The sequence below is a fragment of the Pipistrellus hanaki genome, assembly GCF_964339955.1.
Source record: "Pipistrellus hanaki genome assembly, chromosome: X".
NCBI lineage: Eukaryota > Metazoa > Chordata > Mammalia > Chiroptera > Vespertilionidae > Pipistrellus > Pipistrellus hanaki.
In genome coordinates, this window is record NC_140524.1 from 35,000,118 (window position 1) to 35,103,943 (window position 103,826).

The 103,826-nt window shown below is 43.1% G+C and overlaps 2 protein-coding genes across 2 annotated transcripts; one reads left to right on the forward strand and one right to left on the reverse strand.

The window, feature by feature from the left end:
- Positions 1 to 31,607: 31,607 nt before the first annotated feature.
- NKAP (NFKB activating protein) lies at positions 31,608 to 66,055 on the forward strand. The gene is made up of 9 exons (XM_084870398.1): positions 31,608 to 32,153; positions 35,852 to 35,932; positions 54,861 to 54,931; positions 55,114 to 55,254; positions 57,425 to 57,488; positions 58,290 to 58,399; positions 58,494 to 58,569; positions 59,486 to 59,635; positions 64,740 to 66,055. Exons 1-9 carry the CDS (start codon positions 31,768 to 31,770, stop codon positions 64,912 to 64,914), a joined length of 1,254 nt encoding a protein of 417 aa, XP_084726524.1. The 5' UTR covers positions 31,608 to 31,767; the 3' UTR covers positions 64,915 to 66,055.
- Positions 66,056 to 66,373: 318 nt separating this feature from the next.
- AKAP14 (A-kinase anchoring protein 14) lies at positions 66,374 to 79,625 on the reverse strand. The gene is made up of 6 exons (XM_084870409.1): positions 79,018 to 79,625; positions 78,829 to 78,923; positions 73,563 to 73,742; positions 69,061 to 69,113; positions 67,862 to 68,523; positions 66,374 to 67,655 (listed from the first exon to the last, which is right to left on the reverse strand). The coding sequence occupies exons 1-5, from the start codon at positions 79,619 to 79,621 to the stop codon at positions 68,439 to 68,441; spliced, it is 1,017 nt and encodes a 338-aa protein (XP_084726535.1). The 5' UTR covers positions 79,622 to 79,625; the 3' UTR covers positions 66,374 to 67,655; positions 67,862 to 68,438.
- Positions 79,626 to 103,826: the final 24,201 nt, after the last annotated feature.

Consider the following 103,826-nt stretch of genomic DNA (forward strand, 5'->3'; position numbering starts at 1 on the left):
CATTTTTCCCCCTCCATTGCTCCCCTCCACCAGGTTCCCACCCCATCCTCTGTCCTTTCCCCACCCCCCATTGTCCTCATCCATAGATGCACAGTTTATATATCATGTGTCCAATGCAATTTTAATGGAGATCCGCCCCCCATCTATTTTGCAAATAGAGTATAACTTTTTTTATGAAACCAGCATTGGAAATAAGGAAGTAGTATTAGCCTGATTTGTGTTTTAGTTATGTTTATGCAGATTTTACCATGGGTACACTTTGATCCCCCCAAAATGACCTTGAATTTAGTGTCTTATAGATGACATGTTCTTACAAAAGAAGGACCTAAATTCTAAGATTGAAGAGGGGAAATCTCATCTCAAGCAGCAAGAGAAGGCTCTTTGTGTCTCTTAAAATTTTCAGTTAGGAAACTTCCAAAAGAATTTAAAAACAATGTAAACCCCAATAACTAAGATAGTGAGAATATAGTGGAGCCTAACTGACATGTTTGTTTGTCTACAAGAGTGGTTGGCAAATATTTAGGAAGGAGTAATTTTATCTACTTTTCTAAAATACCTGTTCAGCCGAAACCGGTTTGGTTCAATGGATAGAGCGTCAGCTTGGGGACTGAAGGGTCCCGGGTTCGATTCCGGTCAAGGGCATGTGCCTTGGTTGTGGGCATGTCCCCAGTGGGGGGTGTACAAGAGGCAGCTGATCGATGACTCTCTCTCATCGATGTTTCTAACTCTCTATCTCTCTCCCTTCCTCTCTGTACAAAATCAATAAAAAAATATATTTAAAATAATAATAAAAATAAAAATAAAATAAAATACCTGTTCAACTTTCTTGTCTTAGGATAGGGGAATCACCTCTTTGAGCAGCAGGGCTTTGGGCCCCACCATGTTGTACAGCAGCAGCTCTGGTGCAGAGTCCGGGAACTGTAGCCAGAGCAGAGTATGCTGACCTGGTCGTAAGCCCAGGAGGGTGTGTAGGGTGGAGCAGGGTGGAGTGAGCAAAATTGACAACTATGATAGTGGTTTGACTCCTTCTCTCCAGAATCATGGCTGGACAAAGATTTTTAGAATTTTAAAAAATTTAGCTGAGTCTGTCTAAATATGTATTACTTCAAAATTCTAAAATATGAAGGCAGCTTCCAGGGCTTCAGCTTTTCTCATGTCCCAGCAAGACAAGCCACAAATTCCCTAGGGCCCCCATGACCCAGCCTCCCTCACAATACCACCTGTGTTTCCCGGGCCTGGAAACCAGCTTTCTACTTTCTGTTTCCATTTGATTACTTCAGGTGCCTCCTAGAACTGGAGTCGTACAGTGGTTGTATTTTTGTGATTGGAATATGTCAGTTAGTATAATGTCCTCATGTTTCTTTCGTGCTGTAGCATGTGATAGGTATCCTTTTTCATGGCTGAGTAATATTCCATTGTATGGAAATTCTATATTTTGTTTATCTAATCATTTAATAATGGGCACTCGGGTTGCTTTTGTCCTTTGGTGATTGTGAATCATACTGCCATAGTTATTAAGGGGTTTTAGATGATGAATGACCCTTTAGGCATCCTTGAAGCTTTTGTCTAAAAAACCAGTATGCCCCTATAAACTATTTACTGTGTAAAGAAGATAAATGGGCCTTTTCAAAACAGGGACTGTTCTCAGCAGGATTGTAAAAAGCATCCACTTTTTACTGTGCTCTGCTTCCCCGCAGAACACAGACATACAAGGCATAGCGATAACAGTAGGCACAGAGAACAATTCCTCAGTTCAACCTGCATGTAAGAGTGGGGACAACAAAATTAAATGTGGGAGGAGAGAAAAGGCAGCAAGCTTCACCATAGCCTAGCATATGGCTAGTGCTCACTGTGAGTGAGCCAAAAGTTCCCTTGGTGGGCACTCTACTAAGATGCTTGAGCAAGAAGGAAATATCTTCCTCTGGTACAGTTTAAAATCTTAAGGACATATATCATTCTTACTGTGTGTTGTGGGTTTTTTATTTTCAGATATGACATCAAATGCTCAGTGTACTAAACTAAACCCCTTTTCTCTCTGTTTGAAGATTTGGTTTAAGAATAGACGGAGACGACAGAGGGCATTTATGTGGAGAAACGTGCACCACATGATCCAGGGCAACGCCATCCACATTAATGTGGGTGTGCCGCACAATATCATCCTCCCTCCGCAGCCTGCAATGATGTTTCTGCCACATGCTTGGATGTGGTACCCGCAACCAGCTTGGATAAGGTACCCTCAGCCACAGGCGCTAGGGCTGCTGCTGCCACCAGTGGCACCTTATCCTCCTCTGTTCATGCCTGCTCCTCCGCAGCCCTTGTTTTTTCCACCTTTGCCTCATGTGCCTCATGGTGGCCCACACCCACATGTCTGGGCCTGGTTTGTGTCTGTGTTTTATCCATGAATGGTACTTTAATGGCTCCCATTTTCTAAAGAATAGAGAAATGCTTATTCAAGTCATTTGCCTGTGTTTTTTCTTTTCTTTTCTTTTTTTCTTTTTCTTTTCTTTTTTTTTTTTTTTCCCCTGTTTAATCCATGAATGGTGCTTTAATGGCTTCCATTTTCTAAAGAATGGAGAAATGCTTATTCAAGTCTTTTGCCTGTTTTTTTTTTTCCTGTGTTTTATCTGTGAATTGTGCTTCAATAGCTCCCATTTCCTGAGGAATGGTTCCTAAGGAATATTTGAGTCACATTCAAATTCTGCATACCTCACCATCAATAACAGTTCGCCAAATATCTGCTTTGTGTAGTAAATAAAAGTACAAAGTCACTGGCCTATTGTTTCAGGGCACATTCTTTTTTCTTTTCTTTTCTTTTTTTTTTTTTTTTTGCTTTTTTATTTATTTTTTCTATATATATTTTTTTCTTTATTGTTCATATTATTACAGATGTTCCTCTTTTTCCCCCCCTTCCGTTGCTCCACTCCACCAGGTTCCCACCCCACCCTCTGCCCTTTCCCCACCCATCATTGTCCTCATCCATAGGTGCACAGTTTATGTTCAGTCTCTTCCCGCACCCCCCTCTCCCCTTTTCCCCTTGTCATTCTTTGTAGTTTGAATAAAGTTGTGAATTCTCTATATATTTGTTTTGTGTGTCACATGGGGTTGGTGAATGTGATGGAAATTGCTGAAAAACTGCCATTCAAATGGACCAGACCTACCCTGTCCCCCAATACCTTAGTACCTCCAACCCTCTACCCCCACTCTTAGCCCCACACCCTGTCCACTGGGAACACATAGATTCACAAAACACGGTGGGGAAAGTCCCTAAGGGAAGAACAGTAAGTTTCAAAGCAGGCCTGAGCCCTTTTCAGGGTAACAGCTCAGGCACAACACAGGACTCTAAGGGAAACTTTCTAAGAGACTACTCACAGAGCTTTACGGAGAAGTGGGAGCCAGGCATTCATCTGGCACTTTAAAAGTCCCCTGCACTTCTTCCCTTTTGTGGAGAGGACGGGGGATAGAAACCATTCTAGAGGGAGGATCTTTCTTCTTCAAAGGTAACGTAAGAGATTCTGTCTAGGCCAGCACAAAGCCCTGCTCCCTTCCTCTTCCCCACCCCCAGATCTGGACTGTTATTGATGCTTCCGAAGCTAGAGCTGACAACCATGCCTTCAAGTGCATTTTGTCACCTTTAACATCCTTGAGAAACCCCACTTCAAACTAAGTCAACACTAAAAGGAAACTCATGATTTGGTGCTGTCTGAAGAAAGGAGCAGGTCACTGAGCAATGATTCAGAATAATCACCGCATTAAAACAAAGGACTTATGTGCACACATATGAGCCTAACCAGTGGTCAAGGACAATAGGGGGGTGGGGGCACGAGTGGATGGGGGAATTGAAATGGGGGGTTGAGGACAAATATGTGATACCTTAATCAATAAAGAAATTAATTTTAAAAATTTTTAATTAAAAAAAAGCAAGCAGGTAGACCTTCGTTTTGCTCATGTTACCTTTTTAACATGGACATGCCAGGATAGAACACACATGCACACACAAACACACACACACATATATATAATATACATGGTATGCCAGAGCCCCTGAAGTAAAAGTGCTCTTGGACGCACTAAGCAGTGGGCTGGGTCTAGGCTTGCACTCAGCAAGGACTGGTGACTGGGTGCCCCCACCTCCACCCCCTCACACGGTTCAGGGGGCATTGGACCTGGGCGGCGTTCCAGCCCCGGAGCCCACCCTCGGTCCCTATTGTGACGGGGCCGGTGCAGCCGAGGCGCAGTTGTGGGGGAGGGGACAGAGGCCTGGACCTGGCGGTGAGGGGCCAGAGCCCAGGGAAAGGCCGCGCTGATGGCGGGGAGCCCGCCTCCTGGACCGCACCGACCGACCGGGAAGCCCAGGGACCCCCGAGGGCGGCTGAGCCACCAGGGCGGCGGGAGCCACCGGGGCGGCCGCGGTGACCAGCGGCCGGGCACAGGCGGTCCGGAGGCCCCGGCCATGGCAGTGGCTGCCTCGCAGCGCCTGCACTCTGCCCCAAATGGAAGCAGTGCGTCCCTGCCGGCCCTGCGGCAGCCAGAGAGCAGGAGGGGCGACTGGAGACCCGGCCGCCACAGGCGAGCGGCTGCTCACAGCTGCCCATTCTCCAGCTCCAGCTTCTCTGCAGGCGTCTGCTCTGCCTGCGCCTTCTGCTCCCTTTCCAGCCAGCAGCTGCCTGAGCTCCGGGATGTCTGTCCGAGCGCAATGCCGCCCGAGCATCAGCGGAATGTGTTCACACAGTCCTCACAGGGATCAGTCTCTTTGCTGGTCAATGGCCACTTTTAAAACTGTAGTAACGGTTACCTCATGATGAGCTTTGCTCTCTTGACCATTTCTCAGTGCATAGTTCGGTCGTGCTAAGCACATTCATGCTGTGCAAACAATCTCCAGATCACAGTTCCTCTTGTTATGCTAAGACCGTGCACAGTAAACAACTTTGTGTTTTTTGGGCCTGACAACCAGCTTTCCACTTTCGGTTTCCATTTGATTACTTCAGGTGCCTCCTAGAACCGGAGTCGTACAGTGGTTTTATTTTTGTGATTGGAATATGTCAATTAGTATACTGTTTCTTCCGTGCTGTAGCATGTGATAGGCATCCTTTTTCATGGCTGAGTAATATTCCATTGTATGGAAATTCCATGTTTCGTTTATCTAATCATTTAATAATGGACACTCGGGTTGCTTTTGTGTTTCGGTGATTGTGAATAATACTGCCATGAACACGGCTGTGCAAAATCACTAGGGAGTCACTGTTTTCAAATATTTTGTGTAGACCCAGAAAAGGAATTTGCTGGAACATATGGTAATCTGGCTTTTAAATTTTTGAGAACTGCTCTACTGTTTTCCACAGTAGCTGCACCATTTTACGTTTCCTCTAGCAGTCACAAGGAGGACAATTTCTCCACATTCTTCCCAACACTACTTATTTTCTGCCTTTTGATATTAGCCATCTCAGTGGATGTGAAGTGGCATGTAACAGTTTTGATTTGCATTTTTCTATTGATATATGATGCTCAGCATCTTTTTTTTTTTTTTTTTCACAGAGAGGAAGACAGAGGGATAGAGAGTTAGAAATATGGATGAGAGAGAATCATCGATCAGCTGCCTTTTGCACACCCTGCACTGGGGATGTGCCTGCAACCCAGGTACATGCCCTTGACCGGAATCGAACCTGGGACCTTTCAGTCTGCAGGCCGACACTCTATCCACTGAGCCAAACCGGTTTCGGCTGTTCAGCATCTTTTAATGTGCTTCCTCAAGTCCTTTTCCATTTCAAATTTCTATGAGAGCAATTTATTGTTATTAGTTTTTATTATGGTAAAATATGGATAACGTAAAATGTATATATAACCGTTTTTAAGTGTACAGTCAGTGGTATTAAGCACACTCTTCTTACTGTGCAACCATCACCACCCTCCATCGGCATGGCTCTTCCTCCTACAAAACTGACTCTATTGTGTTAGACCCACAGGAGTACCTCATGCAAGTGGATCAGGCAGTACCACCTTGCATTCCCGGTAGCAGAGCACAAAGGTCCAGTTTTGCCATGTCCTCCACACATTTGTTATTCTCAGATTTAATTTTTTATAGCAGCCATGCTAATGGGATGAGGTGGTATCAGCGTGGTTTCAATTGCATTTATTTTTATGATTAGTTAGTGACGTGGGGCACCTTTCCATGTGCTTAGTAACCATTTGTACATCATCTTTGGAGAAATGTGTACTCAAGCCCTGGCCTGTTTTTTTATCTGGGTGTTTTCTTAGAGTTGTGATGTGGAGTTCTTGATATATCCTATATAATAAAGAGCTAATATGTTAATTAGGCATAACAGAATGACTTTCATGATGAAGCTGGGGCTGTGAGGGCCAGCCAAGGCAACCAGGACTGTGAGGGCCTAGCCCCTTGCAGGAATTTTGTGCATCAGGCCTTTAGTTCTACGTATAAACTCCTTATCAGATATATGACTTGCAAATATTTTCTTCCGCCCCAAGAATTGCCTTTTCATTCCACTGGTTGTGTCCTATTGATGCACAGAATTTTTAAATTTTGATGTGATCCAATTTATATATATTTTTTCTTTTATTACCTATGCTTGTGGCTTGTTTTTATAAATAGAATTTTTGGAATCAGGGTAAGGAGAATGATGTTCTCTCAAACAACTGCAATGCCAGTTCCTATTATTTCAATTTTTTATAATTGGTTCATCATAGATTTGTCTGTTACATTTTATAGTTTTCTCTTTTTTTAATATATTTTATTGATTTTGTACAGAGAGGAAGGGAGAGAGATAGAGAGTTAGAAACATCCATGAGAGAGAGTCATCGATCAGCTGCCTCTTGCACACCCCCTACTGGGGATATGCCCGCAACCAAGGTACATGCCCTTGACTGGAATCGAACCCGGGACCTTTCAGTCCCCAAGCTGACGCTCTATCCATTGAGCCAAACCAGTTTCAGCTATAGTTTTCTAATGTTCACTAAAATTTTTATTCTGACTACAGATTTGTTAATGCAACCTTAAATTTTGAGGGGTAACCATCTACAAAGGAAACCTAGTGGGGGGGATGACAAAAGTTTACTTGTAGAGGTTCTTGAGAGGAGAATACAAATTTAAAACAAGCATAAAATTTATATACATGCATTTTATTTTAGTCACAACTCCAAATACTAAACATTTGTGGTTTTCTCCCTTCAGCAAGGTCATAGAGATGCATTGGTGAGACTTAAGCTGGACTGCATGTCAGTAAACCTGAAAAAGCCTTTGGGGGGGCACCCTAAAACCTGTTTCAGGACCTGAACACCTTTGTGGCAGATAATCTCATGTTGGCGTGTTATTTTGTGTGTTTTATGTTGGCAAATAAGTTTTGTTCTAAGGAATCTTGGTGGAGGCGAGTTAGGTAAACTCCAGCTTACAGTTACTTCCCATTACCAGAGAGAACACAATTTCTTAAAGGAAAACAAAACAAAACAAAAAATGAACTGTTTCACCCACTCTGGGTACAAATTTGAATATATATATATATATGGTATATATGTGTTGTTTACAAACATGAATATTTATATCTATAACCATATACATATAATGTGTATATATCATACCTATAAGTGTATGGTTGGGTAGTGGGAAAATTTATCTCCTTCCATTCTTAATTTTTCTGGTTGGTCTAGCAAGTGCAGTGACACAGACAGATTAACTAACAGGAGAAAATAAAGAATTTATTTTATATATACAGTGGTGTCACAGAAATCGGACTTAAGGAAATGTCCCAAGCAGGCAGCTTTTATAGTTTTTAAAGAAATAAATAATATATCTGTAAGGGATGGATAAGACAAAGGACTTAGGCTTCAGTGCTTAATCAGCGAAGAATCGAAGCAGAGTATGGTTTAGGGAGTAAATTAGTAAATAATTATTAAAGACTTGTTTGTATAGGCCTCTGGGTCCAAAATTCCCTCTCTGGCGGTGAGGCTATCTCTTTAACTCCTGGTGCAGGGAGGGTACCTGGCATATGGGGATATTTACCTTCTGATTTTAGGGGGACAGAGAGAGGAGAGTCAGAGAATTGTCCTTACTCCAGGTCTTTCTCAAGAAACTTTCATTAAAAACAATCAGTATGCCTCCAAAACCGGTTTGGCTCAGTGGATAGAGTGTCGGCCTGCAGATTGAAAGGTCCCAGGTTCGATTCCGGTCAAGGGCATGTACCTTGGTTGCGGGCACATCCAGTAGGGGATGTGCAAGAGGCAGCTGATTGATGATTCTCTCTCATCGATGTTTCTAACTCTCTATCACTCTCTCTTCATCTCTGTAAAAAATCAATAAAATATATATTTTTTTATAAACAATCAGTATGCCATATGCACATATTTTGGGGGTAGTCTGCCTTGAGCCCCATCAGTACATTCAATAAAGTGCAACTTTTAGCGCTGGTATCATACGATAAGGTGCACTTCTTTGAGGAGTCATGTTGGGGCTCTGTCTGATTTTAGAATAATTCAGATTAATGTACAGAGGAGCAGCTTATAGGAGGGCCCAATTGCACTAAATTATTTAAAGCTAAGCTTAAGCTCTTAGCTAAATCAGTACATTTATAAAAATTGGGGTGATGGAATATCTTATCCAGAGAAAGTTCTATATCGGTGATGTTCAATGACTTTTAAAACATGCAATACCTGACTGTCCAGTCAGGGACAGTGACCTCTTTTCACTTACATTGTCATATGCAAAACTGATAACAGCACAACAATAGCCGTCCAGTGTAAATGAATAAAAATTATACCTTTTTGTTTTTTTTGCAGATGGGCAAAACATGCAATATATATATTTTTGGTGTGCCATAGAATGTTAGTAATTAGTTTGCATGCTATGAGTTGAAAAAGGTTGTAAATCACTTCTCTATATGAACCACTTATGTTTAATTAAGCTGAGACTGATGAGGGAAGATCGCTTACATGTTTCATCACCTGGTTCTCCTTTTGTTTTTCACTGTTTGGTAAGGCTCTATAAAGAGTGGAGCCCCAAATTTTACTTTTCACAAACACTTTGCTGTATCAACCTGAAAATATTGCTAGGTACTCTCATGGTGAGAATGGAGGAAATTGACTAGCTTTGGAATGCTGTGTGTAGAATGAAACAAATGAGCTAAAAGTAATATGATTTGAGCTAAGAAGGGTGAAAAAGGTTAGAGAGAAGGTACCTAGAGTCAAAACAGGCCTTTCAGCTCCTACACAAATTCAACTTTATGAATCTATGTAATGCATAAGTGAATATTCTCATGAGGAATTTCTAACATCTAAGGATATTTCTCTCCATTTTGATGTTACTGTTTTGAAGAGGCAAGTTTTTTGGAAGTTGTTTGGTGGTGAGGGGTGTGGTGGGGTGGCCCCATTTCAAATACTTTTTTCAGTCTTGCCGGCTGTGAGGACCAACTGGGATAAAAAGTTGTATCAAAGTGATGTTTGCACAAAGCAAAGGGAAGAAAATCAGGATGGGTTCATGAGCTTTGCTACAGGTGCATGTGGGAGTGCAGTGATGGCAATGGGCTGCAGCCCAACCAAGCAGACCACTGAGATCTGGCCTCCTGACGCCACAGACTGGGCTCACAGACCTGGCTCAGGTGGGTGAGTTCGGTAGGAGGCTGGGAGCACTTTCTCAGGCTGGCAGGGCATATGCGGAAGAGAAAGAACTTCAGGTTCTGTGTCCTGCTTTCCCCCTTCCCTGGGCTAACATCGTGCTCTCTCCATGGCATTGAGAAGGGAATAGGAGCCTCAAGGAACAAACCAGGGGAAAACGTAAGTGTTCTCATCCATTTCAAACCCTACAGATGAATTTCCAGGAGAACTTACTACAGGGTTTTCCTCCTTTCTTTGGCGAATGGAACGGCTTTGTGAAACAAGTACTGGGATACAGACCCACTATGAGCCCATGGCACAGCTGGCTGTGGGCTTTGTTTACGCTTATGGAGAAGTGACCACTGGTGTATCTGGATGCCCCCAGAGATTGTTTACACTATGTATTCCTGCAGCACCAGGCCACTAATTGTAAAGGGGAGTGGAAAAAAAACAAGGTCTCAGGCAGGAGAGATATCCCTTTGTGTCACTTAACATGTGCACTCTGGAAACTTAAAAGGTTTTAAATACTATGTCAACCCCATTAACTAGGACACTGAGAAGATAGTCTAGTCTAACCAAAAGTTTTGTTTGTTTGAGGAAAAAGTTGGCAGATATTTAGGGAGGAAACTGTTTAGGATCCCTCACCCTGGTCGTTGATTATATTACTGAAATGCCTGTTCTACCTGTGCCTTATGACTAAGGGATGGGCTTGGCTTCCTGGAGGAAGAGCAGCACCTGTGACAACCAACCATAGTGGAGAGCATCAGCTCTGGTGCAGGATCCTGGAACTGTAGCCAGAGCAGAGAGCCGACCTCGTACTTAGCCTAGGAGGGTTTGGAGGGTGGACCAGGGTGGGGTGAATAATTAATAATGTTTATGCACTGGCCATATTGCTCAGTTGGTGGGAGCATGTTACATGCACAAAAAGGACTGAGGCTTTGAATCCAGGTCAGGGCTCCATTCCAGGTTCTAATTTGTATAGGAAGCTATGGACTGATGTTTTTCTCACTCATTGATAATCTTTCTCTCCCCCTCTTTTTCTGAAAATCAACAGAAATATAGTCTTGTGTGAGGATTTAACTAAAAAAATAATTGACAACAGTTAAAATGGTATGTCTCTTTCCCATAAACTTTTGGTTGGCCAAGTATATTTTGGGGTATGTTTAGTAACTTGGCAGTTTGGTTGAGGTGAGCTCAACAGTGATAAAATCTCAAGGCAGTGACCAGGGATTTCAGCAACTCTCATGCCCCAGTAGACAAGCCACAAACTTCTTGAGATGCCATGACTGGCCTTCCTTGCTGGAGCACCTTTTTAACTCTCAAAAGTTTTCAGAAGACTAATGACCCCTTAGGTATCCATGAAGAAAACCTTCAGTCTAGAAAGCCAATGTGTTCCTTCCTAATAATTTACTTTAGCTGTCAGATAGGATTTTAAAATAGGGAGCCTTTAGCCTCATTATGACTTTAAATAGGGCTCGGTATTTACCTTGACCAAATTCTCACACACAAGGTCACACTATCCCTAGTGAGGAGGGGGCAGAAGCCAGTTGAACAACTGAGAGTCAGCTATCAGGATACACATCTTTCTTTATCCTGTTACTAAGCAATTGTGTAACTCAGGCTAGACCTGCATCCAACACCTGGAAAAATATTAAAATTGGAGCAATAAACCTATTGCAGCCCTTAGTTCATAACCATTGCACGCTAAGGGTGCATTGAAGGTGGTGTTTACTTTGCTGAGGTATTTTAGAAATAAATAAATAGCTTCTGATGCAGTTGAAGTCTCAATGGTAAATCATGTTGCATGTGGTGATTTTTCTATGATGACACTGGCTGTTCAATAGACATCCAATCCCTTTTCCCTTGTAACTGTAGGTTTGGTTTAAGAATAGGAGGGCCAAGGATTCGAGGAATGAGAGATATCGGTGCTGAGGAATGCACCAGCTACTACCCTGGACCATCTATATTTACAGTGCTGCAGAAGCCCTAGAATGCCGTCGTTGTCCAGGATCCTGAGTGGAGATCAGTTTGTCTGGTGCCACTGACCCTATGGCACCCATGCCTCCCTCACCTCCTCTGCAGTTGTGTTATTAATAAAGAGGCAAATTCTCAGCATCTGTTTGTTTGGGTGCCATATGGGACTAGTAGGGTATGTACGGAACTTGTGAGGAAGAGTCATTTTAACTCAGTGACAGGGAGGCCTCCTTTCACAAGGTGACCTCCTGAATCATTTTCAGGAGGCCCTGCACAGCACAGAAATGCCCCATGTGCCCAGGGTGAGTTTGCACTGGCCCATGCCTTCTCCTCAGTTCCCACCACCTTCCCATCCTCATCACCCCCCTGCCCCTTTGGGACCACAGATGTGTGTGTGCAAGATCGGATCCAGGGTGTTCCCAGTGAGGGAGAAGTGTGTTTCCAGACAGGGTGAGCTCCATCATGCTGACAAAATCAGGCTGAACACTGCACTCAGAGGGAATCAGCCTAGAATGCTACTCCCAGGGCCTTATGGGAACGTGACCATCAAACCTCCATCCAGTGTGCTCCACAGCCCGTTCACCTCCTTCCCTTTTGTGCAGGACACTGGGAAACATTCTGGCCCACGGGTCCTGCTGGCTCAAAGAAAAGTGAGCAGATTCCACCGGGGCCACAGAGAGACTCCTCTCCCTTTTCTCCCCTCCCCCCTCCAGCCCAGGAAAGCCCATTATCTCTCCTTCCTTCCTCAGCTCAGAAGCTGCCAATCACGCCTTCGAAGGTACCTTGGCCCTGCACATCCAGGAGAGAATTCCAGATTCTGCTGCTGAGCACTAAGGGGACCTTTGGGTTTGGTGCTGCTCACACCAGGTGTAAGGAGATGTCTCCTGGGCGGTGTTGCAGAGACTCTCTCATTGGAAGGAAGCAGTTGTACCTTTGCTTTCTCCCGCTGGCCTCCTTGTGTGGAACTGCCAAGGGAGGGGAATGGGGCTGGGGAGTGAAGAGGCCAGGCCCACTTTTTAGGAGGCATTAAGTTCTTGGTAGATGAACTTTTAATTTGGACTAATAGTTAGCAAATAAGGATCTTTTTTTCTTTTTTAAAATATATTTTATTGATTTTGTACAGATAGGAAGGGAGAGAGATAGAGAGTTAGAAACATCGATGAGAGTCATCCATTAGCTGCCTCTTGCACACCCCCCACTGGGGATTTGCCCGCAACCAAGGTACATGCCCTTGACCGGAATCGAACCCGGAACCCTTCAGTCCCCACGCCGACGCTCTATCCATTAAGCCAAACCGGTTTTGGCGAGAATCTTTTTTCTATTACAAGACACTAATTATGTCCCAGCTGCTGTTGCTCAGTGGTTTGAGAGTCCTATGGAAGAAGAGGCTACTGACTGAGGAGCCTGGCAGTAAAAGGTGAAAATGGTGGAGAACAAGTATCACCACTTTATGGGGCTCTTTCATGCGAAGTACCTTTTTTCTTCTGGGGGATGCAGGCCTAAAAGAAAAAAAAGAAAAACTCCATTGTCGGTCTGCACTCTGGGGACTTTTGCCTGTATCCCGTCCTTTCCCATTATAGATGAGCAACACAAGCCCAGGGCAGTGGGCAGGTCTGCAAGAAAGAGCGTACAGGCTTCCTTCCAGAGCAGTCCAGCCTCTAGTTGGCCGCACCCTCCCCTGGCCCAGAGTCTGGGAATGTGCAGTGCAAACCCAGGTTCAGTCATTCAACACTTACTATCCCATCCTACACAGAACTCATTCCTTCGAAGGGCTGAACACTCAAGTTTTCTCCTCAAGCCTCAGTACTGAGCTTCTCCCCACCACCACACCCCGGGCACTCAGTGTCCCGGTGTTCCCTCTTGCACAGCAAACCGCAGAGCCTTGGAGAGTGGGGCAGTTTGTACTCTTCCCACAAAAGGCTGCGTGTGACTCCACTACCACAGCCCTCATTCCTCCCATCTCCCTGCACAGCTAGGCCTGCCACCTGGCAGCCCGCTCTGCACACAGGATGGAATCACTTTCCCGGGGAAGCAGGCTGATGGCTGGCAGCCTTCGTTATGCCAATAGGAATGCAAAGACTGTCTGCACGCACCTTCCTTTGTGTTTCACAAGCAAGGGAACACAGTGATTTAATGCTGGTATTCCACCCTGGGCAGCCTATTGGCACCTGGCTCTCTCCAAAGCTCAGCCCCCACACAAAACTGGGGCCTATATGAGAACTGAAGAGTTGGAACATAATTTTCTATTTCTAGCGCTAGAACTTAGGTTTTCAGTGGATGAGGGTATAGGCAAGCAGAGACCAAGAACGAGTCCCTGTTCCACTCTTTGGAACATTGTAGAAAGAGGAGAGTAGCAAAGGATATTTTTAAATCTGAAGTGGAAAGAGGCAGTGGAGACATAGGGGAGGAACAAAATCCATGTGGATGGCTGTGCACAGATTTGTTGGCTGAAGGGGGCCAGGGGGCATGTGCAGGGACATGGGTGCTAACTGGAGGCAGACAATGGAAAACCTCAGGTTCATACTTAAGTAAGTCCTTCACATCTTTCATAGATACCATCACAAGGTTAAGCCACAGAGCTGTTTTTTTCTGTTAGATTGGGAAAAAATACCTAATTATTACCTAAAACGCTTGCTTTAAGGGTTTTCACCAGGATTGAAATACGCACAAGGAAGGAAGGAAAATTAAGGCAGGCAGTCGGCCTCAAAATGAGACTGTTTCTGGGCTAGTCCCCAGTCCCAACACCCCACATAATGTCCAGGTTCTATTTCGACCTTCCAACCAGGAGAAATTTACAAGGATGTCATATGAGTTCCATAGACCCACCCAGTGACACCAAAACCTCAACTTCGACAGGTATGCAGACAGAGTATTGTAGCATACTAAATGAGTTCTTATACATTCTGTTTAATTAAGGACTCACTTGAGCCAAATGCGATATTTTGGGATAGAATCAAACAGGTTAAGCTATAGGATACTGATCAGGGAAGGTTTATGCTTTCTTCTACCTGCACCATTAGAGTGGATTCCCTTTCCTCTGCATTCTGTCCTTTTCTGTTTGGTTCATTTATGCATCATTTATTCAGTCTTAGAATCTGAGGCCATACATAGCATGGCACGTACAGGCACTGTAATAATAAGAAGAAAAAAAACAAGTTAACTGTGGATTAAACTGTCCCTTTTTCAAAGAGAAAGTGGTCTTTTCCCTGGGTGAATGTTAAGCATTCTTTAAACACAATCTCATAAGAATCGGGTAATCTTCAGTTTAAAAAGCAAGAGACGTGTACAGCGTTAATATGGTCAGAATATCTGTGGGTTTCAATCCGAAGACTGCCCATCTCTGGTGAGGTTTTGTGTGTGTGTGTGTGTGTGTGTGTGTGTGTGTGTGTTTTCAGTATATTGGTATGGTTTATTTATGCTAAATGCATTTTTAGAGAAAGGTCTTTGTGGAGTGTTTCTTGCAATTTCACAGGCCTGCCTTCTGAGGAAGTTCAGTTATTTCCTATTTAAAGAAAACAAACACGAAAGAAGACCCGAGTGCTTCTAACGTAAGAGTTCCACAATTAAAATGTTAATATAGCCCTAACCGGATTGGCTCAGTGGATAGAGTGTCGGCCTGCAGACTCAAGGGTCCCAGGTTCGATTCAGGTCAAGGGCAGGCACCTTGGTTGCGGGCACATACCCAGTAGGGAGTGTGCAGGAGGCAGCTGATTAATGTTTCTCTTTCATCTATGTTTTTAACTCTCTATTCCTCTCCATTCCTTTCTAAAAAATAAATGTCATTATACCATCAAAGAAATAGTAAATGGAAAAGTTAAAAAGAAAGGAAAAAAAGAAAGGAAAAAATAGTAAATGTGACACATTTGTCTTTGAATATCATTTGTACCTTAAATGCTGCAAAAAATGGAATTCCAGTGAAATGCAGTTAAGCAATGCAAGACCAGGGAGCTATATCTTTCTTAGCTCTGTAATCTACTCCTTTTTCCCCTTTTCACACATACATGACAACTCATAGTTGTTTGATTTTTTTTGAGTCTGTGAAACTAGGAGCCATTGGCTATGCTTTTGGATCTGGTTTGTTGGCCAAATTTTCCTCACTGTCAGTCGCTCTCACAATCTGAGGATGAAGGTCCCAGGACTCAGCATAGTCAGCCACATCCTTAGGGCGGAGTGGGCAGCAGAGCATTCCAGTTCTCCATCAAATCATGACCTGGTCTCTGCGTTATTGCCTGTTCCCTCTCTCTTACACACACACACACACACACACACACACACGCTCTGTGGATGTGTCAATCACCACGCCCAGCTGCTTTCCTAGCCATCCCCCACAATACAGGCAGGGGCACTTATTCCTTAGGAAGGTCTGTGAGGTCTCCAAGCCCCATACCTTTGAGGATGCATAAAATGGTTTAATTCCTTTCATAAAATGATGCTGAGGACAGTGATGATAGTGATGGTAACAAGAGGGTAAATCATGTGTGATACTAGACACAGGGCCCATTATTAGAAAGTACAATGCTTTCCATATCTGAGATGTTAACACCTTGTGGAGCATATTCACAGCACATCTTGAAGGGAGAACCATAAAACACTCAGTCTGGCCTCAATATGCTTTTCTTGACAATAAATATAATTTATCTTTTCCTCAGCAAGCAGTCACGATATATTTCTAGATAAAGTGAGGAAAGTGGTAAGAACGAGGCAGCAGGGGGAACAGTTGGAAACACTTGTGGCTTCACAGCCAGAGCCCAGCCCAGGGAGCCCTGAACTGGCTTGGGGGACCTGCAACCAGAGACTTTGGAGCGACAGGAAGAAGAGGGCTCCCACTCCACTGTGCTGTCCAGAGCCCCTGAACTGAAAGTGCTCTTGGACGCACTAAGCAATGGGCTGGGGGCTAGGCTTGCACTCGGCAAGGACTGGTGACTACAACCCTGGAGTCCTTAGACTTCCTCAAGCGGGGCATCGGGTGTCCTGCAGAGGCCATCCGGCCCGGAATACTGTGCACACCCAGCCCCAGATCCACCTCCTGGCGTCCCAGCGACATAGCCTGCTCTGCCTTCAGGGTCCTAGCAGAAACCCAGGGCAGTAAGCCCCCTTGTTTGAACATTTCAGCTTAATTACTGGCCCGAGGTCTGCAGGGGCCCAATGTCGGTTCCTGAGACATTCTCCCATCTTTTCTGTAAGGGGCCCAGTGGCTCTGTGAGGCCACACCTGGCATTATCCATCTCTCGGTGCCCCACACCCCACATCAGCTTGCACAACAAAGCACACCCCTTCCTCAGGACACTGCTGAAGCTGGGAGATGTAAGTGGAGGTTAAAATTCCAACCCCGATTCCACACCCCCATACCCACTACCAGCATCTTCTTTGCCATAGTGCCCCTGTGTTTGGCCATGGCCCTGAAGCCTCCCAGCCTGAGCAAATCCCACCCACTGAGACTGGCTTGGGAAGCAGACAGGGGAGGCAGGGGGAGGAAGATAGGAATAATCTAAAGCGAATGGCAAGAGATTGAACTTGCTACAAACTGGTTTTAACCAGTACCAGGCGCCAAAAGAGAAACATTCTCAGCCTCTGCAGAAAGTTGGTTCTCTGGAAGAGCACAGTTCCAGGGGGAGATCTACCTCGGCTGCATTGAAGCCATGGAGGCTCCTCCATGCACTGACTTCCATGACTTGGGATTGTGGAACCTAGGCGAATCTCAGCTTGAGACACAATTAAGACCTGATTCTGAGCTAAAAGCCCCCGGAGAAGCCCAGGCTGAGGAAGCAGAGCTGTGCCTCTTGAATAACGTCCACCAAGAAGGCGACATCAGCTACAAGGTCGACCAGGAAAATGACAATGGCCAGGAAGGTGCCATAGGCCACGAAGGTGCCATAGGCCACAAAACTGCCGTCGGCCACGAAGCTGCCATCGGCCAGGAAGCTGCCATCAGCCAGGAAGGCGGCGGAGGCGAGCAGGAGCCCGGGCAGCAGCTCGCGGCTGTGGCCCAGCGGGCGCCTGCTGCGCCTCTTCAGCACCAAAACCCCAAGCCACGAATGTCTCCCTGCAAGTTCTCGCGGGTCCAAGTGGAGCAGCTGGAAAACATGTACAAGCAGACTCCATACCCGGACAGGATCGCACGGTAAGTGGCGCCATTTTCTCGGCACATTGGCCTCTGCCCCGCGCCCTCTCCTCCCTTTCTGAGCGCAAACAGCCACCTGTGCGCCAGGGCTGGGGGCGGGGGCTGGGTGCCTTTCCGCATCAGGGAATATTTTCACTCAGGCCTCACGTGCACCGAGTCTGGTTTCTGGTCAGGGGGCGGTTTTAAAAATTGTGGTAATGTAAAAATTGTGGTATGGGTTAACGATAAGTTCCCTATCCAGACCGTTTCTCGGTGTCCAGTTCAGTCGCGTTAAGCACATTCGTGCCGTGCCATCAAGCCCCAGAACACCTTTCCTTTTGTTAAACTAAAACTGCACACAGTGAACAACTCTGCTACCCAGAGGCCTCCTACAAGTGGCATCATACAGTCGTTTTATTTTTGTGACTGGACTGGTTCACTTAGTGGAATGCCCTCAATTTTCTTCCTAGATGTCGCATGTGATAGGATGTCCTTCCTCTTCAAGGCTGAATAATATTCCACTGTGTGGAAATACATATTTTGCTTATCTATCTATTTTTTCATGGGCACTTGTGTTCTCCTACCTTTTGGTGGATAATGCTATGAACACAGATGTGCAAAATCACTAGGGAGTCACTGTTTTCAAATGTTTTGTGTATACCCTCAAGTGGAATTGCTGGATCATATGGTGATCTGTTTTAATTTTTTTGAGAAGTGCTTTACTGTTTTCCACAGAAGCTGCACCGTTTTACGTTTGCTCTAGCAGTCACAAGGAGGGCAATTTCTCCACATTCTTCCCGACACTAGTTATTTTGATATTAGCCATCTCAGTGGATGGGAAGTGGCATCTTAGTTTTGATCTGCATTTCTCTACAGATATGTGATGTTTAACATCTTTCAATGTACTTTCTTAAGCCCTTTGCCCATTTTATTTTTTATAAGAATAATTTATATTTCATAATATTTATTATGGTAAAAGACTGATAATGTAAAATGTACCATCTTAACCATTTTAAGTGAGTAGTTCAGTGTTATATAGTACATTATTCTTACTGCGCAACAATCACTGCCATACATCTCCAGAACTCTTCCTCCTGTAAAACTGAAACTCTATTATGTTATATCCATAGGAGTACCTTATGCAAGTGAAATCATGCATTCCCAGTCGCAGTGGACAAATGTCAAATATCACCACGTCCTCCACAACATTTGTTATTTTCAGATTTAATTTTTTAATATATTTTATTGATTTTTTACAGAGAGGAAGGGAGAGAGATAGAGAGTTAGAAACATCGATGAGAGAGAAACATCGACCAGCTGCCTCTTGCACACCCTCTACCGGGGATGTGCCCGCAACCAATGTACATGCCCTTGCCCGGAATCGAACCTGAGACCTTTCAGTCCGCAGACCGACGCTCTACCACTGAGCCAAACCGGCTTCGGCAGATTTAATTTTTAAAGCAGCCATGCTAATGAGATGAGGTGGTATCAGTGTGGTTTCAACTGCATTTATTTTTATGATTAGTTAGCAATATGGAGCACCTTTCCATGTGCTTAGTAATCATTTTTATATTATCTTTGGAGAAATATGTATTCAAGTCCATGCCCCCCTTTTTTTCATCTGGGTGTTTTCTTAGAGTTGTGTTATAGGGGTCTTGACATGTTCTGCATATACACTCCTTATCAGATATATGACTTGCAAATATTTTCTCCCATCCCATGCGTTGTCATTTCACTCCACTGGTTGTGCCCTTTGGGTGCGCAGAAGTTTTTATTTTATTTTTTATTTTTTAAAAAATATATTTCATTGATGTTTTACAGAGAGGAAGAAAGAGGGATAGAGAGTTAGAAACATACATGAGAGAGAATCATCTATCAGCTGCCTCTTGCACATCCCCTACTGGGGATGTGCCCGCAACCAAGGTACATGCCCTTGACTGGAATCGAACCCGGGACCTTTCAGTCCGCAGGCTGATGCTCTATCCACTGAGCCAAACCGGTTTTGGCTGCACAGAAGTTTTTAATTTTGATGTGGTTCAATTTATGTTTTCTTTTCTTTTATTGCCTGGCCTGGGTTTGTAAATAGGATTTTTTGAGTCAGCGTAAGGAGAATGAGGTTCTCTCAAACAACTGCAATGCTGGATCCTTCTTTGATTTCAAATTTTTATACTTGGTTCATCATAGATTTTTGCCTAAATTAAAAGAAATGTTTATATATTTTTAATATATTTTATTGATTTTTTACAGAGAAGAAGGGAGAGTGATAGAGAGTTAGAAACATAGATGAGAGGGAGACACCGTCCACCTGCCTCTTGCACATCCCCTACTGGGGATGTGCCCGCAACCAAGGTACATGCCCTTGACCAGAATCAAACCTGGGACCTTTCAGTCCGCAGGCTGACACTCTATCCACTGAGCCAAATCGGTTTCAGCTAAATGTTTATATTTTTTAATAGGCCATTAAAATTGTTTATTATGACTGCTGAGTAGTTTATGCCACCTTAAATTTGGCAGGGCAACCATCTATAAAGCAAACCTGATGCTGGGAATGACAGAAAAATTTACTTGTGGAGTTCTTGAGAAATGTTAAACAAGCATGAAATGTATATGCATGCATTTTATTTTATTTACAATGCCAAGTACTGAGCTCCTCTTATTTTCTCCCCTTAGAAGGGACCTTGCGAATCGCATCGGTGATACTGAAGCCAGAGTGAAGGTCAGTAAACCTGAAAATGCCATTTGGCAGAGAGCCATCCTAAAACCAATTTCAGAACTTGGACACCTTTTTTTCTAGATATTCTCATGTTGGTGTGTTTTTCTGTTGACAAATAAGTTTTACTCCCAGGAATCTTTATGGAGAGAAATGGAATATGTAAACTCCCACTTACGGTTATTTCCCATTACCAGACAGAACACAATCTCTTTTATTAAATATTATCTTTATTGTTGAAAGACTTATAGATGTCCCCTTTGTTTTTAGAACACAATTTCTTAAAGGGGGGAAAACATTTCACCAAGTCTGGGAACAAAATTAAACATATGTTGTTTATAAAAGTAAGATATTGCCAAAACTGGTTTGGTTCAATGGATAGAGCATCAGCCTGTGGACTGAAGGGTCCCGGGTTCGATTCCAGTGAAGGGCATGTGCCTTGATTGCGGGCACATCCCCAATGCGGGGGGTGCAGGAGGCAGCTGATCAATGTTTCTCTCTCATTGATGTTTCTAGCTCTCTCTCACTCTCTCTTTCTCTCTGTAAAAAAATCAATAAAATATATATTTTTTAAAGTATAGATATTTATGTCTATAAACATATACATATATGCATGTATAAGTGCATTGTTGGAGAGGGGGGAAATTTCCCCCTTCCCTTCTTAGTTCTTCTGGTTGGTCTAACAAGTGCAGTGACACAAGACAGATTAACAGGAGAAAAAAGGAAGTTAATATGTACATAGGGTGATTTCACGAAAAGTGGACAATAAAATGTCCCAAGCAGTCAGCTTTTGTACTGCTCGGAGAAACAATATATTTGTGAGGAATGGACAAGACAAAGGGGCCTGGGTGCTTAATCAGCGAAGAATCTAAGTAGATTATGGTTTAGGGGGAAGTAAATTAGTAAATAATTATTAAGGACTTGTTTGTATAGGCCTCTGGGTCCTGAATTCCCTATCTCTGGCGATGAGGATGTCTCTTTAGCTCCTGGTGCAGGGACGGTACCTTTCATATGGGAGATTTATTTCTGCTTTTAGGGGGACAGAGAGAGGAGTCAGTGTGTTCTTCTTGCACCAGCAGCTCTTTCTCGGGTATCTTTCATAAAAAACAATCTGTATGGCATATCCACATATTTTGCAGTGGCCTGCCTTGATCTCTGTCAGTCCATTCAATAAACTTCAATTCTTATCACTGGTGTCCTTTAAGGAGCACTTCTGTGTGTGTGGAGTCATGTTGGCCCTCAGCCTGACTTTGGAAATAGTCAGATTAATGCACAGAGGAGCAGCTTATAAGAATGTCAGATTGTACTGAGTTATTTAGAGCCAAGCTTAAGCCCTTAGCTAAATCCATGCATTTATAAATATTGGGGTGATGGAGTAACTTATCCACAGAACACTCTATATCGGTGATGTTCAACCTGTTGCCACAATGATTTTTAAAACATGCAGCGCGTCAATATTTAGTCAGGGTCTCTGACTTCTTTTCCCTCACATTGTCATGTACAAAACTGACAGCAGCCAGCACAACAGTAGATGTCTGGTGTAAATGAATCAAAATTATACCTATTTTTCTTTGACAGATTGGCAAAATATAAAAAAAAAAATTTGGTGTGCCACAGTAATTAGTTTATGTGTGCCATGAGATGAAAAAGGTTGAAAATTGCCGCTCAATACCAACAACTTATGTTTAATTAAGCTGATAGGGTAAGATAGCTTATATGTTTCATCACCTGGCTCTCCTTTCGTTTTTAAGTGTTTGCTAAGGCACTGTAAAAAGTCACAACCCCATATTTTAAGTTTCTGAAACCCATTGATAGATCAACCTGAAAACATTGCTAGAATAATGGGGGTAAGAATGAGGGAAACTGGCTAGCTATGGAAGTCTGTCTACAGCTTTGTGAAACGCATACAGGGAATACAGACTCACTATGAGCCCATGCCACAGCTAGCTGTGGGCTTTGTTTACATTTATGGAGATGTGACCATTGTACATCTGGATGCCCCCAAAGCTTGTTTACACTATGTATTTCTGCATCACATGACCACTAATCCTAATAGGGGAGGGCACAAATGAGGTCTCAGGCAGGAGAGATGCCCCTTTATTTCTCTTGACATGTGCAGTTGAGGAACTTAAAAGGATTTAAATACAACATAAACTCTGTTAACTAGAACAGTGAGAGACAGTCTAATTCTAACAATTTTGTTTGTTTTCTAGGAGTTGGTAGATATTCAACTCTGGTAATTGATTCTCTTTTTGAAAAGCCTGTTCCCTCTCCTGCCTTTTGAATAAGGGGTGGGGTTCCGACTCCTGGTTGAGCAGCAGTGCCTAAGATAGCTACCATAGCGGACAGCAGCAGCTCTGCTGGAGGTCCGGGAACTGTAGCCAGAGCAGAGAGCTGACCTGGTTCTGACCCCAGGAGGGTTTGCAGGATGGGACAGAGTGGGGTGTAAAGAATTAAGCATGGTTTTCCCCGGCCAGTGGCTCGGCTGGTTGGAGGGTCATCCCCTGCACCAAAAGCGTTGTGGGTTTGACTCACCCTGAGGACACATTCCTAGGTTGTGGGTTTCATCATGGCTGGTGCACATACGCTATTTCTCTCTCTCCCTTCCTCTCTCTCTGCAAATCAATAGACATGTATCCTTGGGTGGGGATTTAAGAAGAAAAAAAGAAGGAAGGAAATTGCAATGGTTACAATGATATGCCTCTTACCTCTAAACTTTTGGTTGGCCAAAGATGTTTTTGAGAGTTTTACTCAATTGGCATCTGGTTGAGCTGGACTCAACAGTGCTTATCACTAAAGGCTAAAATGTGCAGGCTGTGTCCGGGGGTTTCAGTAACTCCCATGGCCCAGTAGACCAGCCACAGACTCCATGACTAGCCTTCCGTGCTGGAGCACCCTTCTAACTCTCAAGAGGTTTCAGAGGACTAATGACCCCTTAGACATCCCTGAAGGAAGCCTTCCATCTAAAAAGCCCATAGGCTCCTTTCAATTAATTATGTACTTCACAAAGAAGATGGGCATTTCAAATAGGGAGCCTTTAAACGAATTATGATTTTAAATAGGGCCCTCTGTTTACCATGACTAAATTCTCACACCCACAAAGTGACACTATTCCTAGTGAGGAGGGTGCAGAAGCCTGCTGAACCGCTGACAACTCTCAGGATACACACCTTTCTTTATCCTGCCACCAAGCAATGGTGCAACTCAGGCTTGACCTGCATCCAACACCTGGCAAAATCCATTCGAAAATTAAAAGTGGGAGTAATGAGCCTATTGCAGTACCTGGCACATACTAGTAAGGGGTGTGCACCAAGTGTCAGCTGACCGGGGTGGTGGTGGTGTTAACTTTGCTGAGGTGTTTTAGGAATACGCAAATAGCTTCTGATGCAGTTGAAGTCTAAATGACATATAATATTGCTTGTGGTGATTTTTTTTCTGTGATGACACTGACTGTTCATTATACTAAACTCATCCCTTTTCCCTCTCTTTGTAGGTTTGGTTTAAGAATAGGAGGGCCAAGGATTCGAGGAATCAGAAATTAGAGATGCTGAGGAATGCACCACCTGTTACCCTGAACCACCTCTGCTTTATGTTGTTGCAGAAGCCCTAGAATGCCGTCGTTGTCCAGGATCCTGAGTGGAGATCAGTTTGTCTGGTGCCACTGACCCTATGGCACCCATGCCTCCCTCACCTCCTCTGCAGTTGTGTTATTAATAAAGAGGCAAATTCTCAGCATGTGTTTGTTTGGGTGCCATATGGGACTAGTAGGGTATGTACGGAACTTGTGAGGAAGAGTCATTTTAACTCAGTGACAAGGAGGCCTCCTTTCACAAGGTGACCTCCTGAATCATTTTCAGGGGGCCCTGCACATCACAGAAATGCCCCATGTGCCCAGGGTGAGTTTGCACTGGCTCATGCCTTCTCCTCAGTTCCCACCACCTTCCCATCCTCATCACCCCCCTGCCCCTTTGGGACCACAGATGTGTGTGTGCAAGATCGGATCCAGGGTGTTCCCAGTGAGGGAGCAGTGTGTTTCCAGACAGGGTGAGCTCCATCATGCTGACAAGATCAGGCTGAACACTGCACTCAGAGGGAATCAGCCTAGAAGGCTGCTCCCAGGGCCTTATGGGAACGTGACCATCGAACTCCATCCAGTGTGCTCCACAGCCCGTTCACCTCCTTCCCTTTTGTGAAATATTCTGGCCCACGGGTCCTGCTGGCTCAAAGAAAAGTGAGCAGATTCCACCGGGGCCACAGAGAGACTCCTCTCCCTTTTCTCCCCTCCCCCCTCCAGCCCAGGAAAGCCCATTATCTCTCCTTCCTTCCTCAGCTCAGAAGCTGCCAATCACGCCTTCGAAGGTACCTTGGCCCTGCACATCCAGGAGAGAATTCCAGATTCTGCTACTGAGCACTCAGGGGACCTTTGGGTTTGGTGCTGCTCACACCAGGTGTAAGGAGATGTCTCCTGGGCGGTGTTGCAGAGACTCTCTCATTGGAAGGAAGCAGTTGTACCTTTGCTTTCTCCCGCTGGCCTCCTTGTGTGGAACTGCCAAGGGAGGGGAATGGGGCTGGGGAGTGAAGAGGCCAGGCCCACTTTTTAAGAGGCATTAAGTTCTTCCCAGATGAGCCTTGGTTTTGCAGTAATCTTTAGTGATGTGAGGCTCATTTAGTGGGGTTTCACGTTAAAAGTGACCAATTGTGGACACCACAGTCACCCGGAAATGACTGCAATGACTGAAGAGAAGGTACAGTGGTGTCATTAGACTTTCCTCTCTGCTGGGAGCTAACCAAAGTCAGTGTCTCGGTGCTTCTGCGTTTCCAGTGTGATGGGAAGGCATCCACTCTTTGCCATGGTGCTCACTAATTTTTACTCCTTTCTTCTTCCAACCTTCTCGATTTTGGGTGTCCGATGTCACTCAAGTGGTGTGAGTGTGTGTGTGTGTGTGTGTGTGTGTGTGTGTGTGTGTGTGTTTGGGCTTCAGCAGACAGATGATATCACTAGTGAGAGGGCTCAGGCCTTGTGGGAGTGTGGTAAATTGGAGAACACCCCATGTATGCTCATTTCCATTCGATGGTTTTTAAGTCAAACCTTCTTACTTCCTAGAGCTGCCAACTTTCCTTCTCTTTTAAACATGAGGTTTCTGGATGCTTTAAGTCCCCACTGAACTGCAGGGCCGGTACAAATGTAAACTCTAGGACACGTCAGACCCAGTCCTGATTTCTTCTCTCTGGCCACAGCTGAAAGGACCACATTCAGCCTTCCCAACCTGAGACTGGAAGGTGGGAATAGTCAGCACAAATCCCTCCGTGAACCCTCACACCCAGTCTGACACACACTCACAAAGAACGCTGGTCATACTCAGGCTGCCTTAAAGAGAAGAAAACGTGAATCTATAATATTTCCTGTAAGTGGATGGTGTCTGACACATACATACTTTTTAAACAAGACTCTACTTTTTTCCGGTGCCAGACGTATGAAGGTGGTATGGCAGCATGAGACATAAACAATATGCAAAGCATTGCTACATATAATAATTTACCCCTTGCCCTGACTGGTTTGGCTCAGTGGATAGAGCGTCAGCCTGCAGACTGAAGAATCCCGGGTTCGATTCCGGTCAAGGACATGCACCTTGGTTGCAGGCACATCCCCAGGGGTGGGTATGCAGGAGGCAGCTGATAGATGTTTCTCTCCCATCGATGTTTCTAACTCTCTATGCCTCTCCCTTCTTCTCTGTAAAAAATCAATAAAATATATATTTTTTAAAAATAAATTACCCTTGCCTAGTTTTGCAAAGAGAGTTGTCTTCTCAAATTAATTCCCAAAATTAACTAATTCCCCAAAGATAATTTATCTCAAAGTAAACTCCAAATATGGCAAAAGTGTATATTAGAAATTCACTATGCTAATAGGAGGAAGTAACTTTGACTTTAGAATCTGGCTTCCTAAAAGTACGTTGACCCTAGCCCCGTGTTCGGCAAACTGTGGCTCTTTGGCCCCTTGAGTGTGGCTCTTCCACAAAATACCACGGCCTGGGCGAGTCTATTTTGAAGAAGTGGTATTAGAAGAAGTTTAAGTTTTAAAAATTTGGCTCTCCAAAGAAATTCTAATTGTTGTACTGTTGATATTTGGCTCTGTAGACTAATGAGTTTACCGAGGAATGCACCATCTTGGACATGCTTATTGTGGCTGAGGAGTTATAAGCAGGATCTTGTAAGGAGTTCAGTAGGTTCAGCATGGAATAGTGTAATAGCCCTGGAGGCACTCTTGCTTTCACAACGAAGAACACCCGCCAGCGAACTTTCTAAATATTAAGGTGGGAGTTCAAATGCAGTGGGAAGAGGCTGTGAGCTATATGGGGCAAATTTTGTTTTGAAAACTACATTTATGTAAGCTGGATCCAAATTCAGACAAGTGTAATGTAATCAGAACCTTGGAGATCTGCCTTGGGAATGCCTGTCAATCAAAAGTCTAAGCAACCCTTTTATGTACAAGTCCATAGAGCAAAGGGCAGGGGAAAGAAAGGGCCAGAAACAGTTCTTTATGGGTGACACAGGAGTGTGGTCCTCCAAAGAGATGTGAAAAGGGACTTTTAAAGGCAGAGAAGAGGCCTGTGAATGTATGCCCAGCAGGGGAGTGAAGGCCTGAGTTGTTTCAAACAGGACAGATATACATTTGCCTGAATTCTCATCACGGGCTGTTGCGATGGCCACAGGGCTTGCTCTGAGCACACATGGAACTGCCACACTGTGTTACCATGCAGTCGTTTGGTGCTCATGGGGCACCTCTAGGACATGCTGGGGTTCTGGGAGAGAAATAATGGAGACAACACAGAGCACTTCCCTGGACTTGCTTAGTGAGAAGTGCATCTGGGTCTCATTTGACTTCCCGTAGCCCGGGGCCCGGACTGGGGTTCTCCAAGCCTTGAGTGCACACCTCTGGGGTCAGTTGCTGTGATAACATAACCTTCATCCTAAGAACGCTGAATGCCATAGCTTTCACTTTTCACGGAAGACCTGCCTTATGCCACTCCTCCCCTTAAGCCAAGGCAGCAGGGTGTTCCCTCAGAAGGAGTCCTGGCCTCAGCCACCTCCTCATACAGACCATGCTTATTTTCTCTTGTGGAGCTCTCACACAACATCACCTTCAGTTGGCACATGAGACAAATGGTGAGGGGCCTGGCAGTGAAAGGGTGAATATGGTGGAGCAGTAGTGCCATCACTTTATGGGGCTCTCCCAAGCTAAGTACCTCTTTTTCTTCTGGGGGACGCCCTGGCTAAAGGAAGAACCCACAATAGTTTGTCTGCACTGTGGGGACATTTTTGGGTATGCAGTCCATTCTCTTCACAGGTCCACGTGAGGGTTCACAAGCCCAGGCAGTGGGATGGCCTGCAAGACAGAGCATGCAGGCTTCCTTCAGAGAAGATCAACCACTAGGTCAGTGGTAGAGAACCCTTTATCTGCCAAGGGCCATTTGGATATTTATAAAATCATTCGTAGGCCATACAAAATTATCAACTTAAAAATTAGCCAGCTATAATCCGACTGGCATCCGGTGTGGCTCACTGGTTGTATGTCGACCTATGAACCAGGAGGTCAGGGTTTGATGCCCTGTCAGGGCACATGCCTGGATTGCAGGCTTGATCCCCAGTGTGGGACATGTAGGTAGCTGATCAGTGATCCTCTCTCATCATTGATGTTTCTATCTCTCTCTCCCTTTCCCTTCCTCTTTGAAATCAATAAAAAATATTTATAAATATATAGCCTGCTATTTTGGGTCAAGCATTTAATTAACTCACCCCTAATTCCTAGGAAGGGGCAGATCAAATGATTTCATGGGCCTTATGTAGCCCACGGTCTGGACATTCCCCACCCCTGAATTTTAAAATCCCACTTGGATTATCTAAATTTTTTTCAGTATAAAAACTTGAGTCCAAACATAGCATATGATTATAAATCCTGGTTGGTGTGCTTAATATCTTGAAATCTGGAAATGAGATGCAAAAAATATTTTTTCCACAGTGGCAAAATGTCACATGTCACACACAAGCCAAAACCATTTTTTTCCAGAATGAAAAAAAATAAAAAAGATTTATTTACCTCATTTTAATTTTAATTATTTTATTCCTGAAAGTTTTTATTGCCAGGATTCGTTCTATTATTAGATCTAACTGGACAAAAATAAGTCCCAAAACTAATTTTCACTGGAATTAGAGAAATTGAGGTGTGAGGGGTTGTTCTCTCATCCCAGAAAAGGTTCAGAAAGTTGATTTTAATGCAAGTTCCAAAATAAACATCGCGTGGTCAGCAAACTGCGGTTCATGATCCACATTGGCTCTTTGGCCCCTTGAGTGTGGCTCTTCCACAAAATACCACGGCCTGGGTGAGTCTATTTTGAAGAAGTGGTGTTAAAAGAAGTTTAAGTTTTGCCGAAACCAGTTTGGCTCAGTGGTAGAGCGTCGGTCTGCGGACTGAAGGATCCCGGGTTCGATTCCGGTCAAGGGCATGTACGTTGGCTGCGGGCACATCCCCGGTAGGGGATGTGCAGGAGGCGGCTGGTCGATGTTTCTCTCTCATCGACGTTTCTGGCTCTCTATCTCTCTCCCTTCCTCTCTGTAAAAAATCAATAAAATATTTTTTTTTAAAAAGAAGTTTAAGTTTAAAAAATTTGGCTCTCAAAAGAAATTCCAATCGTTGTACTGTTGATATTTGGCTCTGTTGACTAATGATTTTGCCGACCACTGACTTAGACTATTGCCTGGAACACAGTAAGAACCATCTAAGTGTGGTCTACTGTTATTATCTCAATTAATCTTCACAACCCCATGAGGTAGATACTATTATGACAGTAAGTTCACAGATGAGGGAACTGAGGCATAACAGGATGGTAAAGCAACTCACCAGGTTAGCCAGCTAGCAAAAGCAAAGCAAAGCTAGGATGCAGGCACCCGCAGTGAGACTCCAAGTAGTCTCCTAATTTATCTTTTCATCTGAATTACTAGTCCAATTCATGGATTTTGGGGTAGATCCTATCAGAACCCGAGAGTCCCATCCATTAATTACTGACTCCCGGGAGAGGAGAGTGGTGCTTAGAGCCCACGGATCAAGGTAGACTGCTATCGCTCCAGCGTGCTGGAGTTGCTAAGGTCTCAGCGTTTTTTGGGTTTTTTTTTTTTTTTTTTTTTTAGCCCTGTCTCTGACCTAAGGGCAACAAGCCCAGCGCCCACTGGTGGGCATCGAGTGTCAGGCGGAGAGGCTTCTCCCAACACTTCTCCAGGGCTCCAGGCTCGGTGTGCCTGTGTGGGTCTGTGCTCTCCGCCCCTCGCCCTACCCCAGGTCAGCTTGCACTATCCACCGAAATTCCTTCCTCAGGATAGCTAGCGCCCTCACCCAAATCTAAGTAGTCAGCTAAACTGCAAGTTAGAGCCCTCACATGCACACCCCTACTCACACCCTTCTAGCAAGCACCCATCCCTGTTACAGCCATGCCCTGGTTGCGTTCGCGTCCCAGCAGGTCCCACTACCAGCAGCACCACTTGGACCAGGCGCCAGAAAGAGTTCCCGAGCCAGGGATCGCCACAGGCTGGAGTACATGAAAACCCCGGTTACGGCAGTCTGGGAGTCTATGAGCTCCTGGAAGAGCTGCATGGACAGTGCCTAGACTGGAACAGTTGCCTTAGTGAACTTCAAAAAACGAACTTTTCCTAGGAAACAAGTAGTCTGGCCGCTCTCTTATTTCATTTCTTGGTCCTCACCCACGACCAATTGTTTTTACATAGAAGATATCCAACATAGTTATACAACAAAAATTAATCCCTAAATATTGAAAGTAAAACTAAACAAATGAATCCATGTATTAAATTAGTGGCATAATCACACAGAGAAACACTTTTATGTCAGTTTAAGATACAGTAATTTCATCATGCATCCCTAGTAGGGTTATACCCTAAGGATAAAAAATCTTCAGCACTTTGTAGTAATTATTTCATTACAGCTTCAGTGTATGTTTACACTGACGCTACTATATGCGAATTGTGGGATAAAACAAATGAGTAATTGTACTGGGGACATTGAGAGATGGAATATTTGTGAGGAATAAAGGAAATACAAATATAATATTATTGAGGTTAAATAAAATCTCTGTAGTCCTGAGTGGAAATACAAATGTGAATAACTCATAGTGTATTTTATCTCCAAATAAAATTCTACCTTTCTTCACCAATGTGTGTGTTGGGGGCGGGGGGGAGATATCCAATAGTGTGGTCCACTTTTTCCATTTAACATTATGTCCTACATCTTATCTTTAAATTCCAAAAAAAAAAAAAAAAGTTTCCCAATAATTAATGGCATTAGCTTTCACGGTCTGGTAAGTTATGTCTTAGGAGAAAAGGCACCAAGGTCATCTAGCTACTATCTGTGTTTCCCAAAAAATAAGACATCCTCCGAAAATAAGACCTAGCGTGTGGAAAGATAACACATCCCCTGAAAATAAGACCTAGCGCAGCTTTGGGAGAAAAAATTAATATAAGACACTGTCTTATTTTCGGGGAAACAGGGTAGTAAAATTCACTGTATCTTCAAAAATTAAAGTCTGTAGAATTAGTGTTCCATTTTAAAAACTGTAAAATGAATAGAAATAATGATAATTGACCATGTGTTGCCTACTTAGTATATGATGGGACTAGTTTAAGGGGCCGGGCAAGGAGGGGAGGATTACAAATTCATTTTGCTGGAGTAAATTGGTGGAGGTCGTTGTCTGGAAGAAAAATGTGCAATTTTTCTCTAGGCTGCAAATTTAACTGGACTGTATGATCAAGTCATTAACATAGTCTGTGTGCCCTCTAATCTAATTGGGCAGTATGAAGTTTAGGAATTACCAATTAAGATAAACCTTACCTATTTTGCTTGGAATTGGAAACGGAAAATTGCGGGGGGGGGGGGGGGTTCGCGCGCGCGCGCGCTCGCCTACGTACACATATACAGAAACATGTAAAATTACATGGCTTTGGTGTTCATACGGCCGCTGAGTGAAAAGTGTGCTGTGGCCTGTCGTCTCGTCCTTCTCTTCAGGTATTTCCATTTGAGGATGAAGAAAAGATATGGTCTCCAGCCAGTTTAGAATCCAGCAACCTCGCTCGGAACCGGAAGAACGTACGGATCCGGTTGCCCCACCGGCTTATTTATGCCGTTACACACATCGCCTTCCGTAGGCAGCGCTAGCTAGTAAGTCCGGGGAAGATATTTGCCGAAGTACCCGGAACTGTTTCCAAGGTTTCTTCAGATTCTGGTAGTAGTGTGGTGACAGGTTTTGCGACCCAAGCAGCCGCTACCTTCCCAGGTTAGAGAGATAGCCCCCTCCCCCTCCCCCGCCTCGGGAACGCCGCGGCAGCGATGGCTCCGGTATCTGGTTCGCGCAGCCCCGAGAGGGAGGCCGCGGGCTCCAGGGTGAAGCGCCGCAGTTCGTCGAGGAGCCCTAAGCCCAGCAAATCCGCCCGCTCCCCGCGGGGCCGCCGCTCTCGCTCGCATTCTTGCTCTCGTTCTGGGGATCGGAATGGCCTCAGCCATCAGTCAAGTGGCCTCAGCCAAGGCTCCCGAAACCAGCCCTACCGCTCCCGCTCGCGGTCACGCTCTCGAGAGCGGCCCTCTGCGACACGGGGGACCCCCTTCGCTTCTGGTTCCTCGTCCGCCTATTATGGCGGCTACTCACGCCCCTACGGGAGCGACAAGCCTTGGCCTAGCCTCCTGGACAAGGAGAGGGAGGAAAGCCTGCGCCAGAAGTGAGTGAGACGGACGCATCCTCTCTTGCGCCCACCTCCCTTCCTAGTCGATTTATAGTTCATCCCTCCTGACTATTTGCATTTCTCTCTTTCCACCTGCCTTGCGCCCATTTTCATCCCTTCTTTCAGTCCACCCATGACAACACCTTATTCGCTCTTTTCTTCCCTTAGGTTTTCATTCATCCTCAGGTCCCTTTAGACAGTGCCCTGGTCTCCCACCCCTCCCTTCTGCTCCTGACATGTAGCGGCCATGGACAGGAGCCTCAGACCTACCGGAATTATATAGCATTATTATATAGCATTTACTTGGTTGCGTGGTTATCATTCATGAGCATGCTTTTATTTCCCACTAGACTGACATCTTGGAAAGGAGAAGCCCTATTTTATTGATTACAAAATTTGCAGTACTTTGTAGAAACACAACCATTGCTTGTTGAATGAATGATCAGCCAGGTTTAAGATGATAACAGGATATGTAAGTGGAAATGTTTTATAATGAGCTGGGAAGCATTGAGATTAAGGGTTTAAATTGGAGAGGTGAAAAACTGAGATAAGATGATTAAATGAATGTAGAAAATGTGACCTGCTACTCCATTAAAAAAATTTTAATTTTTTTAATGGAGTAGCAGGTCCATAAAAAAATTTTTATGCTACTCCATAAAAAAAGATTTTGGAACTTATTGTATGAAATTTGCCTTTGTACATTTAGCAGACACATAATTTACCTTAGAACAGGTGGCAGCCCTGACCGGTTTGGCTCAGTGGATAGAGCATCAGGTTCGATTCTGATCAAGGGCATGTACCTCTGTACATTAGGCTACATTGAGAAAGGTCTTGTTAAATGTTCTCAGTCTTGACCATGAAAAATAAGGTCATGATGAGATCAGGTCTCTAACGAGAGTGAGTATTAGAGTGTGGAAAATGGTAGTTTAAAAAGTAGAAAGGAGCCACAACCGGTTTGGCTCAGTGGATAGAGGGTCGGTCTGCGGACTGAAAGGTCCCAGCTTCGATTCTGGTCAAGGGCCTGTACATTGGTTGCGGGCACATCCCCAATAGGGGGTGTGCAGGAGGCAGCTGGTCGATGTTTCTCTCTCATCGATGTTTCTAGCTCTCTATCCCTCTCCCTTCCTCTCTGTTAAAAATCAATAAAATATATAATTTTTTTAAAAAAGTAGAAAGGAGCCGAGACCGGTTTGGCTCAATGGATAGAGCGTCGGCTTGGGGACTGAAGGGTCCCGGGTTCGATTCCGGTCAAGGGCATGTACCTTGGCTGCGGGCATATCCCCGGTAGGGGGTGTGCAAGAGGCAGCTGATCGATGACTCTCTCTCATCGATGTTTCTAACTCTCTATCTCTCTCCCTTCCTATCTGTACAAAATCAATAAAATATATATTTTAAAAAATAAAAAAGTAGAAAGGAAAGGAGTTATAATTATTACTGAGCCTTAATATCAAATGCTTATTGAGTGTTAAACTTATTGAGTGTCGGGCACTTTTAAAGTATTAGTCATTGAGGTTAAGGGTATAACAGCTGGGAGATGTCCCCATGAATTGTTTTCTTCCAGGAGAGGAAAGTCCATAAAGCACAGTCCATGAAGAGGACAGGCTCCAGAATCAGACTGCCTAAATTTGAAGCACTTCTTTGCTACTTAATAGTTGTGTGACCTTGGACAATTTACTTTACCTCTATGAGCTTCATTTCTTCACTATATTTAAAAGGGATAAAATTAGCACAATTGCTTTTAGAGTTGTAATGATTTAGTGCTCCAGATATAATAATATTTAAGTGTTAGATATTAGGTTTTCCTGCATGGGAACAGAAAGAATAAAAATGGTCCTGAGTTAGGTTGAAGACCTCCTATGCAAATTGTTTTTCAGAGGTTATCCTGAGGTTGCATCAATCAAAACAACCAGCTTCTTACTAGATAATTCTCACACAAAGATTTTGGAACTTATTGTATGAAATTTGCCTTTGTACATTTAGAAGACAAATAATTTATCTTAAGAAAACATGTGGCAGTCCTGACTTGTTTGGCTCAGTGGATAGAGCATCAGCCTGTGGACTGAAAGGTCCCAGGTTCGATTCTGGTCAAGGGCATGTACCTTGTTTGTGGGCACATCCCCAGTAGGAGGTGTGCAAGAGGCAGCTGATTGATGTTTCTAACTCTCTATTCCTCTCCCTTCCTCTCTGTAAAAAAACAATAAAAGATATATTTTAAAAAAGAGAGAGAGAGAGAGAACAGGTGGCGGCAGGGGTGAGAATTTAACTGCTTCGCCGAAACCGGTTTGGCTCAGTGGATAGAGTGTCGGCCTGCGGACTGGGGGGTCCCGGGTTCGATTCTGGTCAGGGGCATGTACCTTGGTTGCCAGCATATCCCCGGTCGGGGGTGTGCAGGAGGCAGCTGGTCGATGACTCTCTCTCATCGATGTTTCTGGCTCTCTGTCTCTCTCCCTTCCCCTCTGTACAAAATCAATAAAAATATTTAAAAAAAAAAAAAAAGAATTTAACTGCTTGATCTTTCAAGCATTCTTCTTTCACCCCCCTATGCATTATATCCCAAGTTCAGTTATAAGTATGTCCCTTTTTAGACTGTTTCTTCAAGTAGGAAGCCTGATTCTGACTGTATGGTTATAATGTCCCTTTCCCTGAATAAAGAAGTAAAAAATCATTTATTCAAACAGTCAAACGAATTATATTTATATTGTGAATTTTTTAATGGAGTAACAAGCAGCTAAACTTTGAGGCACAGCCTTATATTTTTTTGTTTTATTTTTAAATATATTTTTATTGATTTCAGAAAGAAAAGGAAAGAGAGAGAGAGAGAGCGAGAAACATCAGTGATGAGATGGAATCATTGATTGGCTGCCTCCTGCATGCTCCCTACTGAGATCCAGCCTACAACCCAGGCATGTGCCCTGACCAGGAATGGAATCATGACCTCCTGGTTCATAGGTTGGCACTCAACCACTGAACCACACCAGCTGGGAGAGCATTAGTTGTTTTAGGTGTGGTTTTTTTTGTTTGTTTTGTTTTGTTTTTGTATTTCGTTTGCTTGTTTATGAGTTATAACAAAAATTAAGAGAAGACATCACAAACATAAAACAAAAAAATTTTATGGTCTCCACGAGTAGATACATACTTCTTTTCAAAAAAAAAAATGCCTAAAAGGAAAACAGAAAACAAACCCTGTATCTCATTGAGTACAGTTTTTCTCCAATAAAACTTGTTTTCAGAGCTTCCTTTATTTTCTACTTCTAGTGCTTCATTTTTATTTTCTTCATTAATTCTTGAGTTCCAGCAAATGGAAGGTTTGACCAAACAAAAATAATGACTTTTCTTTATTTTCATAAATGTGTAAACAAAGTAAGTGTTTCCAAATGTAAAACTGTTTGTCATATGTTGCAGAAGATGAAATGAGCAGTTGTGAGCAATGTCATATATGCAGCAGAAAGGATGCACTTGATAGGCTGCATTTCTGGCCCAGCCTCTCACGCTGTTTGTAATCTGTACCATTTGAAAGTACTATCAAAACATCAGATCGTAATTGTTGAGTTTATATTTAAACCAAGTTTTTATTAATTTAAAGATTAAAATGTAAAGGGGAAATAGGATTCAACTGAAATCTTTGGAATTTGATTATATATTTAGGAAGCATCATTTATTTATGGAGTTGTAATTTACATGCCTGTATCTTCTAGGAGATTAAGTGAGAGAGAGAGGATTGGAGAATTGGGAGCTCCTGAAGTATGGGGACTTTCTCCAAAGAATCCAGAACCGGAGTAAGTGATTTAAAAATATTTTTTTTAAATTTATCATTTGTTTAAATATAGTCTGTTGTCAAATTTTTTGTTGAGTGAAGAACTTGAAGTACAGCTCACCTTTTTCTCCTTTCATGTGATTTATGCTCTTCTACCCCTTAAGTTTTAAAGCATTGGACATACCTAAAGATTAAAACATGTTGAGAGTGGATTGGCATACTGATAAGTTTTCTTAAATTGTTATTCACGGGTTGCTAATTTCCTAATCATAGAAAGGTTCAGTCTTTAAACAAATACATTTATATTATTTCTTTTTTTAATTTAAATTTTTTATTGTTGAGAGTATTATATATGTCTCCTTTTTCCTCCACTGACTTCTCCCGTTTGCTCCCACCCCCCAGCACATGTCCCCACCTCCCTACTGTCTGTGTCCTTTGGTTATGCTTATATGTATACATACAAGTCCTTGGTTGATCTCTTACCCAAAACCTCTCTCGCCCACCCCTGCCTTCTCTCTGAGGCTCGACAGTCTGTCCAATGCTTCTGTGTCTCTGGATTTATTTTAGTTCATCAGTTTATGTTGTTCATTATATTCCACAAATGAGTGAGACCATTTTATCTTTCTCCAACTGGGTTATTTCGCTTAGCATAATGCTCTCCAGTTCCATCCATGTTGTTGTAAATGGTAAGATTTTTTTTATAGCAGCATAGTATTCCATTGCATAGATGTACCACAGTTTTGTTTTGGGTATTTTCTTTATTGATTAAGGTATTACATATGTGTCCTTATCCCTCTATTGCCCCCCACACCTCCCACACTCATTCCCTCACCCCCTGGTGTCTGTGCCCATTGGTTAGGCTTATATTCATGCATACAAGTCCTTTGGTTGATCTCTCCCCCTTACCCCCACCTTAATTTCATTTTTCGAATGTATCTGTCCAATTTTCCCAACATCACTTGTTGAAGAGACTGTCTTGACTCCATTGTATGTTCGTGCCTCCTTTGTTAAATATTTATTGAGTATAATGGCTTGGGTTATTATAAAGGTGATTTCTGGGTTCTCTGTTCTGTTCCATTGATCTATATGTCTGTTCTTGAGCCAGTACCAGGCTGTTTTGAGAACAGTGGCTTTATAATACAGCTTGAAATCTGGTATTGAGATCCCTCCTACTTTGTTCTTCTTTCTCAGGATTGCTGTGACTATTGGAGGTCCTTTTTTACTCCAGATGAATTTTTGGAGGGTTCTTTCTAGGTCTGTGAAATATGCAGTTGATATTTTAATGGAGAGTGCATTGAACCTATAGATTGCTTTGGGTAGTATGGACATTTTAATGATGTTGATTCTACCAATCCATGAACACAGTATGTTCTTCCATTTGGTTATGTTTTCCTCTATCTCTTTTTTCAATATCCTATAGTTTTCCAAGTACAGGTCTTTTACATCCTTAGTTAACTGTATTCCTAGATATCTTAATTTTTTTGGTGGAATGATAAATGGGATTTTTTTATTTTTTTTTTTAGTTTCTCTTTCTGTGAGTTCATTATTGGTGTATATAAAAATGCATCGATGCCGGGACCGGTTTGGCTCAATGGATAGAGTGTCGGCTTGGGGACTGAAGGGTCCCGGGTTCGATTCCGGTCAAGGGCATGTACCTTGGTTGCGGGCATATCCCCAGTAGGGGGTGTGCAAGAGGCAGCTGATCGATGACTCTCTCTCATCGATGTTTCTGGCTCTCTATCTCTCGCCCTTCCTCTCTGTACAAAATTAATAAAATATATTTTTTTTAAATGCATCGATTTCTGGGCATTAATTTTGTATCCTGCTACATTGCCAAATTAAGTCTGGAAGTTTTTTGATTGAGCCTTTCAGGTTTTCTATCTACAACATTATGTCATCTGCAAATACTGATACTGTACCATCCTTGCATCCCTGGTATAAATCCCACTTGGTTGTGGGGTTTCTAATGTAATGCTGGATCTGATTTGCCAGAATTTTGTTGAGGATTTTAGCATGCACTAGTATGTTCATCAGGGATATTGGCCTGTAGTTTTCTTTCTTTATTGTGTCTTTATCTGGTTCTGGAGTTACGATAATGCTGGCTTCATAGAAAGAGCTTGGAAATGTGCCTTCCTCCTGAATTTTTTTAATAGTCTGAGGAGGATAGGTTTTAGTTCTTCTTTGAGTGTTTGCTAGAACTCCCCTGTAAAACCATTTGGACCAGGGATTTTGTTGGCTGGAAGTTTTTTGATTACTGCTTGAATTTCATCAGTAGTTATTAGCCTATTCAGGTTTTTTTATTCCTCCTGGTTGAATTTTGGAAGGTCCTATTTTTCTAGGAATATGTCCATTTCTCTTAGGTTGGCCAGTTTGTTTGAATAGAGCTACTCATGGTATTTTTTTTTTTTAATGCTTCTTCTTATCTCTGTGGGTCTGTTGTTATTTTGCCTCTTTCATTTCTGATTTTGTTTATTTGGGTCCTCTCTATTTCCTGGTGAGCCTGGCTAGAGGTTCATCGATCTTGTTTATCCTTTCAAAAAACCAGCTCTTGGTTTTATTGATCTTTTGTATTTTTTTGTGTGTGTTTTTTGTTTTTGTTTTTTTGTCTCCATGTTGTTTATTTCCACTCTCTGGATCCATTCTGTTCATCAGTTTGTTTTTTGTTGCTTAGATTCTACAGATGAGTAAGGTCATGTGATACCTGTCTTTCTCTGACTGACTTATTTCACTTAGCATGATATTCTCCAGGTCCTTCAATGCTGTCTCGAAGGGTAAGAGGTCCTTCTTTTTTACTGCTGCATAGCATTCCATGGTATAAATGTACCACAGTTTTTTGTCTACTCATCTACTAATGGGCACTTGGGCTGTTTCCAGATCTTAGCTACTATAAATTGTGCTGCTATGAACGTAGGGGTGCGTATATTCTTTCTGCTTGGTGTTTCAGGTTTCTTAGAATATTTTTCTAGAAGTAGGATCACTGGGTCAAATTGCGGTTCCATATTTAATTTTTTGAGGAAATTCCATACTATTTTCCATAATGGCTGCACCAGTCTGCATTCCCACTAGCAGTGTACTAAAGTTCCCTTTTCTCCACATCCTCGCCAGCACTTGTCATTTGTTGATTTGTTTTTTGTTTTTAATATATTTTTTTATTGATTTCAGAGAGGAAGGAAGAGGGAGAGAGGGATAGAAACATTAATGATGAGACAGAATCATTGATCAGCTGCCTCCTGTATGCCCCCTCCTGGGGATCAAACATGCAATCCAGACATGTGCCCTTGGCCAGAATCAAACCTGGAACCCTTCATTTTGGAGGCCGATGCTCTATTCACTGGCCCAAACTGGCTAGAGCTGTTGATTTGTTGATGGTAGCCGTTCTTACAGGTGTGAGGTGATACTTCTTTTCATTTCAATTTGCATCTCTCTAATGATCAGTGACTTAGAGCATTTTTTATATGTCTCTTGGCCATCTGTATGTCCTCTTTGGAGAAGTGTCTATTTCGGTCCTTTGCCCTTCCTTTTTATTGGATAAATTGTCTTCCTTTTGTTAAGTTGCATGAGTTACTTACATATTTTGGATATTTAAACCCTTTATCAGATGTATCATTGCCAAATACATTCTCTCTGCAGTGGGCTTCCTTTTCATTTTGTTGATGATTTCTTTTGATGTGCAGAAGCTTTTTATTTTGATGTAGTCCCATTTATTTATTTTCTACTTAGTTTCCTGTGCCTTAGGAAATATATCTGTAAACATATTGCTACAAGGGATGTCTGAGATTTTGCTGCCTATGGTTTCTTCTAGGATTTTTATGGGTTCACGACTTACACTTTAGTCCTTTATCCATTCTGAGTTTATTTTTGTGTATGGTGTAAGTTGGTGGTCTAGTTTCTTTTCTTCTTTCTTTTCTTTTTTTTTTTTTTTGCTTGCATGTATCTGTTCAATTTTCCCAACACCATTTATTGAAGAGACTCTCTTGACTCCATTGTATGCTCTTGCCTTCTTGTCAAATATAAATTGAGCATAATGGCTTGGGTCGATTTCTGGGCTTTCCATTCTGTTCCATCTATCTATATACCTGTTCTTGTGCCAGTACCAGGCTGTTTTGATTATGCTGGCTTTGTAGTATAACTTGAAATCTGGTATTGTGATTCCTCCAACTTTGTTTTTCTTTCTCAAGATTGCTACAGCTATTTGAGGTCTTTTTTTAATTCCATATAAATTTTTGGAGAGTTTGGTCTACGTCTGTAAAATATGCCTTTAGTATTTTAACTAGTGGCCCGGTGCATGAAATTTGTGCACAGGGGCGGGGCGGGGGGATAGTGTCCCTCAGCCCGGCCTGCATACTCTCCAATCTGGGACCCCTTGAAGGATATCCTACTGCCTAAACCAGCAGTTGGACATCCCTCTCACAATCCAGAACTACTGGCTCTAACTACTCACCTGTCTGCCTGCCTGTCTGATTGCCCCTAACCACTCTCCCTGCCAGTCTGCTCGCCCCCAACTGCCCCCCACTGCCGGCCTGCTCACCTCCAAATGCCCCCCACCAGCCTGATCACCCCCAACTGCCCCCCCATGCCAGTGTGCTCGCCCCCAACTGCCCTCCTGCCGGCCTGCTCACCCCCAACTGCCCCCCCCCCACTGGCCTGCTTGCCCCACCTCCCCTCCCCATTGGCCTGCTCTCTCCCAATTGCCCCCTGCTGGCCTGCTCACTCCAAACTGCCCTCCACTGTCCTGATCACCTCTAGTTGACCCCCATGATGGTCTGCTTGTCCCCAACTACCCCCTCCTGCTGGCCTGCTCACCCCCACCTGCCCTCCCCACTGGCCTACTCACCCCCAACTACTCCCCTGCTGGCCTGCTCAACCCAAACTTCCCCCCGCTATCCTGATCAACCCCACTGACAGCCTGCTTGCCCCCAACTGGCCCCCTTGCTGCTCTGCTCACCCCCAGCTGCCCCCCGCCAACCTGATAACTCCCAATAGCCCCCCCTACCAAAATGATCACCCACAACTGCTATCCCATCCTGGCCTGACCACCCACAACTGCCCTCCCCTCTTGGCCTCTAATTGCCTCTACCTCAGCCCCGCCACCATGGCTTTGTCCAGAAGAACATCCAGAAGGTCTCCTGGAAGGTCTCCCAGTCTAATTAGCATGTTACCCTTTTATTAGATAGAGGCCTGTTGCACAGGTGGGGGCAGGCTGGTTTGCCCTGAAGGGTGTCCTGGATCAGGGTGGGGGTTCCCTTGGGGCAAGGGGCAGCCTGGGCGAGGGGCCTGTGGTGGATTGCAGCCCTGCTATGCCCCCATGGGGTGAGGGTCTCTGCTGGGAGGTCGCTGCCAGCCTGGGTGAGGGGCTGAGGGCTGTTTACAAACTGGCCACACCCCCTTCAGGGTGAGAGTTCCTGCTAGGGTGCCTGGTAAGCCAGGGTGAGGGGCTAATGGCTGTTTACAGGCTTTCCATGCCTCCCAGCAGGGACCGTCACCCCATGGGGGCGTGGCCAGCCTGTGTAGAGGCTGAGGGCCGTTTTCAGGCTTGCCACATCCCCTTCAGGTTCGGGGTTCCCACTGAGGTGCCTGGCCAGTCTGGCTGAGGGGTTGATGGCTGTTTGCAGGCTGGCCAAGCCCCCCAACGGGGCCCCTCACCCCATGGGGGGTGTGGCCAGACTAGGTAAGGGGCTGAGGACTGTTTACAGATTGGCCACACACCCCCAGTGACCCAGGCTCCCAGCCACTACTTCAGCAGCAGCCAGAGTGGGGGAGAAGCTTGGCTTCCTCCATTGCTGGGAACAATCCAAGCCTCCTGCTCACTCCAGCTCCATGGCCACTGCCATCTTTGTTGGGTTAATTTGCATACTCACTCCTGATTGTCTGCTGGGCGTAGCAGAGTGACGGTCAATTTGCATGTTTCTCTTTTATTAGTGTAGATAGGGGTTGCATTGAATTTGTAGATTTCCTTGGGTAATATGAACATTTTAATGATGTTGCTTCTACCAATCTATGAATATGGTATATTCTTTCACTTGTTTATATCCTCTTCTCTCTCGTTTTTCAACACCCTGTAGTTGTCTGAGTATTGTCGTTTGCCTCCTTGGTTAAGTTTATTCCTGAGTATCTTAATTTTTTTGTTGCAATGGTAAATGGGATTGTTTGTTTAGTTTCTCTGAGAATTCATTATTGCTAATAAAAAAAGCCCTGGATTTTTGGGTGTTGATTTTGTATCCTGCTACATTGCCAAATTCATTTATTAAATCTAGTAGTTTTTTGGTGGAGACTTTAGGGTTTTCTTTTTCTTTCTTTTTTAACATAGATTTCTTTCTTTTTTTTGTATTTTCACTGAATTTTTACAGAGAGGAAGAGAGAGTGATAGTCAGAAACATCAATGAGAGAGAAACGTGGATGAGCTGCTTCATGCACGCCCCCTACTGGGGATCAAGCCCGCAACCAAGAGACATGCCCTCCACTGGAATCGAACCCGGGACCTTTCAGTCTGTGGCCCGATGCTCTATCCACTGAGCCAAACCAGTTAGGGCTTTAGGGTTTTCTGTGTACAATATCATGTCATCTGCGAATAATGAGAGTTTTATTTCCTACTCTCCAATTTGGATGCCTTTTATTTCTTCTTGTCTGATCAATGTGACTAGGACCTCCAGTACTATGTTGAATAGGAGTGGTGAAAGCGAATATCCCTGTTTTGTTCCTGTTCTTAGAGGAAATGCTTTCAATTTTTGCCCATTTGAGTATGATGTTCATGTAGGTTTGTCATATATGGCCTTTATCATGTTGAGATATGTTCCCTCTATTCCCACTTTGCTGAGAGTTTTTATCAAAAATGAGTGTTGGATTTTATCAAATGCTTTTTCTGTGTCTGTTGATGTGATCATGTGATTTTTGTCTTTCATTTTCTTTATATGATGTATCACATTTATTGGTTTGTGAATGTTGCACCAGCCTTGCATCCTGGCAGAAATCCCACTTGATCATGGTGTATGATCTTTTATTTTATTTTTATTTTTTTAAATATATTTTATTGATTTTTTTTGCCCCCCTCCCTCCCTCCCATACATACCCTCCCTCCCCAGAGTTTTATGTCCATTGGTTGTACTTATATGCATGTACACAAGTCCTTCGGTTGATCTATTATCTCCCGCAGATCTCCCTCCCCTCCCTGCTGTAATTTGACAGTCTGCCTGTTGCTTTACTGTCTCTATATCTGTCTCTTGGTTCATCAGTTTATAATGTTCTTTATCATCCACAAATGAGTGAGGTCATGTGGTGTTTCTCTTTCATTGATTGGCTTATTTCACTCAGCATGATGTTCTCCAATTCCATCCAGGTTGCTGCAAATGATGAGAATTCCTTCTTTTTTATGGCAGCATAGTATTTCATTGTGTAGATGTACCACAGTTTTTGGATCCAATCATCTGCTGACGGGCACCTAGGCTGTTTCCAAATTCTGGCTATTGTAGCTTGTGCTGCTATGAACATAGGGGTGCATATATCCTTTCTGATTGGTGTTTCTAGTTTCTTGGGATATATTCCTAGAAGTGGGATTACTGGGTCAAATGGGAGTTCCATTTTCAGTTTTTTGAGGAAACTCCACACTGTTCTCCACAGTGGTTGCACCAGTCTGCATTCCCACCAGCAGTGTACGAGGGTTCCTTTTTCTCCGCAACCTCGCCAACACTTGTCGTTTGTTTATTTGTTGATGTTGGCCATTCTGACAGGTGTGAGATGGTACCGCATTGTTGTTTTGATTTGCACCTCTCGGACAATTAGTAACTTTGAGCATGTTTTCATGTGCCTTTTGGCTTTCCTTCTGTCTTCTTTTGAAAAGATTCTATTTAGGTCCATTGCCCATTTTTTAATTGAATCATTCATCTTCCTTTTATTTAGTTGTATAAGCTGTCTGTAAATGTTGGAGATTAAACCTTTATCAGTGGTATTATTTGCAAATATGTTCTCCCACACCGTGGGCTTTTTTGTTGTTTTGTTGATGGTTTCTTTTGCTGTAAAAAAGCTTTTTATTTTGATGTAGTCCCATTTGTTTATTTTCTCTTTAGCTTCCATTGCCCTAGGGGCAGTATCAGTGAAGAAGTTCTTTTGGCATATGTCTGAGATTTTGCTGCCTGTGGATGCCTCTAGTATTTTTATGGTTTCCCGTCTGATGTTTAAGTCCTGTATCCATTTTGAGTTTATTTTTGTGAATGGTATAAGTTGGTGATCTAGTTTCATTCTTTTGCATGTGTCTGTCCAATTTTCCCAACACCATTTATTGAAGAAACTGTCTTGACTCCATTGTATATTCGTGCCTCCTTTGTCAAATATTAATTGAGCATAGTGATTTGGGTTGATATCTGGGTTCTTGATTCTATTCCATTGATCTATATGTCTGTTCTTGTGCCAGTACCAGGCTGTTTTGAGAACAGTGGCTTTGTAATATAGTTTGAAGTCTGGTATTGAGATCCCTCCTACTTTACTCTTCTTTCTCAGGATTGCTGTGGCTATTCGGGGTCTTTTATTGTTCCAAATGAACTTTTGGAGAGTTCTTTCTAGGTTAGTGATATATGTCGTTGGTATTTTAATGGGGAGTGCATTGAACCTATAGATTGCTTTAGAAAGTATGGACATTTTGATGATGTTGATTCTACCAATCCATGAACATGGTATGTTCTTCCATCTCCTTACATCACATGTGTCAAACACAAGGCCCGCGGGCCAATCCAGCCCTCCAGGCCTTGCAATGTGGCCCGCACCGCGCTGTCATCACTGCACTCCGCTGTCAGTTTATGACATTGGCAGTTTATGACTGTTCAGTAAACCATTCGGCCCGCGATTTAGGCTGGATTTTAGATTTTGGCCCCTTCTCTGATTGAGTTCGACACCCCTACCTTACATCTTCCTCTATCTCTTTTTTCAGTGTCGTGTAGTTTTCCGCAAATAGGTCTTTTACTTCCTTAGTTAAATTTATTCCTAGGTATCTTAATTTTTTTGGTGTGATGATAAATGGAATTGCTTTTTTAGTCTCTGTTTCTGTAGTTTCACTGTTGGTGTATAGAAATGCCATGGATTTCTTGGCGTTAAGTTTGTATCCTGCTACATTGCCAAATTCATTTATTTAAGTCAATTAGTTTTTTAATGGAGTCTATTGGGTTTTTTATGTACAATATCATGTCATCTGCAAATAAGGATAACTTTACTTCTTTTCCAATTTGGATGCCTTTTATTTCCTCCTCTTGTCTAATTGCAATGGCTAGTACTTCCAGTACTATGTCAAACAGGAGTGGCGAGAGTGGGCATCCCTGTCTTGTTCCTGTTCTTAGAGGGAATGGTTTTAGTTTTTGCCCATTGAGTATAATGTTGGCTATGGGTTTACCATATATAGCTTTTATTATGTTGAGGTATGATCCTTGTACTCCCACCTTGTTAAGAGTTTTTATCAGGAAAGGGTGTTGGATTTTATCAAATGCTTTTTCTGCATCAATTGATATGACTATATGATTTTTATCTTTCAATTTGTTTATGTGATGTATCACGTTTATTGATTTGCGGATATTGTACCATCCTTGCATTCCTGGAATAAATCCTACTTGGTCATGGTGTATGATCTTTGTGATGTTCTTCTGGAGTTGATTTGCTAGAATTTTGTTGAGAATTTTGGCATCTATGTTCATGAGGGATATTGGCCTGTAATTCTCTTTCATTGAGTTGTCTTTATCTGGTTTTGGTATTAGGGTGATGCTGGCTTCATAGAAGGAGTTTGGAAGTGTTCCTTCCTCTTGGATTTTCTGGAATAGTCTGAGGAGGATAGGTTTTAGTTCTTCCTTGAATGTTTGGTAAAACTCTCCTGTGAAGCCATCTGGCCCTGGGCTTTTGTTTGCTGGAAGCTTTTTGATGACTGTTTCAATCTCTTCCCAAGTCACTGGTCTATTGAGATTTTTAGATTCTTCCTGATTGAGTTTTGGAAGTTTGTATTTTTCTTTTCTTTCTTTTAAATATATTTTATTGCAGCGTTTTTCAACCGCTGTTCCGCTGCACACTAGTGTGCCGCGAGATGTTGCCTGGTGTGCCGTAGGTGCAGACAAGACAAGAATTTTATAATTTTTCACTATTTTGTTTACTTAATATTTCATAATAAAGTAATTATAAAATACTTTCTTTGTCTTTATTTGATTCCTATTCAAGAGAATTACTTTATATATAGTCAATGTAGGCACAGAGTTAAATTTTTTAACATTTTCTAATGGTGGTGTGCCTCGTGATTTTTTTCATGAAACAAGTGTGCCTTCGCCCAAAAAAGGTTGAAAAACACTGTTTTATTGATTTTTTATACAGAGAGGAAGAGAGAGAGAAACATCGATGAGAGAGAGTCATCGATCAGCTGCCTCCTGCACACCCCCTACTGGGGATATGCCTGCAACCAAGGCACATGCCCTTGACCAGAATCAAACCCGGGACCCTTCAGTCCCCAAGCCGATGCTCTATCCATTGAGCCAAACCGGTCCCAGCTGGAAGTTTGTATTTTTCTAGGAATATGTCCATTTCCTCCAGGTTGTTCCGTTTGTTGGAATAGAGTTGTTCGCAGTATTTTGTAACAATCCATTGTATTTCAGTGGGGTTTGTTGTTATTTCACCTCTTCCATTTCTGATTTTGTTTATTTGGGTCCTCTCTCTTTGTTTCTTGGTTAGCCTGGCTAGAGGTCCATCTATCTTGTTTATCCTTTCAAAGAACCAGCTCTTGGTTTTGTTGAGGTGTATGATCTTTTAAATGTATTACTGGATCCAATTTGCTAATATTTTGTTGAGGACTTTAACATATGTGTTCATCAGGAATATTGGCCTGTAATTCTCTTTCTTTGTATTATAGTATCTTTATAACCATGATTTTGAATTCTATATCCAGTCGTTTGTTTTCCTCCATTTCTTTGTGATCTATTTCTTTGCTCCACATTTTCCCTGCTTCCCTGAGTTGGTAGGGTAGCTTTGTGTACTAGGTGTTCTATATGGCCCAGTGGTTCAGCCTCCCCAGTTACCTGAGGTGGACACTCTTGGTGCACCCCTTTGTGGGCTGTGTGCACAGTCTTGTTGTAGTTAAGCCTTGATTGTTGTTGGTATCACTGGGAGGAATTGACCTCCAGGCCAATTGGCTGTGAGAATCAGTTGTGTCTACAATGGGAGAACTTCTGTGCTGGAGACACCCTTATGGGGCAAGACTTGCTTCAGTGGGGCTTTGGTGCTCACTGAGTCTGCCCCCTGAGTGTGTCCCTTATGGATCTGAGGAGTTGTAATATGGATGGTCCCACTGTGACCCATGGGTACACTGGCTCTTGTATCTCTACAGAGGTGTTAATTTAGCCTCTGCCTGAGGCCACTCAGCAGGAGCTATGGAGAAATATGCATATTTTTCTTCTTTGGGGTTTGGAGGTGTCCAGATGATGCCCAGCTGTGAAGCAGTGTAAGCTGCTATGGAGTCTTGTGCCTTCTTTTGAATGTTCTGGGTCTCTCTGACCCAGCTACAGTTTGTTAGGTAATTTTAGATTGCAAAGGGCCAGGCCATTCATATGCAAAGGCCTCTGCACATAGGTGGGGCAGGGTCTCAGGGGATCAACAGGGCAGAACAAACAGTTATGGCTGATCCTCAGCCCAGCCCTAAAAAGCCAGGGTCTCATTTTCCTGGGATAATCAGTGCAAGCACCTCTGAGAGATAGTCGCCCTCTAGTTCCGCCCAATGCCAGCCAGTCCAGTTTTCTCTATATGAGTCTGGGTCCCCAGAGTCTCGCCCGGAGCTAGAGTTCATAGCAGTCAAAAAAAAAAGACAACCGCATACTCAGTTGTCAGTCCTTTCCGCTCGTTTACTCCTGCACCTCTTCTGAATCTCAGTGTGATTTTCTCTTTCCTTTTAGTTGTAGAATTTCCACTCAGCCAGCCTTCCTGTGGTTTTGAATGATGTCCATTTTGTCTTTTAGTTGTACTTTTGAAGTGGTTGTTTGAGGCAGCAATTTCAGGTGTTTACCTATACTGCCATCTTGGTTTCTCTCTCTCTTTTTTTTCTTTTTAAATTGCAGTTGACATACAATATTATCATTAGTTTCAGGTGTACAACCTCATGATTAGACATTTATATAACTTATGAAGTGATTACCCTGATAAATATAGTACCAATATGATACCATATATAATTATTAACTATATTTCCTATGCTATACTTTACATCCTTTGACTATTCTTTTTTTTTTAAACATATCTTTATTTTTTATTTTTATTTTTTTTAATAAGTTTTTATTTTTCATATTATTACAAATGTTCCTTCCCCCCCCCCCACCATTGCTCTCCTCCACCAGGTTCCCACCCCACCCTCTGCCCTTTCCCCTCTCCCCATTGTCCTCATCCATAGGTGCACAGTTTATGTTCAGTCTCTTCCCACGCCCCCCTCTCCCCTTTTCCCCAAGAATCGTCAGTTCACTCCCCTTCCATACCTCTGATTCTATTATACTCAACAGTTAATATTGTTCATCAGATTTTTTTAATTTCCTTGGTTTTTAGATTCACTTGTTGATAATTACGTATTTGTTGTTCATAATTTTTATCTTTGTTTACTTTCTCTTCTGAAAGAACCCCCTTCAGCAATTCATATAATTCTGGTTTGGTGGTGATGAACTCCTTTAGCTTTTTTTTATTGGTGAAGCTCTTTATCTGGCCTTCGATTCTGATTGATAGCTTTGCTGGGTAGCTTATTTTTGGCTGTAGGTTCTTGCTATTCATCACCTTGAATATTTCTTGCCATTCCCTTCTGGCCTGCATGGTTTCTGTTGAGAAGTCAGCTGACAATCGTATAGGTGCTCCTTTATAAGTTACTACCTTCTTTGCTCTTGCTTCTTTTAATATTCTCTCTTTATCTTTTGCTCTTGGAATTTTAATAATGATGTGTCTCGGTGTGGTCCTCTTTGGATTCCTTTTGTTTGGAGTTCTGTGCGCTTCCTGGACTTGTAAGTCAAATTCTTTCACCAGGTGGGGGAAGTTTTCTGTCACTATTTCTTTCAGTATGTTTTCGATATCTTGCTCTCTCTCATCTTCTGGAACCCCCATAATTCTGATGTTGGTTCACTTGAAGTTGTCCCAGAGGTTTCTTACATTAACTTCAATTTTCTGGATTCTCTTGCCTTCTAGCTTCTGTGGAGGAGTATCTTCTGGCTCTTTATGTTCCAAATCTTTGACTTGATTCTTGCGATCTTCCCTTCTGTTTTTAGGACTCTGTAGAATATTTTTTATTTCAGACAATGTATTCTTTATTTCTTGTTGATCCCTTATCATTTCTTGTTGACTCCTTATTAATTCTAGTTGATCTCTTTTCATATCCTCATAGGCCTTATCCATCTTTTCTAGGAAATTCTTGAAAAACCTTATAAGCGTAGATTTGAACTCTATATCCAGACGCTTTTTGTCCTCCATTTCTTTCGTTTGTGATCTATTTTGTTGTCGCATTTCGCAGTTACAGATGGGACGGGATTTCAGGGTGGAGCCTGCAGCTTTGGCTTCCATCAGCCCCGCCCTATGCGGGTCCTTCAGTGCTCGCTGCCGGCGCCTCTGAGAGAAAGGTGCCCTCGATTTTCGCCTGCTGCCAAACAGTCTATGCTCTCCCCCAATGAGCCCGGTATTGGGGTTCAGTTCAGTTGGAAGTGGAGTTGGAGGTGGCGTTCACAGCAGTCTGGAGCCCCAGTCTCCTTCCCGTCAGGGCAATCCCGCGGCACAGCCGACCGTCCCTTCTCTGGGGGCAGTGTGCGCGCCTCCGGGACCTCCTTTCTCCACTACCCCGGGGTTCCGACTTACAGCCCAGCTCCCTATGGCTGAGCCTGAGTCCCCGGGGTCTGGCCCAGAACTGGGGTTCAGAGCAGTCAGGGGCCCAGCACAGTCGGAGTTTTATCTCCTTTCCGCTAGGGAACGCCCGCCAGGCACTCGGCCTCCCTCCTCTCCGGCTCCGTCCTCTCCGCGTGCCGCGTGTCTCCGTACCTTAGGCTTTTACAGCTCCTCCGCGCTTCCTTCTGGTTTTCTCCTTGCTTCTTGTTGTAGGATTTCCAGTCAGTCGACTTTCCTGTAGTTCTGGGTAATGTCCATTTTATATTTTAGTTGTATTTTATTAAAATTGTTGTGTGCGGCTGCGGCTAGTTGCCTACCCGAGCAGCCATCTTGGATTCTGCCTTTGACTATTCTGTAACTACCCATTTGTACTTCTAAATCCCTTCACCTTCTTCACTCATCCCCACAACCCTTCTCCCATCTGGTAACCATCAAAATGTTCTCTGTATCTGTGTGTCTGTTCTGTTCTGAATGTTTGTTTTTTAGATTCCACATATAAGTGAAATCATCTGGCTTTTTAAATTCTGTCTGACTTACCGGTATTTAACTTAGCGTAATACCCTCTAGGTCCATCCATTTCATCCTTTTAAATATATATTTTTTTTATTCATTTCAGAGAGAAAGAGAGAGGGAGAGAGACAGAAACATCAATGATGAGAGAAAATCATTGATCAGCTGCCTCCTACCAGGGATTGAGCCCACAACTCAGGCATGTGCCCTGACTGGGACTTGAACTGTGACCTCCTATTTCATAGGTCAGCGCTCAACCACTGATCCACACAGGATAGGCCATGTCATCTATTGATGGACACTTAGGTTGCTTCCATATTTTGGCTATTATAAGTAATGCTGCAATAAACATGGATTATATATCTTTTATTTTTAGTTTTTAGTTTTGATTTATAGAGACATTGACTTGTTTCACTTATTTATGCATTCATTAGTTAGTTCTTATATGTGCCCTAATTGAGGATTGAACCCACCAAGGGCATATTGGGAAGATGCTTTAACCAACTGAGCTATCCCACCAGGGCTCTATGTCTTTTCAATTTAGTGTTTTGGGTTTCTTTGGAGAAATACCCAGAAGTGGAGTTGCTGGATTCTTCTTTGTCTCTTATTATAGCATTTTCTTTAAAGTCTATTTTGTCTGATATTAAGTATTGCTATCTCAGCTTTTTGTTTTGTTTTCATTTTCAGAAAATATATTTTCCATCCCTTTACTTTCAGTCTGTGTATGTCTTTCAATCTGAAGTGAGTCTCTTGTAGACAGCATATGTAAAAGTCTTATTTTATTATCCATTTAGTCACTGTATATCTTTTTTTTTAATACTCACCTGAGGATATGTTTTTATTTATTTTAGAAAGGGGGGTAGAGAAACATCAATGTGAGAGAGAACTATTGATTAGTTGTTTCCCATACGTACCCAGACAAGGGATTGAACTTGCAACTTTTTGGTGTACATGATTACACTCCAACAAACTGAGCAACCCAGTCAAGGCTCACCATATATCTTTTGATTGGAGCATTTAATCTACTTGTGTATAAAGTAATTATTGATATATAATGTATTTATTGCCATTTTGTTATTCATATTTTTTTGTCTTTTCTTCTTCTTCTTGAAGATACCTTAATGTTTATTGTAATACTGATTTGTTGATGATGAACACCTTTAGTTTTTTCTTGTCTGGGAACTTCTTTATATGTCCTTTGATTTTAAATAGTAGCTTTGCTGTATAGAGTAATCTTGGTTGTAAATCCTTGCTTTTCATCACTTTGAATATATTGTGCCAATCCCTCTGGCTTGCAAAGTTTCTGTTGAGAAATCAGCTGATAGTATTATGGGAGCTCCCTTATTGTTTACTAACTGCTTTTCTCTTGCTGCTTTTTAGATTCTCTCTTTGGCACTGGCCAGGTATCTCAGTTGATTAGAACAGTGTCCTAATATGCCCAGGTTGTGTGTTTGATCTCACTCAGGGCACATACAAGAATCAACTAATGAATGCATAAATAAGTGGAACAACAAATTAATCTCTGTCTCTCTTCCTCTCTCTCTCTCTCTCTCTCTCTCTCTCTTATCAATAAAACATTTTATATGCAGGGGGGACAGGGGAGGCTAGGGGAAGGTCAAGGGGGGAAAAGGGAGACATATGTACTACTATGTGTAATGCTTCAACAATAAAAAATATATAAAAAATAAGTAAATTTTTTTAATATTCTTTCTTTGTCTTTAACTTTTGACATTTTAATTATGATGTATCTTGGTATAGGCCTCTTTGGTTTAATTTACTTTTGTGACTTTCTGTGCTTCCTGGACTTCTATGTCTACTTTCTTTACAAGGTTAGGGAAATTTTCTATCATTTTTTCAAATAGGTTTTCAATTCCTTGCTGTCTCTCTTCTCTTGGCAGCACTTCCATGGTACGAATGTTGGTATGCTTGAAGTTGTCGCAAAGGCTCCATACACTATCCTCATTTTTTAAAATTATTTTTGTTGTTCTGATCTGATGTTTTCTGCTTCCTTATTTTCCAAATCACTGATTTGATTCTTTGCTTCATCTACTTTACTGTTGATTCCCTGTAATTTATTCTTCATTTCAGTTATTGTATCCATTTCTGACTGGTCCTTTTTTATAGTTTCCATATCCTTATTTTATTTTCTTTAATCCTTACCTGAGGATATTTTTTTCTTGATTTTAAGAGAGAGAGGAAGGGAGAGGGAGAGAGGGGGAAACATCAGTGTGAAAGGAACAGCAATCAGCTGCCTCCCACATGTGCCCTGACCAGGAATAGAACTCGTGTATGGGTCGGTGCTGAAACCAACTGAGCCACACTGGCCAGGCTCCATGTCCTTTTTTATTATTAATCCTCATCTGAGGATATTCTCTACATGGGTTTTTGAGAGAGAGAGAGGAGGGAAAATAGAGAGAGACAGAGACATAGGCATCCATGTGAGAGAGACACATCGATTGGTTGCCTCCTACATATGCCCTGATCGGGGTGGGGATCGAGCCTATATATGAGGTAGGTGCCCTTGACTGAGAATCAAACCTGCAACCATTCAGTCTATAGGATGACACTCTAACCACTGATCAGCCAGCCAGGGCTCCATATCTTTTTTTTATGCTGTTGAAATTCTAAGTTCCTTGAACATCCTTATAACCAGTGTTTTGAATTTTGTATCTTGTAGATTGCTTGTCTCCATTTTCCTTAGTTCTTTTTCTGTAGTTTTGTTCTGTTCTTCATTTGGGACCTGTTTCTTTGTCTCCTCATTTTGGCAGCCTCCCTGTGTTTGTTTCTATGTATCATGTAGAGCTGCTATGTCTACCAGTCTTGGTAGAGTGGCCTTATGTAGTAGGTATCTCGTAGGGCACAGTGACACAGTGTTCCTGGTCACCTGAGCTGGGCATTCCAGGTGCACCTCCTGTGTGAGCTGTGTGCACTATTCTGTTGTAATTGAGCTTTGATTGCTGTTGGCACAGCATTGGGAGGGATTGATCACCCCCCACTCCCAGGCCATTCGGCTGCAAGGACCAGCTATAAGTACAGCAGAGGAGCTGCTGTGTAATGGCCAACCCCACAAAACAGGACTCACTTCAATGGGGCTTTGGTGTCTGCTGAACCTGCCCTTTGAGTGTATCACTCATGAAGGTAGTTGGGATATAATCCAGCATGGTATGAAGCTGACCACCAGGTATGCTGTCTCCGGAGCCTCCTGGAAGGTGCATGGTCAGCCACAGCCTTGGTCCACTGACATGAGTTACTGCAGATGGCTGCTACTTGTCTTGGAGGTACCTGAGAGAGACCAAACTGCAAACGAAGTCTGGTTTTGCTAGTGCTGGGCCTGGGACCACTTAGTAAGAGACGCAGGATACAAAGAAGCCAGATGCTGCTTGTTTGAGAGATTTTAGGAAAGTCCAAAGCAAGAGGCAAGAGATCAAAGCCACTGGAAAGGGCTTTGGTGGGCCTGAAAGTTGGGAGGTATGGGGTCTCAGGAAATCACTAGAGCAGAGCAAACATTCTTAGTCAGCTTGATGGCGACTCAGATATGGCCCCACTTGCCGGCTTTGTGTGGCAAGAGTTCAGCAAGGGAACAGTGGCCTCTGCCACCACTCTGTCTGGGAGAAAGCTGTGGTTGTAGGAAATTCCAGCCCTTGCCCTGAGAATTTAGTTTCTCCCCATATTCCCCTGATGCCTTTTGAGCTGCTGCCCCAGTGCTAAAACTCAGAGTGAGTCTGAGTAGTCCATTTGTAGGCCCTTTAAGAGGAATCCCTAGGTCACCAGCACCCTTTCTCTCACTCAGGCACCCTTTCTCTCACTCAGGCACCCTTTCTCTCACTCAGCACCCTTTCTCTCTCTCATTTGGTTCAGTGCCACAGGCCTTGTACAACTACACACAACAATCTAGAGTCACACTGCTTAGGTTTGAATCCAAAATGTGTAACCTTGAGGGTGGCACTTTAAGCTGCTCTGAGTTCAGCAAGGGAACAGTGGCCTCTGCCACCACTCTGTCTGGGAGAAAGCTGTGGTTGTAGGAAATTCCAGCCCTTGCCCTGAGAATTTAGTTTCTCCCCATATTCCCCTGAGAGAAAGGTGCCTTTCTCTCACTCAGGCACCCAATTCTCTCACCAAATTGGGATTGGGCTGCAAGGCGTGTGGTGCCAAACCAAGCCATACAGGGCTGAGCAGCTCTTTTGTGTAATTCTCCTGCTTGTTTTTAGAGTCAGGAGTTAGGTAGGGTACCTTTTCTTCCTATCACTGGAACTCTGGGTTGGGGGGCTTGGTGTGGGACTCGCGTCTCAGGGATGAGTTCTGCATCCAAGGTATCCCTCCCAATTTTTAACTGCCGCACGTGGGTGTGGGACTAGCCCATTCAGTGTCTCTGCCTCTCTTACCAGTCTTGATGTAGTTTCTTCTGTATGTTTTTAGTTGTAGGACTCAGTTCAGCTAGATTTCAGGTGGTTCTGAATGATGGTTGTTCTGCAGTTAAGTTGTAATTTTGATGTTGTTCTAGGAAGTTCCAAGTACCATGTTTACCTATTCCATCATCTTGACTGACCCACCAGTTTTATGATTCTGATAACCATCTTCTTTAAATTCAGCTCTGATGAACATACACCAGTAGAGGATGAAGAGCCAAAGAAAAGCACCACTTCAGCTTCTACTTCAGAAGGTATTATTTTAAATGCAGACCTTTTTATTTAGAAGTTTAAAAATAAGTTTATAAATAGTTGAACATTAGGCATTACTTGTGTAAAATTGTCTAACACATTCCTTTTCAGTATTTCAAATACAGTAAAATTGGTATTCAGTAATAGTTCTTTAGATGTTAGTTTTTATTTGTATTTTATGTAGAAGAAAAGAAGAAGAAGAAGAAGTCTAGCCATTCAAAAGAAAGGTCCAAGAAACGGAGAAAGAAAAAATCATCTAAAAGAAAGCACAGGAAGTATTCTGACGATAGCGACAGTGACTCTGATTCTGAAACAGACTCCAGTGGTAAGAAAGGCAACATCATTCTGCAAGTCTCACTTCAAAACTACTTTTACTTCTTAAAGTTTATTTCAGAAGTAGTTTCTTAAAAACAATGATAATAGTCAAGAGTCTTTTAACACTTACTTTGTGCCCGGCACCCTGCTAAGTCCTTGCTAGTTAATCCACACAGTAACTGTAGGGTACATCTTAGAGATGGAAAGGGAGGCACAGAGCAGCTTAAAGTGCCACCCTCAAAGTTACACATTTTGGATTCAAACCTAAGCAGTGTGACTCTAGATTGTTGTGTGTAGTTGTACAAGGCCTGTGGCACTGAACCAAATTGGGATTGGGCTGCAAGGCGTGTGGTGCCAAACCAAGCCATACAGGGCTGAGCAGCTCTTTTGTGTAATTCTCACACTCAGTGGGAACCTTTGTGCAATTTTCAAAAGGTTTCACATAAAGGTTCCCCTTCAGGCTGGTAGCTGATTTAAGGAAGGAAGACACCCCTGTGGGTGACACATCAAAAAGCCACCTTTTTTGTCCCCAGGCCTGGCTAATGAATGACAGAGGATGCCTCCTCTAAGGACACATTATACAAAGGTGCCCCTTCCTCTCATGTCACCTGGGTTGCCTAGCCTCCATTGTCACTTTTCTTCCTCATTGCTGGAAGACTGGACTTTCTTAACACGCTAAGCGCTATGTCAGTCACTGGTGACTGAAACAGAAAGGAAGGCCAAACAGGCTTGGCGCTTAATGTGTTAAAGCACAAATCTGAACATCTCAGTCCCCTTCTTAAAATGCTTCATTTAGTAGCTCTTCATGGCCTTAAGGCTAAAGTTCAGACCTTGATTAATCCACTCTAATCACATATACTCTCTCATTTTCTCAAAGAGCATCCTCCATAGCTTGAGAACTGCTTTCTGTCTCAATATCCCATGTTCTTTCTCTTGATTTTGTTACTTGATACAGATAGTCTGTCTGCCTGCAATGCCAATCTCTCCCTGCATGTGGCTTGGCTTACTCATTTCAACAATTAGCATGCATTACTTTTGTAATAAAACTAATTTTATCGTATTTTTTTCTTTAGAAACTGATTTTAAAAAGAAGTAGCTTTAGACTCACCTTTGCCTGGCCAACAATTCCTCAACTACCCTCTCCATGTCAGCCTGATTTTGAGACTCCTGTAGGCCCAGAGTGCCCCAGTCACTCCAGATTCTATTTATCTCTGCAACTCTGTCTCCTCCATTAGACTGAGCTCCTGGAAAGCATCCCTCAAACATACATAGGGTTTTCTCTTTCCATCATGAAGATTCCCAGACATTCAGAAAAGTAAAGAGAATAGCATAAAACCATATACATATCACCTAGATTTTAACAATTGTTAGTATTTTGAAATATTTGCTTCTGAGATAGTCTATGTAAATTACAAATATCACACTGCCCTCCTAACCAGTTTGGCTCAGAGGATAGAGCATCAGCCTTCGGACTGAAAGGTCCCAGGTTCGATTCTGGTCAAGGGCATGTACCTTGGTTGCAGGCACATCCCCAGTAGAGGGCGTGCAGGAGGCAGCTGATTGATGTTTCTCTCTTATTGATGTTTCTAACTCTCTCCCTCTCCCTTCCTCTCTGTAAAAAATTAATAAAATATTTTTGAAAATATTTCACACTGCTACCCCAAGGATTTCTGTATACATCTTTTTTGTGACATTTTCCTATTTAATAACAATATGTTATTTCATGTAACAAAAATAATACCCCAGCTGAAACCGGTTTGGCTTAGTGGATAGAGCCTTGGTCTGCGGACTTGAAAGGTCCCAGTTCGATTCCGGTCAAGGGCATGTACATTGGTTGCGGGCACATCTCTGGTGGGGGGTGTGCAGGAGGCAGCTGATCGATGTTTCTCTCTCATCGATGTTTCTAGCTCTCTATCCCTCTCTCTTCCTCTCTGTGAAAAATCAATAAAATATATTTTTTTAAATAAAAAATAATAATACCCCATATCACCAAGTACTTAGTGTGATTTTAACTTCTGTGTCCCCACTGCCTAGCACAGTACCTGACTAGTAGCAATAAATGAATGAATGAATTCTGTATAACAACAAATAGAACAGCAATGGGATATTTATCTAGTCAAAAATATTGGGGGTATAGAGTTAAATTTTTTTTAAAAATTCTAATATGCTTTCTTTTGTAGATGAAGACACAAAAAGGAGATCAAAGAAAGCCAAGAAAAAGGAAAAGAAGAAGAAACGCAGATCGTCAGTTTTTTCTTTAATTTTTATTATGGAAAAGTTCAAATATATATAAATTTATATAAAATAGTAAAATGATCCCCCATGTAACTATTTCCCAGCTTGCACAATTACCAACTCATGGGCAGTCTCTCCTGCCCCTCTCCCATTATTTTGATACCAATCCCAGATATCATTCCATCCATAAACCACCATGTTTCCCTAAAAGATAGGCATTCTTTTAAAAAAAAAAAAAAAACAACCATCGTAACTGTAGTACTAAAAATATTTAACAACCTCTGAATTCTTGGTAGTTTTTTGTACAGTATATTCAAATCAGGCTACAAGTAATGTCATAAATTACCTTTAATTTATATGTCTCTTACATCTCAATTCTCTCCTGTTTTTGTTATTGCAAATTGTTGAAGAAACCAAATCATTCATCCTGTAGAATTTCCTACAGTATGGATTTTGCTGATTGTATTATTATGTCCTTTTAACATGTTCTGTCCTCTGTATTTATAAGAGAAACCTACCCTCATCAATTATTTGGCAACCCTGAAGTATAGTTTAAACTGCTTTATTTCTGTTATCTTTCTATATCATGAGAACTTTATTTCATTTTTCCCTTTAGGGATCTTTTTTTTTTTTTTTAGTGAAACATAATTTGGTTAAATAAGTTATATTTTTAAATTAAAATTTTCTAAAATGTTAGAATAAGCTGAGAATTCATATCATTTTAATCAGTCTTTTCATTGCCTTGAAAAAATAATGTACCCTTTAACATGGGAATATTAAGTCAATTTGTATCAAATATAATAATTACAGGAAGAAATATAAGAAAAAGAAGTCTAAGAAGAGCAGAAAAGATTCCAGTGACTCAAGCTCTAAAGATTCCCAAGAAGAGTTTCTGGAGAATCCCTGGAAGGATCGATCAAGTAGGTTCTTCTGATAGACTTTGAGAACAGATAAAACATTAAATTAACCAATTTGTCAAAATGTGAATTATCTTTCTGAACATCTTTCATGCAGAGCCTGAAGAACCCTCAGATTTAATTGGCCCAGAGGCTCCAAAAACACTTGCCTCTCAAGATGATAAACCTCTGAAGTAAGTTGACAGTGTATTCACAAAGTAGCTTCCCAAAAGTAGGCCCCTAACTTACCTTTCCAAGCTTATCTCCCTCTGCTCCCTCGTTTATACCCCAGGTTCCAACTGAGCTGAACTGAATTTTCCTGTGTTTACTGTGCACTTTCCCACATTGTGCCTTGTTTCCCTTATTTCTTCCTCCAACAGGCTTTTCCTATTTTCCTCAGCTCTGTTTGCTTCAATACCTTAAGTTTCTTTCTGTTAAAACACTTACCCTTCAAAGCCCATTTATATGGGAGGGGCATGTGCTGATTCCCAGTACCTCCACAAGTAGGTGTGGTTCCTACCCCTCTTTCATCCTTTAATCCTCATAGAATTTTCTATTTCTTTTGTGATATGTATTATATATTCTACATTGTATTTCAATTATATTCTTATTAATATGTAAATCCTACAAGATCAAAGATTATTTTTGCTTATATTTAAGAATTGTTCAATGACTTGAATGAAGGGATGATAAGTTTTAAAGTCCCCTTGAATGAAAGGTAATAGAAAATTGTTACTGTGTTATTATTGGTTATAGGGCTAAACAGTATATTAAATTTGAGTTATATTATTTCTTTACTTTTTTTAAGGAACAGAAATTCGCTGAAAGAAGCAGTAAAAGCAGTACCTGTAGGGATAAATTTATCCATAATTGTAAAATATGAATCTATACATACTAACACCAGTTCTTTTATTCTTCCAAAATATCTCCGCACTTCTGGGTTAGTTACATAGGTTACTAATTAAATTAATTAATATTGGGCTTCATAGCATGCTTCCACTCAGCAATTGTTATTTCTAATGTTTGCTAAGAGAAAATGAATTTTTGTGCTATCTTTAGATGATGAGGTTTTTATAATGAACCTTTTCTGAATTCTGAATTGCTTTGTAGCTATGGCCATGCTCTGTTACCTGGGGAAGGTGCAGCTATGGCTGAATATGTAAAAGCTGGAAAGCGTATCCCACGAAGAGGTGAAATTGGTTTGACAAGTGAAGAAATTGCATCATTTGAATGCTCGGGTTATGTAATGAGTGGTAGCAGGTACGTTCTTGGCATTGAAGTCAATTTTTATTATTAAATCATTCCCTTCTTTCTCACTACTAGGTTTATATTTGGTGATTGATTTTCATTAAGTGATCATTCCTAATGAAAAGTAAAGTATAAGTATTATTTTAATACTGGTCTTATTAATATAAATGTAGTTGTCTAAAATTCTAAGTATGTATGAAACTGAGCCTCAAACTCAGCTGTATCAAAGAATTAGTCTTTCCAGTATCCTTTCTTATTTCATATTTTGGTACAGATAGTTTGTGCTCTGGAGGATATAGTTAAATTCAGCTATTTATTACTGCCTCATGAGGAAAGTATTCTCATAAAACAGTATTTTCTAGTTTCTAAGTTTGCCTCTGTGAACTCAGAAAACATGCACTCTATAGTTCTCTGTGACCTCTGAGAATGAAGAGCAGAAAAGGATTATGACAGACATCAGGTTCAGCATGGGGGAATGAATATAGAATTAGGGAAGAGAAAGCAAAGTACCAGGAAGAACAAGGAGAGTGAAAAGGGCATCTCTACCAAGATCAAACTGAAGTTTGGATTTTTTAAAAACTTTATAAACTTCTAAAGGTAGATACATATTTTAAAATACAATTGGAGGCAAATATTTGCAGTACCGGTGAAGTACTTCCAGAATCTTATAATTCTGAGGCCCAACATTTAAGAATATTATATCTAAGGATCAGCACAATAAGATAAAAAGAAATTAGAGGCATAAGGACTGGAAATGAGATATAACACAGTCATTTTTTGTGAATGATATGGATTGTTTATATAGAACATCCTAAAAAACCTAGAAATAAAATAATAAGAGGGTTTAACAAATGGTTGTATATAAGTTTAATACATAGAAATCAATTTCATTTCTATGCACCATCAACAAACAACTAGAAAATGTAATTAAATAAAAAGTAAAGAACATTTGTAATAGTATCAGAGAATATGAAAGATTTAGGAATAAACATTTTTTAAATATGTTTTGTTGATTTTAGAGGAAGAGGGATAGAGAGAGAAAAAAAAAAAAAAAAAAAACTTCAGTGAGAAAGAGACATCGATCAGTTGCCCTGCACACCCCTACTGGGGTTCAAGCCCGCAACATGGGCATGTGCCCTGACTGGTAATGGAACCAAGGACCTCTTGGTTCATGGGTCGACATTCAACCACTGAGCCACACCAGCCCAGCAGGAATAAATATTAATAAAAAAAATGTCTAGGGCCTCTATCGGGAAAACTATAAAACATTATTAAGAGACATTAAAAAATAGAAATAAATGGAGAGATACCATGTTCATGGACAGAAAGGCAACATTGTAAAATTATCAGTTCTTCCCAAATTGATATGTAGATTCAGTAAAGTTCTCATCAAAATCACAACAAAGTTTTTCGTGAAACTTAGTAAGTTGGTTTTTAAATGTATTTGTTAGACTAGAGGGCCAAAAATATCCTCCTCACTTCTGAAGAAGAGGCAGATGAGACTTGCCCTACCACATATGAGGACTTATTATGAAGCTTACAGCACTTTCAAAAGTGTTGAGGAACAAATAAATTGTTCAATGGAATAAAATATAGAGTCCAGGGACAGAGCCATAAATGTATGGAACTTAGATATATGAAACAGATAGCCTATAGAATAACTGGGGATAGAAGGAACTATTCAGTAAATGGTTTAGGGGGAAAAAATGGTTATGTGTATGGGAAAAGATGAAAGTAGAACCCTATATTACCATATTTAAAAATCAATACAGCTAGGTTAAGAATTTAAATGTCAAAAACAACTTTAATACTCAGTATAAAATATGAGCAGATATTTTATACTGAGTATTATTAGAACCTGGATGAGGAAATATTTTTTAAAGGGCGAAATATGGAATAACCATAAGATAAAATATTGATAAATTTGCCTAGGTTAAAAGTACGAACTTTTGCTGAAACCGGTTTGGCTCAGTGGATAGAGCATTGTTGGCCTGCGAACTAAAGGGTCCCAGGTTCGATTCCGTTCAAGGGCATGTACCTTGGCTGCAGGCACATCCCCGGTAGGGGGTGTGCAGGAGGCAGCTGATTGATGTTTCTCTCTCATCGATGTTTCTAGCTCTCTATCCCTTTCCCTTCCTCTCTGTAAAAAATCAATAAAATATATATATATTTTTAAAAGTACGAACTTTTGCCAAAACCGGTTTGGCTCAGAGGATAGAGCGTCGGCCTGCGGACTGAAAGGTCCCGGGTTCGATTCCGGTCAAGGGCATGTACCTTGGTTGCGGGCACATCCCAGTAGGAGTGGTGCAAGAGGCAGCTGATCGATGATTCTCTCTCATTGATGTTTCTAGCTCTCTGTCCCTCTCTCTTCCTCTCTGTAAAAAAATCAATAAAAATATTTTTTTTTTAAAAAAGTACAAACTTTTGTTCATCAAAAGGCATCTTAAAAATAAGTAAAAAGACAAGTTCCAAACTGAGATAAGAAAGAAGCAAGAAAAATATATTTAAAACAAAAAAGAAGGTGGGAAAATGAAACAAAGAGGCATTTGTCAAAAGAAATATATATGACCTATAAACACATAAAAAGATGATCATGCCTGACCTGTGTGGCTCAGTGGTTGAGTGTCCACCTATGAATCAGGAGGTCATGAGTTTGATTCCGTCAGGGCACAAGCTGGGGTTGATGTTTCTATTTCTCTCTCCCTCTCCCTTCCTCTCTGAAATCAATTAAAAATATATACATATTTTAAAGATGGTGGATGTGGAGAGAGCAGAGTGCCTGAATAATGGCTCCTCTGTGTATAGCATATCCAATAGCAACTTAGGCTTACTCCTCACAGGTGGCAGGATACCATGACCTTCCTGTGACATTACGCCCTATATATATATCCTATATAATAAAGAGGTAATATGCAAATTGACTATCATGCCCTCACACAAGATGGCCACCCCATGTGACATAAGATGGCCACACCCATGTCATCACAAGATGGCCAGAAGGGGAGGGCAGTTGGGTGCGAACAGGCCTGCAACGGAGGGCAGTGGTGGGGGCGGGGGACCATGCCTGCAGGGGAGGGCAGTTGGGGGTGACCAGGCCTGCAGGGGAGGGCAGTTAGGGATGACCAGACCAGCAGAAGAGTGATTAGGGGGTGATCAGGCTGGCAGGCAGAAGTGGTTAGGGGCAATCAGGTAGGCAGGCAGGCAAGCAGTTGGGAGCCAGCAGTCCCAGATTGTGGGAGGGATGTCTGACTGCTGGTTTAGGCCCGATCCCACAGGGATCCCAGATTGGAGAGGGTGCAGGCTGGGCTAAGGGACACACACACCCCAGTGCACAAATTTGGTGCACCAGGTCTCTAGTATATATATAAAAAGTATACATATATATATATATATATATATATAAAGATCATTGGAAATGGAAATTAAGAACACACTAAAATACCATTTTGCTTGCATTTGATAAACAGAAGTTCATAGTTCTAACAATACCAAGCATTTGAGGGAATGTGGATCTACAGGATCTCTTAAATATTACTAGTGGTGGTATAGATGGGTATAGCCACCTTGGAAAACAGTCTGACATATTGGAAAGTTGAGCATTCATAAATTTTTATGACCCAGCAACTCCATACCTAGATACCCAAGAGAAAATTCATTCCCATGTACTAGGAGACATTTACATAGATGTTTATTACAGCATCATTCATATAACACTTCCTGTTCCAGTTAAACTGCTCACTGTATCCAGAGCAACCTAAATACATTGTCATCTCCTTGACTCTCCATCCTGCCACTCCCCTCACTTTCACACTAATCTGAAATGATTTCCCCTCTTCTCACTCAGTTTTTTATTTAGAATAGTTTCTCTATTTTTCTAGAAAGTTCAATCTTCATCTTGAACTGACTGTATAGGATTGTGTGTGTGTGTGTGTGTGTGTATGTGTGTATGTGTGTGTGTGTGTGTGTGTGTATGAGGCAGGCTTTCATGAAGGTTTCCTTCTAAATAAACAACCGTTTGAAGATATAATAGTTTCCCTTTGCCCCTGCCTCTCTACTTTCCTGATTTGTATCTTGTGCTAAATCCCTTCTTTATTTTTTTTTCCAGCTGCTAAATGAGTTAAATTCAATTGTAGATTTAGATTTGGGTTTTTTGGTTCTATGCTAAATTTTGAACCTTGAAGAAGTTCCACCTAATTGATGACAGCTTATATTTTCCATCTATCCTATTAATTCCACAAAAGCAAATCCCACATATCACATAGGAAGTTTAATATCATTTTCCTGTTTCTGGTTTGTGGGGAAGCATGGGACTTGGTTGGAAGGTCTGTAAGGAGGATTCTCTGAAAGGTCGGAGGCCTCTGGGGGACCTTGCCAAAGGCGGCAGCCCCTGCGTTAACTTTCCCAAACAAGTCTGAGCCCCAGGAGGTGTTTACTTAGACATGTCCTTGCTTAAAGGAGGCATGTGCTTTCTCAAGGATGTTTACCCTACTAATAGTATCTAAAAGTTAATTTAGTTCAAGCTGTCGTTACAATAAAAGCCAAAGGAGGCAGGTGAACAGGGCTGTTTGCTCCCAAAGCAAACTAATTCCTTAGCCTCTCTTTCACAGAAACGTGTCAAAGCAATCTGCTCATCCATCGCTCAAGGTCTGCTGGTCAGCCCCAGCACTAGTTGTTTTACTGGGAACAGCAGAACCAGACTTATGCCTGGTTCTGCTGTTTTTGAAATTTGAAATTAATGACATTCATATTTGAAATTAATGACATTCACAATGTTGACAGGTCGTCAGAGACCATTCATTGAATACTAGAAATAAATCAAAGGACACGGCAGATAAAATGATCTTTAGAAAATATAACCCATTACAAAAACAGTTTCTATTTGTCATATTTTTAAGTAAACCATTCTATATTAAGAAAGGATTAGTGCCTGGCCAGTGTGGCTCAGTGGTTGAGTGTCGACCTGTGAACAAGGAGGTCACAGTTTAATTCTGGTAAGGGCATTTCCTCTCTGAAATAAAAATACATTTTAAAAGAAAGAAAGGATTAATGAGGAATGATGAGAATAACTATGAGAATAATTACTAAAAAATTAAACCAAAAATGAAATTATCTCCAGGCATCGCCGAATGGAGGCTGTGCGACTACGGAAAGAGAACCAGATCTACAGTGCTGATGAGAAGAGAGCTCTTGCATCCTTTAACCAAGAAGAGAGACGAAAGAGAGAAAACAAGATTCTGGCCAGTTTTCGAGAGATGGTATACAGAAAAACTAAAGGGAAAGATGACAAATAAGGGTTTGCAGGTTGTTCAGCAGACACTTTCAACAAAAAGTCTGGGTTCCATACATACATACAAAAAGTTTATTATGATCTGGAAAGCTTTACAGTGCTACTGTGCCTTCTATTTAATTCGTTCAGTCCTTCAATAAAAAGCTGCTTATTGATAAAACTTTGGAATATTTTGGATTAAAACTTCCTGATTGAAAAATCCAAATTGTGAATGAAATCCTACTATATTTGGGGAGGTGACATTGAGAAAAGATGTCAGTGAGATGAAAAATAAGTTTCACTGTCTCACACCATGGTACAGTGCTACTCTTAGCTCTACATGATGCTCACCCCTGCCCCAAGTGAACTAGTGGGAAATTATTATTCCTCTATGTTGAAAGTGTTATAATAGAAACACACAGGAGGCCAGTTTTGTTAACAAAATTTTAAAAAGCAAATCTAGAATTTGAAGATTGACTCTATTGTACAATATATAATCTGCCTGGAACACAATGTATTTTGATTTTAGTCCCTACCCTTACCCTAAAACCCACAAACAAATCCAAAAGCAAACTAACCCACAGACATAATAAAATGAAAATGTGAACATTAGTTTTAAAAATTCTTAACAGGTTAAGTGTGTTTTCCAAATATAAAATATTGAGAAGTCTATTGTTGTGCCAATGTAAGTACATTATTTTCATCTAAGGTGTATTTGGATCATAATTTGAATACTAGAAATGAATGAGAGTCAACTGTGGTCAGGCATTTAGTATACGGAAAAATATAAATATTATTACTTAGTTGTTTTATAAGGATGAAGCTAAAATTATATTAAACATTTTTGCCTGTCCTTTATGTAATTTTTTGTCTTTACATAAACCTTTCAGTTTATTTTTTTACATCAGTCATGCAGTTTAATCTTTAATTTTATATAGAACCCCCTCAATTTATCAGTTTTTTATGGCTACTATTGACTTTCCATTTTGGAGAAATGGAAAATTCTGGGACTGTGAGATTACAATCTTTTTTCTTCCTATTTTGTTCAGTTTTAGTCATTAGGTCACAAGAGTGAAGGGGGAGGGCACAGTGGAAGCTCACGTTGTTTTTGTTTATTGTTTTGACCTGCATTGTTATGTGCCTAGGATAAATTTAAATTACACCTAGATTAGGGGTGTCGAACTCAATCAGAGAAGGGGCCAAAATCTAAAATCCAGCCTAAATCGCGGGCCGAATGGTTTACTGAACAGTCATAAACTGACAATGTCATAAACTGACAGCGGAGTGCAGTGATGACAGCGTTGTGCGGGCCACATTGCAAGGCCTGGCAGGCTGGATTTGGCCCGCGGGCCTTGTGTTTGACACATGTGACCTAGATGGTAAGGAAATTCTGACTCTGCTGTTATAAAATGCCCTCTCCTCTCCCCTTAGAATAGTTTAAAGTATTTTTTTTTCAAAGTTTTCAAATAAGGCAGTCAAATTTCTTTTTCTTTTCTTTTCTTTTTTTCCTTTTTTTTTAGGCAGATTTCAGAGCATAGATCAGAAGCTTTACTATTTATCATGTTTTAGGAAAATGTCTACCTTTAACCCATAACTAATGAACTAAACAGCCACTTGATATGTAGCAACATTTATGACCCCTGAATTTGAAGTTATTTATATTTATCATCATTGCTGTCTAGTCTAAAAATCTGTTTTTCCCAAAAGTTAAAAGGAAACTAGATCCCAAATTTGGGAGTCCTAATCTATCTACTTCCATGTATAATAAAACCTAAACTTATAATCCCCATTTAAAATTTTTGTTCTCTGAGAACATTATTTTTTATTACTGGCTTCTAAAAACTGAGTGAGTTCTCTTATTTTCAGTAGGCAAGATAATTCAAATGCAACAATTTTGTGATATATGAATACTGTGCATTTTGATTGTATTCTGCCTCCTCCAACAAATGCTTGTTGAGTAAATGGAAAAAATGTTAATTTATTTCAAAACTTTACCATTTCTTTCATCAGGGTTTGTTCAGGAAAGATGTGCCAAGAATAGCTTCGGTAGCATATTTTCTGGGAAAGGATAGGGAAGAATAAAAATCGAAAAGTATTTTCTTTTTAGCTCATAAGAGTTACTGCTTCAAACTGTGTTTAGTCACCTGATCCATAAGTCTAATAGGCAGGCTTTTTTATTTGAAATATTTTTTTTTCTCCAAGGAAGACTTATCTAGTTTCCCACCTCCTCCCCTGTTGCTCTAAGATTTTCCCTCCTTTTTATTTATTGTACAAATGTAAGAGTTCAAAGAAGAAAAATTACTCACAGTCTTACCACATCAATTGTCTGTAGGGTTCTGTTTACTTCCAGTGCTTGTCTATGTAAATATGTATTCTGATGTACCTGTAAGTAATCACTTGTAATGTAACTTGTCTTTGGTGTTTTAAAAATTTTGTGGCCAGGAAAGAGATCATAGGTATGGTAGGAACAAGTAATAATCTGGTGTGAGGATGGGAAGGACAAATAAGTGAGAGTGGAGACTGAGCCATGTTTCATTGTCCCAATTCCTGGAGCAACCCTGCTACCATAATTTCAGTGCTGTGTTGTGACTGCCCAGTTTTAGAATTTCAGAATGTGTTTAACAATGATGCTTCACTCGCATTAAATGAAGGGATCTGTGAGTAGAGAAACCCTTCAGACTGGTTATAGGATGAGCCGTAGAACTTGCCGTTTTTCTGTTGCCCATTGTGCCCATAAAGAGATGTATCTGGCCCTGGCAAGTGTAGCTCCAGGGGTTAGAGTAGGGGTGTCGAACTCAATCAAAGGGGCCAAAATCTAAAATCCAGCCTAAATCGCAGGCCGAATGGTTTACTGAACAGTCATAAACTGACAATGTCATAAACTGACAGCGGAGTGCAGTGCTGACAGCGCGGTGCGGGCCACATTGCAAGGCCTGGCGGGCTGGATTTGGCCCGCGGGCCTTGTGTTTGACACATGTGGGTTAGAGCATCGGCCTGTGTACCAAAAGGTGTGTTCGATTCCTGGTCAAGGGCAAGTACCTGGGTTCTCGTTTTCTCTCTCTCTCTCTCTCTCTCTCTCTCTCTCCTTCTCTCCCTCTCTCCCCCCGCCCCCTTTTCAGTCCCTCCCTCCACTCTCTCGAAAAATATCCTTGGGTTTAGATTAACAAAAAAGAGTTGTGTCTGGGCTGGACACTTAGCTCAAATGGGGAAATAGGCAGTCAAGTACCAATCTCGGTTGGTCTGACAGGTGAATTTTAGCAACTCTCTAAATTTAACTTCTATACTTGTAAGACTCTGAGTGATGCAGATAGTGATGGGAAAAATCTTTTAAAAAATAAAAAACAACTTACTGGTTATTCTGTTAGCATGACGGAAGTTGCTAAATGGAAAGTGAGTGAATGCAAAAAAAAAAAAAAATACAGTTGGATTGTGTGTCACCGGTTTATTATCCAATAAATATTTGTGGTTTGATGTGCAATATGGTGTTTTTTAATATTCTGATTAGAAAACCAATCATAAAACATTCTGTAAGAGTCAGACACAACTTAATTAGAAGGGAAATGACTTCATTATATTATGTTTGGCCACAACCATTTCCTTCACCCAATTTTCTCGAAAGCGTGTCGTTCCTGGTCTGCAGAGGAAGAAAAACAAATACACCAAAAGCTTTTTCAAATGAAAGAAACCACTGAGTCAAAGATTGATTCCCTGTTTATTCTGTTTCATTTCTAGTGAGCAAAAAACCTTTGGAGGGGTGGGGATCTAAGACTGTACCTATTCCTTAGGCCCAGTCAATAAAAGAATTATTGAGCTTATATATATTCTTTAAAAGAGCTACTATACAAATAAAAGAGGTTATTATATATGTTAATCCCATTAATTGTGAGTTTTCTCATAAAAACAATAGACATAACCCACTTTGCCACCACCCTACTCCAACTAATCCTCAAGTTTATAATTACTGAAAAACAAGACACTAAAAAGCAAACAAAAACAGTTTTCTAGAATAATGGCAGTGTCCTACTTTCAGTCCATCCTAATGGGGTAGGTCGTCCAAATGAAAAAGGTGACCCTTACATGAATTATCTGTTGCTGTGGGCCTCCTGGATTCCGGGGGTATGATGACCTTTATCTACCACCCATTTCAAATAAGTCTCCAAATGTTCATTACCTGTGTATTAGTGACTGTCCTTCAAAGATATAAGAGATTTCAACGGGTGCATCCTAAGAGAGAAAAAGAGTTGTCAGCCTAGATCAATCATACCAACTCATGATTCCTTCCATCTCTATACTTCTCCATATATATCCTCCTAAATTTCTAGACTTCATCTCCGTTGTAAATTGGTAATCTGTAGGTTGTAGTTATTTGTCACATCAAACCTCTGTTCTCCAAAAGATTTTTTGGTCAACAAATACTTTAAGCATCACCACAACACTGGAAAAAAGTCAGGAGAAGCTTATTAATAGGATCTTGAATAAGTCATTTACCGTCTTTACATGTTCCAGTTTACTCAACTGATAGTAGCTACTTTGCCTCTGAGTAATGGCATAGGAATAAAATAATACAGATAAACAAATTTTGAAAAACATGTCTAAAGCAGCATAAAACGTAAGTTGTAATATTTCAGTGGTTCCCACCAAGTCTCCCCTCCAAAACTATACTCAGAATTCTGAGCAAGAGCCCTTCTCCCAAGCCCCCGCTCTGTGGTCATGGTTTATGGTCTTGCTTACCTCCACCAGCCTTACTTTCTGATCTCTAAACTTATCATTCATCAAGACAGCTAATGGTAGGATACATGACCAGGAAAAGCAAGAGCTCTGCATATTTCATCTTTTTAGATTACTTCAGATTTCAAAATATCTGACTAGATAAGTTTGTACTAGGATAGAGTGAATATTGGACATCATTAGTTCATTATGTAGTCACATATAAAGCCTTAGAATGAGACAAAACTTCAAATAACTTCCGTGAAAGTATGAAAAGCACAGGGGATATAACATTTTTATGTCTGTTGTGCTCCAGGCATTCTGCTTGGTATCAACCCTGCTCCTCTGAGAACCCTAGGTCTAGAGTCATATTATTTTGGCTCTTTTCACACCAGCTATCAACATATATCAGATTCATGGTCTACCTAATAGCTATAAGCAGTCATTCAAGTGTTTATTGAGTGCCTACTCTGCCAGACCTTGTTTTACAGCAAGATAAAAATCTCTGCTTTTATGGCACTTACATTCTGGTAGGGAGAACAGATGATAGGATAAATTCCATAAGATATCAGGAGGTAATAGAGTGTTAAGGAGAAAAAGCAAAAGCATTAGTGGGTTGGGGAGTGGTGGTAGAAAGTGCAGCATAGGAGGTGAGAGAGCAGGCCATGCACATACCAAGCGGAGTGTTTCAGTCAGAAGGAACAGCAAGTGCAAAGGCCCTGAGGCAGGAGTATATTATTAAAGAGTAGCAAGATCACAGTGGCTGGAGAGCGTAAGTGATGGAGAAGGAATAGTGGGAAAGTAGAAATAACAGGAACCAGATCAGGCAAGGCCTTGTAGGACCTTACTACTCAAAGCATAGTTTATGGACCTGCAGCAAAGGCCTTGCCCGGGAACTTCTTGGAAATGCAGAATCTCAAGCCCCACCTCAGATCTCCTGAATCAGAATCTTCCAAATAATGTGCATGCATTTTGAAGTTTGAGAAACACATTTCAATATGTTTAAACAGAGGGGTGACATCAATTGATTTAATAAGGGTCACTCTGGCTGGCTGCTACCGTGTTTCCCCAAAAATAAGACATCCTCCGAAAATAAGACCTAGTGCATGGAAAAATAAGACATCCCCTGAAAATAAGACCTAGCGCATCTTTGGGAGCAAAAATTAATATAAAATTTTTGGGGAAACAGGGTAGAGACATGATGAGGGCAAGGGTGGAGTCAGAAAGACCCATTAGAAGGCTACTGAAATCATCTTGATGAGAGATGATGGTATCTTGAAACAGGGTGATAGAAGTGGTAAGAAATTGTTGGACTCAAGACCTGTTTTTCACTCACTAGGAAAGTAGGACACCAGTGGTGGGGCCTTAGCCCACCGCCCTCAGCAGTGTCATGGGTGTGGCTTTCTGCCTGAGCAGTCAGCACTCACAGAATAGAACTATAGATTTAAAAGATGGTTATCTTCCGAGGCCTCGTCACCAGGAAGCTACCTGAGGCCCTGGTTGGAGAACGGCCGTGGAGAGTATATTAGTAGTATAGTGCCTCTTCACTGTTGGCAGTGCCCACCTGGGCCCAGTGAGGCACACGATCTGGGCACCTGGTGCATGAGCAGCCTGGAAACACAGTAATATACTCCTGCCTCAGGGCCTTTGCACTTGCTGTTCCTTCTGAAACACTAGAGGCTGTAAACCAAGCTTCTTGCGCCCTGTGAATGAACACTGGCCTAGGCCAGATGCAGGAGATAGTGGAGAGGAAGCCCGGCTGATCAGTTATGATAGAGAGCTGGTTGTTTACAGGTGGAATGGAGCAGTGAGCAGATAAAAAGCCGTGGACACAGGCTGTATCCCAGCCACTGAACACCCATACTGCTCTATATACAATGGAACATCACTCAGCCACAAATAGGAATGAAATTTTTAATCTTTTGCCACCACATGGATGGACCTAGAGGGTATTATGCTCAGAGACATGTCAGTCAGAGAAAGACAAATACCATATGACCTCAATTACATGTGGAATCTGAAGAACAAAGTCGAAGCAACAGAAAATGTGGCATGAGGATCTGAAATGAATGGTCCCCAGTGGGGGGACACCCTGAGGTCTGCACAAGCATACTGCACCCCAGTGACAGGGGCAATGGGGCTGTGACAGGACAGCCCTTCCGGGCTTCTAGTTGGAGCAGAATGGTGCTGATCCCGAGGAGCCTGCCCAAGCCCAGGGGTGACCTATTCTCAAGGAGCCAAGGCAGCCACATACTTTATCTCCAATCAGATGTGGCTCAGAACTCACTAAAAATGTCATCATGAAAGGACGAGAGCTATGACCACGGTGACCCGGAGGACCTGGTCAGTCCCCAGAACATGTGGTGACTCCCTCGGCCATGGGCAGCCGCTTTCAGCTGCCCAGAGCTGCCCTCCCAACTCAGCAGCTCAGCGGCTCAGCGCCCCACCCCAGGGCAGTGCCCTGAGCGAGGACACGCCCCCCCTCACCCCTGGACAGTGCCTTGAGCGGAAACAGCAGCGCTCCCTCCCCACACACACAGTGCCCTGCGCCCCCACCCCCAGGGGACAATGCAGGGCGGAGCCTAGGGACCCGAGTCCCAGTGCAGCCCCTGGCTTGGAAGAGCCCCGAAGCCCTGGCTCACTCTTCCCGCGCCGCCCCTTAGAGTGCCTAGTGCCCTGGCCACACGACCCCACTGCCGGCGCCCACTCACCGGTTTGCTGGGCCGCACAGTCACCTTGGGGAAGCTCCGGCTTCGAGGAAGCGGAGGAACTCTAGACTCTCAAGCTGCAGCGAGGCGCTGCCCCTGCGAGGCGCCGCCCCTGCCTGCGAGGCGCCGCCCCTGCCTGCGAGGCGCCGCCCCTGCCTGCGAGGCGCCGCCCCTGCCTGCGAGGCGCCGCCCCTGCCTGCGAGGCGCCGCCCCTGCCTGCGAGGCGCCGCCCCTGCCTGCGAGGCGCCGCCCCTGCCTGCGAGGCGCCGCCCCTGCCTGCGAGGCACCGCCCCTGGGAGCCTCCAGCAACTTAGAGTTAGTAGAGCATGATGCAGGCCCTGGAGGGCCCCATGTGCGCTAGGCATTGGTACTGAGTCAGTGCTGTGACCAGGGGACTGCTCCGCCTGGAGCCTGTAACCTGTCCCTCCAGGTGCTTCTCTTCCTGACCGCGCTGTTTCCCAATCCCTATCCTGGATTCAGGGATTTCTTTGTAAACTGAACTGGCCCCAGGAAACCGCTTAAAGAGACAGTACATTGTTGGCAGCCTAGTCGACTTTGTAGCGGTTGTGATAATTAAATGTTGGGGAAGTTTAAAGAACAACAACAAAAATACCTGTTTTTGAAGGTAGGGCCAACAATTTCTTAATGGATTGGATAAGGGGTCTGAGATAGTCAAAGATGATGCCAAGTATTTTGGCATCAACTGAGATGAGGAAAACTGCAGATAAGGTTTGGAAGGAAAAATTGTAAGTTCAGTTCTGGTTACATTAAGTAAGATGTTTCTTCAACATTTAACTGGCAGAGGTCTGGGGTGGAGACATAAATTTGGTAATCATAAGCTAGGGTGACCCATTTAAAGCCAGGTGACTGATAAGATCATCAAGGCAGTGAGTATAGAAAAGAAATCCAAGGCCTAAGTTTTGGGACATTCCAATATGAAGAGGTTGGTGAGAGAAGAAACTGATAGAGACTGAAAAGGAATGGTCAGTGAGGCATTAGTCATTAGTCACTCATTTCAGTGATCAAATGCCTCAAAATCAGAAGAGTATGTTGGTCTAGAAGCCAAATGGAATGTTTGTTTCATGAAAGAGGGAGTGATCAGCTATGGCAAGTGCTGTAGGTGGGCCAAGCAGATAAGAACAGAAATATGACTATTGAGTTTTACAAAAAAAGGGGTCATCAATGACCTTGACAAGAGAAGTCTCCATTTTCATTGAAGTCTCACTAAAGGGAACAGGGCATAAAGGGAAGAGCTTACCGGAGGTTTGTTTTTGTTGAACTTGACGGTGAAGAAGGCAAAGGCAGAGCTGAATGCTGTAGGTGTCTGAGAAGTTGGGACACTCCAGCGTACAGAGTAGATGTAGTGGAAGCTGTGAACCAGGTCTCTTTTCTCTATCAACTTTGTGTAGTGAACCCAACGTTCTTGATATTCCCAATTCTGTTTCATAGAAGAAGAAAAAAAAAAAAGAGCACACAGAGAAAGACAAGCAGATTTCTGTTCAAGGCCTTTAGATAAAGGCAGCGCCCTGCTTCTGGAGTCCATTTCTAACACTTTTGATTGGGATTCAAACTAGTCAAGTTCCCATTATCTCCATAAGTGGAGGAGAGAAAAGGTGGAGCTGAAATGAAATGAGTTACTAATGCAAAAATCACTTGAGACGGGCCTTTGGACTATAGATTCACATGCTCAGATGTTGGTGTGCACATACACACTGCCTATACGTACACACTCACTTCCTTCTAGACCCTTACTTGGGACTCAAGTTGGGAGGCAAGTTTTGTTCATTGGAAAATAATAAGAAAGTGACTGGAACATGTGATCTGCTCACTTTACTCAGGGAGACCTAAAGTGTGACTAGAGAGTAATGAGGCTGATTTCCAAAACTGTTTTTTGAATATCAGACTCATATCATTGCAGCCATAGGTAGTATGTAAAATAAAGTCAGGAAGGGAATGAGTCAGGCAATTGGATCTTCCAAATCCCTTAGATCCCTATACCTTTGGAAAAGCTTCCCCACCAAAGCACAAAGCTTGCCAGTACCTAGGGTCTAGGGGTCATAATGCAGCCCTGATTCTTAGTACGGGGCCTTGAATGCTATAGCTATTTAACAAGTTCAATTCAACCTAAGCCCCTTGGGCTAGCTCTCAGGGCACAGGAAACTTCCAAATCAAAAAAAGATCCTGAATTAAGAGGAAAGTCCATAAAAGGAAGGAAGTGGGATTGTCTGACAATAAATGTGATGTGCAGAGGGACTGTGGGAGGAAATGGTAAAATGATTTCCAGCTTTTATATATATATATATATATATATATATATATATATATATATATATATATATATATATATATATATATATATTTGGCAGTAGGCTGGCCTTCTGCTTCAGCTTACTTTATTCCAAGTCTCTACCCAATTGGCTGTTTCACTCAGCCAGAGAGGAGCACCAGACTCTCGATTTCTTGAGATGAAGGACTGTGCCTTCCTACAGAGATCATTCCTTGTAATGTTCAACAGTCAATCCCATGATGCCCATAGAAGCATGCCCCCATTTCAGCCTTTCTATAGTATTTGATATATTCTTTCAGCCCTAATGTTTAATCTGTCACATAAGCACAGATTTTGTAGCATTGGAATGGTCCTTAGAGATCATCTAATGAAGTCCCTTACTTTACAGATGAGGATATTGGGGCCTAGAAATGGGGAAGGACAGCCCAACACAACAGCTGGGATGGGGGCTCAGGGCTCCCCAACACCCAGCTCAGTTTTCTCTCTACTCCATCAGATGCCTCAGATCTAATATTGTCTTCTTCTCAACTTGGTGTGATAGTGCTTTCCCCCCTTTTGTGAACTAAGGCAGCCTTGGGCATGTTAAATACAACTATCACCATCAGGCCAATCTCTTCCCGTTTTTATCACTGTGCAGGCAGCTGATTTTTATGTAAATCCAATGAGTGTGTGTTATCCTTGTGTTTTGTAATGTTTACAGAACATTGCTTCATAAACCCACTTCCAGGAAACAGTTTCTCACTGTGCTACTCTACCATGATAGCTTAGCCCATTACACATGATTAGACACTCAAAATCAACAGGCACTGGAAGTATATGCACAAAATTGTTATCAATGGTAAGTGACCTTTGAGAGAGTAGGAATGGGTATTGGAGTGGGAGAAAAGGGATAAGTTTCATTTTCTACTTTGTGTGTGGCTTTTTGCTCATTGCGGATTTTTATAATGATGCTTTATTTTTCTTATAAAAATAATTTTATCCCGACTGGTTTTGCTCAGTGGTTGAGTGTTGACCTATGAACCAGGAGGTCATGGTTCTATTCCTGTTCAGGGCACATGTCCAGGTTGCAGGCTCAATCCCCAGTAGAGGTGTGCAGGAGACAGACGATAGATGATTCTCTCATCCATTGATGTTTCCCTCTCCCTCCCTTTCTCTAAAATCAAATAAAATGTATTAAAATAATAACTTTAACTGTGTGTTAGGCATTGGAGATTTTCCAGTTTTTCTTCTATAGAGAACTTACATGTCTATTCATGTTGCCAAATTACGTTCCTAAAGGGAATAAACCAATTATCGTGCCCATTGTCAATGTTGAAGCGTACATATTGCCTCCCTACAAACACACAAGCCTTCTGACATCAGCTTTAATCATTCTTATCCACCTTGCAATACCTTAAAATCTTTTGTATATGCATTTTTCATTAATAATAAAACTCTGCAGTATCTTTTTGTCATCAAAAGTCCTTTTCCTATTATGGTGAAAAAAAAGTACATCAGATAGACCTATGACCAAAACTTCATTTTGCCGCTTAAACAGAAAGACTTTGGACATATTGCCCAATTTCTCTGAGCCTCAAGATTCCTCATATGTAAAATGGGTACACTCATGTACCTGCATTCAGGTTTATTGTGAGTATTAAATGAGATAATGTACATGAATTGCTTAGCAGTGCTTGGCACACAGCAATGCTCAGGAAATGGTAACTCCTTATTTGCCATCCCTTGGTATATGGTGAACTCTGAGAAATCTGAACTAAGCTTGAGAAAGCTCTCCATCAGGAATGTCTGGCACTTAGATGGTAGACTTCACTTCTAGGGCTTGCTGTGTTAGTGGGGCTGGGAACAGGGTGATTTGATATCATGAGTTATATAGTGCTTTTAGCTTTTCAGTCACCTTTTACTTTCTAATTGTTTCTATCTGCACAAAAGCCCTATGAAGTAGGTAAGCTCTTCATCTGTGAAAAATAATGGTATAGATAGAACAAACTTGTTCGTGTAATTAACATTTATTTATAGAGCACCTATATGTGCCTGACATCTAGAGGCTGGGAACATAAATTAACAAAAGTCGCTGCCTTCATGGACCATATGATCTGGTGGTGGAAGAAAAGCAATAGGGTAAATAATTAAAATATAATATCTTAAGTAGAGCTAAATGCTGTAGAAAAAATAAATCAAAGAAGGAGAGTGGGTATAATTTTAGATGTGATGGCTAGGAAAGGCCTCATTGAGCAAATGGAATCTTAACAAAGATCTGAAGAGAAGTAAGGCATGATGCCTGAGAATAGATCTCAGGGGAGACTATTCCAGACAGAGGGAACAGCAAGTGCAGAGGCTCTGAGGTGGAGAAATGCCTGGCAGTTGAACAGCATGGAAGCAAGTGTGGCAGGAGTAAGGAAGGTTAAAAGGGAGAAGGTAGTAGGTGATGGAGTCTAAGCAATAAGTTGGGAAGGAGAGAATTCAGATCATAGGTGCCTTGTTTGCGCAGTAGGTAGCGCATCAGTCTCATAATCAGAATTCAGATCATGTCAGGCCCTGTAGGCCATTATCAGGACTTAGTTTTGCCTTTTATTCAGAACTAGAGGCCCGGTGTACAAAATTCGTGCATGGGGGGGAGGAGTATCCCTCAGCCTGACCTGCATCATCTCCAATCCAGGAGCCCTCAGGGGATATCCTACTGATGGCTTAGGTCCACTTCCTGTGGTTCTCTGCTCTCTGAAGGGCTTGCCTGCTCCACACTGCGATGACTCTCAAGCAGGCCATGCTGGGAGCTGCCTCCTCCCTGCTGTCAGTTTCCACAGAAGTGCTGTGGTTAATTTGCATACTCACTCCTAATTGGCTGGTGGGTGTCACAAAGTGATGGTCAATTTGCATATTTCTCTTTTATTAGTGAGATTTGTAGGGAAATTTTTTCTTGCTTGTTTTGTGCCCCATTCCAGTCTGATTCACAAACCTTGGGTATAACAGGCAGAAACTTTTGCCCAACCCCAAATGGAGATATGCTTCAGAGCAAGAAGGCCAAAGGGTAACTTTTTTTTTGCATCATTCATCTTCACTATGCTTTAAATACCCCTTCTAATGGGTGATTTGTGCCAACTGGTGTATAAACAAAAGGTGTGGAGCCAGAAACCCCTGACCTTCCTCATTCTCACCTAACCAAGGCTGTCTAGGGCTTAGGAACAGAGGAAGAGAGATAGCAAAAAACTTCTCCCAGGACTAGGAGTTTTGCCTCAACCAATTTCAACCGATCTCTTTTCCAAGGAAATACTGTGAGTAAGGATTTCAAGTCATTATTCTTTATCCACCCTCCTGTTATGCAAAGCAACCCAGGGCCTTTTCACCAGAACTGCCAGGTTAAGCCACATTAATGGGTCAGAGCCAGGCACAAAAGAAAGGAAAAAAAGGAATTCATAGGCAATATATTCCAAAGGTACAGTAAAAAGACTTTTGATCCATGTACATCCCTCTGTTAATATGAGCATTCTAAAGGTGGTGTTGGAGCCCTGGCCAGGGTTGCAGGTTTGATTCCCAATCAAGGGCGGTCAAGGGCATACCTGGGTTGCAGGTTCAACCCTTCCCCAACCCCCAGGATGAATCAGGGCATGTGAGAAAGGTAACCAATTGATGTGTCTCTCTCACACTAATGTTTTTCTCTCTCTCTCTCTAAAAATCAATCGAAAAAATATCCCCAGGTGAGGATTAACAAATAAATAAAAATAAAGTTGATGTTGGAGAACTTTTGTTTGAGAGAAGCAACTCCCTCCTTAGACCAGTAGGCCCCATTTAGAGTACCAGATGGGAAAATTGCTTAATTGGGAATATCAGATTTTACTAGGAAAATTTAAGGTTAGGATGACAGGAGCACAGGGAAATACAATTGTGCTTTTCACCTCCAAAGACTATTGCATGTCAATTTTGGGATCCAGATGACATTTAGTTGCCTTTTATATCATCTCCTAGGGATTCTGAAATTTAAACTTTTCATCACAGAAGAGCCTTTTTTTCAGTTTTGATTCCTGATCAGGACATCTGCCCAGGTTGTTGGCTTGTCCCTCAGTGGGGGAGTTGAAGGGGAAGTGCAGGAGCCAGCCCGTCGATAGATGTTTCTCTCTCGTTAATGCTTCTATATCTCTCTCCCTCTCTCTCTAAAAAAATCAATTAAAATATTTTTTAAAGGAGGAGACTTTTTATTGTTCTTCACCTTTGTACACGAAGCTGGAGTGGTCAACTATCTTACCTTAACGAAGTCTTCGATTTGTCTACGGCACTTATCTGGTGTGAATTCACCATGTGTGAGCCAGTTAATGTTTCTGATGGTGTATTCATCATCTTCTGCAAAAAAAAAAATATGTGAATTTGTTAGTTGTCTGGTAGTGTGACATTATATAACAAGACAGTCCTTTAGGCAACCAAACAAGATCACTACCTTCCACAATGTTAAGAGCAGCAGAGATGACATTCTCAGCTAAATCTAGCGCTATATCATTCACATGGTCATCTTCTGTATCTATTGCTGGTTCAAGCGCATTGCTGTCTATAACTACTGCTGGTCCAGTCACACTGCTGCCTCTGCCTATTGCTGCTGATTCAGTCCCATAGCTATCTGTATGCATTGCTGGTTCAGTCACATTGATATCTGTATCCATGGCTGGTTCGGTTACATTGCTCTCTGTTTCCATTGCTGGTTCAATCTCAATGCTCTCTGTTTCCATTGCTGGTTCAGTGACATCGCTGACTTCTTCATCCATTGCTGGTTCAGTCACATCGCTCTCTTCTTTATCCATTGCTTCTTCAGTCTTATCGGTGTGTTCATCCATTGCTGGTTCAGTCACATTGCTCTCTTCTTTACCCATTGCTTCTTCAGTCTCTTCGGTGTGTTCTTCAACCTTTGCTGGTTCAGTGACATCACTGTCTTCATTATCCGTTGCTGGTTCAATCGCATCAATGTCTTCCTTATCAATCAATGGTATTGGAGATTCTTTATACACATTTACCACATTATTAAATCTGATACTTCTAGTCCTCTTCATTTTCTTTTGTCTAGAAAAAGAAACTCAAGAAATTACCTTTTGTGCACATGCATACACACTTGTAAAGTACAGACTATCTCGTGAAGAATCACAAGAGAGCCAAAACTGGTTTGGCTCAATGGATAGAGCGTCGGCTTGGGAACTGAAGGGTCCCGGGTTCGATTCGATTCCGGTCAAGGGCATGTACCTTGGTGCGGGCATATCCCCAGTACGGGGTGTGCAAGAGGCAGCTAATGGATGACTCTCTCTCATTGATATTTCTAACTCTCTATCTCTCTCCCTTCCTTTCTGTACAAAATCAATAAAAATATATTTTAAAAAAGAATCTCTATTAAAAAAAAAAAAAAGAATCACAAGAGACAGAAAACGATTATTTCCTCTAGGGAGGGATTAAGGAATGAGGAAGAAGTGAGGCCTTACTATTTATTCTTTGTGCCTGGCCACTGAGATGTACTTTTCCTAAAAACCAATGATTTTCAGATTCACATAATAATGAAGAGTTAAGATGTAATAGTAGAATGATTCTTAACTTCTTTGAACTTCTAACAATACTGATTTCTACTTGAGTCTTTAATAGAACCTCAAACCCTGCTTTAGGCAACTGAGAGCCTATGACTACTAAAAGATAAGTAAATTTAAATGATTAGAAAAAATACAATATAGGAGGGGTTGGTTTTTCAGGTTTTTCTCTTGGCTTTTCCAGGTATACAATAATGTCATCTGCCAGAAATTCATTTCTTCCTGAAATATATATTAGCTTTGGTAAGTACTTCCAGAAAAATGTGAAGTGAAAGTGGAGACAAAAAAAACATCTTTCTGCCCTGTCCGGTTTGGCTCAGTGAATGGAGCATTGGCCTGCAGACTCAAGGGACCGTTTTGATTCCAGTCAAGGCCATGTACCTTGGTTGGGGACACATGCCCAGTAGGGAGCGTGCATGAGGCAGCTGATCAATGTTTCTCTCTCATTGATGTTTCTAACTCTCTATCCCACTCCCTTCCGCTCTGTAAAAAATCAATAAAAATAAAAAAAACATCCTTCCATAGAAGCATCGAACAGACTGTACAACCTATGAGGGAAGGCGGGGGGCGGGGGGAGGGGGAGGTTGAGGGGGTAAGAGAACAACAAAAGTATTTGTATGCATGCATATGAGCAAAACCAATGGACACAAACAGTAGGGGGCTGAGGGCTTGTGGGAGGGGATGGCTGGGGAGAGGTCAGTGGGGGGTGGGGGGAGACTCATGTAATATTTTAAATAAAGAATTTTTAAAAATCCTTCCAGCCAAAACCGGTTTGGCTTAGTGGATAGAGCATTGGCCTGCAGACTGAAAGGTCCCAGATTCGATTCCGGTCAAGGGCATGTACCTTGGTTGCGGGCACATCCCCGGTAAGGGATGTGCAAGAGGCAGCTGATCGCTGATTCTCTCTCATCGATGTTTCTAACTCTCTATCCCTCTCTCTTCTTCTCTGTAAAAAATCAATAATATATATATATATATATATATATATATATATATATATATATATATAATTTTTTTTTTTAATCCTTCCTTTATGTCTGACTTTAACAGGCATGCTTCTGGCCTTACACCAGTAAGTGTGATGCTGGTTTATGGCTTGAGATTTATCACATCAAGAAAATATTTGTTGCCCTATAGCCAGTTTGGCTTGGTGGATAGAGCGTCAGCCTGTGAAATGAAGGGTCCCAAGTTTGATTCCAGTCAAGGGCACATGCATGGGTTGTGGGCTCGATCCCCAGTGCAGCCAACCATTGATTCTCTATCATCATTGATGTTTCTATCTCTCCCTCTTCCTTCCTCTCTGAAATAAATAAAAATATATTTTTTTAAAGAAAACAAAGTATTTGTTTCCCAGTCATCATAGCTCAGTGGTTGGGCGTTGGCATATGAACCAGGAGGTTACAGTTCAATTACTGGTCAGACCACATGCCCGGATTGCAGGCTCAATCCCCAGTGGGGGGGTGTTCAGGAGACAGCTGATCAATGATTCTCTTTCATCAATGATGTTTCTAGCTTTCCCTCTCCCTTCCTCTCTGAAATCAATAAACATATTTTTTAAAAGAAAATATTTGTCGGAACCTCTCATGTATTTTGGATTTTTGACTCTCGTGTGTGCGGATTCCCATATATACACATGTAATTAAAATTTTTCTTGTTAAAAAATATTTGTCAGCTCCTGTTTTAGTAAAATGTTCATCATAAATGATAGCTAATATTTTCCCTTGCAGGCAGTACTTGCATTGGAGTGCTGTAGGAAAGTGGGTATCTCTCTCCAAAGGGAGCTATTTATTTTTCTATAAATAGCAACTCCCAATTTGGAATGTTTAATGGGTCACAACTCTCACCACAAGCCCTGTGCGATCTTGCACCTTTCACTGGCCTTTCCAGATCCACTCTCCCATCTCCCCTGCTCTCTCCCCTGGAAGACTGGCCTGGATGGACTACATCAATGGGCTCTCCCAGGACCTCTATCTTCCAGGAGGTTCCACACAATGGGGAGATGAGGCTGAATGGAGGAGAGTGAAGTTGAAGGTCTTAAATTCCCAGAGGGCTGTCTCCCTACAGGGTCACCAGTAGTTGGTATATGGAAAAGGCAGCTTCTCCAGGGCAGCTCTCTCACAACTTCCCAGTCTGGTAAGGGTAATCATTCTTTCCCCTCAGCCCTATGGCCATACCATTTCTAGTCCTGGGTGACTGTGCTTGCCCTTGTTTCCCCACTGTCAGCCCCAAAGATGCCCTTAACCTTTCCCTACCTATCCTACTTTTAGTGTGCCTATTTTTGTTACCATGTGAAACAAGGAAGCCAAGCTCACACCCAGACTGTCCGACTCCACAGCCCCTGCTCTTAATTACACTGCCCTCCTCCCTCCAAGATTCACAGAGAGTTCTGAGGATCTGTTTATCACGATCACCAACACCACCACCACCACCCCGCTGTAGCATTAGGCACACAGAGCTTAAAATGCTCCTGTGAAGACCCAAATGAAGGGTGAAGAGTAAGGAAGTCTAAAGACCCTTAACCTTGGAGAACTGGCCCTCCCCAGCCCAGTTTGGCCAAAGTAATTTGCTGTAAACTCCGTAATTAAAGACAATAGAATGTTTTGGGTAAACGTAAATTCAGTAGGCTTTGGTGAGACCACACAGTAACTCAGTCCTTCAGAAAATGGCCCATTTGGTGGCTTGATCATTCAGTGACCTAGCTTCAGCAAATTGCCTCTGGATGAAGTGACTGGAAGCCAAATGTGTGACTCCCAACACAAAGCAAGTGAGATGGGGGCTTTATCCATAGAAGCACCTCCTTAAGAACTTCCCCTGGGAGCCCTGTGCTACAACAGGAGAAGGAAAAGGGGAAGCAGGGCTCAGGAAGCAGTTCACATCTTATCTTCATACATCTGTGGGCAAAATCAATTCTTTTTTTTAAAATATATTTTATTGATTTTTTACAGAGAGAAAGGGAGAGAGATAGAGAGCCAGAAACGTCGATGAGAGAGAAACATCGACCAGCTGCCTCCTGCACACCCCCCACCGGGGATGTGCCCGCAACCAACGTACATGCCCCTGACCGGAATCGAACCTGGGACCTCTCAGTCCGCAGACCAACGCTCTGCCACTGAGCCAAACCGGTTTCGGCCACAATCAATTTTTAATCATCCCTGTGACTGGCCTTTCCTATTACTTTTTCTCCCCTTCTCTCCCTAAGAGGTGGGCAGAATGGGTAGGAAAGGTATGATGAATCAGGAGAACCACTGCAAGTCCTTTTTGTGGAGCCCTCCCACCCTTAACAACCCCCAATACCTGAGTGAACAGAGTCTTGTATGGAAAAGTAGTAGCCAGGGAAGCCTCAGAAAGTCTCTCAACAGCTTTTCCCCAGGATTCCAAGAGGGAATGTTTACATGTGCTACCAGGGCAACACCAGTTTCAGCCAATGGGAAGCAGAGTCCAAATGAAAACTCTGACTAGTTTTGTTAATAAAGGAGGGAGCTAGTCAGTCACAACAACCTGACTTCCAAAGCAGGATCAAGCTGTAGCATCCATACCCAACTTCTCCCCAGCAGGAGATGAGCTTGCAGGGCTGTGCCAGGCAGGGTAGCAACAATGAGCCTCCTAGTTGCTATGTATTGGTGCCCTTGTTGTGTGCTAGTCACTGTGTGAAGGGCTCAATGTGTGTTAAGTCACTTGCTCCTCACAGCAGCCCCAGGAGGTAGGTATTAATATTTTCATTATAATTGAACAAACTGGGACACAGTGTTAAAGAAGTTGCCAGAAACTCAAACCCAGAGCCGTCTGACTTCTTTTTTTTTTTAATATAAAGTCTGTATTTTTATTTTTTAGATATGTTTTTATTGATTTCAGAGAGAAAAGGAAAGGGGGAGATAGAAACATCAATAATGAGAGAGCATCATTGATCTGCTGCCTCCAGTACGCCCCCTATTGGGGATTGAGCCCACAACCAGGGCATGTGCCCTTGACCTGAATTGAACCCGGGACCCTTCAGTCCGCAAGCAGAGGCTTTATCCACTGAGCCAAACCGGCTAGGGCCTATCCGACTTCTTTTTCCTTTTTTAAAGTTTTATATATGTCTCCTTTTCCCCAATTTACACACACACACACACACACACACACACACACACACAGCCATTCCCACCCCGGACAAGTCACCAGTGTCTGAAAAATATAGAATGCTTCATGAAGTTGCGTGTCACCCTTGCACAGGAACCATGCTAATCTTCTCTGTATCGTTCCAATTTTAGTATATGTGCTGCCAAAGCGAGCACCTATCCAACTTCTTGACTGAACTTTTTTTTTATTTATTCCCAGATTCTGAGGGTAGGACCTCCCTTGTGTGCTTGATTATTTTCAAAGATGTCTTTTTTGTGTTTTTTTTTTTTCATTGATTCACATTTTAAAAATAATTTATTGAGGTAAAATTCACATTACATAAAATTATCCATTTTGAAGTGAAGAATTCAGTGACAGTACATTCACAGTGCCCCCCACCCCAACATTTTAACATCTCTGAAATAGGGATTCATCATATAATTAATAATATATTGAGACAAGCCAGTAAGCCAGGACAAGTGGAATAGGGAAACAGACAGCTGAACAAACTGACATCAATTTACAGCAGATGCAGAAAGTCACCTTCCTAGAAACAACATCTAGGCCTCAGTTGTATTTCAGCTCCTGACCCAGAAAGCAGCAAAACGAGGTGGGTGACATCAGGACCAGCTGCAATGACTAAGGACCCCTTGCCCTGACACTGACCAATCAGCGAGGGCCATGACCCTGAAGGAGCACACCAGCACCTCCACCTCCTCTTCTTCCCCCATAGGCATGCATCTCCTAAATTCTAGGGGACCCCACAAGGCCTGCAACCAGGGTAGCAATGGGCAGCAGCAGTTTGTCCCAGATAAACCCTCTGAACCTATCTCCAAGGTCCCTCTTTCTCTGACTTCTTAATGAGCCAAATCAGACCAGCTGAAGCTCATTTCCCCAGCCCTTCCTTGTGTTACTGTCCCCAGCTTTCATAAACATCCTCTAAAATTCACCTGGACTGTGGTGAAACTTTTCCTACACAAAACTTTTCCTACAGGAAACCCACACGCTATCGGCTGGCCCTAGCAGACCTGCTCAGGGCCAGGACCCCTTTTCTGTAACAATATTATGGTTAAATTTTTTTAAAAAAATATTTTATTGATTTTTTGCAGAGAGGAAGGGAGAAAGACAGAGAGCTATTGTAGAAACGTCGATGAGAGAGAAACATCGACCAGCTGCCTCCTGCACACCCTCCACCGGGGATGTGCCTGCAACCAATGTACATGCCCCTGACCAGAATCGAACCCGGGACCCTTCAGTCCACAGACCAACGCTCTATCACTGAGCCAAACCGGTTTCGGCTATTATGGTTAATTGATAGTGTTTTTAAAAATTGTTCACAGTGGAGCGAGTGCCCGGCTAGCTCAGTCGGTAGAGCTTGAGACTCTTAAAAATTCTTCACAGTGGAATATAAATAAAGATGTACCTTTCAGATGATGGTGTCTTAGATTAGTTGAAATATGATACTTGGATTTTTGAAGGAACATACATCATATTTGGTGCATCCCACTCATTTACTGAGTTTTTTTTCAATGATACCTTTTATGAATCCAAGATGAGTTTATACTATAATGGTTATCAGCATAGGCCCAGGAATAAGTTATTTAACATTTCTAAGTTTCTTTGTAATAAAATGGGAATAATAAAAAAGTGTTTTTAAGAGGATTAGATAATTCATGTAAAGACTAAGAATAGTGCCTGATACTTCATAAAGTCTCTCTGTAATGGTTAAATATTATCTCCATTATTATCTTTAATAGCTGTGATATTATAAAGTGTTATTTTGAATGATGAAATCAAAAGTTGTAGGCCCACCATAGCCGGTTTGGCTCAGTGGATAGAGCATCGACCTGCAGACCAAAGGGTCCCAGGTTTGATTCCAGTCAAGGGCATGTACCTTGGCCCAGGCCCTGGTTAGGACTGGTGCAGGAGGCAACCAATCGATGTGTTTCTCTCACATTGATGTTTCTCTCTGTCTTTCCCTCTCTCTCCCACTCTCCCTAAAAATCAATGAAAAAATATCCTTGGGTGAGGAGTAACAAAATTAATTAAAGTTGTAGGCCCTGTGATAGGGCCCAGTTTTATTTTATTTATTTTATTAATCCATGAAATTTCAAGGGCTGGGAGCCCCTGCCCTTGATCACTGTGCTCTATATATGAATGGTTGGCTTCTCACCCTCAGACAATTGGTCTCAAGCCCAACAAAGAAAGGAAAGTTCTTTGCTAAGTGTCTTCTTTATAGAGGAAGAAATGCTGAGTTCACGGTCTGAAGACACTGCATATATCTAGGTCCCACACACACAAGGAGCCTGCTGATGAGATGGTGTGGTTGATACAATTATAATTAGCTAATTATCTGTATATACACTGAGTGGCCAGATTATTATGATCTCTGAATGCACAATAATCTGGCCACTCAGTGTATATACTATATAATAAAAGGCTAATATGCAAATTGTCCCCTCAACTAGGAGTTCGACCAGCAGGCAGGCTGGCCAATAGCCCATGTCCCCTCCCCCTGGCCAGGCTGGCTGGATCCCATCCATGCACGAATTTATGCACCAGGCCCCTAATATATATATACTGAGTGGCCAGATTATTATGTGTTCAAAGATCATAATAATCTGGCCACTCACTGAATAAAGGCCTAATATGAAAAGTGTCCCCTCCCGAGTTTGATCAACCAGGGGTTCGATCGCTTGTTATGATGTGTGCTGACCACCAGGGTGGCGTGGAGTAAAGGGAGGCCCCGGCCGGCAGCAGGCAGCTGGCAGCTGCTAGGGATCCTACCCAAGCACGAATTTCATGCACTGGGCCTCTAGTTAATAATAGAAATGGAGCAAAAGGGAAGCCAGACATTATACGCATGTCATTTGGGCAGCTTCACCAGGAAGCTTCAACTTTGCACTCTCCAGAGAACCACTATTTCTTCAACTAGGTTTTCAATATCTTGTTCTCTCTCTTCTTCTGGCACCCTCATAATTCTGATGTTGGTATGCTTGAAATTGTCCCAGAGGCTCCTTACATTATCTTCATATTTTTGGATTCGTTTTTCTTTTTGCTCTTCCTGTTGGGTGTTTTTTGCTTCCTCATATTTCAAATCTGTGACTTGATTCTTGGGAACCACTAGTCTACTGTTGAATCCCTGTATATTATTCTTTATTTCAGTCAGTGTATGCTTAATTCTTGACTGGTCCTTTTCTATTTGTTTGGCATTATCACTAAGATCCTTGAAGATCTCACTAAGTTCCTCAGAGGTTTCTAGAAGATTCTTGAGTAACCTTATAACTGTAGTTTTGAACTTTATAACCAGTATTTTGCTTTCCTCCATTTCTTTCATTTGTGACCTGTTTCTTTGTCTCTGCATTTTGGTTGCTTCCCTGTGTTGATAGAGTGGCCTTGTTTGGTAAGTGTCCTATAGGGCCCAGTGGCTCAGCCTCCCTAATTACCTGAGGTGGACACTCTTGGTGCACCCTTTTGTGGGCTGTGTGCACAGTCTTGTAGTTAAACCTTGATTGTTGTTGGTTTCACTGGGAGGAATTGATCTCCAGGCCAATTGGTTCTGAGGACCAGCTGTGTCTATAGTGGGAGAGCTGCTGTGCAGGAGACACCTTTATGGGGCAGGACTTGCTTTGGTGGGGCCTTGGTGCTCACTAAGTCTACCCCTTGAGTATGTCACTTATGGATGTGAAGAGTTGTAATCTGGAATGATCTCACACTGACCCCTGGGTACACTAGCTCTTGCATCTCCGGGGAGTTGCAGTCAACCACTGCCTGAGGCCACCCAGCAGGAGCTACACAGAGATCTGCAGATTCCTCCTCTTTGTTTGGGGTTTAGAAGTGCTCAGATGAGGTCCAGCTGTGAAGTAAGGCAGGCTGCTGTTGCCGGGGCTTGGGCCTTCTTTTGGAAGCTTTGGAGCACTCTGACCCAGCTGCAATTTGTTAGGTTTTAGGCTGTGAAAGGACAGGCCATTCATATGCAAAAGCCACTGTGCACGTCTTGGGTAGGGTTATAAATCGGGTGGGGTGGGGTCTCAGGAAATCACCAGGGTGGAGCAAACAGCAATAGTTTCCAGTCAGTCCTGCACCAGAGAGAGGTCCAGGCGCAGGAACAATGATCGCTACTAGCACCTCCATCTGGAAGAAAGCCGTCCTCACATTCCTATTCTGATGCCAGACAGTCCAGTTTCTCCCTGCATGTGTCTGGGTCCCCAATGTCTTGCCCAGAACTGGAGTTCAGAGCAATCAGGAATTTGTATCTCCCTCCCAATTAAAAAAGCAGTTTACCCGGTTGCCAGCCATTCCGTGCATGTGCCTCTGCACCTCCTTCCAGTCTCAATGTGCTTTTTTCTTTACTTCTAGTTGTAGAACTTCCACTCAGCCAGCTTTCCCGCAGTTCTGGATGATAGTTGTTCTGTCTTTTAGTTGTAATTTTGATGTGGTTGTGAGAGGCAGCAAGTACAGGTGTTTACCTATGCCACCATCTTCACTTTGGCAGCTGGGTTCTTAATTGTCCAGGGGAGAGAGAGATGCAGGCAAGGGATGAGAAACTCATTGTGGAAAAAATGCTTTCATGAGGAGACCGAGAAGAAATGCCCCAGTAGATTAGAAAGGCTCCTCTTTGAAGTAGGAGCTTAAACTCCCATAAGCCAGAACTTTACCTCCCAGCCAAGGCCCTCACTGAAACTACAAATTCTGCCTCGAGGCCTTTTGAACTCTCAGGCAGCACCGAGGACATGTTCTTCCAAACCTGACACTTCTCTCCCCATGCAGGTAAGTGTAGAGAAGTGGCTTGGAAGACCCCAAGGGGGAGGGGGAGGTGCAACAAGCAGGTGGGGCCAGAGAGGAGGAGCTGGCCAGAGGCTCAGCCTCTTGCTCCTCAGGAAGGAAATAGACTCTGCAGGCTGTGAAGTCCCAAGCCCCAGTCCCCACCTTGATTCCCTGAGCCTCCCCTATCATTTGGGAGCCCTGCCTCCCCAATGCACTGACAATGGGTGACTGATGCACCCATCAATCACTTATCATAGAGCCTGTGCACAAATAAGAACCGCTTCTGAATGCCCAGAAAATATTTAGGGAGTCTCCTTCTAGGCGGCAGGCCATCCTGGGTGAGTGGGTGTCAAATTTATGTTGTGTCTGTTCCTAGGAGAGAGAGGGCCAGGCTTACCCATCTGGGTCCTGCCCATCTGGACCCTAAGGCTGCCTGGCTGGACAGACCCTGGGGAGAGAGGCAGGGTCTCACTTGCCCTGCCTGTGCCTGTGGGTGAGAGAGTTTTGTAGGGTGGATATAGGGTGGCTAACATCAGAGCACAGGAAGGGAGGGAATCCTCTTTTCAGGACTTCACACCCTGGGACTTAAATGATATTCTTTTCCACCTGTGTCCCCTCAGTCATGTTCATTTCATCTCAGTTTCTTCCTTCTCTACCTTTATACCCTCAAGCTCACCCTATCACTGCCTTCCCTTATTTAACACCCCCACCCCCGTATTTAACTTATTGTTTTTCCCTCTCCCTCCTCTTTCTTCTTCCTATCTACGCCTAGCAAGGATGTCAGCTTTTGGGGATGAAGCTCTGGCTAAATGCTAACATTTCCCTTGTCAAGTGAACCCAGTCTGCTAACACATATCTTTTTTCTTTTTTTATTGATTTTTTACAGAGAGGAAGGTAGAGGGATAGAGAGCTAGAAACGTCGGTGAGAGAGAAACATTGACCAGCTGCCTCCTGCACACCCCCCACCAGGGATGTGCCCGCAACCAATGTACATGCCCCTGACCGGAATCGAACCTGGGACCTTTCAGTCCGAAGACTGACGCTCCACCACTGAGCCAAACCGGTTTCAGCTAGCACATATCTTTTAGGTACCTGCAGGAATGTGTACAGGAATGGCATGTGCTGTGGGGAAGTAAAACCGAATAAGACAAAGGTCCTACCCTCAGTACACTTGTAATCTAGTTAGAAAGATAAGGTGTGCTCATATGAAAAGGTAACTAGCAAGTCAAACATAGCAAGGCATCTTGGACTTAGGCAGTTTCTAATTAAATGTGGCTAAGTGATGTGCTTCCATTCTAAAAAGGGAAGGAAGTTGTAGGAGCCCAAGACCTTTCCTAAGCTGAGGCCCATCCTCCAATAGTAAAATCCACAGACCAAAAATACAGTACTGTGCACTCCCAGATGGGCAGACCCCTGAGAGTCATGATGTCGCAAAGACCTCTCAGAACATTCCAGCCATCCTTGAGTATGCAGGGCTGCCAAAGGGCAAGTGCATCATTGAACAGTGCCTCAGTTATTGTAGAATATGAGTACTATAGCAGAGCTGTTCTTGGTTGCCTGGACTTTTTTTAAAATATATTTTTATTGATTTCAGAGAGGAAGGGAGAGGGAGAGAGAGAGAGAGATAGAAACACCAATGATGAGAGAGAATCATTGATTCTCCTGCACGCCCCTGCTGTGGATTGAGCCCACAATCCGGGCATGTGCCCTTGACCAGAATCAAACCAGGGAGCCTTCAGTCCGCAGGCCGATGCTCTATCCACTGAGCCAAACCGGCCAGAGCTGCCTGGACTTTTGATAGTGATGCCTTGTTGTCCTGAGCCACAGTCACAACTACAGGCACTGGATGAAAACTCCAGGGTTTCCCTAGAGACCTGACCTACCCCACCCCATAGACTAGGCTCTTAGAGATAAGAGAGTGGGCTTCTAGGTGCTGTGTGTTTCCTGGCCTATAGAAACAAATGATATTATACCTAAAAGGAAAACTATCTGCTGAATGAAACTGATACTCCCTAGCTGTGTGGTAGATGGCACACAGCGGGATAGGTGAGGTAGAAAATCTTAAACACATGGGAAAGATTTTTGTCTTGTTGGGGCAGTAATGCTCAGTGTTTCCACTGTTTTCCTTACCTTTTTTCTACTGCTTTTAGAATTATAGTTCTTTGGGGTCATAATTGAAATTGCATACTTGCCCGAAACCAGTTTGGCTCAGTGGATAGAGTGTCAGTCTGTGGACTGAAGAGTCCCAGGTTCAATTCCAATCAAGGGCATGTACCTTGGTTGCGGACACATCACCGGTAGGGGGTGTGCAAGAAGCAGCTGATCGATGATTCTCTCTCATCGATGTTTCTAACTCTCTATCCCTCTCTCTTCCTCTCTATAAAAAATCAATAAAATATTTTTTTTTTTAAAAGAAATTGCATACTTGTTTGTAAATTTTATTATCTGGCCACTCTCTAGCCCATATATAGGGTGTTCCACAAAATGTATACTTACAGTTTGAATAATTATAAAGGCAGAATTTATTAAAATAAATTTTAGCCCTAGCTGGTTTGGCTCAGTGGATAAAGAGTCGGCCTGCGGACTGAAGGGTCCCAGGATGGATTCTGGTCAAGGGGACATAGCCAGGTTGCAGGCTCAGTCCCCAGTGGAGGGCATGCAGAAGGTAACTGATCAATGATTCTTTGTCATCATTGATGTTTCTGTCTCTCTCTCTCTTCCTCTCTAAAATCAATTTTATACATACATATATATTATAGTTTTTTTAAATTAAAAAATAAAATACAGCCAGGACTGGTTTGGCTCAGTGGATAGAGCATCTGCCTGCAGACTGAAAGGTCCCAGGTTCGATTCTGGTCAAGGGCATGTACCTGGGTTGCAGGCACATCCCCAGTGCGGGGTGTGCAGGAGGCAGCTGATAAATGTTTCTAACTGTCTATCCATCTCCCTTCCTCTCTAAAATATCAATAAAATATATTTTAAAAAATAAATAAAAATAAAAATAAATAAAATACATTTCATTACCAGGCCAGTGTGGCTCAGTGGTTGAATGTCAACCTACGAACCAGGAGGTCACAGTTCAATTCCCAGTCAGGGCACATGCCCAGGTTGCAGGGTCGATCCCCAGTGGTAGATGTGCAGGAGGCAGCCAATCAATGATTTTTCTCTTATCATTGAGGTTTCTATCTCTCTCTTCCTCTCCCTCTCTGAAATCAATACAAAAATATATTTTTTAATACATTTCATTTTCAAAATGGAGCTATCAGCTGTTAATGTATGTATACATTTTTGGGGGACACCCTGTATAATAATTGGTTTCTCCATGCTTTCCAGAACTGAGGAAGATACCTGCCAAGAAACAAAACAACAGATCGAAAAATGTGTTCAAATTAATAAACCAGCAATTATATGTGTTTACACAGTAAGAGCTGCTAGGCCATTTTCTCAGTGATGCCTTGAAAAGAACAATTAAGTCTCTAACCCTGAATCAAATTTTGTGGAAATCCCCAAAGCAGGAATTTGGCTCTTCATTGCAAAAAAGCCTTTGGACAGTGAAGAAGGTCTATTATAGCCAATAGCATCAGACATATAGTGTACACAGATAAGTCAAAGAAACACTCAACAATTACAGTTATGCAAGCATAGCTCTGCATTTATTCTTTTTTTAATTTAATAAATCTTTTTTGTTCACATTATTACAATTGTTTCTCCTTTTTCCCCCCATAGCTCCCTTCCACCTAGTTCCCACCCCACCCTCTACCCTTACCTCCCTACCACTGTCCTCATCCATAGGTGTACGAATTTTGTCCAGTTTATTCCTGCACCCCTCATACTCCTTTCCCCCTGAGAATTATCAGTCCACTCATTTCTATGCCCCTGATTCTATTATATTCACCAGTTTATTCTGTTCCTCAGATTTTTTTATTCACTTAATTTTTTAGATTCACTTGTTCATACCTATGTATTTGTTGTTCATAATTTTTATCTTTACTTTTGTCTTCTTTTTCCTCTTCTTAAAGAATACCTTTCAGCATTTCATATAATACTGGTTTGGTGGTGATGAACTCCTTTAGCTTTTTCTTATCTGTGAAGCTCTTTATCTGACCTTCAATTCCAAATCATAGCTTTGCTGGATAGCGTAATCTTGGTTGTAGGTTCTTGCTATTCATCACTTTGAATATTTCTTGTCACTCCCATATGGCCTGCAAAGTTTCTGTTGAGAAATCAGCTGACAACCATATGGGTGCTCCCTTGTAGGTAACTGTTTTTCTCTTGCTGCTTTTAATATTCTCTCTTTGTCTTTTGCCCTTGGCATTTTAATTATGATTTGTCTTGGTGTGGTCCTCTTTTGATTCCTTTTGTTTGGGGTTCTGTGCGCTTCCTGGACTTGTAAGTCTATTTCTTTCACCAAGGTGGGGGAAGTTTTCTGTCATTATTTCTTCAAATAGGTTTTCAGTATCTTGCTCTCTCTCTTCTTCTGGCACCCCCATAATTCGGATGTTGGTACACTTTAAATTGTCCCAGAGGCTTCTTACACTATCTTCAACTTCTGGATCTCCAATGGGGTGCAGTTGAGCTACTGTCTGGGGCCACCCAACAGGAGCTACAACAAGAACTACGGTTTTTCCCTCTTTGCTTGGGGTTTGGAGGTTTTGAAGCTATCTGACCAGAGCTGCAGTTTGTTAGGTTAAGCTGCGATAGGGCAGGCCATTTATATGCAAAAGCCGCTGGGTGAAGCTTGGGTGTGTTTGTAGATTGTGCAGGGCGGGGTCTCAGGTAGTCACTAGGTTAGGGCGTGGCAAACAGCAATGGCTCCCAGTCAGCCATCTCTGTATCTCCACGTTTGGAGGTCGGCCTCCCAGTTACCTGAGGTGGACACTCTTGGTGCACCCCTGTGTGGACTGTGTGGACAGCCTTGTTGTAGTTAAGTCTTGATTGTTGTTGGTGTCACTGGGAGGAATTGACCTCCAGGCCAATTGGCTGTGAGGATCCACTGTGTCTATAATGGAAGAACTGCTGTGCTGGAGACATGCTTATGGGGCAAGACTTGCTTCAGTGGGGCTTTGGTGCTCACTGTGTCTGCCTCTTGAATGTGTCACTTATGGATGTGAGTATTTGAAATCTGTTGTTGTCTCACACTGACCTCTAGATACACTAGCTTCTGGATCTCCAATGGGGTGCAGTTGAGCTACTGTCTGGGGCCACCCAACAGGAGCTACAACAAGAACTACGGTTTTTCCCTCTTTGCTTGGGGTTTGGAGGTTTTGAAGCTATCTGACCAGAGCTGCAGTTTGTTAGGTTAAGCTGCGATAGGGCAGGCCATTTATATGCAAAAGCCGCTGGGTGAAGCTTGGGTGTGTTTGTAGATTGTGCAGGGCGGGGTCTCAGGTAGTCACTAGGTTAGGGCGTGGCAAACAGCAATGGCTCCCAGTCAGCCATCTCTGTATCTCCACGTTTCCAATTCCCCATGTCCTGCACCCCAGTGCAGTAAATGATTGCTGCGGGCACCTCTGCAAATAAGCCACCCTTACTTTCCAACCTGATGGTAGACAGTCCAGCTTCTCCCCATAGGAGTTTGGGTCCCCAGCATCTCCCCAGAAACTGTAGTTTAGAGTAATTGGGAGCTTGTTTCCCTTTGGGTTGAAAAAAGCAGCACATCCAATCGCCTGCTGTCAGCCTGATTCGCACGCCTCCGTACCTCAGCTTTTTAATGCTTGTACACATCTCATTGCTCTTTTCTCTTTCCTTCTAGTTGTAGAACTTCCACTCAGCCAGCTTTCCCGTGGTCCTGGGTGATAGACGTTTTGTCTTTTAGTTGTAATTTTGAAATTGTTGTGTGAGACAGCGGTTTAGCTGTTTACTTATGTCGCCATCTTGGTTTCCCCTTCTGCACTTACTCTTTACATTTCCTTCTCTTATCTCTTATCAACAATGTATCAAAATATGAATGTTATAGGAATACTAGAGGCCCCTTGAAGGAAGACTCTTGCAATGGGGCTTCCTGCCGTGGTCTTTGTTGCCCCATCTGCTTCCCTCCCTTCTCCACCGCCCCGCCTGCTTCCTTCCCTTCTCCCCTGCCCCTCCTGTTTCCCTCCCTTCTTCCCCACCCCCTGCTTCCCTCTCTTCTCTGCTGCCCCAGATGCTTCCCTCCCTTCTCCACAGCCCTGCTTGCTTGCTTCTCTGGAGCTTTACTCCCTTCTGCAGGGTTTGGTTTCCTTCTACGCTGTCTTCAGTCTTCGCTCTGCACCTGGATATGCAAATTAACCGCCATCTTGGTTGTGTTAATTTGCATACTCACTCCTGAGTGGCTGGTGGTCATGGCTGGTGGGTGTAGCCAAGGTATGGTCAATTTGCATGTTTCTCTTTTATTAGATAGGATTCTTCATCTCTAATTCAGTGTACTGTAGGGTCTGCTCCAGCTTTGTCTGGAAAACAAGGAAGAGCACATCCCAAAAGAATATTCTAGAGTATACAGACTTCAGAGGTGAAATATTTGGTTAGGGCGAGAGGGGTGGGGGAGGGAGAAGGGGAAAATTATACAAGCACACAGACCCAAACCAAGAAGCTGAGTGCCAGTCTCTTTAGTTGCCTAAAATCTGCATCACCATACTCAGTAAAGAAAAAACTATTTTTTCCATGTGTTTTGTGTCTCACAAGAGTAGGAGAATTTGAGTTCTCAAGTCACAGAAGTATCAAGGTGATATGAAATATTAAAAACCAAGTGATGTTTAACTTTCACTCCATTCCCCACTCTTACCCAGAAGCTTCCTGTTGAGTATGGTGGTGGCTTCAATCCCATCCAGTCAACACCTTTTCTTAAAACAAGTGGAAACTGCTTAGAGGGGTAACCAGGAACTTGGTTCTCACAGTGGCATTTAGCTAGATTTTCCTCTTTGTTTCCAGAAAATACCTTCAGAGCAATTGAGGTCAGGGTGGTCTGTTGTCTTTGTCTGCAGTGCTCTGAGAATATAGCACTTTGGTTGTGATCATTTATTCTAGGTGGGACTCCAAGACTGCTGCTGCCACCTACACTTAGTTATGCACTGGGACCAAGGATCCTCCTGACATTACATTTGGATATAATTTGGATACGTGCCTTTGAGGGATATGGGGGTGTCCTGGATAGCTGTTCAAGGGATGCTTATAACACCAGCAATGATCCCTTTCACACACACAGGGTTGTACCATTGCAAACTATTCTATATACATGACTTCATGACAATCTCAGATACCCTAGGATGTATGCAGAGGATGTTCTTTCTTCACTTGAGAGCTAGGAGACCTGAGGCTCAGAGCAGTGAAGTGACTTGCCTAAGGTCACACAGCTGACAGGTGGTGGAGCCTCCTAATGTGATGGTCCTCCCAATCCTCCCAATATTGCACATCAACTCCTCAAAAAGGGAAGGGTTTTTTTCTTTGCTTTCTTAGTCTGAAGCACAACACTACAATGAGTTGGGATACATTTTTAAAATATATTTTATTGATTTTTTTACAGAGAGGTAGGGAGAGGGATAGAGAGTTAGAAACATCAGTGAGAGAGAAACATCGACCAGCTGCCTCCTGCATACCCTGCACTGGGGATGTGCCCGCAACCAAGGTACATGCCCTTGACTAAATCGAACCTGGGATCTTTCAGTCTGCAGGCTGACGCTCCATCCACTGAGCCAAACCAGTTTCGGCGGAATATATATTTTATTTATGTTTGTTTGTTTGTTTGTTTGTTTGTTTGTTTTTGTTGTTGTTAAGCCTCATATGAGGGTATTTTTCTATTGATTTTTAGGAAGAGTGGAAGAGAAGGAAAGACAGCAACATCAATGTGAAAGAAACACATCGATTGGTTACCTCCTGCACATTCCCTGACCAAGGCACAGGTCTCAGGGAGGAGCCTGCGCGAAGTACACACCTTTGACCACAATCTTACCTGGGACCCTTTGGTCCGTAGGCAGATGCTCTATCCACTGAGCCAAACCGGCTAGGGCCAGGATACATTGTTGAGAAACAAATGCCTCCTGGGAAGTGATAAAGTTCGGGTTCACAGAGGAGCCAAGGGAGAACCTAGAATCTTCAATTTAATGAAAAAAGAATTAGGAGTGGGAGAAAGGGAATTGCTTCTATATACTCCTGAAAAGAAGAAATTAAAAAATATATATTTCCTCTTATCTTCCTTGATGGAGGTCCTGCTACTGTTTTCAGGGTTTCTATCTCAGTACTATTGACACTTTGGGCTACCTAAAACTGTCCTGGGGCTGTCCTCTGCATTGTAAAACATTTAGCATTGCTGGCCTCTAACCACTAGATGGCAGTAACAACTCCCCCAACACCCCATGTGACAATGGAAAAAAAGTCTCCAGACTTTCCAAATGTGTCTTAGAGGACAAACTCGCCCTGGCCGAAAACCACTGCTTCAGTCCATCCTCTTCAGAGCAGCCAGATAGATGTATGCAAGTCACCACCATCTCACTCTCCTGCTTCCTGCCTTGCAGAGGGTGCCAATGTTTCCTGTCCCTTTCCCCTCTACTTCCTGCTTTGAGATATTTGCTCTAACTCTGCACAACTGCTTATAGATTGCTCCCACACAGTCATATTAGTTTGTGTACCCACATGCATGCTATTTTTTTTCTGCATGATGTCCTCCTGTCAGTTGTTTATCTTGTAAATTCTACCCAATCTTCAAGATTTGGCCAGGTGGATATCTATCCTAAGCCCTTTCCCTCCTCCAACCAGAACACTGGGTCAAGCGCCATCTCTACGCTCCCCACAGCACCTTCTGCAAACCTCTGTCATAGTACTCATCACCCCTTCCTGTCATTGTCTTTCACTCTGTGAGCTCCTGCAGGGCAAGGCTGCATTGTATTCAAATCTGAGGCACAGTGCCTGGCATGTAGCATTTACTTAGCAGTTTGTTGAAGTGAACTGCAAAAAAAGTTGAAAGCACACTAGGTTGTGTCAAAACACTAGGATTCTAGTCTCACTTTTGCCACAATCTAAGGTGATCGCTTCCCATCCCTGAACTTTTGTTTCCCCAGGGGAGAAATCAGAAATGTCTTTAAGAATTGGAATTGCTGATAGTAAAATGTTCCCTTTTTTTCATAGATGTTTCCCAAAGGACAGGGCCATGCCCCCTCCCCGCTCTACCCCCTCTATTCTACCCCCTACACACACACCTCCACTTCTCCTCTAACCTTCTCTAACCCTTTTCCTATTGACTATTTCACTTGACCCTAGAAATAATTATGGAAGCCTGGTAAATGTAATTTCAAATGGAACTATTCTTCATTATGGAAGACTAAAGAATATGTGTATTTACACACACATAAAGAGACCTTTCTGGATGGTGTGATAATTCGGCAAGTGCTGGGCAGGGGATTAGAGCAAGTTTTTTTTTCACTGAATACCTTATATTGTTAGTTAGACTTTTGAATTATGTGAATATGGTATCTATTTAAAATCAAAGATAGGAGGATCCAAGATGGCTGCTCAGGTAGACACCTAACTGCAGCAGCACACAACAATTTCAATGGAATACAACTAAAATGTAGAGTGGACATTGCCCAGAGCTACAGGTAGTCGACTGACTGAAAATTCTACAAGAAGGAAAGAGAAAACCAGAAGGAAAATCAGAGGAGCTGAAAAAAAGCCTAAGGTACGGAGACATGCTGCGCGCCCGCACGCGCATGGGCAGAAAGGTCGCAGCCGGAGAGGAGGAGAAGGCTGGGTGCCTGCCTGGCGTTCCCTAGCAAATAAAACCCCCAGCCTGGGCTGAACCCCCGAACCGGCAGCGCTGAGCCCCAGTTATGGGCCAGACCCTGGGGACCCAGGCTCAGGCAGGGGGAGACGGGGCTGTGAGGCGCAATCCCAGGGGAGCGGCGAAAAGCAGGGCCCCGGAGTCGCGCACATTACTTGCAGAGGACGGAATGTTGACTCTGATGCTGGATTGCCCTAGCGGGAAGAAACAAAGCCTCCGGCGGTGCTGAGCCCCACTCCCGACTGCCCTGAACTCCAGCTCTGGGCCAATCCCTGGGGACCCAGGCCCAAGCAGAGGGATACGGGGCTGTGAGGTGTAGTCCTGGGGGAGCGGCGAAAAGCAGAGCCTCCGGAGTCGCGCACATTGCGCGCAGAGGACAGTCTGTTGACTCTGATGCTAGACTCCCCTAGCGGGAAGGAGAAAAAAAAAGCTCCAGACTGGAGGAACACGACGAGGAGCAGGAGCCCCTGCCGGACACCAGCCAGCCAGGCACCAGCAAGGAACCGGGCGACGGGGCCCCGGGGGGGGGAGGTGCCCCCGAGCCTTCGACCGCTGAGCGCAGGCAATGGAGTCTAGGCCGGGGGCTGCTTCCTGGGCAGCGGTGCCGACCCCGGCAACAGGCTGAAGCAGTGCAGGAGCCCGCAGAGAACAAAGGGGTGCCACAGGCCAACCTGCTGAGCTTCCAGGACAAGGAGGAAGAAACCAAAGAAGTTTTCAATGTGAAGAAATCAAGGGAGAGCAAAAGATAGTAAAATTACTTAAGAAAGAACACAAAGAAGATCTTGAAAAATCAAAGACTAAGTCAGAACTCAACTCAGCAGCCAACATTGCAACATAAATGCGCTTTAAAAAAAATAAGGACAGAATGTTGGAACGGCGGCGGCCAGGCCTAGAATGGCCAGGCACAAGGCAGTGGCAGCCGGGCCTGGAGCAGCAACAGCCAGGCCCCAGAGCAGCAGCAGCCAGAACCAGAGCAGCAACAGCCAGGACTGGAGCAGCCAGACCTGGGGCAGTGGCAGCCAGGCCTGAGGCGGAGGCGGCCAAGCCCAGGGTGGCCAGTCCAGGAACACCCAGACCCGGAGTGGCCAGGCCCGGAGAAGCCGGGCCCAGAGAAGCCGGGCCCAGAGAAGCCGGGTCGGGAGCAGCCAGGCCCAGAACAGCAGTAGCCACGCCCAGAGCATCCAGGCCGGGAGCGGCCAGGCTCGGAGCGGCCGGGCCCGGGGCAGCCGGGCCCAGAGCAGCCGGGTCAGGTACGGCCAGGCCCAAAGCAGCAGCTGCCAGGCTGGGAGCGGCCAGGCCCGGAGTGGCCAGGCCCGGAGCACCCGGGCCCAGAGCAGCCGGGTCGGGTGCAGCCAGGCCCGGAGCAGCAGCTGCCAGGCTGGGAGCGGCCAGGCCCGGAGCAGCAGCTGCCAGGCTGGGAGCGGCCAGGCCCGGAGCAGCAGCTGCCAGGCTGGGAACGGCCAGGCCCGGAGCAGCAGCTGCCAGGCTGGGAGCGGCCAGGCCCGGAACGGCCAGGCCCGAAGCAGCCGGGCCCAGAGCAGCCAGGTCGGGTGCGGCCAGGCCAGGAGCAGCGGCTGCCAGGCTGGGAGCGGCCAGGCCTGGAGCGGCCGGGCCCGGAGCAGCCGGGCCCAGAGCAGCCGGGTTGGGTGTGGCCAGGTCCGGAGCAGCAGCAGCCAAGCCCGGAGCAACCAAGTCAGGAGCGGCAGTGGCCAGACCCGGAGCAGCTGGTTGTGGAATGGACCAGAGCAACAGAGGCCAGGCCCGGAGCATCCAGGCCCGGAACAGCTCGCTCCTCGCCTGCCCCCGCCCCAAGGCTGCCTCTCAGACATGGCTGGAAACTTTTGTGGGAACTTGAGGGTCTGCTGAATCAAGTGATGAAGGCTTAGATCTTGATATGTTGAGTTAGTATAGCGCTGGGGTGTTGATCTGTGAGTGCCTTGTGCAGGGCCTGGATGAGGTTGGTTGACCTATTTGGAACTGTCTTTTGTGTGAAGTGTATCTTTGGGCATGTGGAGGTATTATTGATATGAGAAAATGCTAAGTAACTGATTTACTATCTGAAAAGGGATTTACTATCGGGGAAAGGGAGGGAGGAAGAGACTGAACATAAACTGTGCACCTATGCATGAGGACAAGGGGGGAGGGGAAGGGGGGGAGGGGGGGGAGGAACCTGGTGGAGGGGGGAAGAAATGAGGAACCTTTGTAATAATATGAACAATAAAGATTGATTTAAAAAATAAATAAATAAAAATAAAATAAAATCAAAGATAGTAGCCCATACCGGTTTGGCTCAGTGGATACGGCATCGCCTGTGGACTGAAGGGTCCCGGGTTCGATTCCGCTCAAGGGCATGTACATTGGTTGCGGGCACATCCCCAGTAGGGGGTGTGCAGGAGGCAGCTGGTTGATGTTTCTCTCTCATCGATGTTTCTAACTATCTCTCTCTCTTCTTCTCAGTGAAAAATCAATAAAATCTATTTTTTTTAAAAATCAAAGATAGTAAATACAACCAAATGAATGGCAGTGTTTCCCATTTCAACTCTTTAAGAGCAGGTGAATTATGGACCAGAGGCCCATGGCCAGACCACCCCATCCTGTAATTGCTGTATGAAAACCCTTCTGGCTAAGTGCACTTGTAAACAATCAAGAGCAATGCAGGCTACAAAGCACCACTATAATCTAGCTTCCAAATGCCTTAATCTGGTTCACTCTCAAGCAGTAGAACATAAAAATAAACCTAAATTTCATAGCAGATGCCACACAAAAAAAGAGGTGAAGAATTCAGACCCTAATGTTGACCAACTGATTTCTACCTGTCATCTTGTAGCCCCTCACTATACAGTCCTGACATTTACCTAAGGAGATAAACTTAGTAAATGATCCCTGCCCAGAGGAACAGTTGAGAGATAACAGGCCTAAACCTCAGTAGATTTAGTGACAGATTTAGTAATGTTGTCAATAAGTCTTATGTATCCCTTTCTGTACTCTTTGCCCTCTTTCTTCCTTTCCAGGTAGTTCTCATAACTACCAATTAAATGAGGCCTGTGCAGCACTAAATGTAGATCAGAGGTTATATTAACTTTGCAATCATGACCATGACTTTCCTTCAAGAATTTCATCATCATAAGATAACACAATATAGCCGGGACCGGTTTGGCTCAATGGATAGAGCGTCGGCTTGGGGACTGAAGGGTCCCGGGTTCGATTCCGGTCAAGGGCATGTACCTTGGTTGCGGGCATATCCCCAGTGGGGGGTGTGCAAGAGGCAGCTGATCGATGACTCTCTCTCATCGATGTTTCTAATTCTCTATCTCTCTCCCTTCCTCTCTGTATAAAATCAATAAAATATATTTTAAAAAAAAATAAGATAACACAATATAAAGTACTAGAGGCCTGGTGCATGAAAATTCATGCACTGGAGGGGGGGGGCGGTCCCTTAGCCCGGCCTGCCCCCTCTCACAGTCCAGGAGCCCTCAGGAGCGAGAAGCAGCCTGGCAATCAGGGGAAGGCGATGTCCCATCACAGCTCTGCTGCTGCCACTGCCGGCAGCCCAAGCCTTGGCTGGCCCAGCTTATCTGAAACTCGGGCAGCCCTGGGCAGCTGGGCAGCCACCATCCAAAGCTTGCCTGCATCCCTGGACAGCTGAGGGGCTGAGGGGACTGGGGGACTTAGGTGTTAGGCGCACAGAGCCACCAGGCTTGCCTGGAGGCGGGCCCGGCCATGCTATGTGCCTGCCACCCCAGTGGGGCTGAGGGGACTGGGTGCCACCATCTTATGGCTATGGGCACCACCAACTTTGAGGGTGTGGCAGTCAATTAGCATATTCCATCTTTATTAGGTAGTATTAGATAGGACTAGAGGCCTGATGCATGAAATTCATACCTGGGCCTGGCCTGCAATTGAAGTGCAGGTCCCAGCTGACTTCTGGGTCCTGAGCAGCACCTGGGCCCCCAGGGACCTCCATCAGTCACAGCACCTGAGTCCCCACTCAGAGATGCGGTGAGCTCTACCAGACTCCACAGGCCAGGGTGCAGCCTGGGCCTCTGGGTCGCACAGAAGCCGGGCAGGCAGCACGCTCTCTCCAGGCCGACCTTGCAAACCGGCTCCTGTGGGAACCCAAAGGGAGCCCAACGGGCCCCTGTGGTCCTGCTGGCTGCAGCCTAGCTAACCTGGAAAAGCCTGGTGAATGTGGAACAGGCTCCTCTCAGGGCACCCAGCCCCTGCCCCCAAGTAGCCAGGGAGAGGTCACTCATTACCAATGCCCGCCATGTTCCGTGCTACCCCCTGGTGGTCATCACATGTCATAGCGAGTGGTTCAACTCCCATTGGTTGAAGGGACAATTTGCATATTAGGCTTTTATTAAATAGGATAAGTGTGAATACTGCCTCCTTACTCTGTAAACCTTGCCCAGTAAGATGAGGTCAACGAAAATCACACAGTGCAGGTGTTTATCATAAGCAGAACAAATGTCAAAGTGGATAAAGGATGGAGATAAAAAAATAATTTGTCTTCTCACCTACAGGTCCTTTGGTCACCTGAGGTGTTGATCTATACAAGCTGAGTTTCACCTTTTCAGATCTTTATGTGGTTACTTTTAGTAGTGAATATACAATGCTTTATTTCAAGTGGTTAGTATACTCATTTTTTAAAATATTTTTTTATTGATTTCAGAGGAGGGAGAGGGATAGAAACATCAATGATGAGAATCATTGATCACTACCTCTTTGCACTCCCCACACGGGGATGAACCCGCACCCAGGCACATGCCCTTGATTGTAATTAAACCTGGGACCTTTCAGTCCATAGGCCAACACTCTATCCACTAAGCCAAACCTGCTAGGGCTCAGTATAATCATTTTAATAAACAGAATGACTGCTGCTGCTCTACCATTAAAACAAAAATTAACACTTAAGCAATTACGTTAGATACAGAATGCATGAAAACTGAAAGTGCAGTCTCTGCTTTAAAAGCATCCTAATTGGGCCAAAGCCAGTTTGGCTCAGTGGATAGAGCGTCTGCCTGCAGACTGAAAGATCCCAGGTTTGATTCTAGTCAAGGGCAAGTACCTTGGTTG

Excerpts from the sequence above, each read along its gene's own strand:
- AKAP14 (XM_084870409.1), bottom strand. The coding sequence starts at position 79,621 with ATGAAGAGGACTAGAAGTATCAGATTTAATAATGTGGTAAATGTGTAT. Across the intron at positions 78,924-79,017 it reads TGCTCTTAACATTGTGGAAG|AAGATGATGAATACACCATC; the intron begins GTAGTGATCTTG and ends TTTTTTTTGCAG. Across the intron at positions 73,743-78,828 it reads AAATCGAAGACTTCGTTAAG|AATTGGGAATATCAAGAACG; the intron begins GTAAGATAGTTG and ends TCTATGAAACAG.
- NKAP (XM_084870398.1), top strand. The coding sequence starts at position 31,768 with ATGGCTCCGGTATCTGGTTCGCGCAGCCCCGAGAGGGAGGCCGCGGGC. Across the intron at positions 54,932-55,113 it reads TTCAGCTTCTACTTCAGAAG|AAGAAAAGAAGAAGAAGAAG; the intron begins GTATTATTTTAA and ends TATTTTATGTAG. Across the intron at positions 58,400-58,493 it reads TCCCTGGAAGGATCGATCAA|AGCCTGAAGAACCCTCAGAT; the intron begins GTAGGTTCTTCT and ends TCTTTCATGCAG.